The 143,085-nt window shown below is 47.0% G+C and overlaps 4 protein-coding genes across 4 annotated transcripts; 1 reads left to right on the top strand and 3 right to left on the bottom strand.

Moving 5' to 3' along the window:
- Positions 1-7,397: 7,397 nt before the first annotated feature.
- On the bottom strand, positions 7,398-19,248 carry MEOX1 (mesenchyme homeobox 1). The gene is made up of 3 exons (XM_053361863.1): positions 18,491-19,248; positions 10,479-10,675; positions 7,398-8,111 (listed from the first exon to the last, which is right to left on the bottom strand). The coding sequence occupies exons 1-3, from the start codon at positions 18,942-18,944 to the stop codon at positions 7,989-7,991; spliced, it is 774 nt and encodes a 257-aa protein (XP_053217838.1). The 5' UTR covers positions 18,945-19,248; the 3' UTR covers positions 7,398-7,988.
- A 63,868-nt stretch (positions 19,249-83,116) lies between these two features.
- On the bottom strand, positions 83,117-90,643 carry SOST (sclerostin). Its single transcript, XM_053361893.1, has 2 exons — positions 90,236-90,643; positions 83,117-84,396 (listed from the first exon to the last, which is right to left on the bottom strand). Exons 1-2 carry the CDS (start codon positions 90,462-90,464, stop codon positions 83,975-83,977), a joined length of 651 nt encoding a protein of 216 aa, XP_053217868.1. The 5' UTR covers positions 90,465-90,643; the 3' UTR covers positions 83,117-83,974.
- A 17,945-nt stretch (positions 90,644-108,588) lies between these two features.
- Positions 108,589-125,453, bottom strand: DUSP3 (dual specificity phosphatase 3). Its single transcript, XM_053361119.1, has 3 exons — positions 125,329-125,453; positions 113,108-113,334; positions 108,589-109,039 (listed from the first exon to the last, which is right to left on the bottom strand). Exons 1-3 carry the CDS (start codon positions 125,448-125,450, stop codon positions 108,831-108,833), a joined length of 558 nt encoding a protein of 185 aa, XP_053217094.1. The 5' UTR covers positions 125,451-125,453; the 3' UTR covers positions 108,589-108,830.
- A 452-nt stretch (positions 125,454-125,905) lies between these two features.
- LOC128399548 (ras-related protein Rab-18-B-like) lies at positions 125,906-139,729 on the top strand. Its single transcript, XM_053361116.1, has 8 exons — positions 125,906-126,006; positions 127,215-127,373; positions 127,544-127,599; positions 129,304-129,365; positions 131,514-131,586; positions 132,770-132,885; positions 137,101-137,167; positions 139,517-139,729. The coding sequence occupies exons 1-8, from the start codon at positions 125,969-125,971 to the stop codon at positions 139,687-139,689; spliced, it is 744 nt and encodes a 247-aa protein (XP_053217091.1). The 5' UTR covers positions 125,906-125,968; the 3' UTR covers positions 139,690-139,729.
- The last annotated feature ends 3,356 nt before the right edge of the window (positions 139,730-143,085 follow it).

Below are 143,085 nucleotides of genomic sequence, written 5' to 3'. Positions count from 1 at the left end.
AATGGCACCTCCTCTGTTTTGGCTAGCGCAGATTTACAATTTCCTATATGGATCAAGTTTAGGGGAAACAATTTGCCAGTTCACAGCTGCTGACTGTCTGACACTTCAGGCATCCCAAACTCCGCTCTAGCCCCATTCCCCAGAGTAGTTCTTTCAAAACAGATTTTCCTTTGCCTTTTAAATTGAGAGCGGTACATTGCTGCTGTTGTTGTTAAAGGCCAAAAGGCCACCGAAAATTTTGGGAATAAAAATAAATTCAACAAGAACAGCTAAAAGAAGAAATTGGTTATACCTTGGTTTGCCGGAGGGGCAGGAGCAAACCAGTGGAATAGCTGGGGATAGGGTTAAAAAAAATCTTGAATTATGTATATAAGAACAATTATGAATGGTTATTAGGAGAGAGATTCTCTAACAGAAAAAATAGGGAAATTATTATTATTAAATTTCAGTGGTGCAGTTTGGTGTCGATGCCAAAGCAAATCTTTATGTTACAGAGATTGTCTTTTTTAAAAAAAACTATCATCATATATTAAATACTGTTTAGGTATTAAAAAGGGCAAAGGTTAATGTCAAAGTTTATCTGGCAAGATAAAACGCTTCGAATTAAATCAATTGTTATTCGGGGTGATAAAAGGAGAGGCTGCCTTTCGTATACCAATGTTAAAATTATTATTACCATTCTAGTTATATTAACTGGATAATGGAGGGTGGGGTGGAAGATGAAAGGCACTCTGTGTATGTTCAGAGGCGCTCCTGCCATTCTGTAGTTAAGTTCTGGGACTTGGTGTCTCAGCTGCGATCTCTTTTGGTTTGTTTATCCCTAATATGTGATCTTGGGTTGTTTTCCAGGAGGGCCCATCGCCAGAAATATTGTTGTGAGGGGGCCTGAAGGGGTGGGGAATCATTGCAGAAAAGCCAGAACAAAAATGCAGGTACACACACACACACACACACACACACACACAGTATATTTAAAATTCTTCATTGTATTCATTTTAAAAATTAAGATTCTTGGGCTCGCCTGTTATTCTGCTCATTGGCCAGAATAAAGCATGGTGGAAACATTCTTTTTTTCTTCCAGCAAAGCAATCCAAACCCAAATGACAACTTGGAAGGAGCTAGGGGCAGAGGGAGACTGGATTGGGCCCAGTCCTTCCATCCTTCCAGCAGCCACTGCATGCAGGGTGGCACTATCATCATAGCACAGGTGGCAGAGAACTGTCGCTGGAGACAGGGGGTGGATCTGCACGCAGGAGAAACACCCCCCCACACACACACTATAAATAAGTCATAAATCAAATCGTAATAACAAACAAAAAACCGCTATAAAGGTAAAGTAAAGGTACCCCTGCCCATACGGGCCAGTCTTGACAGACTCTGGGGTTGTGCGCCCATCTCACTCAAGAGGCCGGGGGCCAGCGCTGTCCAGAGACACTTCCGGGTCACGTGGCCAGCGTGACAAAGCTGCATCTGGCTAGCCAGCGCAGCACACGGAACGCCGTTTACCTTCCCGCTGGTAAGCGGTCCCTATTTATCTACTTGCACCCGGGGGTGCTTTCGAACTGCTAGGTTGGCAGGCGCTGGGACCGAGCAACGGGAGCGCACCCCGCCGCGGGGATTTGAACCGCCGACCTTTCGATCAGCAAGCCCTAGGCGCTGAGGCTTTTACCCACAGCGCCACCCGCGTCCCTGATAAAAAACCGCTATGGAAAATGGCAAAGAATTTTTTTGCTCTCCAGTGCCATCTGGTGTTGAATGTTCATAATGCATTCAAAACACTGCCTCTTTTTTTTTTACTAATGTAGCTGAGTCCAGGGTTGAGCTGGCCTAGGATCCATTGACTCCTGAGATGGTCCTGCTGCTGTCACATGGACTGATCTCTGTGGGCTGATCTCTGTGCCCGATGTGGCTTCCACCTTTCCACCCCAGGCATGGCAGGGCTGCGGATCCATCAACGACAATAAATCCCCTCCAGTCTGGGATGGTGGTAGAGAGATAGGATTTGTCCCTAGTGAGCGATTGACCAGAACCTTGCATATGCATGCTTTCCCTCACATCTCCAGCAGTCTAAAAGAAGAAAATTCTGGGAGCAGGCCTGGAATGTCCCCAAGGAAGCCGGCCTCAAACTCACACAGGCAGAGAGATGCAGCGAAAGCGATGCTCCCAGGACTTCACTTGTGCTTACGAAAGTGAGCAGCTGGAGCTCAAACCGCAACCAGCCTCTGGGACTCTCCTCCTGCTGGCACTCTGGACCTGCTTGGAAGCAAATGGAGGAAACAAAATAATAATAATAGACGGGGGCAGAGGCTTCCTGTGAAGCTTTTTTGCCTATTGGGCAAAGGATCGAAGAAAAATTGGCAGAGTCGCTTTTCAATTGTCGAACTGGCAGTAATGCAAAGTTCTCAGGGCTCAGTCCCAGCCTGAAAACAGAAGATAGGGATGAGCTCTGGCTCAAATTAAGCCCTTGCTTTCCACCCCCTCGCTTTCCTTTAGAGCAGAGGTTGCCAACGTGGTGCCCTCCAGGTAATGTTGTACCTCTGAGAGCCAGCACGGTGTTGTTGTAAACAAAATCCGCTCTTTTCCCCTTATAGGGTATCCAAGAGCCCATATAGAGTCCTTACGTAGGTTCCCGGCCCATGTCACAGGCTCACACCCTTTTCATATCTTAAAGGTAAAGGGTAAATAGCAGAGGCCAACCAGAGAATATTGAGAAGCAAAGCACCTAGTAAGCCTGATCTTTATTGATCTGTTGCAACAGGGTGCTCCCCTCACACGCAGGAAAGGAGGAGGAACCCATAACAATGGCGCGCAAGGCCTTATATAGACAATTTAAATTCCCTGCCCTGGAGCTCAAGAGCACCCCTCAATACATCATACATACATCACAGAAGGGGTGTAACCTAAGACCACCCCCTAGATACCTACATCACAGAAAAGGTGGTCTAAAACAGAAATTTGAATGTTGTTTATCTCCTGTCTGGCAGGTTACTGTACTTGATTGGATACCATGCTTACTTGATTGGCTTGCCTGGGGAGCCTGGCCAGTCTTTTGTAATGATAAATACTTAGTTCCTGGGCCAGGTCACAGGCTCACACCCTATTCATATCTTAAAGGTAAAGGTAAAGGGACCCCTGACCATTAGGTTTAGTTGTGGCCAACTCTGGGGTTGCGACACTCATCTTGCTTTATTGGCCGAGGGAGCCGGCGTACAGCTTCCAGGTCATGTGGCCAGCATGACTAAGCTGCTTCTGGCGAACCAGAGCAGCGCACAGAAATGCCATTTACCTTCCCTCCAGAGCGGTACCTATTTATCTACTTTGACGTGCTTTCGAACTGCTAGGTTGGCAGGAGCAGGGACCAAGCAACGGGAGCTCACCCCATTGTGGGGATTTGAACCACCAACCTTCTGTTTGGCAAGTCCTAGGCTCTGTGGTTTAGCCCACAGCGCCACCCGTGTCCCAATTCATACCTTAAATGTGCCCTTAAGACAGGATTTGTGAAGGGAAAAGACAATGGGGAGGTTTCCTACTTGGACCTTGCAGAGAAATAATTGAGGTCAATTGGTTCAGGACTTTTTTTCTGTGGGGTTTTCCGACATGTGGTTTATATATCTATGTACGTGTTTGCTTGGTACACTTATGAACATTTAACATATATCTAAGACCTCAAAATTCCTATCACAGTGTAGTGTTTGGCGTGTCAGACAAAGGCCTTGGGAGATCAGGGTTCAAATCTCCACTCGGCCATGAAGCTCACTGGGTGACCTTGAGCTAGTCATGGCCTCTCAGCCTGACCTACCTCACAAGGTTGTTGTGGGGATTGCAGGAGGAGCACCAGGAATGAGTCGAGACTCCTGCATTGCAGGGGGTTGGTCTGGATGACCCTTGGGGTCCCCCTGCAATTCTTTGTATGCCACCTTCAGCTCCTTGTGGGGAAAGGTGGGATATATTGTGTTTTCTTGCATTTACAGCTGCGCTGGCTAAAGGCTGGTGGGACTTGGGGTGCATGCTCTGGTTATCTCCCGCTTGGACTACTGCAATGCGCCTCTACATGGGGCTACCTTTGAAGGTGACCCGGAAACTACAACTAATCCAGAATGCAGCAGCTAGACTGGTGACTGGGGGCGGCCACCGAGACCACATAACACTGGTCTTGAAAGACCTACATTGGCTCCCAGTACGTTTCCGAGCACAATTCAAAGTGTTGGTGCTGACCTTTAAAGCCCTAAACAGCCTCGGCCCAGTATACCCGAAGGAGCGTCTCCACCCCCATCGTTCTGCCCAGATGCTGAGGTCCAGCTCTGAGGGCCTTCTGGCGGTTCCCTCACTGTGAGAAGCCAAGTTACAGGGAACCAGGCAGAGGGCCTTCTCAGTAGTGGCGCCCGCCCTGTGGAACGCCCTCGCACCAGATGTCAAAGAGAACAACAACTACCAGGCTTCTAGAAGACATCTGAAGGCAGCCCTGTTTAGGGAAGCTTTTAATGTTTAATAGATTATTGTATTTTAATATTCTGTTGGAAGCTGCCCAGAGTGGCTGGGGAAGCCCAGTCAGATGGGCAGGGTATAAATAAATTATTATTATTATTATTATTATTATTATTATTATTATTATTATTATATATGGAGGGCACCACCTTGACTATCCCTGGAGCATCTTGCGGCCACTACAACAAGAGACAGGTTTTTGTAGTATGCAAAGCACTCATCCCATTACATTTCCTCCCCCCCCCGCCCCATTTGCTTTGCTCAAGCTCCAGGGCTGACATGCTTCTGTGGTCAGGAAGTAATTTCCTCCTGGGTCAAACTAGCAGTGACCCTTGGGGCTTATTGGCTTCCCAATCCCATCTCTGCTTGCATGAGTCATCCCACGCTATTTGCCGACTAAGCACTTTCCTGATGCTCCTTCCGTGCGCAACACGTACTACCCCTGGCTGACGTTGACCAGGGACGGTTCTGGTTTTCCGATGCCATGCAAGCAACAAGAGCGAGCTGCAGATGGTCAGGTTCGCTCTCTCCGGTGGTCCCCTGTGGCCAGCAAGCTAGGTTTTATTTTATTTTATTTTTAAGCCTTCTGACAATCAGACTGGTGGAGGTGCGACAAAGCGATCTGTTATGTGGCAGGACTAAAGCAGCATCCGAATCAGCAAATGGCACGACAAATTCAAAGATTTGACAAGTTCTCTGCACTAAAACAGAAATAGCCAGGGCCCCTCCAGACATCCTTTTTACGGTGCACTCATGATCTGTGTGAGGGACATGGGGCATGGGTGGTGCTGTGGGTTATAAAACCACAGAGCCTAGGACTTGCCGATCAGAAGGTTGGCAGTTCGAATCCCCGCAGCGGAGTGATCTCCCGTTGCTCGGTCCCTGCTCCTGCCAACCTAGCAGTTCAAAAGCACGTCAAAGTGTAAGTAGATAAATAGGTACCACTCTGGCGGGAAGGGAAATGGCGTTTCCGTGCGCTGCTCTGGTTCGCCAGAAGCAGCTTAGTCATGCTGGCCACATGACCCGGAAGCTGTATGCCGGCTCCCTCGGCCAATAAAGCGAGATGAGCGCCGCAACCCCAGAGTCGGCCACGACTGGACCTAATGGTCAGGGGTCCCTTTACCTTTACTTTACATGATCTGTGTGCACGGTGCTATTATTACATGCAATCCTGCTTTCAATACTGTTTGGGCCTGCAGAAGTTTTGGGGCAGTCACAGGGCCAGATTTAGGTTTGATGAGGCCCTAAGCTACTGAAGGTAATGGGGCCCTTTATATGTCCAGTTGTCCTTTGTCAACAACAAATTGTCGCTGTTAGAAATGAGCAAACCAGAGACTAGCAGGCAGAGACCATTTCTTACATCACAGGAGCCTACACAACACAAAACACCGTTGCTGTATGTCGGTTTTATTTTGTTTGTTTTTTATCTTATATTTTGGAAATGTACATCCAGTTTTTCCCCCTTTAAATTTTGTGGGGGCTTAAGCTATAGCTTGTTTAGCTTATACATGAATCCAGCACTGGCCAGTCAAACTGCTTCATCTCCAGTCACTTCCTGCGGAAATCCCACAACTTTTAACACCGCAAACTTTCTAGTTTACTTTTTCTTCCGCTTTTGTTGCCCTATAGCCCCTTCCAGACAGGGATAGCGTCATAGCATTGGGGAAGCATCGCTGGAACAAACCAGAGCAGAATAAACCCACCGCTAATTAGCTGTGATTTCCTGCATTCCAGGGGGTTGGCCTAGACCCCTTCCAGCTTGGCAATTCTGTGATTGTGTAGCGCACTATCCTTGTGTCAGAAATGTGTTGCAGAATACAACCACGGTAAAACACCAGCCTAGAGGGACCCCCGCACTGGCCGGCTCATGTCACAAACAGAAGCAGGCTACAGACATCTATGAACAAACCCAACCCTCCTTTTTATAATTTATCAGTACAGTGTCATCTCAGTTCCTGTATATAGACTTCAGGTTTATGTTAGAAGCAGAGAAAGGCCTGGACCACCAAGAGAAGGAATCAAAATGCAGAGTCCCCCAAATCTGCAGAACTGTTGCACAACCAAGTACAGTGATACCTTGGTTCTCAAACGTCTTGGTTCCCAAACACCGAAAACCTGGAAGTAAGTGTTCTAGTATATGAACGTTTTTCGGAAGCCGAACGTCCGATGCGGCTGTTGGCTATTGTTTCTGGGGCGCCTGCACCAATCAGAAGCTTCGCCTTGGTTTTCGAACATTTCGGAAGTCAAAAGGACTTCCGGAACAGATTAAGTTTGGTGCTTTTGTTTTTGCTATTTATTTTGCGTTTTTGTTTTTGAGGCTTTTTCTCTTAACTTGTTTTTGTGAAAGTGTGGAACCTAGTTCAGCTACTGATTGATTGATTGATTGATTGATTGACTGATTGATTGATTGATTGAATGGCTGCGGAAATGCATAAAAGTCCCCCCCCATCCAAACAATGACTATCATCAGTGCAGGTAAGAAAAAATAAGAATTTTATTTTTTATCATCTACAATACCATCTTATTTTATAGTAAAGCACATTGATTATTGCTTTCATTTTATGGACCAATGGCCTGGCCTCATTAGATAGTAAAATTCATGTTAAATTGCTATTTTAGGGGTTGTTTTTAAAAGTCTGGAACGGATTAATCCATTTTGCATTACTTTCTATGGGAAAGTGCGCCTTGGTTTTGGAACGCTTTGGTTTTGGAACGGACTTCCGCAACAGATTAAGTTTGAGAACCAGGGTACCACTGTAGCTGCCCTGTAATTACTGAAAGAGATCCGAGCTCTTCAAGTGGTTTTTGCCAGGAGGTGCGGTGAGCAGCAGGGATCAAAATTCACAGCACACACTTCCAAGCAACAAAGCAGCCTATTAATCATAGGCAAGAAAGTGGCAATTCTCGACACATTCTGGGAGTGCAGATTCTTGTCCAGCCCTTGGCAAGGACTGATCGTTTTATTTCTTTTAATGACGGAAGATAATATAGTACTAGGGGCGATCTATAACACTTCGCAGTGGGATTTGAAACTGCCTAAGGCAATTCTATATGCACACTTTTTCTTCTGGGGAGCTCGAGAGACCGGCTGTAAGATTTTTTTGGTGATCTCCTGGGTGGTCTAGCCTGCTTCTGCTGCAAACTCGAAAAAACGTCAGCTTGTTGCTGTTTTCCAGAATGTGATCCTGGAGAGGGATGCTAAGTTGGGAGCAAACACAACGTACATGCTCGCTTCATGGTTCTAACAATGTCATGTCTGCAGCGTTAGAATGATTGGGAAGCCTTGATTTCCCTTGTTGGTGGCTTGTGAAAAGCAGTTCCGTCAGAGATAAGAAGGAAGGAAGGAGAGAGCCCAGATCTACCTGGGAAAGCAAGGCCAGGTCTCTTCCGAAACTGCTCCTTCTTCAGCCAACTCCTGCAAAGTCTTAGGGAGAGAGCAGACGATCTGAGCTGTGATGATGCCAAGAGATTAGTCCAGGCCTTCTTAGACACTGTGTACAGGGCTACTCTGAGCTTGGAGAAGCAGCTGAGTCCATGTCTTCCAGGCTGTGGTCCTGGGGTGACACCGGCTGCCCACCTTTCACACGTTTCCATTTCATCCTGCGGTTCTGAAACCACACTTTGACCTGTGCGAGAAGAGGGAGAGGATTAAGGTGAGCTTGCATGCATGCAAATACACCCCTTGCAAATTCACACTTTTCTGAATTTTGCAATGCGGTTCTCTAGCCACATGTCCCCCCAAAAATTTGCACCGGCTAGGGTCGAGTGTGCATAAGACTGCATGTACAGTGGTACCTTGGTTCTTGAATTTAATCGTTCTGGGAGTCCATTCGACTCCCAAAAAGGTTCAAAAACCAAGGCACGGCTTCCGATTGGCAGCAGGAGCTTCCTGCACTCAATCGGAAGCCGCATTCGGATGTCCGGCTTCCAGAAAACGTTCGCAATTCTGGGTCTGCGGTGTTTGGGAGCCAATTTGTTTGGGAGCCAAGTCATTTGACTACCAAGGTACCACTGTATTAGTGAATATAAATCATGCATCACATTAAGGGAAATTGCTTGCAAGAATGTTCGTATTGAGAGAAATCTGCACTGAATAGTTGTTGAATTTACAGTAGTACCTCGGGTTACATACACTTCAGGTTACATACACTTCAGGTTACAGACTCCGCTAACCCAGAAATAGTACCTCGGGTTAAGAACTTTGCTTCAGGATGAGAACAGAAATCATGCTCTGGCAGCGCGGTGGCAGCAGGAGGCCCCATTAGCTAAAGTGGTACCTCAGGTTAAGAACAGTTTCAGGTTAAGAACGGACCTCCGGAACGAATTAAGTACTTAACCTGAGGTACCACTGTACACTTGTTTAACTTGCGCCATTTCAACCATACACAGTTGAAGACAGACTGGTTGTAATTGTGCCAATTACAGTCATACCTCCATTTACAAAACCCTCTGGTTCTGTAAATTTCGGGATGCACGTGCGGCAAACCCAGAAGTATTTTACTGGGTTTCGCCATGCGTGCATGTGCAGAAGCAGTCTGCACATGCACAGAAGTGGTCCTCAGATTGCAGAAACCTCGGGATCCGACCAGACCTCTGGAACGGGTCCTGTCCGCAACTGAAGGTACCACTGTAAATGCAAACAAGGCAGAGAGCTTGGAAGCACTGGGGATTCCCTCTCTTCCCCTCACTCACTAGCCTTGGGGGCAGCTCAAAGGCTTTGGGTACATGTCATTTTTGTGAATATGTGGAACACTGGGAACTGAACCCCCGAGTAAGATGCAAATGTGGAGAACTGAGTTTAAGGCTGGTGAAATGAGAAAAAGAGCAGACCTGAAATTCACAGATCTGCCTACTCCCATTTTCAGCTCTGTGATTCTACATAGGAGTGGCCGTCAAGACCATACAACACAGGCCCTGAAAGACCTACATTGGTTCCCAGTACATTTCCAAGCACAATTCAAAGTGTTGGTGCTGACTTTTAAAGCCCTAAACGGCCTCGGCCCAGTATACCTGACGGAGCGTCTCCACCCCCACTGAGGTCCAGCACTGAGGGCCTTCTGGCGGTTCCCTCACTGCGAGAAGTAAGGTTGCAGGGAACCAGGCCGAGGGCCTTCTCAGTAGTGGCGCCCGCCCTGTGGAACGCCCTCCCATCAGATGTCAAGGACATAAACAACTATCTGACTTTTAGAAGACATCTGAAGGCAGCCCTGTTTAGGGAAGTTTTTAATGTTTGATGTTTTGTTGCTTTTTTATGTATTCTGTTGGGAGCCGCCCAGGGTGGCTGGGGAAACCCAGCCAGATGAGTGGGGTATAAAGAAGAAGGAGGAGGAGGAGGAGGAGGAGGAGGAGGAGGAGAAGAAGAAGAAGAAGAAGAAGAAGAAGAAGAAGAAGAAGCAGCAGCAGCAGGAGGAGGAGGAGGAGGAGGAGGAGGAGGAGGGGAGGAGGGGGAGGTATTGCGTTGGGTGAATTCGCCTTGTGATTGTGGGGTTTGGTTTGTTTTTGGTAAATGAATCAGTGTACAGTGGTACCTTGGGTTACAGATGCTACAGGTTACAGACGCTTCAGGTTACAGACTCCGCTAACCCAAAAAAGTACCTCGGGTTAAGAACTTTGCTTCAATATGAGAACAGAAATTGCGCGGTGGCAGCGGGAGGCCCCGTTAGCTAAAGTGGTACCTCAGGTTAAGAACAGTTTCAGGTTAAGAACGGACCTCCGGAACGAATTAAGTTCTTAACCGGAGGTATCACTGTATATGCTATATGATAATTCATGGACCCTAATAGGTATCTAAAGCCATTTGCACATGCAGAATGTAGGCACCCTATATCTAGAACGGACCTCCGGAACGAATTAAGTTCTTAACCCGAGGTAGCAAATGAACGTTCACCCAATATTTTCCCTCTCCTCTCCCCCATTGTCTCCAGGCATCGTTGCCCAAAGCTGGAGAGGAGGCAGCCCATCCTCAAGGGACCACTGGAACAGAGGAGCTTCACCTGTCTTTCCGTCAAGTCGAGGTTCACCGCAATCTCGTATCTCCGGAGCCTCGTCAGGTAGTTGTGGTGTGCAAATTCCGCCTCCAGCTCCCGCAGCTGGTCCTTAGTGAAGGCGGTGCGTTCCTTTCTTGCTTTGGAGCTGCTGACTTCTGCTTTTGTGCTGCTGCTGCTGCCCCCGCCACCTGTGTCCTGGCTTTCTGGAAGAGGGAAAGGACAGAAACATTCCTCGTGGAAGCAAAGTGAGTCCAGTGAGGAAAGAGAGGGACGCGGGTGCCGCTGTGGTCTAAACCAACAAATATCCCCTTGCTTGCCGATCGGCTTGCCGATCGGAAGGTCAGCAGTTCGAATCCCCATGACGGGGTGAGCATCCGTTGTTTGGACCCAGCTCCTGCCCACCTAACAGTTTGAAAAAGTGCAAGTAGATAAATATGTACCACTCCAGCGGGAAGGTAAACGGCATTTCCATGCACTGCTCTGGTTCGCCAGAAGCAGCTTAGTCATGCTGGCCACATGACCTGGAAGCTGTCTGCAGACAAACGCTGGCTCCCTCAGCCTACAGAGCGAGATGAGAGCGCAACCTCAGAGTCGTCTGCGACTGGACCTAATGGTCAGGGGTACCTTTACCTTTTAGGGGAAAGAGAGCTGGCCCAGTTCAAGAACCGCAATACCTGAAGGACCGCCTCTCTCCATATGAACCAACCCAAACCCTACGACCATCACCTGAGGCCCTTCTTCGCATGCCTCCTCCACGAGAGGTCTGAAGGGCGGCAACACAAGAATGGACTTTTCTGCAGTGGCTCCCCATTTGTGGGATGCTCTCCCCAGAGAGGCTCACCTGGTGCCTTCGTTACACATCTTTAGGCACCAGGTGAAAATGTTTCCCTTTGGCCGATTAACCTTCTATGTCATTTTACATGTATTTGTGTGGGGGATATTTGTTGGTTTCTGTTCTTGTTTTTAGTATGCATTTTGTGTTCTCGTTTTGTATATTTATGCTGTGATTTTTGGATGAAGGGCAGGATACAGATCCAATAAATACATTATTAAATAACGAAAGAAATGCAAAGATCAAGCAATCCCAGTTCATTGGTAGGGTCTCTAGGTGGAAAACAGGGAGTAGCATGCAGCTAAATTTTACCCAGAGTAGTCCTACTGAATTTAATGGGCATAACTTCCCATCAGCTCCAGCCAGCATGGCCAGTGGCCAGGGATGATGGCACTTATAGTCCAGACACAGGTTCCTCATTCCTGTTTTAGCCAGCATTCACAAATCAAGATGGTTAAAGAACGAGACGAAGGTGGTTTTAGTAGTCCACCTTCTCAGTCCCCAAGTATGCGACTCTCGTATGGGGAATTCACTCTGGTATGTTTGGTGATGAGGGGAGGGCCCTCTTTTATGGCTCGATACATTTTCTTCATCATCAGGATCACACATATTCCAAAACCTGTGGAAGATTAGCAGCCAAACCTTATGCTAACTAGCAAAAATCGTATTCTTGCTAGTTAGCATAAGAAGGGGTTAAATCCACAGAGCTGTATTGCTGATAGGCAGATACTCAGACCATAGAAATGCGATTGCTAGAGGGGGTTCTGTGTGGTGTCATTTCCCCTCTCTCCTGGAGAGGAAGGAGCACAGAGTACTTCCTCTCTCTCATGTACTTCAGTCCCAGGCACTTCCCTACAACTGGTTATGCTGCAAATGTTAAGTATTTTGCCTGCATAGTTTTTACTGCTGCCTTTGCTGTGGACCAATGGATCATTATAAAGCAAGAAAATCTTATTTTTAAACTTGCTCCCCAGATTGTTGCCTTATTCATTCTCAAGCTTTGTGAGGAGGGGTAAGCCAGCTTGCTTTGTAGCTAGATTTGCTCAAAGGAGGCTTTGCAGCCTCATTCCTAGGCTTCTGGTTTTGCTGCCAAGGACAGGATTTTGAAAATCTGTTCAACCCAACACACATGGGTGCTTGGAGGGATAAACTGCAATTCATATATCCTCTCCTACCTATTCAACCCATCCCACAGAACCAAACCTCAGTGTCCAGAACAGGATCAGTCTTAAACTCAACCACGAGAAAAGCCTGCTAGAGCAAGCCAGTGGTCCATCTAGAGCAGCCTTTCTCAACCTGTGGGTCCCCAGATGTTGTTGGACTACAACTCCCATCACCCCTTGCTAGCAAGGCCAGAGCTCAGGGATGATGGGAGTTGTAGTCCAACAACATCTGGGGACCCACAGGTTGAGAACCGCTGATCTAGAGCCAAGCAGATGCCATGGGGAGACCCAAAAGCAAGTTCAGTATCAAGCAACGCTCTTGTCTGCAGAACACTCCTCTAACATAATGCAGGTCCTGGGCTGGGATTTCTGCCTAAACCGTCCTCTCAGCCGCAACATTTTTGGGCCTCACAGGGAGCTGCTGGCTGTATTTTCCTGGCCCGCAGTACAGGTCTGGATTAAACGATACGACAGCTCATGCTATCTAGCCTTCAAATCCCCTGAAAATGACTTTCGTGTGTTTTCCGTCCAGGGGGAAGGACTGAATTTAGGAAGGAACAAAGAACGCTGCCTTATAACAGACCTAATCCACAGACAGTGCCAGGTGTGAGGGAGGCCCCAGCCTTTCCACAGTGACCACCCCACCCCACTGAAGCCAACAGGCTTCCCAACGGTGATGGTGGCCGTGAGCAGCAGTAGCATCAACGAACGTGATGGACAATCTGCCCCCACCCATTCCATTCATTGGAACAGCCCCGCAATGCCCAAATCCTGTGCGGGCCCAGGGCACTGTGGGGACGTCAGTCACCTGCCACTGCAAGATTCCTGAGCCACTTCTCATTTGTGAGGGCATATTGGGTTCTGGCTACATTTGGTGTGGGAAATCCATGATTGGATCAAGGATTAATGTTTGGGTCTCCTGATATTCGATTTTAAACCAGGTGTCTGTGCATTGCCAGGAGGCAAGGTCTGAAATGAACTGGAGCAACAGAACCTGAGAAAATAGGTTCCCCTTTCTTCCTGTAGCATTTCTCTGACTTCTTTCCTGCACGCACACACACAAACCAGCTGCTATTTTTGCTGCTAGAGAAAAATATATTTACCTGCTCGTAGGACTTCTCTAAGCCTACTCAGATTTGTTGTCTTAAACCAGTGGTTCTCAAACTATTTTTCTCTGGTCCACACTTTCAGAATAAACATTTGCTCACAGCATGCCAGTTTTCTTTTTAGGAAACAAAAAGAAGCAACTCCTAGCATGTGCTAGAACACAACAACTTTATAATATGATCGTGGAACATCCAGAAAGTACAGTGGTACCTGGGTTTAAGAACTTAATTCATTCTGGAGGTCCGTTCTTAACCTGAAACTGTTCTTAACCTGAGGTACCACTTTAGCTAATGGGGCCTCCCGCTGCCGCCGCACGATTTCTGTTCTCATCCTGAAGCAAAGTTCTTAACCCAAGGTACTATTTCTGGGCTAGCGGAGCCTGTAACCTGAAGCGCCTGTAACCCGAGGTACCACTGTATAAAACAACACAGCCACGTAAGAACACAAATCATTCCCAAAATATAATATTCATGAATTTTCCTGCCACACTTGCCATCCTCTCCTGCCATCGGTGTGGTATGCCACACCCTTTGAGAACCACTGTCTGAAGCTGTTATTTTATTACTACTATGATGTGGTGGTTGTTATTATTTTCAGTTACCTGGTGTTATTCTCCCAGAGTAATGAAAATTCACCTCAAAGAGCTTTTGCTTATTAGGGGAGGGAAGAGTTTGTCCGGTGTTTTTATGACGGCGTGAGGGCAACAATGCCAGAGGGTCGTGCCAGGGCTCCCCAAGGTTCATGCCAGCCCTTCCCTATAGCACCTATTCTGACTGGCAACAGCTCTGCAGGGCCTTCACTGGATGCCAGCAGAAGAGATCATGTGTTGTCTGCCCTGAAAGAACCAATTCCCTTGCCTCTAAGCTAGACATGTGCTTCCTTGTGCATTGTTTCAAAGGCTATGGGGCAAGGTGTGGTTGTCTATGTAGCTAAGACAAATGCTGTCATTCAACAGACCTACGCAATTCTGATAGGGCAGCTAATGCATTGCTTAAGCATTTGGCCTGTCCTGCCAGGCAGAACTTCTAGGCCAGAGGGCATGTTTTCAAGGCATGCTCAAACCTCAGCATCTAATCTGTGTGCGTTGAGTACTGTAACTAGAGTTGCCAAGTTGTGGTCTAGGGGTGTCTCATATTCCAGTGGGGATGATTCACGAGGCTTTGTAGGATGGTGCAGCTGTTGGTCCTCCTGATGCATTAACCCAGGGATGGGGAACCTTTGCAGCCCTCCAGATGTTGATGGACTCCATTTCCCATCAGCCCCAGCTAGCATGGCCAATGGTCAGCGAAGACGGGACGTAGTCCAGCAGCACCTGGTTCCCCAGCCATTAGTCCCCTTGCCCATTCTCTTCCTGGGCCTGCTATAGCAAGCGGGAATCTGATTCCGTCCCAAAGGAGTCACAGAAAGTAGGCAAGGAAGGGGACCAATGGGAAAAGAGGGGAGGGGCAGCCAAGGTTGCATAGTCTCTTGAAAACATGTGACATTTAAAGGACGTTACACACCATCTTTGAGTTGCAACCTGGGAAGCTTATTTGTAATGACTGCAGGCTGGAGATGATCACACTCTCATCTCCAGAGGGAATCAGGGATGTTTTTATTTTAGATAATCTAAACGCCTTCCTTCCTTTCTTGCTCCTTTGGCTCATAAGCCGAACTCTGTGCTTTATTATTGTTTTCTTTTAACTAGACTTTGTCTGCAAAATCTGGAGTTGCGATCATCTCCATGATGTGAAACAACATCTGCAATGGCGGCTATTTCACAGAGGAAGATTCGCCTTTCTAGAATCTTCTAGAAAGGACACCTGAGCATAATCTCAGCGTTGCACTTTCCAAGACTCTTGATGGGAGAAAAGCAATCACATTTGAAATCCATTTCAGAATCATTTCAGTTTGTCGCGAAGAGGTGCCCGGTCGCTTTGACCCAATATTGACATCAGTCCAAAGCCGGGCAGGGTCACCTTCTCTCACAGGAACCGGCCCTCCACCTGTGGTCCATTGGACACTGCAGGCCTTGCTCTGATTCCCATTGCCATCCAATTGGCTGGCTGGGCTGCCAGAAAGAGCCCTTTTCTGTAGGGGACCATAGCTGTCAATGTTTCCCTTTTCTTGCGAGGAATCCTATTTGGAATAAGGGAATTTCCCTTTAAAAAAGGAAACGTTGACAGCTATGTAGGGGACCCACATTGTGGAATTCCCTTTCCCCCAAGAAGCTCATTAGTCCACCTTCTCTTATGACTGGCTTTTAGATGGGCCTGTTGAAATCTTGTTGTTCCATATTGGTCCAGGGCTGAGGGAACCTGGAGCCCTCAAGAGATCCTTGGACTCCAGATCCCATCAGCTGCAGTCAGGAATGATGGGAGATAGAGTCCAGCAAAATCTGAAGGACTGCAGGATTCTCTACCTTGGAATTCATTTCAGTGCATTTCCCACCACTTGTTTTGCTTAATCTCTGTTCTATGATGTCTTGTTTCCTTTTATCATTACCATGATTAATATGCCAGAGAGTTTTTTTGTCTACATTCCAAACTGTTTGGAAGGTTTCTGCCCAAAGATGGAAGGAAGATAAAGTACCTACCGGAGAAGAATGGCTGACAAAGAGGATGGACTATGCTGAAGTGGTGAAAATGACCGGGAAGATAAAAAATCAAGAAGATAACAAGTTTAATAAAGAATGGGGGGGAGGGATTTATAAGTTACTTAAAAGAACACTGTGTAAACAATTAAAAACACTGGCAGGATTTTAGAAAACACTTGCAATGTAGTGAGAACTATGGTGAGAATGGAGTACTAAGAAAATATAGAGACAATTATAAGATGCATTTGGAAAAGAATAATGAGGGGTGGAGGGGAGTCCGGGGATTCAGAGAAGCCTATGTGTTTACGATTATGATTCATTTGCGATGGTAATCGTTAAAGGCAAAAATGGATTCTTAAAAAATTATTTTATTTTTGAAAGGAAGGTTCCTGGACCAGATGAAAACAAATCAATAATACCGTAGATACTAGAGTGGCCATGTGTCCTACTTCACAGAGAACAGCCCTCTCTTTGAAGGACCGTCTAATCCAAGGGCACCTTAAAGAGAAAGAACTACAGGAAGGGAAATCAGAGGAACGGGTGTAGCTCAGTGGCAGATCACACACACCTTGCAAGCAGAAGGCCACAGGTTCGATCCCTGGTCTCTCCAGGAAAGGCTGAGAGAGACCCCAAGTCTGAAACACTGTATACAGTACTGAGCTAGATGGACCATAGCTGTCAACCTTCCCTTTTTTTGCAGGAAATTCCCTTATTCCAGTGCCGTTTCCCGCTGCTTCCCCTTGCTATCCCAGATTGTTAGATATCCCGTAGACTGTCCCCGGGACAGGTGAGGCTGCTGATCCCTTATTTTCAAATCTGAAAGTTGACAGCTATGAGTTGGACCAGTGGTCTGACAGTATGCAGCAAATTCCTCTGTTTGTGGGTTGAGGTGGAGCAGGCAGATGGGGCACCTGGTCACTGTCTTCTCTGCCAGGGTGAGATGTATTTCTATTCAAATCACAGTAATCATTTCTAAATTTGCATCTCTACATATAAATTAGCAAATGCATGTAAATTATGCAAATCTGTGTCTTTTTGTGGTCCACATTTTTCTGTGATGCATAACTGGACTCACACATAGATATTTATATATTTGGGGGGCTGCTTCCTTGGAAATTTTTAAGCAGAAGTCAGGTGGCCATCTGTCATGGATGCTTTATCTGAGTTTCCTGCTTTGCAGGGGGTTGGGGTCCCTTGCAACTATTATTATTATTATTATTATTATTATTATTATTATTATTATTAATGTACTGCCCTATACCCGGAGGTCTCAGGGCAGTTCACAAAACAGATCACAATATATAAACTCAAAATAAAAGCAACAACCCAATAATACACCCCCACAAGAGCCACATTTTAAAAGGGCATAGGATGTAAATCGGATCAACCAAAGGCCTGGTTAAAAAGGACTGTTTTTGCCTGGTGCCTAAAGGTGTGTACTGAAGGCGCCAAGTGAACTTCCCTGGGGAGAGCATTCCACAGACAGGGAGCCACTGCAGACAAGGCCCTGTTCTCGTGTTGCCGCCCTCCGTACCTCTCGAAGAAGGGCCTTCTGCACACAAAGGAGGGCCTCAGAAGATGACCTCAGGGTCTGGGTAGGTTCATATGGAAAGAGGAGGTCCTTGAGGTATTTCGGTCCTGAGCTGTTTAAGGTTTCATAGGTCAAAGCCAGCACTTTGAATTGGGCCCGGAAACTAATTGGTAGCCGGTGCAGTCAGACCAGGATCAGTGTAATAGGTTCAAACTGTCTTGCTCTGGTGAGCAACCTGGCCGCTGAATTCTGCACCAGCTGAAGTTTCCGAACCGTCTTCAGAGGCAGCCCTACATATAACGCATTGCAGTAATCGAACCCTGAGGTTACCAGAGCACAGATAACAGTAGTTAGGCTATCCCTGTCCAGACAGGCAGATCCTGAAGCTGAGGCTCCAATACTTTGGCCACCTCATGAGAAGAGAAGACTCCCTGGAAAAGACCCTGATGTTGGGAAAGATGGAGGGCACAAGGAGAAGGGGACGACAGAGGACGAGATGGTTGGACAGTGTTCTCGAAGCTACCAGCATGAGTTTGACCAAGCTGCGGGAGGCAGTGGAAGACAGGAGTGCCTGGCGTGCTCTGGTCCATGGGGTCACAAAGAATCGGACACGACTAAGCAAACAAACAAAGTCCAGATAGGGGCGTAGCTGGGCCACCAGCCAAAGCTGACGGAAGGCACTCCGGTCCACTGAGGCCACCTGAGACTCAAGTGACAGCAAAGCACCCAGGAGTACCCCTCAAGCTACGAACCTGCCCCTTCAGAGGAAACGTAACTCTACCAGTCTAGGATTCTTAAATGCCACCTTACCTGCACTCCCTTTTTTCCTTCTGGATGTCTTCTTTTCCGTTTCGCTCACCACGTTCCCTGCCAGGACGTAGTCTTCGCTCGTGCCAATGGCTGCATCCACCACATTTGGGCCACTGCCCTCTGGCTCTCCGGAGACCAAAGCCAGCTCGGCCGCCAGACGTCGCCTGCCCTCAGCGGCTGCAAAATGCCACGCTGGGTGCTGGAAGGAAGAGTGATGCTCGTCGAAAGCTCGCTCGTCGCGGGGAAGGCTCTGGGGGGCTGCAGCCAGGCAGGAGTTGGAGAAGTCCGAGTAGATGCCAAAGTCCGGTTTGTGGTGGAACGAAAAGGGGGCTTGTGGGTAATGGTGTGGCCCAGTGGTCCCTCCACCTTCGGCATGCTGGTTTCGCAGGCAACCCCAGAGCGCATTGGTAGGGTGAGCGCTTCTCATGCAGCTACTGGCAGCAGGTGGATCCATCTAGGAGTGCCTTGTTTCTGAAGATGCTCTTCAAACGCAGTTGCAAAGGGAGCCCAATGGTCTAACTTTTTGCCCAGGAAAAGAAACCGGTTCTCTGCAGCTAGACAGCTCTCCAGCTCGCTGCCATGGCTTTGCCGGTGAGGGGGAACCCTGCAGAATTCTCCATAGCTTCCACAGGAGAAACTTCACATCTGTTGCGTTTGAAGCCCGAAGCTTCCTTGCTGTGAAGTGCTGAAGCCCAGAAAACACTTTTTAAATACTTTGCTGGGGTGTGAGTGACAAGCTTAGGAAGGGAAATGTGAGAGAGGAGCGAGGGGGAGGGCTTAACCTGCATGCACAACCCCTCCAACCCAAGCCAAGCATGCAAGCTATTAATCACCCGAAACCTTAGAGGCGCATCTAATGGGAACTGCAGATGGAGACTTTTAAAGAAACATTGTCTGCACTTTTTTTGTGTGTGGAGGGGGCGGGAGAGAAATGTACACACGCACACAAAAGGAGGGTTTAATGTTTCCTTCTCACACACTGGAGTTATTTTTATTGCCCTGGTAAAGAAAACCCTTCGTCTTCCATTTTCAGAAAAGGATCCACGAGCCAGTCCAACAGGGGACAAGATAAGAAAGAGAAGTCAGATAAAGAGGGGGAGATATTTAAAAATTTGGGGCGTGACCTAAAAGTTTGAAAGCTTAGGTGGAGAGTGAAGCGCAAAGACTTCAGGAGTGGTCTAAGCAAAGCTGCAGAACAGAAACCCCAAGTAGCTTCGTGAATTTAATTGCTACATGGAGGGTTAGGCTAACAAGGACTGCTAGCCATGATGGTTCCGGCTGAGTATGAAGCCCTTGCTTTCCTTCAAAGAATTCTGGGCACCGTAGTTTACCTCCCATAGAGTCACAATGTCCAGCAACCCTTAAGAAACTACAGTACCCAGAATTCTTTGAGGGGGGGAAATGTGTTTCAAATTACCTTTAAAGGTATTGTGTGTGTGCAGCCTGTATACTTGCCAAAAGGGATGCGGGTGGCGCTGTGGTCTAAACCACTGAGCCTCTTGGGCTTGCTGATCAGAAGGTTGGTGGTTCGAATCCCTGCAATGGAGTGAGCTCCCGTTGCTCTGTCCCAGCTCCTGCCAACCTAGCAGTTCAAAAGCACGCCAGTACAAGTAGATAAATAGGTACCACTGTGGCGGAAAGGTAAATGGCGTTTCCGTGAGCTCTGGCTTCCCTCATGGTGCTCTGTTGCACCAGAAGTGGTTTAGTCCTGCTGGCCACATGACCCGGAAAGCTGTCTGGGGACAAACGCCGGCTCCCTTGGCCTGAAAGTGAGATGAGAGCCACAACCCCATAGTTGCCTTTGACTGGACTTAACCGTCCAGGGGTCCTTTACCTTTACCTCTTATGTACTTGCCTCTTCTGTCAAAGGCTGTATGCCTCTGAATACCTACAGGTGTGTGGGTGTCCCCCATACCCTCCAACATTCCTCCGATGAAAATAGGGACGTCCTATTCAATAATAATAATAATATCATTTCTAACACACCCATCTGACAGGGTTACCCCAGCCACTCTGGGTGGCTTCCAACATACATATAAAAACATTAAACATTAAAAAGCTTCCGTATACAGGGCTGCCTCCAGATGTCCACTATAGGTTGTCTAGTTACTTATCTCCTTGGCTCTGGGGCCGCATAACTCCATACCCTCTGACATTTCTCTGATGAACATAGGGACGTCCTAAGGAAAAGCGGGTCATTCTGGAATCAAATCAGAAACCGGGACGGCTTCTGTAAATCCCTGGAAAACAGGGACACTTGGAGGGTCTGTGATAGTCACAGGCCTATATATATATATATATATATATATATATATATATATATATGCTTAACTTTCCTTTCTGGTTGTTTTACAAAGGCATTTTAAATTCAATGGATGTTTCTGTACTGGATAACTGCTTTAGTGAATCCTTTGTCATACCATTACGCAAACCAGAAGCGTTCATTAAAGCATCCATAAACCCTTGAACTCAAATTCTTTCGCTAAGAGCCCTGAGTTGAATTCATAAGCCTGGAAGTAAAATTCTAGACATCATATTGCGGCTTTGTTCAAATGAATGCAGGATATACTAGGATCGAGGTCTCAGTCCCCCAACATTTGCCGACAGTGCTACAGTTTGGCCTTACAAAATCTAATGTAATCATACAAAGATAAGAGCTTCTGATAGGGTAGTCCCTTATGCATCGCCAAACAAGAGGACGAAATGGGACTGAGATTTGCCTGTAACTTTCATATGCTACCTTAAATAGGTGCAAATTTAGATATACCGTATTTTTCTGTGTATAAGATGCCCCCGTGTATAAGACAGCCCCTATTTTTTTGAACCCAAATTTAAGAAATCAACATTTTAAACATCAAATGAAACAACGCTGAGCTTTTTATAGGGAGGCCGCCCAAAGTTGTTGAACTTTTTTGAGGGAAGTTGGCCAAAGTTCAAAGTTGTTGAGTTTTCTGGAGGTCGCCTGAGACCCGAAACCGAACCCCTGTGGATTCACCATCCGTATGTAAGACAACCCCTAAATTTTGACTAAAAAGATTTATGAAAAAGCATCATCTTATACACCAACCCCCTGCAATTCAGGAATCCTGCCCACAGCTGTTCCTGGGTGCGCTCAAACCACCAACCTTCTGGTTACGCACTGAGCCATTGTGCCACCTTAGCTCCTGAGCATGCGCAGAGTACAATACTTCATATGAGCTTCTAGGTACATTTGAGACGCAACATCTCGCTTTCTGGAAACTGAATATTGTGCAAATCACTTGCAGGCTAGGGTTGACCGCTAGCCAATATTTCATGAGCCTGAGCCATAAAACTATGTCCCATCAGACTCTAACAGTACTGGGGAAATGTTTCCATCTAGGGACTGGGGAGAAATTCGATTCATTTCACATTTCAAGGCAAACCTACATAATTCACACTTCCTAAAACAAGTATGCAAACACTGAAACACAGCCATCCGTTGAAATTCACTTCTCCAAATTTTGCAGTCCGATTCTCCACCCAAGCAATTCAGTGGTACCTCGGGTTAAGAACTTAATTCGTTCTGGAGGTCTGTTCTTAACCTGAAAATGTTCTTAACCTGAAGTACCACATTAGCTAATGGGGCCTCCTGCTGCCGCCGCACCGCCACTGCACAATTTCTGTTCTCATCCTGAAGCAAAGTTCTTAACCTGAGGTAATATTTCTGGGTTAGCGGAGTCTGTAACCTGAAGCGTCTGTAACCCGAGGTACCACTGTATGTATAAAAATGTACATGCGGGGGTAAAGCTTGCATAATGATGTGTGTTATTGCTGAAAATAATATAGAGAAGTATTTTTTAAACTGCTTGTCCTCATCCTAAAGCCAGTAACGTCCAATTTAAATGTAGCTCTAGCTCCTGTCCCTGCTTGGAGAGCCCGTTTTTGGGGGTTTTTAAATCAGAATTTAGCAACCCTCCCTACAAGTGTTATTTGAATGAACTCTTTTCATATCCCTTTGGAGAGAACATTCTCAAAACTGGGAGGGCAGGGGAAGGATTGATCCTGCAAGAGCAATCAAACAGCAATACCCCTATTCCTACCCAAGTAAAATCACAGAGGCAGCAAGCAGGGGACCACAACTGTTCCCTGATTCTTCTAGTGACCGACGACCTCTCTGCCTTCCGCAATATTCAATCTGCAGCATAAAAGTTGTACAGTGGTACCTCGGGTTAAGTACTTTTTATTTGGAGGTCTGGAGGTCCGTTCTTAACCTGAAACTGTTCTTAACCTGAATCACCACTTCAGCAAATGAGGCCTCCTGCTGCTGCCGTGCCCCTGGAGCACGATTTCTGCTCTCATCCTGAAGCAAAGTTCTTGACCTGAGGTATTATTTCCGGGTTAGCGGAGTCTGTAACCTGAAGCATCTATAACCTGAAGCGTATGTAACCCAAGATACCACTGTAGTCCCAAGCTGAGCCCTCTTTGGCTGAACCTGAAAATAAATAAATAAAAAATAAATAAACCTCACACAACCTGTTTTCCTTCTCTGTTGGCATTCTCACGCCAAATGGCTCCCACTGGCAAGACATCGATAGTTGATTTATGAGGTCATGTCTGTTTTTGTAAACACGGGCTTAGAAGAGGAGGTTGGGGCGAGAAGAGCCCCAGGGCAATCCAAGGAGTCAAGAACAAGGGAAGAATGATAGAATCTCATAGAACTGCAGAGTTGAAAGGGACCACGATGGTCATCTAGGACAAATGCAAGAATCTTTCTCCCAAAACGGGGCTCAGACCCACGACCGTGAGATCAGTAGTCTCATGCTCTGCCGACTGAGGTGCCCTGAATTATCCGCTCTTGCTAGCCTTCCAAACGAGATTAATGAATCTGAACGGAACCAGGAGCTCATCATTTGACCTCTGCTCCTGGGAAGGATCTTTGACGTGAGTCACCTCTTCCCTGACCAGCAAAATCCAACCCTTAATAGGCTTGCCCACTGACCAGCAAAACACACCTCCCAAGACTTTGTCAATATCCTTGCATCGGGCAGGGATCTAGACAAGACAATCTCCAAGGCCTTGGTGTGCAGAAATTAGGAGAATAAGCTTCTTCATGCATGGCACAGGTTACACACACAGAAAGGCTAACTGATTGTAGGGACTGAGATTCCAAAGCAGGAAATATTTTTTATGTATGTGACGACAGCCGCACGGATGCTACTTGCCCAGAGATGGAAAGAAGACAAGGTCCCTACCAGAGAGGAATGGAAAATCAAGCTGTTGGACTATGCTGAAATGGCAAACCTGACCGGAAGGCTCATGAACATAAGAAGGCCAAAACTTTAATAAAGAACGGGGGGGAATTATAATTTACCTGGGAGACCACTGTAAGCAGACGGAAATATTAGGAGGATTGCAATAATGCTTCTAACGTAGCAAATGTTTTGGACAAAATGGAGAGACATAAAATAAGGATTACTAAATAATATGCAGTTGAAAAAGTTGACAATAGGACCAATGGAGGGGAAGGTGGGAAGCACAGAGATTCGGAGAAATCTCTAAATACGGATATGTTTTTTGTATTCTTATAATTCTATACAGTACTTGTAAAATCAAATAACAATTATTTTGTTGTTGTTTTTAAAAAGGGCTAACTGAGCCCTATGGGACAATCTGTATTACAAGAGGGTGTTGAATGCAGGGGCTTAATCACACAGAGAGAATAAGGGCACTTCCAGATTGTCGCTATTTGTGGGTGGTATTTAATCACATATCCTCCCAACTCTATGAGTCTGTAACTTGGATGGGTCCCCAAGGGTCATCCAGTCCAAACACACACACACACACACACACCACAATGTAGCAATCTCAACAGGATGTCACCCATCCAATTTGAAACCATACCGGACCCTGCTTAGCTTTGCAAATGTGCTAGCAATTTTATTACTGCACCGCCAGCAGGATGACAATAGCTGATTGGGACTTTTTGCTGCAAGGAAAGTGAAGCAGAAATGTACTGGAACATGTGGTATAGTGCTTCCTTTGATGCCAAATCAGGCTCGTCCACCCTGCTGCTTTTCTCCCGCTTTGCCCATGTTTTCTAGACACAGGTCCAATATGTATGCGCCAACTCCTAGGTGCCGAGACAGTTTTGCCCCCCCCCCAATCTATTTTTGGAGGGACCAGGCCTCCTCAATGTTCAGAGGGTGTTCGGCTCCACACATACACACCCGGCTCCTCGGATGTGGCACACATACGGGGCCAGATTTAGGTTTAATGAAGCCCTAAGCTACTGAAAAGGGACGCGGGTGGCGCTGTGGGTAAAACCTCAGCGCCTAGGACTTGCCGATCGCATGGTCGGCGGTTCGAATCCCCGCGGCGGGGTGAGCTCCCGTCGTTCGGTCCCAGCTCCTGCCCACCTAGCAGTTCGAAAACACCCTTAAGTGCAAGTAGATAAATAGGTACTGCTTTATAGCGGGAAGGTAAACGGCACTTCCGTGTGCTGCTCTGGTGCCGGTTCGCCGGAGCAGCTTCGTCACACTGGCCATGTGACCCGGAAGTGTTTGCGGACAGCGCTGGCCCCCGGCCTCTAGAGTGAGATGAGCACACAACCCTAGAGTCTGTCAAGACTGGCCCGTACGGGCAGGGGTACCTTTACCTTTTACCTTTTAAGCTACTGAAGGTAATACGGCCCTTTATATGTCCAGCTGTCCTTCTTCAACAACAAATTGTCACTCTTTTGGTGTTGAATGTATGCTATATGGTAATTTATGGACCTAATAAGTATCTAAAACCATTTGCACGTAACAAATAGGAGCCTACACAACACAAAACACTGCTGATGTATGTAGGTTTTGTTTTATTTGTTTTTTATCTTATATTTTGAAAATGTACATCCAGGTGTTTTTTTCCCTTTAATTTTTTGGGGGGCTCCCAAGAGTGTGGGGCCCTAAGCTATAGCTTGCTTAGCTTATACGTAAATACGGCACTGTACACACAGCATCAGAACATCGCTTAATATCAGGACATCACACCGGGGCCCCTCGATCACCTTGCGAAGACGACGCCTCTGGTCCAAGAGGTTTTTCAGGATGTCCCTCTTTTCATTGGACAAATGTTGGAGGGGATATGTTCTCCTTGCTTCTTTCCCTGGGAAAACTCACTGTTTACCCCTGATTCAGAGCAAACGCCATTCCACAGAAAACACAAACACACATGTCCTCTGCTACCCTATGCTTCTCTTTAGGGCTACACAGGGCAGTTCACATTCTTCAGTAATGGGAACCCGTGACCCCTTCCGGCCGTGACCCCTTCCACAGCTGCTGTTGTCAGGCATCTCCTCTGCAGGGGGGCAGTGCTTTTCTCTGGGGGGTGGTTGGGGGGCAGGAGGGAGAAACGGCCTCCCCCTCTCCTCCTTACTCACGCAAAGCAATTTGTCATTAAGAGATAGACACCTTTAACCTCCGAAAAGTCACCATCTCCCACATTCACGGCAGGACAGCTGGAAGACGTTCTTCTGGTCAAGCGTGAATGCCAGATCCTGGCTTTGCGTTCCCTGTGTGTTTGTGTGTGACAAAGCTTGCCCTTTAAGGTTTGTTTTGCTTTTCTGTTAGTAGGCAAAGCTCACAGCAAGGGGAAGAGGAATGTCCCTTGGTGGTTTCTTTCCAAGGCTCAGTTGGTAGAGCACCTGCTTTGGGTGTCGAAGGCCCTTGGCTCCATCCCAGGCAGGGCTGAGAGGGTCCCCTGTATGAAAACTCAGAGAGATGCTGCCAATCAGTGTAGACAGTACTGAGCTTGATGGACCAATGGTCTAACTCATGAGTAGGCAAACTAAGGCCCAGGAGCCAAATCCGGCCCAATCGCCTTCTCAATCCGGCCTGCGGACGGTCCAGGAATCAGCGTGTTTTTACATGAGTAGAATGTGTCCTTTTATTTAAAATGCATCTCTGGGTTATTTGTGGGGCATAGAAATTCGTTCATTTCCCCCCCTTCAAAATATAGTCCAGCCCCCCACTCAATATATGGCAGCTCCCTGTGTCCCCGCCACTTGTTACCATTTCTCAGTATCATTCATATATATACACAGTGGTACCTCGGGTTACATAAGCTTCAGGTTACATACACTTCAGGTTACAGACTTGGCTAACCCAGAAATAGTGCTTCAGGTTAAGAACTTTGCTTCAGGATGAGAACAGAAATCGTGCTCTGGCAGTGCGGCGGCAGCAGGAGGCCCCATTAGCTAAAGTGGTGCTTCAGGTTAAGAACAGTTTCAGGTTAAGAACGAACCTCTGGAACGAATTAAGTACTTAACCTGAGGTACCACTGTATATATATATATATATATATAATTTTTATTAAATTTTCTGTTTTACAATTTAAAGCACTCATTTCTACATCCTTAAGATATCAATGACTTCCCTTCTTCTCTTTCCATGGTTCATTTTACATATCATAAATCCCTGCATATTTTACGTAAACTAAACCATTCAGTACTCCATTATTACATCCACCAGAACTTATTTACACTGCCAAATCTATCTTCATGCCGCCAGCGTTTTCAGCTGTACACAGCATTTCTCGGTATCAATACTACAGCATTTACAGAATGCTTTCAAATGTTCCAAGTGGTTCCTGGGCATTACAGCCGTACCTTGGTTTTCGAACAGCCTAGTTCTCAAACGTTTCGGCTCCCAAATGATTGAAACCCGGAAGTGACTGTTCCAGTTTTCGAATATTCTTTTGGAAGCTGAACATCCGACAGGGCTTCCGATTGGCTGCAGGAGCTTCCTGCGGCCAATCAGAAGCCGCGCTTTGGTTTTCAAAAAACTGAACGGACTTCCGGAATGGATTCCATTCGACTTTGAAAGGTACAACTGTATCTTGATTCAACCCTCACAGCAACCCTGCAAAGTAGGTCAATAGCATCATCCCCATTTGACAGATGGGGTGGTACTGAAAATGGGAATGTGGTGTAATGGTTAAGAGCGGTAGATTCGTAATCTGGTGAACCAGGCTCACGTCTCCGCTCTTCCACATGCAGCTGCTGGGTGACCTTGGGCCAGTCACACTTCTTTGAAGTCTCTCAGCCCCACTCATCTTACAGTGTTTGTTGTGGGGGAGGAAGGGAAAGGAGATTGTTAGCCACTTTGAGACTCCTTCGGGTAGTGATAAAGCGGGATATCAAATCCAAACTCTTCTTCTTCTTCTTCTTTAAGGTGACTGAGTGAGTTTATAAAAGGCTGCTTTTCAGATTCTGGCAGATCCTGAATGTTCATTCTTCCCCCGAGCATGTTCAGCACTCCAGAATCCCACATTTTCTTAGAAAAGAATAACGCTCCACTTCCCAAGCCCATCCACAACCGGATCCTCTCCTGCTTTCCCTTCCAACCCCAGACTGATCTCTTTGGCTCTTGTTAAGTTTTCTGACATCATATTTCTATATTGCTAATTTTATGGCAGTGCGTCTTATCGCACAGGATTACTGCTTCCGATGCTGATGAAATGTGCTTGGGTTTATAATTCCCTTTCTCTCTCCACTCCTCCCACCCCCCAAAGTCACAGGAAACATGGAAATACAGTTTAGGTTCATGAGAGGGTCCTCTTCGCCAGAGAACAGAGAGCAAAGAAACAAGGATATCTCCAGGTATCCTTTTTTATTGTGCATTTGTGATTATTTGCGCTCAGGACACTATTGGGGCGGTCACATGCAATTAATGATGATGATGATGATGATGATGATGATGATATTTTTTATTATTTATACCCCGCCCACCTGGCTGGGTTTCCCCAGCCACTCTGGGCGGCTCCCAACAGAATATTAAAAACGTAATAAAACATCAAACATTAAAAGCTTCCCTAAACAGGGCTGCCTTCAGATGTCTTCTAAAAGTCAGATAGTTGTTTATTTCCTTGACATCTGATGGGAGGGTGTTCCACAGGCAGGTGCCACCACCGAGAAGGCCCTCTGCCTGGTTCCCTGTAACCTCACTTCTTGCAGGGAGGGAACCGCCAGAAGGCCCTTGGAGCTGGATCTCAGTGTCCAGGCTGAACGATAGGGGTGGAGACGCTCCTTCAGGTATACTGTTTGTACCTGCAAAAGGTTTTGGGGTGGACATTCTACTTCATTTCCAATCTGCGCCTGTCCCCTAGCTTCCTCAGTTTTAAAGCTATCAAATGGCTGTCTGTCATGGATGCCTTAGTTGAGATTCCTGCAAGAGGACACACCTTTATAAAGGAGGACACTCCTTATTTTTCTGTCTGAAGGGCTGTCCAGTCCCAAATTGGTTTAAAAACAGTGGTACCTCGGGTTACAGAGACTTCAGGTTACATACGCTTCAGGTTACAGACTCCGCTAACCCAGAAATAGTACCTCGGGTTAAGAACTTTGCTTCAGGATGAGAACAGAAATCGTGATCCGGCAGCGCGGCGGCAGCAGGAGGCCCCATTAGCTAAAGTGGTGCTTCAGCTTAAGAACAGTTTCAGGTTAAGAATGGACCTCCAGAATGAAGTAAGTACTTAACCCGAGGTACCACTGTATAAGGAACTACAATGGAGAGAGCAGGAGCTCAGAAGTTGCCCACCAGCAGTTTGAAGCACCAGGTCTGCAAGCTGAGCACTCGAGTCTTCCCCACTATGATGGAATGCATTATATTTCTGTTTAAATAAGGGTGATCTTTACAAGTGTGCAGACCCTCCAAGTGTCCCTATTTTCCAGGGATTGTCCTGGATTTACAGAAGCCATCCCAGTTTCTGAACGTCCCACTTTTCCTTTTGTTGTTGTTTAGTCGTTTAGTCGTGTCCGACTCTTCGTGACCCCATGGACCAGAGCACGCCAGGCACCTCTGTCCTCCACTACCTCCCGCAGTTTGGTCAGACTCATGCTGGTAACCTCGAAAACACCATCCAACCATCTCGTCCTCTGTCGTCCCCTTCTCCTTGTGCCCTCCATCTTTCCCAGCATCAGTGTCTTCTCCAGGGAGTCTTCTCTTCTCATGAGGTGGCCAAAGTACTGGAGCCTCAGCTTCATTATCTGTCCTTCCAGTGAGCACTCAGGGCTGATTTCCTCCAGAATGGAGAGGTTTGATCTTCTTGCAGTCCATGGGACTCTCAAGAGTCTCCTCCAGCACCAAAATTCAAAAGCATCAATTCTTCGGCGATCAGCCTTCTTTATGGTCCAGCTCTCACTTCCATACATCACTACTGGGAAAACCATGGCTTTAACTATACAGACCTTTTCCTTAAGATATCCTTATTTTCATTGGAGAAATGTTGGAAGGTATGGAGTCAAGGAGATAAGTAACTATACAACCTTTAGAAGACATCTGAAGGCAGTCCTGTATAGGGAAGCTTTTTAATGTTTAGTGCTTTATTCTGTTTTTATATATGTTGGAAGCTGCCCAGAGTGGCTGGGGCAACCCAGTCAGATGGACAGTGTATTATTATTATTATTATTATTATTATTATTATTATTATTAAATTATTATTAAATTATTAAAATTAAATAGGGCACCCCTATTTTCATCACAGAAATGTTGGAGGGTATGAAATGTGTGTCTATACATATACATGCACATCGCTATCCTCTTTTCATGATGATTATTCAGGGTGGCTTGCGTGCAAAGTTTAAAAAGTAAAATGCAGATACAATCTATCCAAATTTCATATGATGCAGCCAAGATAGGCATCCCTAGGATTTTGGTACCCTAGACAGTTGCCTGGTTTGCCACTCCTGGTCATGATACAAACCAAGGGCACTTCCAAACTTTTCCTTGCACATCCATGATAATCTGTGGCTATGATGGTGTTGGTGCAGTTATGCGCAGTCCCGCTTCTAAGAAGGTTTTCTCCTGCAAAAGCTCTGGGGCAGACGTACTGCTTCATTTTCAATCGCTGAAATCATGAAATCATGTAACTTTTCATACCACAAATCCTCCGGTTGCTTGCTTGTTTTGCCCTGCTTGCGTTGTGCTATAGCACAAGAAAAAGGGATGCGGGTGGGGGTGTGGTCTAAGCCACTGAGCCTCTTAGGCTTTGCTGATCAGAAGGTCGGCAGTTCAAATCCCCGCGATGGGATGAGCTCCCATTGCTCTGTCGCAGCTCCTGCCAACCTAGCAGTTTGAAAGTACGCCAGACGGCATTCTGGGTCATGGGGCCAGCAGGACTAAACCGCTTCTGGTACAACAGGACACCGTGACGAAAACCAGAATGCACGGAAACACCGTTTACCTTCCCACCACAGTGGTACCTATTTATCTACTTGCACTGGTGAGCTTTCGAACTGCTAGGTTGGCAGGAGCTGGGACAGAGCAACAGGAGCTCGCCCCATCGCAGGGATTTGAACCGCCAACCTTCTGATCGGCAAGCCCAAGAGGCTCTGTGGTTTAGACCGCAGCGCCACCCGCATACCAGGTATAGTGGAAATCTTGGTATCACAGGTTTTTTTAAAAAAATTGCCATGCACACAGGTAAACAAATACAGTGGTACCTCGGGTTAAGTACTTAATTCGTTCTGAAGGTCCGTTCTTAACCTGAAACTGTTCTTAACCTGAAGCACCACTTTAGCTAATGGGGCCTCCTGCTGCCGCCGCGCCACCGGAGCAGGATTTCTGTTCTCATCCTGAAGCAAAGCTCTTAACCTGAATCACTATTTCTGGGTTAGTGGAGTGTGCAACCTGAAGCATATGTAACCTGAAGCGTATGTAACCTGAGGTACCACTGTATTTGTGTGCATTCCCACAATGCACCTTAGGCTTCAGAACTCAGGGAATACTAACTGATTGGGGGTAACAGTGTGAATGCATCCCATCAAGCAGTGCCCACAGGTTTGGATGGAAAACATCGGGATGGGGCAGTTGGAAGCACTCGTGTTCGGCCGGATCTGCAACATGGAGAAATTGGATCTGTGTGACCCACGTGTGCTTAAAACTTTGGGGTGTACACAGCCAATGGCATATTGCACAATACACCCACATACACACACAAAAACCCACCAGTCTGGGGAGGGAGGCCTAGGAAGTGCAGAAACGAAGGTATTAAGCCGAACAGGACACAGGATGGAGTGTGGACTGCTTAAGCTTCCATTTGCAGTCTTTCAGGTGCGAGTCATGTAAAAATTGGCCGGTGGCGTGCATATTACCCCTGCCCCCTCGCTCTTTCCTTAAGTAAGACGCTCCAGAGCGTATGTATTCTCCTCCACCAGGAAGTGGGGTTTATTTCAGGGCTCATTTTCGTCTGACTTCACCTCCCAGCTGTTGGACTTTATAATGGTTTTTGTCTTCCAGCCCAAAAGCCCTCCTGTTCTCCCCTGGCTTAGTCAACTGCTATCAGATTTCAAAATGCACTCTTAATACTGAGTGACTCTGTCCTATTTTGTAATTGTGGGAGGAGGGGGGGAGGGGCTGAGATTATTGTTGTATTTCTTTTTCTGCATGTGGGGAAGATTTCCAGACTTTGGTGACTCAAGACAAAACAGCTGAGCTCCTTTGTGCATCTGACCGTCTAGGCAGGGAGGCGATGTCTGGTGGACTGGGGGGGGGGAGTGGGGGGGTTTCAATTTAGTTCAGTCAGTGTGAGACAGAGTGGGATGGGGAAACTATCATTTTCTCCCGAAATCATTTTGCAATGAAGCGTTCAGATTCAGTATTCTAAGGTGTCTTTGTAGGCGGCATTTTTTGACCTGCAGGTTGGGTTCATCTTCATCCTTGGTCAACTCCAGATCATCCAAGTGTCCCAATTTTCCAGGGACAGTCCCAGATTACAGTAGCCATCCCAGTTTATGTTTTGTGCTGTGTAGGCTCCTATGACGTAAGTAATGGGCCCCCAATCATTTTAAGTTAGAGCTTAATAATTATTTCACTATTAAAATACTTCTTCTTAATTGTATTTCAGTTCAACAATTACTTTGATAAAACACATATTTTGTTATGTGCAAATGGCTTTAGATACCTACTAGGTCCATAAATTACAATACATCATACAGTGGTACCTCGGGTTACATACGCTTCAGGTTACATACGCTTCAGGTTACACACTCCGCTAACCCAGAAATAGTGCTTCAGGTAAAGAACTTTGCTTCAGGATGAGAACAGAAATTGGGCTCCGGCGGCAGGGCGGCAGCAGGAGGCCCCATTAGCTAAGTGGTGCTTCAGGTTAAGAACAGTTTCAGGTTAAGAACGGACCTCTGGAACGAATTAAGTACTTAACCCGAGGTACCACTGTATATTCAACACAAAAAACAGCGACAATTTGTTGTTGACAAAGGACAGCTGGACATATAAAAGGCCCCATTACCTTCAGTAGCTTAGGGCCTCATCAAACCTAAATCCAGGCCTGTTGGCATCCGCCAGTCTCGAGAAACAATGGAGTGCGCTTGTGGAGATGAAATCAAATGGCTGGAGAATCACGGCGTCTGCCGCAGCTGCAGAAACCAGTGACTCATAACTGCTGCTTCCTGCATTCCTTTTGCTATGTTAGCAGTGACCTCCCCAGGGCGCAAGTCTGGGCAGTGTGCCTGGAGGTCCAGGGCTGCCCGGACGACAAGACACCCCTCTTGGACTCGCCGATGTGGTCCAAAGGAAAGCAGATCAATACGTTTGGCACCAGTGTGGCGGCAGGAGTTACCTGAGGGAGGCGTACAAGGTCTGGTCGAGGCAATGGAGCATTTCACCTTAGGGGTCAAAACACCTTGAGCCATCCCTGTGCATCCAGCCAGTGTGTTGGGCAGGAAGCCACAGCTCATCCTTCCAGGAGATCTGGTCTGGCAATTGCCCAAGCATTCCATGCACTCGAAATGGCAAAACGGACCGGAAAGCTCAGAAACCAGGAAAACCAAAACTTTAATACAGAATGGGTTAGTTATTGTAACTAACCTAGAAGACCACTGTAAGCAGTCGAAAACATTAGCAGGACTGCAAGAACACTTGTAATGTTACGAGAACTATGGACATACAGTGGTACCTCAGGTTATATACGCTTCAGGTTACAGACTCCGCTAACCCAGAAATAGTACCTCGGGTTAAGAACTTTGCTTCAGGATGAGAACAGAAATCACGCAGCGGCAGCAGGAGGCCCCATTAGCTAAAGTGGTGCTTCAGGTTAAGAACAGTTTCAGGTTCAGAACAGGCCTCCGGAACAAATTAAGTTCTTAACCTGAGGTACCACTGTAATGGGATTACAAAAAATAATAATATTTGGATTACTGGAAAAAGATGCAGCAGAAAAGGGGTGATAACAGAACCCACAGAGGGGAAGCCGGGAAGTCCAGGGATTCGGAGGAATATCTTAATCGTGGATTTGATGTGGTATGATTATAATTATAAACTTGTAAAACCCCCCAAAAAATATTATTTTATTTTATTTTTAAAAGGATTCCATGTGCTCATGCCACACCTGCCCGCAACACGCCCTCCTTCTTTGTCTCCTCTTACTCCATTTGTCCAGGAAATACAAGCCGGATTTCTGCACATGGAGTTGCCTCTCTCTCTGGCTATCCGAACCCTGTCACGTGGGCAGCATCCTGTAACCTGGTACCGCTATGCAGAAGAACCCCACTCAATGACTTTGCCGTGTGGCAGCTCTTGGAATTGTAGAATTGTTGAGTTGGAAGAGAATTGTCTAGTCCAACTCCCTTGCAATGCAGCCATCCCATGCGAGGATCGAACTTGCAATGTTCGCATTGCCAGCACCATACTCTAACCAACTGAGCTATCCAGAATGTGCAGAAGAGCACCTTCCCTTCCCCCTCAACACGGGGGTTCCTTGGTGCGTAGAAGAGGCCAAGGGACGTGGGTGGTGCTGTGGTCTAAGCCACTGAGCCTCTTGGGCTTGCCGATCGGAAGGTCGGCAGTTCAAATCCCCGCGACGGGGTGAGCTCCCGTTGCTCTGTCCCAGCTCCTGCCAACCTAGCAGTTCGAAAGCACACCAGCGCAGATAGATAAATAGGTACCGCTCCGGCGGGAAGGTAAACGACGTTTCCGTGTGCCCTGGTTTCCGTCACGGTGTCCCGTTGCACCAGAAGTGGTTTAGTCCTATTGGCCACATGACCCGGAAAGCTGTCTGTGGACAAATGCAGGCTCCCATGACCTGAAAGCGAGATGAGCGCCGCAACCCTATAGTTCCCTTTGACTGCACGTAACCGTCCAGGGGTCCTTAACCTGGACCTGGACCTTTTACAAGAAGCCAAACAGGTTCCTGTGCCCACAATTCTCTTGTCACAGAGCTGTAGAGGGCAGGAAAAACTGAACTATTTGTATCAAAGAGACTCAAGCAAGGGAGATGGAAAATAAAAATGTGGTGGAAGTTTCTCCTTTCCTCCTCCTCCCCCCTCCTTTTTTTGTAATGGTTGGAACATTTGCTAAAAATACATCTGAAAAGAAGATCATAACATTGGCAAACCGAACCCAGATTTTTTATTTTTTATTAACAGAATGATGTTAACTTGATTAATGAGACATATGGGTCACTTCCATTAAAGCCATCACTTCAGAGAAATCATTATCCCCGTGTTTCTGAGCAGAGAGGGGAGAGCGAGAGAGAGAGTAAAAGGACAGACATAATGAAATGTCTAATGTGGAGATATGAAGATAATGGATGTGACTGCCTCGCGCATAAACCCCAATCGCTTTGGCCTCCAAACCTCCTCCCCATAGAAAACGTTAACGATCGTCGGGGGGTCAATCTGACTGACGGGTTCCCCCCCCCAAAAAAATGACCCCTGAATTTTTGAATTTTATTGATATTGATGCTGCATTTTATGTTGTATTCTATGCTATTTTATGCTGTTTTTAAGTTGCATTTTAATGAATGTTTTATATTTGCTGTTAGCTGCCCTGAGCCTGGTTTTTAAACTGGGAAGGGCGGGGTATAAATAAAATTGTGTGTGTATGTAATTTTTATTAAATGTTCTGTTTTACAATTTAGAATATTCATTTAAGCAACCTTGAAATATCAATGACTTCCCTTCTTCTCTGTCCAAGGTTCATTTTACATAACATAAATCCCTGCATATTTTACATAAACTATACCATTCAGTATTCTATTATTACATCCATCAAAACTTGTTTACACTGTTGAATTTATCTTAATGCTGCCAACGTTTTCAAGTGTACACAATCCCCCCCCCATATAGTCAAAAAACATTTTCCAATCTTCTTCAAATGTATGTTCTTCTTGTTCTCTTATTCTATACGTTAGGTCTGCAAGCTGCACATATTCCATCAGTTTAAGTTGCCATTCTTCTTTGGTTGGGACCTTGCTCCTTTTCCATTTGGGGGCTAACACAACACGGGCTGCAGTAGGGGCATACAGAAATAACCTTTTTTAACACTTGGAATTCCCATCTGAATTATCCCTAACAAAAAGGACTCTGTTTTGGTTTGGTTTTTTTTGGGAAAGTACTTTTAAACATTTTTTTCAATTCATTATGGATCATTTCCCAATACTCTTTTCCCTTTTTACATGTCCACCACATATGAAAGAACGTTCCCTCAACCTCATTGCATCTTCAGCACTTATCTGAAGTGAAACTCTGATCCTAAACCTCTGCTGTCTTGTGGGATGTCTTCAGGAGAAGAAAAGGCTAAAGAGTTAACTCTGCTCAGATCCAGAGTAGAGTCCCTAAGATGGCGCCTTGTACACCTCCTTCCGGCAACTCTTGCAGCCAACCTGGTGCCAAGCGTATTGCTCTGCTTTCCTTTGGACCACATCAGCGAGGCCGAGAGGAAGGTCTTGTTGTTGTTGACACACCCTGCCCAGGCTTGTGCCTCAGAGAGGTCCTTTCAGTGCTGCTAATGCAGCGGGTTTGACTTGGCTCCCAGAGGGTGCACTCCATTGTCTCTCAGAGAGAGAGAGAGAGAGAGAGCGCAAGAACGGTTGTGACTGCTTTTAGAATGCTTTGGCCTGTTTGAGAATTCTGTTTTATTATTTTAAATGATGTACAGTGGTACCTCTGGATGCGAACGGGATCCATTCTGGAGCCCCATTCGCATCCTGAAGCGAACGTAACACGCTTCTGCGCGTGCACGGGTCGCGTTTCGCCACTTCCGCGCATGCGTGTGTTGTCATTTTGAGCGTCTGCACATGCGTGAGCGGCGAAACCCAGAAGAGATGAATGTGACTTTTTAAAAGTCTAGCCTGCTTTCCTGATTCTTAGGGTCATCTAGCCCAACCTGCTGCAGGAATCTTTTGTTCAACATAGGGCTCAAACTCACGACCCTGAGATTAATAGTCTCATGCTCGACTGCTATCTGCTTATGGGTGAAGTGATGGGAGACTTTAAAGGGCCTGGAGGAGGGTCTCTATAGATCATCAGCAGAACGTTCTGGGGCTTGGCTCTGCAATTCCAAGCCCCAGACTGGGAGTTCTGACACTGCCTCCCGTTAAAGGATCTCAGGCCGTGGGCTGGGAGAGATCTAGAGTTGCCAGCGAACTTCGCCTACAATGAAACTTGAGGAAAACCTGGGTGTTCCAGCCCGGGCAGGACATCCAAGGAATGTCAAGGGGGGTGTTAGGAAATCTAACGAGCGAGGCTTTGCTTGGGAAAAGGATTTTAAAAATAATTGAGTTTTGGAAGTGCAGGCTTACAGAGCAATCTTCTGCATTTACACAGACGCAGGGATGGAAGGATCTGTCAATCTCGATCTCTCTCACTTTCTCATTTTTTTTCCCCTTTTGCATGTTTTATGTTTATTTTATTATTTTATTTTGGCAAAGTAATAATCATAAATAAGAAAGAATAAAAACGTGCACCCCACCCCCAAGACCATTCCATTGTAACTATCCAACCTCCCAGAATTTCAACACCTATTGCGATGGTTTGGCCCTTTCTGTTTTAACAGTACAAATCCTACAAACGCCTTCAATATCTCCTCAAAATCATTTCTCCTGCATATTCCCTGTTGTTAATTTATCGTTAATAGCTATATCCCACACCTCTTTATACCATTCTTCCATTTTATATTCTGTTTGTCCCCTTCCACTTCCTAGCTTTTCTCATTTTGCCAAGTTGATTTTGCACTAACGTGCACATTTTTGTGTGTGGATGCTTTCCTCAGGACGCAAGGGAGAAACGTGCTCTGAGCCCTGAAAGGGGAAACTGTAAGATTTGAGCATTGCCACTGGGGCTGGATTTAGGTTTGATGAGGCCCTAAGCTACTGAAGGTAATGGGGCCCTTTATATGTCCAGCTGTCCTTTGTCAACAACAAACAGACTTCCAGAATGGATTAAGTTTGAGAACCAAGGTACCACTAAAGGTAAAGGTAAAGGGACCCCTGACCATTAGGTCCAGTCATGGCCGACTCTGGGGTTGTGGCGCTCATCTCGCTTTATTGGCCGAGGGAGCCGGCATACAGCTTCCGGGTCATGTGGCCAGCATGACTAAGCCGCTTCTGGCCAACCAGAGCAGTGCACGGAAACGCCGTTTACCTTCCCGCTGGAGTGGTACCTATTTATCTACTTGCACTTTGACGTGCTTTCGAACTGCTAGGTGGGCAGGAGCAGGGACCGAGCAACGGGAGCTCACCCTGTCGCGGGGATTCAAACTGCCGACCTTCTGATCAGCAAGTCCTAGGCTTTGTGGTTTAACCCACAGTGCCACCCGCGTCCCTTCCACAACACAAAACACTGTTGCTGTATGTAGGTTTTATTTTATTTGTTTTTTATCTTATATTTTGGAAATGTTCATCCAGGTGTTTTCTTCCTTTACATTTTTTGGGGGGCCCAAAAGAGTGGCTTTTTAGCTTATACATAAATCTTATGCCCTCATCTGGGCAGGTGGAGTGAAAGGAAGTCCTGGGCAGTGTAACGTATGCTGCTTTGTGTACAAAGAATGTGCAAATGTTTGCTTGAGCGCGGACAAGCCTTCTCCTTGCTGCGGTGCCTGTCTTGCATCTGCCAAGCCTAGGAGACCTGGCAGGCTGTAAGTCTACACCTTTCTTTAATAAAGCATCAGAACTGATCACTCTTCTTCAGTATCCCTGCACCAAACTACTCCCGCAAGTCCTCCTCTGGGTCAGCAGTTCAAAAAAGCCACCCAGTGAACTTCATGGCTGAGTGGGAACTCAAACCCTGGTCCTCAGCTACACAGCTGCAAATAAAACGTTTTAAATGTGCTCTAAGGTGCAAAGAACCTTTTAATGAGGGTGAAAGAGGAGAGCGCAAAATATGGTCTGAAGCTCAACATCAAAAAAACGAAGATCATGGCCACTTGGCCCATCACCTTCTGGCAAATAGAAGGGCAAGAAATGGAGGCAGTGAGAGATTTTACTTTCTTGGGCTCCATGATCACTGCAGATGGTGACAGCAGGCACGAAATTAAAAGACGCCTGCTTCTTGGGAGAAAAGTAATGACAAACCTAGACAGCATCTTAAAAAGCAGAGACATCACCTGGCCAACAAAGGCTGATTGCTGAAGAATGGATGCTTTTGAATTATGGTGCTGGAGGAGACTCTTGAGAGTCCCATGGACTGCAAGAAGATCAAACCTATCCATTCTGAAGGAAATCAGCCCTGAGTGCTCACTGGAAGGACAGATCCTGAAGATGAGGCTCCAATACTTTGGCCACCTCATGAGAAGAGAAGACTCCCTGGAAAAGAACCTGATGTTGGGAAAGATGGAGGGCACAAGGAGAAGGGGTCGACAGAGGACGAGATGGTTGGATAGTGTTCTCGAAGCTACCAGCATGAGTTTGACTAAACTGCGGGAGGCCGTGGAAGACAGGAGTGCCTGGCGTGCTCTGGTCCATGGGGTCACTAAGAGTCGGACATGACTAAACGACTAAACAACAAAAAGGTGCAATGTACAAACGTGACACTAGATGGCGACCGTGAGCTACGCAAAACTCAATGTATTTTTCAAAACTTTTTTAAAAAAGCATTTTCACAGTGTTTTTTAAATATGTGTGTAGTTTCCACAGGTCCTAGTCTGACACCCGAACCACTACACCACACTGCCTCCATATGCCGCCTGGTATAAAACAGCTTTTCTCTCCCCAGAGCTCATTAAATTTGCACAAATTTTATAAAGGCAATTTACTAATTTGCCTGTAGAACAGTCAGAGGCTTTGTGCATTTGTGCCACTGAAGATACTTGAGAAAATTAAGAGAAAATGTTGGATAATAATTGGATTGCTTTGTGAGCATAGAGATGATTTATAGCATCCTAGATAGCGTGGAATAATTATCTTGATTCTTCACTCCACACACACACACACACACACACACACACACACGAAAGGATAAAGAAGAAGGATAAAGAAGGCAATTTCATCGAGAGACTGCTTTGTGCTCTCAGTAAACGGTTTTCTAATCTAGGACAGATATTGCACCTCTCTATGGAAAAAATGAGAGGGGAAACTTGATTGTTGTAAAACCTCCAAGTGGTTTACAAGAAATATTAAAATCATCAATAACAACAGTTTAAAAACCAATTTAAAACATTTAAAGGTCATTAAAATTAACAATAAAAAAGATTAAAGCTCCTTGGTTTTCAAAGAGATTGGGTGCTCCTTACTGAATTTCTGAGGTGTCTTGGCTGAGCAGGGGCAAGGGAGGGAGTTCATAAATTTTAAGTCCACCCTGGATACAAAAATGCCCTTTTAAAAAATTTGCATAACTATATCATGGCCACAGTTGACTACAGGGATAGTTATGTGTATTTGACACAGTTTGTATTTGGACATAGTCCTAACCCACTTTGGGACTGAAAGCTATGAAGGGGAGACGTTGAAAAGGCAGTACAGTGGTACCTTGGTTCTCAAACTCCTTGGTACTCAAACAACTTGGAACTCAAACACTGCAAACCCAGAAGTAAGTGTTCTGGTTTGCGAACTTTTTTCAGAAGCTGAACGTGCTCCGTTTTGAGCGTTACGCTTCTGATTTGAGTGTTACACTGAGGTCTGTCTGTTTTTGCTATTTATTTTGCATTTTTGTTTCTGCAGCTCTTTTTTTTGTGTGTGACTGTGTGGAACCCAGTTCAGCTACTGATTAATAGACTGTGTGACTGCACTACATTGTTTATTGCATTCATTTTATGGATCAATGGTCTCGTTAGATAGTAAAATTCATGTGGTCCTGTTTTAGGGGTTGTTTTTAAAAGTTTGGAATGGATTAATCTATAATTTGCATTACTTTCTATGGGAAACATGCCTTGGTTTTGTAACGCTTTGGTTTTGTAACGGACTTCCGGAACAGATTAAGTTTGAGAACCAAGGTACCACTATAGTAACTAAAAGCAATGGATTGCCCTCGCCTCTGCACCGGTGAACAGCTTCCTTTGGATAGTACAGAATGTAGGCTCTAGATGGCGGTATTTCACTTCAGTGGACAGGAGAGGAGACGGTTTATCTTGCTGTTTGTGGGGTCAGTTATTTGATTCAGTTAAAAGCTGCTTCGTCCTCATGAAAACTCCAATTTGCGCCATACCCTCCAACCTTCCTCTGATGAAAAAAGGGTCTTCCTTTTCCATTACAGTGGTACCTTGGGTTACATACGCTTCAGGTTACATACGCTTCAGGTTACAGACTCTGCTAACCCAGAAATATTACCTCGGGTTAAGAACTTTGCTTCAGGATAAGAACAGAAATTGTGCTCCGGCGGCGCGGTGGCAGCAGGAGGCCCCATTACCTAAAGTGGTGCTTCAGGTTAAGAACAGTTTCAGGTTAAGAACGGACCTCCGGAATGAATTAAGTACTTAACCTGAGGTACCACTGTATTATTATTATTATTATTATTATTATTATTATTATTCCCAGCCCATCTGACTGGGTTGCCCCAGCCACTCTGGGCCGCTTCCAACATATATAAAAACATAATAAAACATCAAACCTTATCAAACTTCCCCATACAGGGCTGCCTTCTGAAGGTTGTCTAAAGTAACTAGACTAAACTAAAGTAACTCCTTGGCTCCGGGGTTGCATAACTCCACACCCTCCAACATTTCTCTGATGAAAATAGGGACATCCTAAGGAAAAGCGGGACGTTCTGGGGTCAAATCAGAAACACCCCACACCTATAGTTTGAAGTTGTAGAATCCGTTCTACCACCACCTTCTGCTAATATGTGCAGGCCAGGCTGAGTTCTAGATCTGTTCAGACCAACTGACGTTTCTCATTTGGTAAGAAACTCTGCATGTCCTTTTCCTATGGGTTTGATCCATACTGATGGTTACATTTAATTCCAGCTGAAATCTATAGGACATACTTGACCTGTTGATTTCAATGGGACTCAAGTGAAACAGACTTGCGGTAAACTCCTATGCATTTCCAGTTGGAAGCAAGTCTCACTGAATTCAACGGGACTTAGTCTCAGATAAGGTTAATATGTAAGCGTGGGAGATATGCGCAAAATTCAAATAAGTGTGAATTTTTTTGAAAGATGGTTGTGTTTCACTTCCCATTTTGTTTGGGAAAGTGTGGATTTGATGAATTCCAGACCCTCAAAGCACCCATATTTTCCAGGGACTGTCCCGGATTTAGAGAAACCATCCCAGTTTCTGATTTGATCCCTGCTTTTTCTTGTTGTTGTTGTTTAGTCGTTTAGTTGTGTCCGACTCTTCGTGACCCCATGGACCAGAGCACACCAGGCACTCCTGTATTCCACTGCCTCCCACAATTTGGTCAAACTCATGCTGCTGAACTGTTGGAGGACATGCAATTCAGCTTTAAACGTGGATCGGATCAAATTTCTCCCCATCCCTAGTCCAAATACCTTTGCTAATGGGAAGGCAGATTCCCATATAAGTCTGCTTCGCCAGGTGTGAGCAGGTAAGGCTGCCATAGGCAAACTCGGCCTGCCAGATGTTTCAGGACTACAACTCCCATCATCCCTAGCTAACAGGACCAGTGGTCAGGGATGATGGGAGTTGTAGTCCCAAAATATCTGGAGGGCCGAGTTTGACTATGCCTGGGTCAAACTAACCCCTTTCCAGCCCCAAGGAGAGCTCGCGTGACAAACCTACACATTGCAGCCAACACACTAATCTGTCGTGCAGCTAGGGATCATGGGATCTGTAGTCCCAAAACATCTGGAGGGCTGAGTTTGCCTGTGCCTGAGGTAAGGCCAGGCAAAGCTCTTCAGCTGGATTGTATAAGCACTTCCTTCAGCAGGGCACCTGGTTCTAGGAAGCTCATTGGCTGTGTTGTCATCTTCTCGGGTCATGGGGTAGAGAGCCTGTGTGGTCAACAGGAGGTGTTTAAGTGCACCCCCCACTGGTTTCCTCCACTTGGCAGGCCTGGCCAATGAGAGGCCGGCGAAATATTTCCTGTGATTGCATATATGCAAAGGCAAGTCAGGAGAGCGCTTCGCATTGGTGGCATCCCTCTTGCTAAGCCGCAGATGGAGGCCCACAGCAGCCAAACCCTGTAATTTGGGGTTTGACAGGCGCATGGTTTGGGACTGCCAGCGGTTAGAGAATAGGTGTCTATTTCCAGCTACATTGTGGGCCTCGTGGATGGCCTCAAGGAGGAAGAAGAAGACAAAAAAAATCAGAAGTTTTAAAAGAACGTGGCGCTGGGTTTCTGAGGAATGGATTTCGCAGCGCGGATGGAAAAGCAGAACAGGCACATGGGTGGAAAAACTGGGAATAAAGGGCAGAACGTAATGTATGCATGAACCAGTGATTTCAGAAAGAGAATCTGTGCACAAAAATCAGAGACACAACACAGTCCTCTTTTTTTCCATCACCCACGCACCATAAAACAGGCGTGAAGATCTAGCACAAAACTCCCTGGGTGTTTTTGGTCCAAGAACCATCTCTTAGTTTAATTTAGGATCGCAGGAGCGATGTGAGGATAAAACAGGGAAACAAAGAACGGCATCTGCTGCCTTCTCCACCTTGGAGAAAGTTGCTTTTGAACTTCAGAGAAGTAAGCATGCTAACCAAACCATCTTTCTGCTCCTAGGAGATACTACTTTTCCAATGTGCAATACCTATTTCCTGGACCTTATGAACACAGGTAGAGAGGCAGGATGCTTCATAGAACCATAGCATTGTAGAGTTGGAAGGGAACCCCACGGTCATCTAGTCCAACCCCCTGCAAAGCAGGAATCTTTTTGCCCAACGTTGGGCTCGAACCCATGACCCCAATATTAAGAGTCTCGTCATCTACCCACTCGGCCGACCTGCATGTCTGAATGTCCGTTGCTAGGATCCACAGGTAGGGAGACTCCCAAACAAATTAACAAATTAACTTCAGCTTCAATGCTTATTTCCCCTAACAATTTGACTCCCCAGCCTCACCACCAAGGTGTTTTTGTTCCCATCCTTTTCCTACTGCATCACACAGCATAACTTTTATCTAATACATATTTCCTCTGTTACAATTATAATCCTTTCTCTTCCGCTGCTCGTATTTTGAATCCTGCCTGCGATTTCATTGGACTACGATAACTTTCTCAAGTAGTCCACCCTTCAATAAAACGTTTGTGCCTTGGATCTCTTGGGCTGGGTCTACATGGGCCTGTTTAACGTTAGTAGAACTATATTAGATATATTGCTCTAAAGCAGCCTTTCTCAACCTGTGGTTCCCCAGATGTTGTTGAACTACAACTCCCATCACCCCTAGCTAGCAAGGCCAGACCTCAGGGATGATGGGAGTTGTAGTCCAACAACATCTGGGGACCCACAGGTTGAGAACCACTGCTCTAAAGCATCACAAGGCATAATTGTAAAATAAAGTGTTTCTTACCTTTGGGGTTTTTTCCCGTCAAAATGGCTGTCTCCCTACTGCTGGTTGCTGGTTGTTCTGCAGCACCCTCCAGTATCACATTTTAATAGCGCATTCTGAATGTTAAAAGCAGAACGTCGTGTGATCCTATGGTTATCTTAGGGCTCCCATACATCCAGATTTTCCCAGACATTACTGGGATTTCAAAGGCAGGTTTGATGTCTGGGGGCAATTTCCAAAAAGTGGCCTTTTTGAAATAAGGCAACCCTATCTATACCATTCCTTAACCCTTCCTTAACGATAAAAAAACCGAGTGTAGATCTGCCCTTAGTCTTGCTCTCAACTTCGTCATTTTTGCATAGTCCATTAGTTTTAAAAGCCTTGTATGGGACTTTCCCCTTCTTTCCATTTCTGCAGGTATAGGATTCTGGCTGCTGTTGCTGCATACATGAATGATTTAATCATCTTCTTTGGGACATCCGTCCCTTTCAGTCCACTTTCTCAACCTTGGTCCACTAATAAACGGCTCAGGACCGCAATACCTCAAGGACCGCCTCTTTCCATATGAACCCACCCAGACCCTAAAATCACCTTCTGAGGCCCTCCTTTGTGTGCCCCCCTCCTCCAGACATCCAGAGGGTGGCAACACGAGAACGGGGCCTTCTCTGCAGTGGCTCCCCATCTGTGGAATGCTCTCCCCAGGGAAGTTCGCCTGGCACCTTCATTACACACCTTTAGGCGCCAGGCCTTGATTGACCTGATCGACATCCATCACCCTTTTAAAATGTGGCTTGGGGGGGTTGTTATTGGGCTATTGTTCTTATTTTGATTTTATATATTGTGATCTTTTGTGTGAACAGGCCTGAGACCTCCAGGTATAAGGCGGTATATAAAGTCAATAAGCAAATAAATAAAATACATATATGTCAGCGCTGCCCAAGGTCCCAGCTCACACAAGACCAACGCTGCTTTCTTCTTTGGTATAAAAGTCTTTATTGAAGTTCAGTTTTACTTCCACACGCGCAGCGTGCAACGCTACGTCTATACCTTAGACCGCCGAAGCTCCATCTGAATCTCCTCCCCCCTGACACCAGTTTAAGATTCTAGCCTTACTCCACCTCTTCCTCTGTTCCTTCCTTCTCTGGGTCCGCCTGCTAGTCGGAGTCTCACCCTTCCTAGACTCCTCTGACGCTGAGTCCCCTGACTCTTCCCCCTCCCTCCTTCGGGCTTTTGGACCTGGCTCCCAATCCGGGTTTTCTGCTGTCCCGCGCTCCTGCACATATGAACTTGGCGCGCGCGCGCAGCCTCCCACTTTCCTCCTGACTGTTACACTTGTGTCACTGCTCCCTCCTTCGGGGAGGCTAGCTGGACCTGGCCTTCCCTCCGTTTCCCCACTTTCCGATGGGGGCGTGGTTATCCCTGACTCGTCTTCTCTCCCCGCTGGAGGAGAGGCTGGTCCTGACTCATGTGACTCTTCCCCCCCACTGTGCTCTGGTGGGGGAACTGGTCCTGATCCTCCGCTGCTCCCTGGGGAGTCCCCGCTGGCCCCTTGTTTCTGGAGCGTCCCCCCTGGGACCCCCCTCACCCTTACCATAGGCGCCCCCTTCTGTGAATCTTCTGATTCGCTGGAGAAGCTCATGGAATCTCTCGGGTCACTGTCATACTCCCCTACGCTCCCCTCGGATTCCTCTCCTCCGCTCTCTATTTGCTCTCTCCCCTGTGCTTCTGCTCCTGAGCCTCTGACAATATAGATAATTCAATATAACAGGGCTGGGGTCCTACAACCCTCCAGATGTTGCATCATCCCTGACCATTGGGCCATACAGACCAGGGTAAAACAACATCTGGAGTGCCACGGCTTCCCCTTTCCTTAAAATATAGCCTGCATTTCCCTTCCTCTGTTGGAAAGGAGTACAGCGGGGAGGCTGGCATTCAGACCGGGAGCACAGAATTGCATACTGAGCATGCGCTCGTAGCGTCCTTCCAACAGGTCTGCTTCTTGTTTACGCGAAACGTCAAGTGGCTTTACGAAATTGGAATTACGATTCCAAAACAAAGATTTGACAGCCAAGGAGCGATAACCGCAAACATAAAACAATACGCAGCCTGACATAAAATAAGCAAACAACTGAGAACTGCCAGATTAAATTAAAAAAAATAATAAATTCTGAAAATTGTCTTAACTAACAACCAAATGAAACAAATGGATCCCCAAGCCATCTGTGATGAGTGACTACGGATGAATTGTCTGTTTCCATTCCCTGTCAATTTTGCATCTGCTCATTTGTAACACAAGTCATTTCTGTGACACTTCCTCATATTTCTGATCTTTTTACAGCAAAGCCCATGGCTTTTGTTTTTCCCCAGACGGAACTCAGTTTTGGCACCTCTCAGGTAGTAATAATAATAATAATAATAATTTATTTACACCTCACCCATCTGGCTGGGTTTCCCCAGCCACTCTAAACAGCTCCAAACAGAATAATAATAATAAAGCAATAAAACATCAAACATTTAAAACTTCCCGAAACAGGGCTGCCTTCAGATGTCTTCTAAAAGTCAGATAGTTGTTTATTGCCTTGACATCTGGTGGGAGGGCGTTCCACAGGGTGGGTGCCACCATAGAGAAGGCCCTCTGCCTGGTTCCCTGTAACTTGGCTTCTTGTAGTGAGGGAACTGTCAGGGCTGGGCTGGACCTCAGTGTCCGGGCAGAACGATGGGGGTGGAGACGCTCCTTCAGGTATACTGGGCTGAGGCTGTTTAGGACTTCAAAGGTCAGCACCAACACTTTGAATTGTGCTTGGAAACGTATTGGGAGCCAATGTAGGTCTTTGAGGACTGGTGTTATATGGTCTCGGCGGCCACCTCCAGTCACCAGTCTAGCTGCCCCATTCTGGATTAGTTGCAGTTTCTGGGTCACCTTCAAAGGTAGCCCCACGTAGAGCGCATTGCAGTAGTCCAAGCGGGAGATAACTAGAGCATGCACCACTCTGGCGAGACAGTCCATGGGCAGGGAGGTCTCAGCTTGTGTACCAGATGGAGCTGGTAGACAGCTGCTCTGGACACAGAATTGACCTGCACCTCAATGGATAGCTGTGAGTCCAAAACGACTCCCAGGTTGCGCACCTGGTCCTTCAAGGGCACAGTTACCTCATTCAGGACCAGGGAGTCCCCCCTTGTCTTGTCAGGATTCAACCTCAACCCATTAGCCGCCATCCATCCTCCAATCGCCTCCAGACACTCACACAAGACCTTCACCGCCTTCACTGGTGTGAACCTTTGCCGTTCTAAGAGAACGAGGGATGAGTTCAGGATGTGTACCGGCACCTCTTTTTCTAGAAAAATAACACTGGCAAAGTCCATGTAAAGATTCATACTTCCAATGCTTATGTGAATAGTATTTTACCACATTTTTACTGTTATCTTGATACTAATGCTCATTTCTAAATGTAGCTTCTCTTAAAATACATCCCCCCCCATCCTTGCATGTGCTGGTACATATTTTCTTGCAGAACCCGAAGAAGAATAATTATGTTCTGAGCTGCCTGTTAGTCCAGGAGGTGTAAATTAGGTTGCTTCTCTTAAAACTGCAGCGCAGACGAAATTCGCCTCCATTGAAGTGTGTGTGTGTGTAAAAGAGAGAAACAGGGAGGAGGGGGTAAGATAAGTTTGAAGACTTAGCAATTGAGCATCCAGAAAGTTTTGCCGTAGATGTTGATCTCAGGAAACGCCCAAGATGCCCACGTTTCTTCATATCCAAAATAGTCCATCCATTGCAATGTATATATTATATTATATATATTGTCAAACCCAGAACACTATAAGCAATCGTCTCTTATTTATTACAAGCAGACAGAATTCTAATTATGCCAATTCATGTCGCCAAACACCTCCTCCAAATGGGTCTGCAAATGAAGGGATTGGTTTGTACTAGTAATTATGGTTTACCATGAAATTACTTTCCCCCCCCTCCCCCCGCCGTTTCGTCCAGGTTAAATTGGCCGCGGCTGGGTTTATATTTATATTTATCCAACGAGGAGCACGCAACCCAAACAACAGGAGACCGGGTGGAGCACTTAGTAGGTCTGCAATTAAAGTATGGGAAAGGCTTGTGGCTTTCCACAGGGGTTAATGCCAGCAGTTCCCTTTGCAGGTGAAAGTTTCATACGTTGGAAGGAAGTAATAACAACAAGAACACAGGGAAAGAGGAACTCTGAGCAAGTGCAGACTGCCTTCCTCCCCTCCCCTCCGCTGCTGGGTGTGATGGCCTGGGATTCGGATTCGGATGCTGAACCTGGGGAATCCCAGCCTGCACAGGAGTCCCCGCCTCCAGAACCAGCTGAGCCGGGGCTGGGGCATGAGCCTGAATGGTCCTCACCTGTGCTGGATCCTCAGGTGCAGGCACCAGCTGAGCCTGCTCTGGCTCCTGAGGTGATGGAGGACCCATTGCCTGCAGGTGCTCCACTCTCAGCCCCGTCAGAGGAAGCGGAGGTTGCCTCTGGGTCCGGTAACCCTCCAGCCTCTCCTGAGCTGCAGAGGCTCAAGGCAGAGAGGAGGAGGGAACTAAGTTCTTGCAGGAGGAGTGCTCGCCTCCAGGCCAGGAGAGGCGAGTCACCTGAGGATCAGGGCCGCCCTATGCCTCGGGGCAGATAAAAGCCAGCCAGCCCCAGTCCCAGGTTGCGGGAGCAACATTGTTGGCAGCCTGTTCCTGCCTGCACCCTGTCCTGCTCTCCTGCCAGAGTTCCTGACCTCACCCGACTCCCTGCCTTGGACCCAGCTTCAGCTTTGACGGACAGCCTCCATACCGCACCCTCGACCTCGGACTGGACTCGGACCTCGCCGCACGGTTAACCCTCGGCACCAGCACACTGACTCACGGCAGCTTATGCACACGCATCTGAGAGCAGGAAGCTTCAAAGCCAGATGTGGATTTGATCCACATCTCTCTTCTCAGCACTGATTCACACAACCATTTTAGAGCGACCACATGCAGGTTACAGGTAGGGAACATGAGAACTCCACACACACACACACACACACACACACACACCCATTTTGTTCCTACTGTTTTACTGGTTCGTTCTGCCCTGCGTCACACTTATCATGAATTCCAGTTTACCGGCGGCTGGGTTGGAGAATATTTTCTCCAACATCTGCATGTTGACATCTGCATTGCCCCAGCCAGAACTTGCTGGGGTCAGGAATTGGGCTGCAGGCATAACCAGAGCCAAAAATGGGTGGAGCCAGAACAAGCAGGTGTGGCAAAAGTGGGGCATAGCCACCCAAGGCATCCACACACACATTCATACACATCTATTCAGATACAGCGGATGCTCGGGTTGTGAACGCGATCCGTGTGGGAGGCACGTTCGCAACCCGCAGCATTCGCAACCCGCAGTGCTGCGTCTGCGCATGCACGGGTTGCGATTCAGTGCTTAACCCGTTCCGGTACTTCTGGGTTCAGTGCAGTGCGCAACCCGAAAACGTGCAACCTGAAGCATCTGTAACCCGAGGTATGACTGTACACACATATAGGAACATCCTGAATTGTGCTATGATCAGTTCTGGCCTGTCCACAATTCCTTAGCTTCCTGATTCAGTACAGCCTTACGAAACATGAGTTTTGTGGTTGTAGCAGCTAGAATTCTAATTGCTAAGGTATGGAAAGGGGACTCTGCCCCCTCTAAACTAGATTGGCAAAATAAAATGCTAGTATATCTTGCAGAACTAGCAAGATTAACATCAAGATTCCGATATCATAAAGGTAAAGGGACAGGGACCCCTGACCATTAGGTCCAGTCGTGGCCGACTCCGGGGTTGCATCGCTCATTTCACTTTATTGGCTGAGGGAGCCGGCTTACAGCTTCCGGGTCCTGTGGCCAGCATGACTAAGCTGCATCTGGCGAACCAGAGCAGCACACGGAAACGCCGTTTACCTTCCCGCCGGAGTGGTACCTATTTATCTACTTGCACAGGCATGCTTTCGAACTGGTAGGTTGACAGGAGCTGGGACAGAGCAACAGGAGCTCACCCCGTCGCAGGGATTCGAACCGCCGACCTTCTGATTGGCAACTCCTAGGTTCTGTGGTTTAACCCACAGCACCACCCACGTCCCATTCTGAGACCATACAGACCAAATATTCAATAAAGAGTGGAATATCTACAGAGAATACTTCAAAGACCATTGGAACAATATAAATTCTTTGGCAGACCTGGATTGATTTCTGCATGAAATAAAAGATTGCTACAGAAATAAAACAACAGAAGAATTTAGGAGAGACAAAGTTAAATGTGCAGCGTCAGGAAACCTAGGAACCATAGTTGGGGGACCAGAAGTCCACTGTCCCTCAGACCTTGTGGGGGGCCAGACTATATTTTTTTGGGGGATGAACGAATTCCTATGCCCCACAAATAACCCAGAGATGCATTTTAAATAAAAGAAAACATTCTACTCATGTAAAAACACTCTGATTCCCGGACCATACACGGGACAGATTTAGAAGGCGATTGGGCCTTATGCGGCCCCCGGGCCTTAGTTTGCCTATCCATGGTCTATGCTCTGGTAACTTCTATGTTAGATAACTGCAACAGATGAAGGGTGGTATACAAATGTAATAAATAATAATGTTATAAGAATTTTAAGGTCTCAGATATAGAATAAAGATTCATAAATGCACACGTATCTAAATATATGAACCATGTGTCTGAAATAGAATGGGAGAGCAATCCTGAAGCCATTTTGACTCTCCCAGTGACCTCAAATATTCCTCTGCAGTGAGGGAGGCAAATGAGGAAAGCCTCCCCATTGTCTTTTTTTTGCTTACGAATCCTATCTTAAGGGCATATTTGTGTCTGAACAGGGTGAGCCTGTGACCTGGATTCTGGAACTAAAGTATTAACCATCACAAAAGAATGGCCCGGCTGCCCAGGTAATGCCATCAGTGACCATTATGAGGTATCCTGGCAGGCAAGATTTCTGCCTCCTTCTGTGATGTATGTATGATGTTTTGGAGTGGGATCTTGGGCTACAGGGCGGGTTATTTCAAAAGTCTGTATAAGGGCTTGCGCACCATCATGGCGCTGTGGGTTAAACCACAGAGCCTAGGACTTGCCGATCAGAAGGTCAGGGGTTTGAATCCCCGCAATGGGGTGAGCTCCTGTTGCTCGGTCCATGCTCCTGCCAACCCAGCAGTTCGAAAGCACGTCAAAGTGCAAGTAGATCAATAGGTACCGCTCCGACGGGAAGGTAAACGGAGTTTCTGTGCGCTGCTCTGGTTCGCCAGAAGTGGCTTAGTCATGCTGGTCACATGACCCAGAAGCTGTACGCCTGGTAATATCCAGCAACACGATGACCAAGTATAGTGGTTGTTATGTACTGAAGTTCTCAACCTGGGCCAGCAGGGGGGATACTGTAGATAATTGAAAATGACGTTCAGTGATTGGATAGTTACTGAAAGTGGTTACAGTTGCGTTGTAGTGGAGCTCTATATAAGCAGGCTGGCTAAACCCTTCAGTTCAGTTCTGTTCTGGCCTCTGAATAAACAAGAGCTGTTTGAAGAATCGCTGTGTCGTCTGATATGTTCACCCACAACTTAACAGTGGTACCTCGGGTTAAGTACGTAATTTGTTCCGGAGGACCGTTCTTAACCTGAAACTGTTCTTAACATGAAGCACCACTTTAGCTAATGGGGCCTCCTGCTGCCGCCGCGCCGCCGCCGCACCATTTCTGTTCCCATCCTGAAGCAAAGTTCTTAACCTGAGGTACTATTTCTGGGATAGCGGAGTCTGTAACCTGAAGCGTCTGCAACCTGAAGCATTTGTTACCCGAGGTACCACTGTACAACAATGCGATATCAATATAAACTCTTCATATAATCTATACAGATCATTGAAGAATATGAAATATATGAAATATGCACTCTCTGCAAAACCAAATTAACAGAGATCTGATAAATCTCTGAAAGTCACAAAATGTGCACTCTTGATGGATTCTCTTGAAAACATAAAACCAAACCAACATAAATCTTATAAGTCTCCGATAGTCTTTGTGGACTATGCAAGTCTCTGAAAGAACCAATGGTTCAGATTCTTATCTGGTGAAAACAAGCCATAAAGTTTTGTTTTATGACGTCCAACACTGCCGAAGTGGTCCGCGAACAGAAGTATGTTTCTCTTTTTGCAAATCTACCAAAGATAAAATAAAATTGGGATTAAGGAGTTTTCTAAGGATGGCAGTGTATGTGTGTATGTGCTGTGTCCTGTGGATATAGCGGTGGAGGATGCGGGTGGCGCTGTGGTCTAAACCACTGAGCCTCTTGGGCTTGCCGATCAGAAGGTCGCCGGTTCGAATCCCCATGGCGGAGTGAGCTCCCGTTGCTCTGTTCCAGTTCCTGCCAACCTGGCAGTTCGAAAACACACCAGTGCAAGTAGATAAATAGGTACTGCTGTGGCGGGAAGGTAAACGGAGTTTCCGTGCGCCCTGGTTTCCATCATGGTGTCCTGCTGCGCCAGAAGCGGTTTAGTCATGCTGGCCACATGACCCGGAAAGCTGTCTGTGGACAAACGGCAGCTCCCTCGGCCTGAAAGTGAGATGAGTGCCACAACCCCATAGTCGCCTTTGACTAGACTTAACCATCCAGAAATCCTTGACCTTTACATGTTAGTGGTGGAGGAAAAAATTGGGGGTCATAGAAGGTCAGTTGGGGTAATGAGAAATGTCCTTCTTTTCACCCGAGGAATGTTGGAGGGTATGAGTTCATGGATGACACAAAATAATTCAGTCCAGTGAAAACCCACATGGAACTGCGAAGAATTCAAAAAGAACATTTCCAAACAGGGTGAATGGCGGGTATGCAAATTAGGTTCCATGTTACTGTAAAGTGAGACATGTGGAAGGAAAAAAATAAATCCTAACTTTCACCGCACAGACGCTAACAGTGACTAACCAGGAAAGGGTGGATTACTCGATAAAAATGTCACCTCAAGTGTGGTGCATCAGTGAAGAAGGAAAATTCCATGCTGGGGATTTTGAGGGAAGAGGCTGGCAATAAATCAGTCAGTATAATAATGCACTCCTATAAATTCATGGCACGTCAACATCTGGAGTGGCGTTTACTTCCAGATGAGCTGTTTAGTGAGGATTCATCCTGATTTGTTTGCAGGGAGAGCGAGGCCATGTTGCATCAACGCAAGTGCTACCCCATACCGTCGTACCTTGGTTGTCAAACGTCTTGGGACTCATCCGTTTTGTTCCAATAATTTTTTATTATTTTCTTTACACAGTCATTCTTACAATACATTACTCAACATATAAACTGTTTTGCCCTGCCGAGCTTGCGACTTCCCTCCTTCTCTTCAGCTGGTATCCCTTATTAACTCCAATCACGTATCTTATCTACATTGTAGGAATTACTTCAATCTGCCAGCGTCTTTAAATTTTTACTACTGTCCTTTAAGTACACAGTAAATTTACTCCAATTTTCCTGGAATCTCTGATCATCCTGATCCCGAATCCTGCCGTTCAGTTTGGCTAACTCCACATAATCCATCATTTTCACCTGCCACTCTGCAATTGTAGGAACTTCTTGTGATTTCCAGTTTTGGGCCAACAAAGTCCTTGCAGCAGCTATGGTGTACATAAATAGTCTTTGGTCTGATTTCTTAATCTCCTTTCCCGTCAAGCCAAGCAAAACAGCCTCAGTTTTTTTAGGGAAGGTGGGACTCATCCGTTTTGGCTCCCAAACACCGCAAACCCTGGAAGTGAGTGTTCCGGTTTGCAAACTTTCTTTGGAACCCAAACGTCCGACGCAACTTCCACAGCTTCCGATTGAGTGCAGGAAGCTCCTGCAGCCAATCGGAAGCCGTGCCTTGGTTTCCAACGTTTTCGGAAGTCGAACAGACTTATACAGTGCCTTGCCAAGTGCACAAAGGAGCCTAGGGACAGTACGCCTCTGAATCTAGAACCTGCCATCCATAAGAATGGGTGTGCTTATTCAATGTGCATTTGTAAAAACCTCCCCTTGATATCCATGCCTCCGCCCGCCCACCTAAGCCCCTGATGAATGAAGGAGGAAGAAGAAGTGGAGATTGCAATCTTGGTATATATCAAATACCAGAACATCATTGGGCAGCTGAGGATACTATCTACATCCGATTTCAAGTGGACACACTATGAGATATTGCATAATCAATCTGCAGGGAGCTTCTAGTTCAATTTCTCAGCAAGCACTTTTCAGGGGCCAAAATAATAATAACAATGCAACAAATCTAGATCGTGTGCGGACTATGCAGAAAGCAACAACAGCAAGTTGTTCTAGAATAAAATGTTGTGCATACGCAAGCATGGCCTCCCGCAAAGAATCCTGGGAACTGAAGTTTGTTAAGGTTGATGTGCGCTGTTAGGGGACCCTCCCAGAGCTGCAGTTCCCGGCACCCTTAACAAACCATACTTCTCAGGATTATTTGCGGAAAGCTATGGTTGTTTACCTGGCGCAAGAGTGCTTGAAACGGACAGTGTAGGTGTGATAACTGCAAAAATTGTGGTAAGCTAGAGCTGCTACATCAAGGAGTCCTCCTGCTCAGTGGATTCCTGATCCACTGATCCAGCAGTGTGTATATTAGGGCAGATCACATACACAAATATGAACATCAGGATATATTCTCACTAAAACACTGGTGAATTTCCCTGAGGACTTTTTTTAATGTGGGAAAACTAAAAAAACTGGGGGGGAAACTGAAATCAAACCATCCATCCATCCTGAGGGATCATTGCTAAAGTTAACGCATTTGCATTGGGGAACAAAATTTAGAGAAGTGCACTTTTCAAAGGATAGCCATGTACAGGTTGGTGAAGTGCGAATTAGGTCATTTCGCACTGAAATGTGAAATTAATGACTTCCCACACCCCACCTGAAATTTCTTGTTCCGGCAAGCCTTTGTCTTGCAGGGCAAATATGGTTTTAGACATTGAACCCTGTTCCAGGGTCAATTGTCTGCTGAGGATCCAGGAGTGGATTTTTGCTGAGTAGATTCCTGGACTACCCTGATGGGGCTAAGAAACATCTTTTCCCCCCCTATCAGGAGCTTGCTGGAGCCAAGAGGCAGGTACTGGAGCTTAAAGTTCAGCGAGATACCATGGGCACACTGATCAGTCAATGTCCTATTACAAATATTTTATTTTTAAAAAATTAAGGCCAAAGTAGTTTGTGCATCTCTGGGTTCCACTTTGCAAGACAGGCCCAGAACCATTTGTCATATAATAATAAACCTCCTACAAAACATGCCTTAAATTGGTCAAACTGCGGGGTGGGGGGGAAATAACTTTCCCAGCCCACACACTGCGGCCTGGAAGGACGATGGCAGCTCCTGAACGGCTCCATCTGGGACCAATGAAATTAATTTGTTGTGGCTTCACTTATCACTTTGCAAAAAAAAAAAAAAAAAACAAGGCGGCTCCAAGCACGATACGGTCATGATTTCCTGTTGCTATTTCGGCATGGCTCCATCCGAACAGGACAAATGACTGCGGCAAAAACAACAACAACAACACAACAACCGGGGGGGGGGGAGAGAGAGAGAGAGAGAGAGAGAGAGAGGAGAGGCATGATAATCGTAGCTCAGGGCCACTTCAATCATTGGACTGAGACAGGTTGAGGGCTGCAGAGGAGATTTGCAGGCAAAGCCAGGGCTGAGAGCACCGGTGGCTTTTTCCTGGCTGCGCATCGTGTGTGCACCTGTGGCAAAACAGGTGTGTGCACAGAGATCTGTGCATGCTTTCCTCTAAAGAGATGGACTACCCAGGTGAGAGGTGAGGGAATCCCATCTAAATAAATTGTGATCTGTCTGAGGCACTGCCCTTCCTTCACTCCCCCCTTCCTTTTTTCCCATCCAGGTGCACAGCAGGTGAGGTCGGCAGGTGAACTAAATCATACTCTGCTGTGTCGACTGCAGTACGGGCCAGATGTATTCTAGTTTTCCGGATGAAGAGCTGAACTTGGGAGAACAGAGAGTTCTTGGCCAAGGGGACCACCCAGGGAGCCCACTATGGCAGAGGTGCCAATTTTGCTTTTAGGCACGGCAGAAAATATTTAGAGGTGGTGGCTGTTTAGTTTCTTCAAAAGAGAGCTCAAAAAGCCCTAAATAGCACGCTGAACTGAGTGCTGCTGCCACAATTTCCTAGCGGAGTTGCCAACATTTTTACCAGCCCCTGCTCCTTTACAATACTTTATATGCTTGTTCTGCAGAGAGCCAGTGTGGTGTAGTGGTTAAGAGTGGTGGACTTGTAATCTGGTGAACCGGGTTCGCGGCTCCGCTCCTCCACATGCAGCTGCTGGGTGACCTTGGGCTAGTCACACTTCTCTGAAGTCTCTCAGCCTCACTCACCTCACAGAGTGTTTGTTGTGGGGGAGGAAGGGAAAGGAGAATGTTAGCCGCTCTGAGACTCCTTCAGGTAGTGATAAAGCGGGATATTAAATCCAAACTCTTCTTCTTCTTCTTCTTCTTCTATTTGCATAGATTATCTCTATGCTCCCCAAGAAGCATCACTGGCAGAATGTTTTTCTCCTTCTCCATTTTGTGCAGTTGCGTACCCTCCAACATTTCTCTGATGAAAATAGGGACGTCCTATTCCACAATAATAATAATTTTATTATTTATATTCTACCCATCTGACTGGGCTGCCCCAGCCACTCTGGGTGGCTTCCAGCACCTATAAAAACATATTAAAACACTAAACATTTAAAAACTTCCCTATACAGGGCTGCCTTCAGATATCTTCTAAAGGTTACAATCTTTACCTATCTCCTTGGCTCGGGGGTCGCATAACTCCATACCCTCCAACATTTCTCTGATGGAAATAGGAACGTCCTATGGAAAAGCCGGACATTCTGGAATCAAATCAGAAACTGGGATGGGTTCTGTAAATCTCTGGAAAACCAGATGGCCTGCAGTTGCTAAAAGCACAGGAGCACACCTGTGCAGGTTCTCATGGTTATTTAGCAACCCTAGTACAGCCCAAACCACCTCACAGGTTTGTTGTGTGATAAAACAAGAAAAGGGAGACCAATGCAATGCCATGTGAAGCTCCTTGGAAAACAGGTGGGGTATAAATGTAATACATGCAACAACAACTACATACATATATCCCATTTTGCCCTGCTTACTTTTTAAACGGTCTTCATTGGTTTTAAATGTCTTCCCAAAAAATAATAATTAATTGTATTGTTTATACCAGTTCGGTGTTTGCTACCCTTTGGGAGGAAGGGTAGCAGGATAGAAGCTAGATAAAATAATATAGAAATAAATTATTTTCTTTCTCCACGTGAATATGGACCTGAACATCATCCTATGAAATTTATCCTCAAGGCTTGGGAGCTTCCTGCACTCAATTGGGGGCCACAGAGGCCACGACGGACGTTCGGCTTCCAAAGAACGTTCGAAAACCAGAGCACTCACTTCTGGGTTTTCAGCATTCGGGAGCCAAAACGTCAGAGTACCAAGGCGTTCGACAACCAAGGTACGACTGTATTCATAATAATAATAAAGCGATAAGACATCAAACATTAGAAGCTTCCCTAAACAGGGCTGCCTTCAGATGTCTTCTAAAAGATGTCTTCTAAAAGTCAGATACAGTGGTACCTCGGGTTACAGACACTTCAGGTTACAGACTCCGGTAACCCAGAAATAGTGCTTTGAGTTAAGAACGTTGCTTCAGGATGAGAACAGAAATCGTGTGGCGGCAGCGAGAGACCCCATTAACTAAAGTGGTACCTCAGGTTAAGAACAGTTTCAGGTTAAGAAAGGAGTTCCAGAACGAATTAAGTTCTTAACCCAAGGTACCACTGTATATGAGCGTTTCTAACATTGGTAGGTAGTATGCTGCCTTGGGAGAAATGGAAGTACAGTGGTACCTCAGGTTACAGACGTTTCAGGTTACAGACTCCACTAACCCAAAAGTAGTACCTTGGGTTAAGAACTTTACCTCAGGATGAGAACAGAAATCGCACGGCGGCAGCAGGAGGCCCCATTAGCTAAAGTGGTACCTCAGGTTATGAACGGACCTCCGGAGCAAATTAAGCTCTTAACCTGAGGTACCACTGTAGTTGTCAAGGCATCCTGCACGCTTACATCTGGTTAAGAGAGACTTCTGTCTCCTCTTGCTCTCTGACACCTCCTCCCCACACTTTTGTCATGCGATGGGCTGAAAACAGCAGAACTGGAACTCCCAGGACGCCTGTCGAGAGACCCACGATGTCTTCCACCATCTTAACCTTCCTTCCCCGTGAATCTGCATGCTCTGTAAAGACCCCAGACCATTCCCCACATCCTGCGTCAAAGGGGCTTTCAGGAAGAGTACCTTGCCAATGCTCTCGGCCAATGCTACCTCATCCACTCCATGTTATGCTTGGCTGGAGAGGCGCTGCTTCCATGACTGGTTCCTCGCGAGGCCTGCGTGTGAGGTCTTCCCCCTTCGCCTTTCCCTCTCCCCAAAAGGCAGCTCTAAATGTGTTTTCAGTAGAATCCCTCTTGCCACCCACTGCCTCCCCAATTTTCTCTTCCAATGTATTGACTCTTGACCCGGCTTCATCTCTCCCGTATGTCCCCCCCCACACAGACACACTTTGGATGGGGGCAGCATTCGAAATCTGCAAACAATTTAGACACAGCAACAACATCTCCTCATCTTCCAGAAAGTGACACAGATGAGTTATTATGCACGGGCAACTCTCCCTTCCTCGCCATGTTCTTTCTTCCCCACAAAATGCTGGTGCGGTTCATCACTCGTTAACAATAAGGCTAGGGATGCGGGTGGTGCTGTGGGTTAAACCACAAAGCCTAGGACTTGCCGATCAGAAGGTTGGCGGTTCGAATCCCCGCGACAGGGTGAGCTCCCATTGCTTGGTCCCTGCTCCTGCCAACCTAGCAGTTCAAAAGCACGTCAAAGTGCAAGTAGATAAATAGGTACCACTCCGGCAGGAAGGTAAACAGTGTTTCCGTGAGCTGCTCTGGTTCGCCAGAAGCGGCTTAGTCATGCTGGCCACATGACCCAGAAGCTGTACGCCGGCTCCCTCGGCCAATAAAGCGAGATGAGCGCCCCAACCCCAGAGTCGGCCACGACTGGACCTAATGGTCAGGGGTCCCTTTACCTTTACTAACAATAAGGCTACATACAAAAACCATGCATTTAAAGCACATGGCTCCCCCTCACAATGGATTCTGGGAACTGTATGACCCTAGCCAAGCTACAGTTCCCAGCACCCTTAACCAACTACAGTTCGCAGGATTTTCTGGGAGGGGAGTGTGCTTTAAATGCAGCAGGGGAGACCCACCTGCTGCAGTTTACTTGCTGAACCTCAAAGACTAAAATACTGGAGGGACTAGGGAGTAAAAGGAAAGAAGATTTATAGGAGGAAAGAGATAGAGAACCAATTAATTGCTAATCATGGAAGGCAATGCAATTAGTCTGGGGGCAGAAGAGGGGAAGGTGGGGGTGATGCATTTCTGGAGCATAAAGTAAAATTAATCATGGAAGGCAGTGAAAGTAATTTGAGGAGTTAAGGTGGATGTGACTTCTTGATAGATCAGAAAAGAATAAAGTCGCTGCTCTTCATTACAGGGTAAACGTAGATTTATTTTTTTACTTTGGCAATGCCTGCTTCTATGCTTCAGCCATGCTCGCTTGGCATGCAGTCGCTGGACAGTTGGCCGTGGTCAGTGTGGCCTTCCATTAGCCTTGCATCCACAAGGACCCAGGTTTGTCTCTGAAAATTTTTACACATCACTTGGGAAGACAGGCAAACTAATGCCAGTGTACTGGAAGGAGCAAAGATCACCAGTGTCGAAGCGATGATTCTTCAACATCAACTTCGTTGGACTGGTCATGTTGTGTTGGTGCCTGATTGTCCTCTTCCAAAGCAACTACAGTGGTACTTCAGGTTACATACGCTTCAGGTTACATACGCTTCAGGTTACAGACTCCACTAACCCAGAAATATTACCTCGGGTTAAGAACTTTGCTTCAGGGTGAGAACAGAAATCGCACAACCTCGGCGCAGTGGCAGCGGGAGGCCCCATTAGCTAAAGTGGTGCTTCAGGTTAAGAACAGTTTCAGGTTAAGAACAGACCTCCAGAACCAATTAAGTTCTTAACCCGAGGTACCACTGTACTCTATTCCGAACTTAAATATGGAAAGCGTAATGCTGGTGGTCAACAAAAGAGGTTCAAAGACTCCCTCAAGGCAAATCTTTAAAAATGTAGTATAAACACCGACAACTGGGAAACACTGGTCTGCGAGCGCTCCAATTGGAGAACAGCCTTTACCAAAGGTGTCATGGGCTTTGAAGATGCTCAAACGCAGGAAGAAACGTACTAAGAGGAAGGCACGCTTGGCAAACCCTCACAGTGATTAACTTCCACCTGGAAACCTATGTCCCCACTGTGGAAGGACATGTGGATCCAGAATTGGCCTCCACGGTCACTTACGGACCCACTGTTAAAACTGTGCTTATGGAAGACAATCTTACTCGCCTACGAGTGATCGCCAAAGAAGAAGCAGTCAGTACTGATCAAAAAGCATCAATAGCCTGACTCAGTATAATGCAGCTTTTTATGTTCCTTGGCTCAACAAAGATTGGTGACTGGGAATGGCCACCAGGACCATATAACACCAGTCCTTAAAAGATCTGGATTAGCTCCCAGTATGTTTCTGAGCACAATTCAAAGTGTTGGTGCTGGCCTTTAAAGCCCTAAACGGCCTCGGCCCTGTATACCTGAATGTCAGGAACTAGGGGTGGTGGTCTTCCAGGGACGGGGCAGATGAAGAGAGTATGGAGACCCAGGTTCGTGGTGATGGGATAACAGGACACACCCCAGAAGAAGAAAAGAGCTGGGAAATATTGGAGGGTGAGGAACAGGGGCAAGCTAACAGATGCACCAGCCCTGAGCAGAGACAGGAGTCAGATGCGATAGAGACAGTACCGCAGCCAGTTGATACTATGTCCCTTGAAGGGGACACAGGTGGCACTGTGGTCTAAACCACTGAGCCTCTTGGGTTATGCCAACCAGAAGGTTGGCAGTTTGAATCCCTGCAACGGAGTGAGCGCCCCTTGCTCTGGCCCAGCTCCTGCCAACCAAGCAGGAGCATGCCAGTGCAGGTAGATAAACAGGTACCACTGCAGCAGGAAGGTAAACTTAATTTCTGTGCACTCTGTTTTCCATTATGGTGTCCTGTTGCACCAGAAGCGGTTTAGTCATGCTGGCCATGTGACCCGGAAAGCTGTCTGTGGACAAAAAGCCAGCTCCCTTGGCCTGAAAAGCAAGATGAGAGCCACAACCCCGTAGTCGCCTTTGACTGGACTTAACCGTCCAGGGGTCCTTTACCTTTACCTACCTTATGTTCCTTGAGAGCCTGATAGATCCCCACTCATAAAACCAGGAGTTTCATCCCCACCACACAGCAGAAAACCAAACAGAAGCAGAACGGGTCCCTTGGCAGCTGTCATTGGCAGCAGGAGGGATGAGATACATAAGAAGCGAGCTGCTGTGAGAAGGAGCAGGCATTCTGGGCAGCAGCTCAAGCCTCCAGGAAGTACACTTTATGGATCTCCTTGTATTTCTGTTTAATACTAATAAATGAACTAACAAAGAATCTCACTGCAAGCCTGGTTTCTCTCGGCTGTTCGCCAGTGTGCCGCCTGACAGCTCCCTCATGAAACTGAAGGAGCGTCTCCCAGGAGCGGAGGAAAGGGGGGGCAGTGGGGGTGGGCTACTCCGGGTGTCACCACTGAGGGGGGTGACAAAATGCCAGGTGGCGCCTGCAGCGTGCTCGAGCCAAGCGTCTCTCCTGGGAGTGACGCAGTGGTTTGGGCGCTCGCAGGCTCTGCCCTGCCCCAAACGGTCCACCTGCCGCCTCCCTCTCAGTTATAGGGCGGCTGAGGGGGAGGAGGCAGGCAGACTCCTGAGGCCCCGCGGAGCGTCCTGCCCCAGCTGGCCCTGCCTCGCAGGCGGCTGGCCCCACCTCTGGCTGCAGGGCGCATGGCATGAGCCGCCCCAGGAGCCCGATCAGCTTGCTCCGCCGCTGGCGTCTCCACTACCATTGTCCAGCCCGGACACTGAGGTCCAGCGCCGAGGGCCTTCTGGCAGTTCCTTCGCTGCAAGAAGTGAAGTTACAGGGTACCAGGCAGAGGGCCTTCTCGGTAGTGGCGCCCACCCTGTGCAACACCCTCCCACCAGATGTCAAAGAAATAGACAACTATCTTGACTTTTAGAAGACAACCGAGGTTTTTAATGTTTGAAGTTATGCTGTGGTTTTATAATTTGTTGGAAGCCACCCAGAGTGGCTGGGGAGGGGTAGGCAAACTAAGGCCCGGGGGCCAGATATGGCCCAATCGCCTTCTCAATCCAGCCCACGGACTGTCTGGGAATCAATGTGATTTACATGTGTGCTTTTATTGAAAATGCATCTCTGGGTTATTTGTGGGGTCTGCATGGTGTTTTTACATGAGTAGAATGTGTCCTTTTATTTAAAATGCATCTCTGGGTTATTTGTGGGGCATAGGAATTCGTTCATTCCCCCCCCCCAAAAAAAAATATAGTCCGGCCCACCACATGGTCTGAGGGACAGTGGACCGGCCCCCAGCTGAAAAAGGTTGCTGACCCCTGGGCTGGGGCAACCCAGCCAGATGGGTAGGGTATTATTATTATTATTATTATTATTATTATTATTATTATTATTCCAGTACCACAGGACTCCCCCACCTGTCAAGCCGAAACGTCTGTGCTGATGGAATGACTGCCTTAGTTTGATGCTGAATTCCGCTCTTTGTAAACAACTGAACACGAATTGCCACCAGAAACTGCTCAAAACTAGTTGCATGTGTCCCTGACGCACTCTGAGGGGACTGCTACCAAGCAACACCCTGGCCCCTTCTTGAAAAGTGCTTTTCATCACGCCCTCACCCCCACCACCACCACCCCGATGACATGCCTGTCATGCAGCAGTCATTAAGTGGGAAACTCCAGTCCTTGTTCTCGTAATGTTTGGAGAAGTGATCTGTGGTTGCAGCCAGATTGGTTTCCCCTGTCGTGCAGTGGTGCTGGTGCTGTCAAGCCCCTTTCATGTGAAGGAGAAGTTGGGAGACCCATCACAGAACTACAGTTCCAAGCACTCTTGACAAACTACAGTTCCCATGATTCTTTGGGGGGAAGCCATAAGTGGTATATGAGTACTTTAAAAACATACTGTGCAGATGTGGCCCAGGTCTCCACAGGTGGATCTGCGGTACTGGCCACTGTTTCTACTTTGAGACTACAGATGGTACTAAGAAACAAAATGAAAAGCCCTTTCTGTGTTAAAGATCTGAGCAAATTTTCCATTCCAGCCTCCAGTTTGAAAAGCGAGGAGGAGCTGGCCCTGGTCTAAAATGGAGCGCCATGTATAGCTTGCAGAAATCCTCCGCATTAGCTAGCCGATAATTTAGAACGAATGTGTTTCCTGTGTGGTATATAGATGCCTGCCGGACCACAGGAGTTGAGGTTGTGCGCTTGTGTGGTCGGCAGGGCTTAATTTGTGCAAGGGCCTAGTAGCTACAAAACCTGATTTCAATGTGCGATGTGTCAGCTGTAGACCGGACCATAATTTATTTATATATATTTTTGATGCACACACACCACAAAGGAACAGGATCTTTGAATATGTGCAGAGAATTCGTCACATGCAGTCACAATTAGACTTCAGGAGCATGAGACCCCAAACTGGTTTTCAGTGCTCAGAGAATCAGTGCATCCCTGAGAAAGTGGAATGATAACCTCTGAGCATGAACAAAGTATATTCCACTTAAAAGTGTCTCATCCAGACCAGGCCATGCCCCACACCTCAGCTTGTGAAGAAGGTATTCTGCAGGTGCACAGGTGCACACCATATGGCCATTTGAGGGAAGGATTTTTTGCTTAAGAGGAGCAAAACTTCTCTTAAGAAGCTCTTTGATGTTGAATTCCACCATTACCTCCCTAAGCGAATGTTCCCAGGCTATAGAATGATGTTAGTAAAGGTAAAGGGACCTCTGACCATTAGGTCCAGTCGTGGCCGACTCTGGGGTTGCGGCGCTCATCTAGCTTTATTGTCCGAGGGAGCCGGCGTACAGCTTCCGGGTCATGTGGCCAGCATGACTAAGCCGCTTCTGTCGAACCAGAGCAGCGCACGGAAATGCCGTTTACCTTCCCGACAGAGAGGTACCTATTTATCTACTTTGACGTGCTTTCGAACTGCTAGGTTGGCAGGAGCAGGGACCGAGCAACGGGAGCTCACCCCGTCGTGGGGATTTGAACCACCGACCTTCTGATCAGCAAGCCCTAGGCTCTGTGGTTAAACCCACAGTGCCACCTGCGCCCCCGTAGAATGATGATACTTGCCTTTAAAGGATGGACATTATCTGTCATTTTGGTTCCTCTCTATTTCTCACCTGCCTCCAATTGCGTTCCCCACATTTCTGCAGAAAGTTGCAAAAAACAGAATTGTTTTTAAAATGCCATGGAAATTTCTACTGCAAATTTATCCCATTGAATAAGTTTTGGTGTGCAGTTTTGACTAATACCCACATTTTCGCAAGCATTTTCCTCTGATATAATTGCACTTTGTATGTTATATGCACTTTTCTCTTACCCATGGGTAGGATGAAGAACTACACCGAAAAACCTGGAGAAATGCAAATGTCAAAGAATAGTTGTGCCTGTTGATGATTACCGTATTTTTCGCTCCATAAGACGCACTTTTTCCTCCTAAAAAGTACAGTGGTACCTCGCAAGACGAATGCCTCGTAAGACGAAAAACTCGCAAGACGAAAGAGTTTTTCGTTTTCAGAGTTGCTTCGCAAGACGAATTTCCCTATGGGCTTGCTTCGCAAGACGAAAACGTCTTGCGAGTTTGTTTCCTTTTTCTTAAAACCGTTAATACCCAGGGTGCATTGCTTGAAGAGGTGCAGTTCCGTGCTTCGCAAGACGAAAAATTCACAAGACGAAAAAACTCGCAGAACGAATTAATTTCGTCTTGCGAGGCACCACTGTAAGGGGAAATGTCTGTGCGTCTTATGGAGCAAATGTGTGGTCAGTCGCTGGCTCCCTTTCTGGCCCCGCCCCCTTGGCCAGGCCTCCATTGTTGAATGTTCTGCAGAGGGAGGCTGGCTGTTTCCCCAGAGACAAGTGACTGGCTGATTAGATTATCTGTCTGAAAACGGTAGAAATGGCTCCCTTTCCTTTCCTAAATAAGCTGCAGAACTGTGAGTTGAACCCCATAAAAACAGGATTTTCCCCCCTTTGCAAAAGAAGCTACACAACTTTGAGCTGATCCCCCCAAAAATGAGGCTTTTCCCCTTTGGAAAAGAAGCTGCACAACTGTGCGCTGATCGCCCAAAAAACAGGGCTTTCCCCTTTTCCTCCTCTAAAAACTAGGTGCGTCTTACGGACAGGTGCGTCTTATGGAGCAAAAAAATACGGTATGTATTGTTCTGAGAAGAGCAATTGAGGTAGCTTCTCCTTAAACAGAGGACAAAATCCAATTCATCCCCGCACCCTTTTTGCACTTAAGGCAAGCGTGTAGACTTAATCCAAACAGGGTGGAGTGGAGGACACTTTTTCAGGATGGAAGGGCAGAAGGAAGATCAAGGTTTCTTTGTTTGTTTGTTTATTTCTTTCTTAAGTCTTCTCAACAGGTCTGGGCACATTTAATTAACAGACGCCTGCATCTCATCATGCTGATTGGAGCTGATGGGAGTCGCAGGCCATAACATCTGAAGGATACCGGGTTAGTGAAGGCTGCTTTATGGCAATGCTCAGCCAGAGTCTTGGTAGGGTTAGGGTTGCGGTTGGAGTTGGGGTTGCTCTGCAAAGGTGGCATAGCATGGTTTGCTAGCACCTAGGGCCACGCGAAGGGGGTGGGGTGGGAGGGAAACAGCGTAGGCATCCACATTCAACTGCCTAATGGCGTCTGCGTCACCCAGGAGATCTCCGCCGCAGAGATAAGAAAAGACGAGTCGTTCCGTGTTCTGGAGAGGTCACTTCCTGGTTCACAGGGATAAGCTGTTTTCAGCTGAGACCAGCAACGGAAATGAGCAGCTGTACAGTGGTACCTCAGGTTAAGTACTTAATTCGTTCCGGAGGTCCGTTCTTAACCTGAAACTGTTCTTAACCTGAAGCACTGCTTTAGCTAATGGGGCCTCCCGCTGCTGCTGCTGCGCCACCAGAGCACGATTTCTGTTCTCATCCTAAAGCAAAGTTCTTAACCTGAGGTACTATTTCTGGGTTAGCGGAGTCTGTAACCTGAAGCGTATGTAACCCGAGGTACCACTGTACTGAGATAGCACCAGGTGTTTACATTTCTCCCTGTTGAACTTGTTGAAGACTCTATCAACTATCTGTCTGTCTGTCTGTCTGTCTGTCTGTCTGTCTGTCTATCATCTATCATATATCATCTATCCTATTTTTCTCCTCTCTTGGAACTCCAAGCAGTTTATGTGGAGTTCCCAGGCTGTCTCCCATCCAAGTCCGGATGCGAACCAGACCTGCTTAGCGTAGCTTCAATGAGGTGGCTGTATCATGTGCCTGCAGACCAAGGCTTGGGTTTTGCACCCGAAACCCGAAGCATGATTTCCCATCATTCTTAAGCCTGGCTCGCACACCAACATGAAATCCACGGACTTGGCTGGCTGCTGCGTATTGTTATTGCCTAGAGATTATTACTCAAGACAGCATCTCCTGTCCTCAGCAACACTTCCCATTTGCGTACCAGAAAACAATTTGTCGACCACAGCCCGGCATCTTCTCTACTTGTTAAGCCACAGGAAGGAATTTATAGCGACTTCTCGTGCCTGCGGTTGGAATTACAGAGGATGTGGGCAGGTTAGGCTGTGTATCAACAACGGGGAAATAGTTCTAGTTCTGTTGTCTTCTTGCAGAAATCTGTTTGAACTCGCTGGCTTGGTTCACACACACACACAATTATTTTCCAGTGTTTCGGCCATGTGGTTTGGAGATGTCTCGGTCTGTAGCTTTCCAGGGAGAACCTAAGGAGTTCTTCTTTGGGGATCACGAGGCTCTTCTGCAGCCAATGCACGTCAGCAGCACCAGAGCATGAAAAGCAAAAGGGCGCTTTGCTTGGATGAGAGATCCAGGCATGGGGTCAAACCACACTTGATGGCAAGTGGGTCTCAGCAACAAGCGTGCGAGGGTTTTTAAAAATGCAAACTGCATCTGCTGATGAAGAGGGCTGACAACTACTGTATATTTCGCTCTATAAGACACACCAGACCATAAGGCACATCTAGTTTTTGGAGGAGGAAAACAAGAAAAAAAATATTCTGAATCTCAGAAGCCAGAACAGCAAGAGGGATTGCTGCGCAGCAAAAGCAGCAATCCCTCTTGCTGTTCTGGCTTCAGCGATAGCTGCGCAGCCTGCATTCACTCCATAAGATGCACACACATTTCCCCTTACTTTTTAGGAGGGAAAAAGTGAGTCTTATAGAGCAAAAAATATGGTAATTCTGCATACACAACAGACTCCTTTCTGTTACACTCCTTTTCCAATTGGTTCAAAATTGGGAAAGTAGTACGACAAGGCTGTATATTGTCTCCCCACTTATTTAACTTATATGCAGAATTCATCATGCGAAAGGCTGGGCTGGATGAATCCCAAGCTGGAATAAAGATTACTGGAAGAAATATCAACAACCTCAGATATGCAGATGACACAACCTTGATGGCAGAAAGTGAGGAGGAATTAAAGAACCTTTTATTGATGGTGAAAGAGGAGAGCGCAAAATATGGTCTGAAGCTCAACATCAAAAAAATGCAGATCATGTGCTTCAGGTTAAGAACAGTTTCAGGTTAAGAACAGACCTCCAGAACGAATTAAGCACTTAACCTGAGGTACCACTGTAATATAACAACCCTATAAACATACAGTGGACGCTTGGGTTGCGAACATGATCTGTGCAAGAAGCACGTTCGCAACCCACAGCGTTCACAACCCTCAGCACCGCATCTGTGCATGCATGGGTCGCGATTTGGTGCTTCTGCGCATGCACAAACCGTGGTTTAGCGCTTCTGCGCATGCGCAAGCGCCGACACCCGGAAGTAACCCGTTCCAGTACGTGGTACCTCGGGTTAAGTACTTAATTCGTTCCGGAGGTCCATTCTTAACTTGAAACTGTTCTTAACCTGAAGCACCACTTTAGCTAATGGGGCCTTCTGTTGCTGCTGCGCCGCCGGAGCATGATTTCTGTTCTCAACCTGAAGCAAAGTTCTTAACCCGAGGTACTATTTCTAGGTTAGCGGAGTCTGTAACCTGAAGTGTATGTAACCTGAAGCGTATGTAACCCGAAGTACCACTGTACTTCCAGTTTCGATGCAGTGTGCAACCTGAAATCGCACAACCTGAAGCGTCTGTAACCCGAGGTATGACTGTATCAGAATAAATGTGGTATAAAGCCCGAGCCTAACCTTAGCATAAGCTGTGTGCCAGCAAATCAGGATGAGTGCTGAATAAACAGATCATTTGGAGAAGCCCTGAATAAATACTTTATGCCAACCAGGAAGGCTAGAAACATAGGGCTGTTTCCATACCACCCAAAGGCACCAATTAGCTTGGCACACCCTGGGTTCTCATGCCACGTCTAGTGATGGGCTGTGAAGTCTCAGTGCAGGCTCTAAGGTCCCTAATCCACACCATACATTTGAAGCCCTCTTCCGGCTTTCTCTGAAGAATCCCAGGAACTGTAGTTTATTAAAGGTGCTGGGAATTGCAGCTCAGCAAAGGGGGTCTCCTAGGAAATCTGAGCACCTTTCACAAGGATACTTTGGGGAAAGTCATGACTGTTATAGTGGCATTTGTATGCTGGAACGGAATATAAAATATTCACCCATCTAGAGGATTTTCAGGAAATACGCACCATGCGAGAGTTTTGAGGAATTTGAGAGGGTGAGAGAAAGTACCGTATATGTCATTTCCATTCACAGAATTCCTGCCTCCTTACAGATCTTTGAATGACTCCCATTTTGATTGGCCAGGAGCTCCAGTGGGGAAGTGGATTGGGCCAAAGAGCCAGACTACTGGTGTCTTCCCTACCCACCTGTCAGTCACCTGACATCACAATGAGCATCAGCTGATTGCCAGCACTTGTGAAGCTCCATGCACAGTTTTTCACAAGCGCAGATCATAGGCTTGCCATGTCCCGGTTTTCGGGTGTGAAAATGGTGTCGGGCGGAATTTTGCCAAATTGGTATGGTATGGACCTGGGGTAGGCAAACTAAGGCCCGGGGGCCGGATCCAGCCCAATCGCCTTCTCAATCCGGCCCGCGGACAGTCTGGGAATCAGCATGTTTTTACATGAGTAGAATGTGTGCTTTTATTTAAAATGCATCTCTGGGTTATTTGTGGGGCATAAGTTCATTTTTTTCCCCCAAAATGTAGTCCGGCCCCCACAAGGTCTGAGGGACAGTGGACCAGCCCCATGCTGAAAAATTTGCTGACCCCTGGTATGGACGTATGATAATGCAATGGAAAAGCTTAAAATCACAATTTTATTTGGAGGTTTCCCGAAAAAAGCTTAACAATTTAGGGGTCTTCCTAAAAAAGAGCCCAACAATGTTGCAGGTGTCAGGAATATGGCAACCCTAGCAGACAGGGCCGTCTTATCCATAGGTGCTAGGGGTGCAGGGCACCCAGGCGCCTGGCTCTCAGGGGTGCCAGGCTGAGAGTCTGTGGCCCGAGAGTTGAGTCTGGGGAAGAGCCAGCCCATTGGTTGGAGCGCCGCGGCAGGCTCTTCTGCTGCGGGCGACTCTGCGCTGCGAGTTCAGGGGTGACCGAGCCAGTGAGATGTTGAGGTGGGCGGCTGGCTCCACCCTCCAGCGCGTCTGGAACTGGGCAATCGGGGGGGGCGCTGTGCGGATCTTTGCCCCCGACACCGCTTAAGACAGCCCTGCTAGCAGATCAGCTGATTTTAGTTCGCTTTCTAAACATTCCTATCTCACTCAAAACACACCCTCCAAGGAAGAACGGTTGATGAAAATCTTGGAACAGGCAGAGATGGCAAAACTGATAGAAGATACAGATTTAGAATCTTTTAAGGAAGACTGGAGACCATTTCTAGCCTATATAAAAAGATATTATTCATATGCAAAAACCACAGCAGGGTTTGAAGTGTAGGAAAACAGCAGAATATGTTAAGAAACACATTAGAGAGGATGAAATCAGATAAGATGGAACCTTAAAACACAATTGCGTGTAATTTGAATTATAAACTTTGCTGGTGGGTAAGCGGGAATTCACTTGTCGAATTGGAATATAATTGTTGAGTAACAAATGTAGTTTTCCATATAGGAAAAAAGAATACAATATTACTAAAAAAGGGGGGGGCAAAGTGCACATTTCATCTTTAAAATAATGTTTTCTTGAGCCAAAAACTGCATTGTTAAGAGAGCTGTGAAATCCAAATGAGATTTACATTATTCCTCTCCATGCATTTGTCTAAGAAGTGTGGGTCAGGCCAATTCGTATCGTGGTTCGTACATGTTATGTACTGAAGTTCTCACCCTGGGCCAGCAAGGGGATACTGTAGATAGTTATGCAAATAAGGGATCGAAAGTGACGTTCAGTAATTGGATAGTTACAGAAAGTTGTTACAATTATGTGTACTGAAGCTCTATATAAGCAGGCTGACTGAACCCTTCAGTTCAGTTCTGTTCTGGCCTGTGAATAAACAAGAGCTGTTTGAAGAATCGCTGTGTCGTCTGATATGTTCACCCACAACTTAACAATACAGATTGAATTCCTCAAGCATCCTTACCTGACACTCCATCTCCTCCCAGTCTCAGGAGCATGGGAGCTGCTTGCATTCATTCGACAATGATGGGAGGAATTCTGTACATGCTCAGGTAGTGTTGCTTCACAGCAGAGCATTTCATGTTGGCGACACACTTTTTAGACATGCATCATTTCGCGACACAGTAATTCGGTTTTACGAGCAAAACTGGAGGTTAAACTAATCCCTTTCCAGCATCAGTAAGAGCACCGGGAGCGTTTGCACAACACAACTACACACTGCAGCCGACACACTGACGTATCGCGACACACAGTTAGGAAGCTCTGCTTTGTAGAATCCAGGGTGGAGCCGAAAGATGTCACAGGGGCCAACATGGAGCTGGAACTGTCCGCACTGCACTTTTCCAGGCACGTGTCCCAACTCACCCCCTTCCCCCAAAGCAGGTCCCTGTGCTTCTGCCTCCAATCAACCCCACAGACATATGGCTGGTTTATTTCACAGCTGTTTACAGGAGAGCAGAGACTGCGCAGTTGCCAAGGTTGATTAAGAAAATGTGTCCCGGCAGCAGAGGATAATGGCTGAAAAGCTAAGTAACGGGAGAAACCAACATAAAAAGCAGTGCACGCTTCTATTTGGTCTCTATCAAGGAGGAAGCCAGGAGACCACATCTTGTTCCAGAGAAGGAATGAAATGTACCAACAGCCTTCAAGGAATGGAGAGTTTCCCTGTGAGTGAGCACCCGTAGCAAACTTGCTACCCTCTGCTAAGCAACTGTCTGGCCTCATCCAAGCTTGTCCATTTAATTATCCCTGACGCAGGAGCATTGTTACTGACTATCAACTGTTTAATAATAATAATAATAATAATAATAATAATAATAATAATTTATACCCCACCCATCTGGCTGGGTTTCCCCAGCCACTCTGGGTGGCTTCCAACAAAATCTTAGAATACAATAGTCTGTTAAACATTAAAAGCTTCCCTAAACAGGGCTCCCTTCAGATGTCTTCTAAAAGTCTGGTAGTTGTTTTTCTCCTTGACATCTGGTGGGAGGGTGTTCCACAGGGCGGGCGCCACCACCAAGAAGGCCCTCTGCCTGGTTCCCTGTAACTTGGCTTCTTGCAGCGAGGGAACTGCCAGAAGGCCCTCGGGGCTAGACCTCAGTGTCATCCAGCATCTCAAAAACTGCCAGAAGGGGCATAGGTCAGTGACAAAGTACCAGAAATCCCCCGGGTTCCATCCCTGGCATCTCCAGGTAGAATTGGGAAAGACCCCTTCCCGAAATCCTGTAGAGTTGCCTCTGCTTCTGCCACTGATTCTGGACTTCTGTCTGCCACAGATTCTCCCTGCTCACAAAGCCCTGTTACCTCTTCGGCTTCCAACGCCTCCTCTTCCTAGTCTTCTCCTCCTTCTCCCTCTGACCACACACAGTCATCTTACCACCTATTCCCAGGCTCTAAACCTTCTTCCCTTGGGGGGGTTCCCTAGCTGGTGCCTCCCATTACTGCTTGCTGACTTCCCATAAGAATCTGGTTGATCACTGTTGGAACAGGATCCTAGACAAGACTGGCTTGATCCAGCAGGCTCATCTCATGTTATCATCATCTTCATCTTCATCATCATTGTTCCTCCCCCATCCCTAGTGGGGGGAATTCTAGTGCTCTCAGGTCATGCTCCCCTTAAGCATCTATTTGACCACCATGAGAATAAGCTAGACTAGATGGCCTTTGGTCTATTCCAGCAGGACTCTACTTCTCCTTCTGCAAGTCTGTTCTTTTTGCGTTCTTCTGCTCACTTTCCTGGCCCCCAATTCCTCGCGTTCATTCCCCCCACCACCACCTCCCACCACTTGCCAGAGCAGAAGTAAAGAGGAAACAGACCTTAAGTCCCTACAAATAGCTCTCACCCCTCAAAATGAGGGTGTAATTATGTCAAATTGGAGACTTATTTCAGGCTTAAGGAGGTTGGAGGGGGGGAATAAACCACGAAAGCCTGGGCTCTTTTTTTCCCCCTCCCTAAAAGCTGGATTTATTACACACGAGCGTGAAACGGGCTGTGTTTTATAGCAGAGGGGAGGAAGGAAGCAGAGAGAAGGAAGGAAGGGAAAGGAGGAAGAAAAAAAGATCAGATACAAATAGTCTCTCAGGAGCCAGGCTGTCCCAAGGCCGTTCCCGCAGGGGGTGTTCTGCACAGAAAGAATCCGAATGAAGGATGAGCTCATTGTGTGTGTTTGTCTGGCCAGGCGTGAGCTGTTTTCTTAAGTCATGGAAATAACCTCACGCCACAAGCACTACAGAAATTGGCAAAGCGATAAAGGCGCACACTGTTTAGCCCGGGGGCCCGATAACCCGCCATGTAAACAAAACTGGCCGGCCCCTGCTTGGCGGGAGGAGGTCGGAAAGGACACAGAGGATGGACAGAAGGACTGATTTAGCTGAAAAATACCTCGAGAGAGAGAGAGAGAGAGAGAGAGAGAGAGAGAGAGAGAAGGCTGGTTAGGCCAAAACTTGTAAAGGACACCTCAGAGGGGATGGGGTGCCCTGCCTGTGTTTTCTTCCCACAATAACACAAAACAACAAGCCTTGTTTGGCCTAACCCAGCAATACCAGGCCAGTGTGGAGTAGTGGTTAGAGCGTGAGACTAGGACCTGGGAACCCTGGGTTCAAATCTCCCCTTGGTCATGAAAATCACTGGGCGACCTTGGGCCAGTCACTGCCTCTTAGCCTAACCCAACTGTTGCTGTGGAGATTAATTGAGGAAGGAAAGGAACCATGTATGCCACCTGAGTTCCTTGGGGCATCAAAGCAATGCAATGCAGCCAATATAAGGGCCAATAAGAAAGAGAGCCTTGTGGCCTTGCTTTTGTGGGAGATTAGCGGCCAAACCTAACATATGCATATTCTTCTGTTGTAAACAAAACCTGCCCTTTTTCCCTTATGGGGTATCTAAGAGCCCATATAGAGTCCTTACATAGGTTCCCTATTGGTAGGAGAAAATAACAGAGGCCAACCAGAGAATATTGAGAAGCAAAGCAGCAAGTAAGTCTGATCTTTATTGATCTGTTGCAACAGGGTGCTCCCCTCACACGCAGGAAAGGAGGAGGAACCCATATGACGCGCAAGGGCTTATATAGACAATTTAAATTCCCTGCCCTGGAGCTCAAGACCACCCCTCCATACATCATACATACATCACAGAAGGGGTGTAACCTAAGAACACCCCCCAGATACATCATACCTACATCACAGAAAAGGTGGTCTAAAACAGAAATCTGAGTGACTTGTTTATCTCGTCTGACAGGTTACTTGTTTAATGGTCACTTGATTGGCTTGCCTGCTTACTTGATTGGATATCCTGGGGAGCCTGGTCAGTCTTTTGTAATGATAAATACTTAGTAATGATAAATACTTAGTTCCTGAGTCAGGTCACAGGCTCACCCTATTCAAACACAGACATACCCTTAAGACAGGATTTGTGAAGGAAAAGACAATGGGGAGGCTTTTCCATTTTCCTTTGACCTTGCAGAGAAAACATTTGCTCAGTTTGGGAATGAAAATGGTTTCAGGTTGGTCTTCCTGTGCGTGCGTGCTTGGTTGGTACACTTAAGAACACTTAACATATATCTAAGACCTCAAAATTCCTATCACACTTGTTAGTTGGCATGAGAAGGGGCTAACACCACAGAGCTGTACAGGCAGATACTCAGACCATAGAAATGTTATTGGTAGAGAGGGCTCTGTGCCGTGTCATTTCCCCTCCTCTCCTGTTTCTCCCTCTCCCTTCCTGTTTCTCCCTCTCTTCCTTGGACCAGCATGGGCTGCAGACATGCCTCCACTTGCTAAGCTGGTCATACTGTAAATATAAGCATGGCTTTTCCCCCCCCCAGCCGGAGCTCACTGAAGCTCATCTCCAGCACCTCTCATGTGGGTGCCATTGCCATTCTAAGAGAACAAGGGAGATGTTTGTGGTGAGCTCCAGCACCTATTTTTCTAGAAAAATAGTGCTGAATATAAGTATTTTGCCTGCATAGCTTTTGCTGCTACTGTTGCTGACAACCAATGCATGGTTATAAAGTAAGTAAAACTTATCTTTAAACTTACTTTGCAAGTTGCTGCCTGATTCTTTGTTAAGTATGAGGGGGGAAACCAGCTTATTTCATTGCTCAAAAGGAGGCTTTGCAACCTAATTCCTATGCTTTTGATTTTGCTGCTGCCAAGGATGGGGTTTGTGAAACTCTTCAGCCCATACCCATGGGCACTTGGAGGGATAAATTGCAATTAATAAATCCTCTCCTAACCGTTAAAACCTTTGACCGCCGGGGAGGGTTTCCTGTGCACCTTTGCAGTGATGTAGCAGCTGACTCAGTGTACTGCATGTCAGCAGGGCTAAGCATGAGTCTGTGGACAATCGTCTAAAACTTCCTGCCATGAGCTGAGGTCGCCATAGCTCAGTTGGTTAGAGCGTGGGGCTGATAACGCCAAGGTTGCAGGTTCGATCCCCATATGGGACAGCTGCATATCCCTGCATTGCAGGGGCTTGGAGCCTTTTCAGTCTTCCCTTCATATGCACAGGGATGTCACGAACTGACACGAACCCCCTAGTTTCTCTGGCCAAATTCAGACCATACATTTAAAGCACTGTAATACACATTGCCAACAAAGGTCCATATAGTTAAAGCTATGGTTTTCCCAGTAGTAATGTACAGAAGTGAGAGCTGGACCATAAAGAAGGCTGATCGCCGAAGAATTGATGCTTTTGAATTATGGTGCTGGAGGAGACTCTTGAGAGTCCCATGGACTGCAAGAAGATCAAACCTATCCATTCTGAAGGAAATCAGCCCTGAGTGCTCACTGGAAGGACAGATTGTGAAGCTGAGGCTCCAATACTTTAGCCACCTCATGAGAAGAGAAGACTCCCTGGAAAAGAACCTGATGTTGGGAAAGGAGAAGGGGACGACAGAGATGGTTGGATAGTGTTCTTGAAGCTACCAGCATGAGTTTGACCAAACTGCGGGAGGCAGTGGATGACAGGAGTGCCTGGCGTGCTCTGGTCCATGGGGTCACGAAGAGTCAGACACGACTAAATGACTAAACAACAACAACAAATACACTTTGATGAAGCCCCCAGTGCTTTTTTTCTTAAAAAAAATATGTTTAGGGGTACTCTCATTTTCCTACTCATATTGAAATACTGCCCCTCAATGAGGCCAAACTTAGATTCACAAAATATTTTGGGGTATGCGTACGCCTGCATCCCCCCAGAAAAAAGGACTGCTTCCCCCCAAAGAATTGTGCCAGGAAGTGAGATCAGTTGTTAAAGCATTCTGAAATTGTAGTTCTATGAGAGGAATAGAGGTCTCCTAGCAACTCACAGCACCCTTTAGAAACTACACTTCCCAGGATCCTTTGAGGTAAGGGCTTTACATTCCCTCTGGAGGAGCAGGTACGTAGCTTGGGGGTGCTCCTGGATCTGCTGCTGTCCATTGAGGTTCAGGTGGCCTCAGTGGCCCAGAGTGCCTTCCATCAGCTTCAGCTGGTGGCCCCACTATTCCCCTATCTGGACAGGGATAGCCTGACTACTGTTGTCTATGCTCTGGTAACCTCTAGCTTACATGACTGCAACGCAATATATGTAGGGCTGCCTCTGAATTCAGCGGCCAGGTTGGGACAAGACGGTTTGAGCATATTACACCAATCCTGGTCCAACTGCACTTTCTGCCAATTCAAAGTGCTGGTTTTGACCTATAAAGCCTTAAGCTGCTCAGGATACCTCAAGGGCTGCCTCTCCCCGTATAAACGATCCCAGACTCTGTGTTCATCCTCTAAGGCCCTTCTACATGTGCCTTCCTCCGTGTGAGGTCCAGAGGGTGGCAACACGGGAACAGGCCTTTTCTGTGGTGGCTCCCCATTTGTAGAATGCTCTCCCTATGGAGGCTTGCCTGACGCCTTCATTGTATATTTGTAGGCTCCAGGCGAAAACGTTTCCTTTCAACCAGGCCTTTGGCAGATTAATATCCTACGGCCTTTTAAATGTGTCTGTGGGAACGGGGGTGGATTATTGTTTTGCTGATTTGCTTTACTTATTTACTTGTTCTTTTATCCTGTATTATATTATATTATATTATATTATATTATATTATATTATATTATATTATATTATATTATATTATATTATATTATATTGCTGAGTGGGGGGTGCTAGTGTAATCTCACTGTATATAAGTTGTACAAGTAACAATAAAGTATTTCAATTTCAATTTCAATTATTCTGTGAACTGTCCTGAGATCTTATGGTGAAGGGTGGCATATGAATCTAATAAATAAAATAAAAATAATTAGGGTGTGGCTGTAGCCCCAGGAAATGCCCCTTCTCAAACCTCCAGTCAGGAAGTGAGGTTTTGCTCTGTTTCTTCTTCCTTGGAAGTAAAATGACAGCTATAGGATGCTGCCTTATACTGAGTCAGACCTTTGGTTTGACTTTCCGTACTGACAGCTCTACAGGACGTGGGTGGTGCTGTGGTCTAAACCACTGAGCCTCTTGGGCTTGCCGATCAGAAGGTCGGCGGTTTGAATCCCCTTGACGGAGTGAGCTCCCGTTGCTCAGTCCCAGCTCCTGCCAACCTAGCAGTTCAAAGCACACCAGCACAAGTAAATAGGTACGGCTGTGGCGGGAAGGTAAACAGCGTTTCCATGCGCTCTGGCTTCCGTCACGGTGTTCCTTTGCGCCAGAAGCGGTTTAGTCATGCTGGCCACACGCCCTGGAAAGCTGTCTGTGGACAAACGCTGGCTTCCTCAGCCTGAAAGCGAGATGAGAGCCACAACCCTATAGTCGCCTTTGACTGGACTTAACTGTCCAGGGGTTCTTTACCTTTTTACCTTTTACCTTACTGTCTGTACTGACAGCTCTCCTGGATTTCAGACGGGGGTTTCTCCCGGCCCTACCTGGAGATGAATTTGTGGCCTTCTGTGTGCAGGACAGGTGCTGATATTTTGCTGATATTTAATTTTACCGTTTACTATTCTATTGAATACTATTCAATAGAATACTATTCTATTGAATACTATTCAATAGAATACTATTCTATTGAATACTGGATTATTGAACACTGCTTTGTTTGATCTAAGCTGACTGTTTTAAAGTTATTATGACCTTTTCTGTATTTTATCAGATTGTTATTACATGTGCAATCTTCCCCGTCTATTTTGCTTCTTCTTGAACTTGTAAATCACCTTGTGTATACTAAACAGAAAGGCAACATACAAATTAAAAGTGAAACAAAATGAAAATATGCCTGCTTAGGCAGCAACTGGAGAGGTACTGATGGGACGGGGGCAACCGTCCGGTTTCCTCTAACTTTCCTATCCTGCGAACAGTGGTGTAGCATGGATTGCCAGTGCCCAGGGCGGGCGGGTGGGTGGGAGATGGATGGAATACACATGCACATTCAATTGCCTAACAATGTCTACATCACCCAGGAGATTGCAGCTGCAGAGATAAGAAAAGAAGAGTTGTTCTGTTGTCTGGAGAGGTCACTTCCTGGTTTGCACAGGAGAAGCCATTTTCAATGGATGCACACAACTGTATTAAGCCAGCACCGGGTGTTGGAATTTAGTGCCAATTTTGAGCCCAGGGCAACTGTCCCATCCCCCCCCCTACACTATGGCCTGCAATATTTGCATTACACCAACAAGGTGGGAGACCTCAGGCTCAGGTGCGAAATACAAGTCCAGTTTATCCACCCTCAGACTTCTCCCCAGGCCACACTCTCTCTTCCTAGGCTACACCCTTCAAAGCAAATCAGTCTCTTGAGCTTAAGCCGAGAAAGAGTATTCTCTATAAGATTGAATATCAATATACGTATCAAGACTTTGAGATTAGACCACTGAAGAAGCCCGGAAAATCTTGGGAGTGTGCTACCTGCAAGCCCCACTAAAAGGGCCCCATCGGGGGCGAACAGCGGCCCCTTGATTACTTGGACTGCCAGGGTGAAACAGGTGCAAAACACTGGCACCCTGTCATCTACAACTTCATTAACATCTATCTACAACTCCACTGGAAGTGAGAGCTGGACCATAAAGAAGGCTGATCGCCGAAGAATTGATGCTTTTGAATTATGGTGCTGGAGAAGACTCTTGAGAGTCCCATGGACTGCAAGAAGATCAAATGCATCCATTCTTAATGAAATCAGCCCTGAGTGCTCACTGGAAGGACAGATCCTGAAGCTGAGGCTCCAGTACTTTGGCCACCTCATGAGAAGAGAAGACTCCCTGGAGAAGACACTGATGCTGGGAAAGATGGAGGGCACAAGGAGAAGGGGGCGACAGAGGATGAGATGGTTGGATAGTGTTTTCGAGGTTACCAGCATGAGTTTGACTAAACTGCGGGAGGTAGTGGAGGACAGAGGTGCCTGGCGTGCTCTGGTCCATGGGGTCACGAAGAGTCGGACACGACTAAACGACTAAACAACAACACAACTCCACTAGCATCTCTCGGTATTGTGAATAACTCCGAAATTACCTTTTGTTGGTATCTTCATGAACTTATCTAAAAAACTGAGTTACGCATTTGAAAAACCTATTGAAACCAGACATAAGTTCATCTTCGGTTGGGTAGTTTGCAAGTCTCTGTGGCTTTAATGTTTTGTATTTTTGTCAGAAGGTTGATAAAGAATAGATAATTTATTATTCTGTGTATATTGATCGCCAACGTATTGCATGAGTCGCACTACTCCCTTCAAAAGTCTTACTTCATAGGCACCTTGTATGTGGGGGGGGGGTTGTTTTGGGTTTTTTTGCCTCTCTGGACGGTGTCCTTGTCAGGAACTGGCAGGATTAGGAAGGGTGGTCGGAGTTGCCTGCCCAAGAGCCCCCAGGGAGGGCGCAGAAGATGACGATTTAGATCCTGGATCCTGGTGGTGGAATACCAGCCACACTTCAGAGCAGGAGACCCACTGGGAGGTACGAGTAGCAGGAAGTGTGAGGGATCACGGAGAGGCAGGTGGGCCCAGCTCAGGACAGAGAGATGAGGTTTCCAGTTTGCATGTTGACTCTGACAGAGGGGAGCCAGACCCTGCAGCTTTTGAGAGGGATTTTAAACTGTGAGAGCAGCAGATGTTGTTTTATGCTGCTATGTGCCTCAGAATGAGTTCTGCAAATATTAGTCAGCCTCGTATATAAATTCATGTAAATATGTTCCAGTATAACAAGTAAAGCAATGTGTTATTTTAAACTTTTAAACCACGGGTTTTGCGCAGTCTTTTCTAGGAAGGGAGAAAAGAGAACTGTTTCAAAAGGGCCAAACGACTTGGGGAAACTTCTGCATAATTAAAGCATAATTGCCACAGAGCTCTCCTGCGCCACCAACAGCACAGCCTCTCCAGCCCCCTGACTCCCAGAATGCGAAGGATGTTGCTGAGGAACAGGCCAGACAGGCACAGAAAGGAGGTTTCTGCCATGGCGGAAGATTACAGGGGCAAAGACCTGACTCAGAGGGCTAGAGAGCAAAGGAGAGGCGTTTTCATCCCCCAAAAAGTTTTTGATTTGAGTTCCTACTGAAATGAGGCTGCGTTTTAATGTTGTTTTTTAATCTTGTTTTTAAGTTGTATTTCAATCAATTGTTTTTATAACTGGTGTTAGCCGCCCTGAGCTCGGTCTTGGCTGGGGAGGGTGGGGTATAAAGAAAATTTATTATTACTATTATTATTAAAGTGGTACCTCAGGTTAAGTACTTAATTCGTTCCAGAGGTCCGTACTTAACCCGAAACTGTTCTTAACCTGAAGCACCACTTTAGCTAATGGGGCCTCCTGCTGCCGCCGCACCGCCGGAGCACGATTTCTGTTCTCATCCTGAAGCAAAGTTCTTAACCTGAAGCACTATTTCTGGGTTAGCGGAGTCTGTAACCTGAAGCATATGTAACCTGAGGTACCACTGTATTATTATTATTATTTACGAGCTTTAATAAAGAAGCTACGGTAACTGCATGTTAGCCTCGAAGCTTCGGTAACTGCATGTTAGCCTCTTTGGCCTGTGAGTGACCTGCTTGTCCTGTCAGCCCCTTGACAGCCCTTGAGCTCCGATAACGCCTCTTCGTTGTCTGGGCGGAGGATAGAGAGGGTGTAAAATTCATGTCTGTGGCTCCACCCACTTTTGCCTCTGACCCCGCCCACCGCAGCTATGTAGCCCCCAGATGGCTAAAGGAGCCACATGGCCCTCAGGTTAACAACCCCTGCATTGCACATTTAAAAAAACAAAAAACACCAGTCATTATTTTCCATGGACATGACTTTATTCATTTAATACTTTTTAGGAATATATCTGTATAACTCTGAAACGTCAAGCTAAATATCTCAGGAGCAGGATTGCCCGGTTGCTACATGATGAAGAGCAGAGAAGAAAGAAAGTCGTCGCATAAATACTTTTTACAGGGAAATAATAAATATGCCATTTTAATCTTGGGAAATGCAGTTTTTCCGTTGCCAAGTCCACCAGTGGAAACAAATCCTAAAGGCCACACACACACATATATCTTACAAGTTGACGAAGCAGGAACAACTGGGGGAAGGGACATGCCCAGGTGCTGAATTTTGTCTTGTTTAAAGCAGATTTGGAGTCCAGCAACATCTGGAAGGGCTGCCGATTCCGTATGGGCCATCCAGATGTTGATGCCTGGAGGATGCTAAAAGAATGGGAGCTCATGTGCAGCACATGTTTCCCACTGCCAAATAACCGAGACTCACACATCTGGATTTAGGGGGGAAGGTGTCCAAGTCAAGGGAATGAACTCCAAGGAGGCTTGAGGCCTGGGTGCTGGTCGTTTCAGAAACGGAAAATTACTTTAATTCCTGTTTCAGTGACGGCAGAATTGGCAACACGTTCAAAGTTCTCTGGATCAGCCATGAGGCATCTAGAACTACGTAGGTCTCCAGTGGACAGAATATTGGTCTTTCTTGGGCTTCAAATCCTAGCCTGGCCATAAGTCTATTGGGTGCCTTCTGGCAAGTCAGTGTCTCTAAATATACCCACTTACTTAGGACTCAGGGGTCATCTTTTAACTTTTCCTCCTTCTCTTTCCAGGCACATGTCTGTGGTTTAAACTCTGATCTGAACGTTTTGTCTGTGTGTGTGTGTGTGTGTGTGTGTGTGTGTGTGTTTGCCCTGGAGCTTTCCTTGCAAAAACCCGCTTTTTGGCGCTCAGTCGGAGCAAATGTCAAGCTGGGTTTTCTGCAGATTGCCATTTGCTCCGATTCAGCTTTGAAGAGCTGGTTTTTGAGGAAAATCTCTGGAGCAAAAAAAACAACAAAGGTGCTCAGACACGGAGCATTAAAGCATGGACCGTGCCTGGAAAGAGCGGAGGAAAGTTGTGAATCATCCCTAAGCCTTGCTGAAATCAGTGGGAATTACTTCTGAGAAGGCATGGATAGGATTGTAACGGACGCAAAACTAACACATATGGAGGAAGCCCCTTTTGACTGCAGTGAGACTTGCACCCACAGGCTCGGACTGCAAGCCTCGCTGGAGCAAAATGGGGATATCTATGACTTCCTGCACAAAAGGTTTTTATCGAGTGCAATGGAAATTCTTTATCCTTGGTTATTATTATTGTTGCTGCAGCAGCAGAGAAACGGTCTTCCTCGGTGTTTTAAAAGGAGGTTTCTAGCCCTCATTGTTGCAGAGAACAGCTTTTAAGCATCAGCTGTGTGTTGGCATTGTAGAAACAACATTCTAGTTCTAATCCAGATCAAAGGCTAGGAAGGGGGCAGGAAGTGGCAAATGCCTAAACCGACAAGCCACATTATACTGAGTTGCACCAGATCAACGGCATCCTAAGAATCAACAAATGCTCAAGACAAACAAGGGAACACCAGGGTGGCTCCAGGTGTGCCAAGGTTGACGCACCTGTTGATGAACACATCACAAATGAAAGGAGTAACTCCATGGTGCAGACTTCTAACTTCTGCACAGCTAGCATATCTGGTCCACGTTTAGAAACCTATTTCCACAAACAGATTGAATCCACTTGACTGGAGCAAATGAATCTGGGTCCCCTCTGAATTGCCTTTGTGTTCCTAAAAAACACCCCCAGCCTTAAAAGAAATATTTTTTTCTGCTACTTTGAGGACTAGAAACTTATTTTGCCTTTCCCTTTTTTAAAAAAAAATGGGACTCCCAGAATACTAGTAAAAGGCTGCTGCACGGTATATACTTTTTGACCCTAAAATAGCAAGCCACATTCAGCCTTCGAGCACCCTATATTTATATACAAGTCAGGCTCTGTACAATACTGCATGGTTTTAAAATCTCCCCCCCCCCTCCATTCTTTCGGGTTTCCTGGTCCAGCTTGCCCCTGCAAAGTGAGCTGTCTGCAAAGACGTGCATGCATTTGGCACTGTACAATAAGGCGTGATTTGATTTTTAATTTTTTAAGTGTCCCATTTCTCGTGGCGAATAGAACGGCAACCCAACAGATCACAGGACAGGAAGCAAATACGTTCTGCTGACCAAGAGCTTAGCGCATAGTTCAGGCAATGCCGCGGCACAAGAAGGAGCGGCACATTAATGTGCGACGTGTGAAGAAGCAAGGATAGCAGAGAAGGCGTGCAGGTGAGCACACACCTGGAGAGATGTCACCTGGTTCTAAATTGATGTTTGCTTTTGCAGAGAGGCGCCAGTCCTTTGTCAAACAGAGTCAGGGCAAGGAAAGGGAGGCAGCGGAACAAGTGGGCCCTGCTCCCTCCCTTTGGTCTTTCGAATCACACCACCCCTTGCGGACCCTCTGAGCGACCCATCTCTCAGGCCTCCTCCAGCTCAGTTTCACTCTGTCCATTCCCCCCACCCCACCCTTCACCTCTCTCGTCCGACCAACTTGAGGAGAGTCGGATAGCTTTTGGGCTGCATGAGCTCTGAACCTCCAACCAGGGCGGCTGCCATGGAGACCCCTCGACACCATCCCCCGCTCACTCCATTCCATGTTTATCCAGTCGCCATCAACAACAATGAAAAGAGAGGGTGGGCCATGCAGAAAACAAAAATCTGGGCTGGGCCTCGCCAACGGCCCCTCCGCTTAGTAGGAGTTCTCCAGCTCCGGCTGGTTGGCCTTACTGCCCCTGACCCTGGAGAGACGTGGCTTTTTGTTCTTCTGGGGCTGGGCGGCCTCTTTGCTGAAATCCTTGAGCTGGGAGCGGTTGTGGTAGCGGGTGTAGCGCTTGCACTTGCAAGCGGTGACGACTCTGATCTTGATAGTCCGCAGTTCCTCATCGGGGCAGGCCAGCTGGATGCGCTGGGAGCGGCTGTGCGCCGGGATGCAGCGGTAATCCAAAGCGTTCTGCCGCCACCATTTCCCCTTGCCGATGGAGTTGGGGAGGAGGTGGGAGGGGAGGCACTGGCCGGAACAGACCAGCTCCCTTAGCGGCTTGATGCTGCGGCACAGACCGTCGGTGATGTAGCGGGTTGAGTATGTTTCCCGGCAGCTGAACTCCAGGGGTTCTAAGAGAGAAAGAAGGATGGGTTGTTTTTTGTGGAATAGCCAGCATGCTTAAGTTGAATTACTGCATGAAGGGGTTAATACCATAGAGTTAGCTGCCCTGTCAGGCTCAGCTAAGTCACTTCCCCTCACCTTGGGAGCAGGGTAATCAAACCTATTGTTTCCCCTCAGTAGCCCCACCAACTACTAGGATCTTTGGGCCTGCACATTTTTGGATTTTGTCCCACCTACAACCAGTATGCAGTCACTTCCCCCGGAAGAAATGCAGGCTTTGATCCTGAAAATATTCCACACCCGCCCAGACGGCACTAGATGCTCTGAATGAGCACAAAACCAGCCGTCAAAGTCGTCAGTGGATTCTATCTGATTTGCTATTTGGCAGGAGTCAAGTAGAGTTTTCTATGCACCACTAAAGTTCTGGCCAGTCGGTGAGCTCACCTGACAGGGCATCAGTTAGCCTATTCCAAGTTCAGAAAAAGAACAGCTGTACCACTGAGCTGTTCCACTTCAGACCAATGGAAGGCACTCAATGGCTGAACGCTCTTTCATTAAAAAGAGCCTTAATACATAAAAAATATGGAGTAGTGAGAGTTTACATGGAACACGCTACAGACTAACTGTAAACCACTTGGAGTTTTCCCCCTGCCTCTTGCAATTAGCAATATATACATTTTATTAAACCCACCGGCAGGCTGAAGTGGTACAACCCAGAAACAGGTTTGCCACCTCCTCACCTCCTATGTCAGAACTAGGCTTTAGGCAGATTCTACAGGACCTTGGAGAGCTCCTCAGGGGGAAGCAGGTGTTGCTCCAACTACATGACCAAATGTCAACAGGGAACTTTAGTAGCGGAATAGTTTTGCTGGATGTCTGTCGGCTCCCGCTTCTTAGCCAGCAGGAATTTAAAAGGACAGGGCCCTTCCTTGAAGCTGGCCACTTTGGCATGGTTAGACATCTCCAAGACTTTCCTTTTTGATCAGGAGATCTCAGAGGAGTCACAGAGACCTTGGTGACTGTGAATGAAGGTTGTGCATTCATATTCCTTGCTTGTAGAATATGAACCCCCGTTCTCCAGGGCAGAACGGAGTGAAACTTGGATGGCTGTAAATGGAGTTTAGACAAATCCCTGGAGGATAAGGCTATGAATGGCTACTAGCAATGATTTTCCAACATTGTAAGTGGTGTGCTTCTGAATACTAGTTACTGGGGAGAGTGCTGTCACACTCAGGACCTGCTTGTGGGTTTCCTATAGTTATTTGGCTGGCCCCTGTGAGAACAGGAAGCTGTCTAGGGAACCAGGCAGAGGGCCTTCTTGGTAGTGGCATCTTCCTACCAGATGTCAAAGAAATAAACAACTATCTGACTTTTAGAAGACATCTGAAGGCAGCCCTGTTTAGGGAAGCTTTTAATATTTGATGAATTATTGTATTTGAATATTTTGCTGGAAGCCATTGTTGGGGAAACCCAGCCAGATAGGCAGGGTATTATCATCATCAGCACCACATCATCTTTAATAATAATAATAATTTATTATTTATACCCCGCCCATCTGGCTGAGTCTCCCCAGCCACTCTGGGCGGCTTCCAATAGAGTATTAAAAACAATACAGCATTAAATATTAAAAACTTCCCTAAACAGGGCTGCCTTCAGATGTCTTTTAAAGGTAAGATAGGTACTTATTTCCTTCACATCTGAAATGAGGGCGTTCCACAGGGCACGTGCCACCACCGAGAAGGCCCTCTGTCTGGTTCGCTGTAACCTCACTTCTCGCAATGAGGGAACCGTCAGAAGGCCACCAGCGCTGGATCTCAGTGTCTGGGCTGAATGATGGGGGTGGAGACCTTCTTTGGCCTGATCCAGTGGGGCTCTTCTTATGTACTTAGATTCTCTTCATCAAGAGAGCCCCATAGATTGTTCAACCTTAGACTGGCCCTCCAGCTAATTTGGAAAATGTGGGGTTTCAGGAGGCAGTCTCTGGCTTGCATTTTTGCAGGCCTCTGAGTAATAGGACAGCACAATGCCCATCCAGAAATTGGACTCAGCCAAAAACTTCGATGTAACTTGCCAAAAAAAAAAAAAAGAGGAAGGAGATCATTCAATGGGAATGTGAAAGCGTCGAGGCTGTGAAAGATCCAAAGCAACCCACAATCCCTTTAACAACAACAACAAAAATCAGCAAGGAGTGATATGCAGATAGGCTACACAAAAGATTTGTTCCTAAAAGGGGAGCTGTTCTGATAACGGAGAGGAACAGGTATGGTTATGACCCAGAGGAAGAACATTCTAGAATTGCTTGCTCAGCCCAATTTCAGGAAGGTGACTGTTTCCTAAGCAAAGTATGAGCTTCCCCCATGCGGACAGAAGCAGGAAGTGGGCTGATAATCCGAGACAGAACATGGGAAGGAGCTTGCGAGTGTGCCAACTTCTCATGCGGTTGTTGGTGACAGGATCCCTCAGACACACATTGTCAGAGGGCTGTCACTTACGCCTCAAAACAGCCGCACGTTCCGGGCCAAGCGAGAAGTCACTTTCATTGCACGAATAGCAACGGCACCTGCTTGTATTTTTATTTTATTTTTAATTTAGCAATTGGCATTGTGGGGAGGGGAGGGTTTTCATCAGGACCACAGGGCATGGGGAAGAGGAAGTTTGAGCCTTCCCTCCCCAGCTGCAGTCCTGACAGGGACCCCCCTCCTCTGCACACACAAGTGGAAAAGAGAACAAGGGTTCTGCACCTCCGAGTAGCTACAAGCTTGTCATGCAAAGCCTAACCAAGTACAGCAGTACCTTGGGTTACATACGCTTCAGGTTACATACGCTTCAGGTTACAGACTCCGCTAACCCAGAAATAGTACCTCGGGTTAAGAAATTTGTTTCAGGATGAGAACAGAAATCGTGCTCTGGCGGCGTGGTGGCAGTGGGAGGCTCCATTAGCTAAAGTGGTGCTTCAGGTTAAGAACAGTTTCAGGTTAAGAACAGACCTCCAGAACGAATTAAGTACTTAACCCGAGGTACCACTGTATATGGTTCTGTTCTATGGTACAAGAGAGCTCAGACCTTGATCCCCAGGGCTCCTTCCAATTCTGTGATTCTAACGCTTGTCCTCTTGTGACTGAGGTGAGGACAGGATCCTGTGGGTTGCTGACAATACTGCTCCTACTCAGAGTAAGCCCATTAAAGGACACGGCTCACTTTGGTTCATTAATTGCAACGGGTTTGCTCCTATTTGGATACTACCCTGTGCAGTAGGATTTTTGCAAGGATATCGAAGTTAGGATTTACACACACACACACACACACACACACACACACACACACACAGATGTTTTTAGAAGGGGCTCAATCCCACCGCCCTGAGATTAAGAGTCTCATGGTCTACAGGCTGAGCTATTCCAGATCCAATCCCCATTTCCAGGTACATTTCCAGGTGCTTCAGTTCAGGTCGTGGAGAAAACACTAACTTTCATACATCAGCAACCTCAAAATGGAATGAGTTACATCTAGGGTGTACCCAAAAGGCTTTGTTTGCATCAGTTCTCCCTCTCATATTTTATAATGGGACCAAAATAAAGGGGAAACAAACAGTAGATTTGTTTTCCCCATCTGCAAACTGTTTGAGTCAGAATTACTTTATGAGTAGTAAGACCCCCTTCTCTCACCCTGTCATGGCAAGGCACATTCTGGGTGCTTATCCACACACAGATATGTTTTTCAGGCAAAGTAGCTCAGTTGGTCAGTCCTTCCCTCCCAGCCTGCCATTTCTAGCAAGTTTGTGGGGAGCAGCCTTCTAGTTTGGCACGGGACATTGCAAAGAGCACCGTGATGTAGTTCATAAGGATTGGGAAATAGGTTGGTTTCGGTTTTTCCAATCTCCAGATCTCCACATCAGTTAGCAATTTTTTTCCTCATGAAAATTCACAAGTATTTTAATGCAAATATCTTCTAATGCTTTTTTTGTTGTTTTTGCAAAATCAGTTTTTCCTAATACAAAGCATTTCTGTATCTTATTTTCACCAACATATGCCTTTCTATGCACATTTATCTTTAAAAAATTATTGGTTTTTTGCACTTACAAAAATGCAAGTGTGCCCTTTTGCACACTTATCTGAAGAGCAGCACTGCAAAATTCAGAGCAGTACAAATTTTTTAAAACTTCCTATATTTCGCATCTTGTTTCAGAGAATGTGAATTAAGTAGGTTCGCCTTTAAATGCAAATTGAATTCAATTTCTCCTCCACCCTAGAGGTCAGAACATCATACTGTCTCATTGCAAAACCTGTAAATAGAGCCCTAATTGAAGATATCATTCCGCAATACTCCGCAGTGTTCGTGGGTCATATTTCAGGACAAATTGCTACCTTCTTAAGAGCATTTTCACACATGTCCTTTGGCAAGCATTCCTGTTACGATCTAATCATTGATCTTGCAGGACAGGAAGCAGAGGAGACATGCTTGCAATGCCAACAAACATTCTGGCCGAATAGGTTTTATGTTTAACAAAATCTGGTCGAAACAAAAGCCGCTTTTAAGTCTCACGGATGAAAACGGCTACTGGGGGACCAAATGGCTGTAAAAAATTATTGGCCCATGAAGTGTGAAAGCTTTCATGTTATACAGAGCTCCTTTGCTAGGGGACAGTTCTTGGCTGTGTGCAACAAGCAAGGCAGATTACAAGAGGCAGAAGGTGTGGTCTTGAAGGCACGTTGTGTTGCAGGGACCTTCCTGAAACAAAGCGGGTCAGGATCTAGTCCTGGGAGACCACGTGGGGCTGTCCTAGTCCCAAAGAATGGTCTGAAGGCAGGTTGTGCTGCAGCCTTCATGAAGGCAAGCAGATAGCTCAATTGGTAGAGCATGAGACTCTTAATCTCAGGGTCCTAGGTTCGAGATGCATGCTGGGCGAAAGATTCTTGCATTACAGGGGGTTGGACTAGATGTACCTTCCAACTCTTCTATGATTCTGTACGGATCTGTGTCTGAGCAGTGCCTGGGCTGGAGACCACCTGCGAAGACTGCACAATGCTGCCCTTCGTAGGGTAAATCAATGTAATTCTTGAAAGGTCATTCCAGGAGCCTAATCACTAAATCTTTAGCACCTGTGGTGGGGTGGGACCCTAGTTCAGGGGAGAAAGCACAGGCTCTGCATGCCAAGCACTCCAGGTTCAATTCCCAGCTCCTCCAGGGAAAGGATCTCAAGTTGCAGGGGAAAGGTCCGTTGCTTAGAAGCAGAGCAATTGCTTTCCTCCTGAGTGCGATTCCCAGCATCCCTGGACAGCTGCTACTGGTCCATGTGAACAATGCTGAGCCAATGGTCTGACTCCATAGAGGGCACCTTCTGCTGTTCCTCCTCCGATCCCAGCTAATGGGAAATTCCTCTGCCTTCACCTAGAGACCCTGGAGAGCTCCTGCAAGGCAAAGCTCACAGATAGCTCAGCTGGTAAGAGCATGAGACTCTTGATCTCAGGGTTGGGGGTTCGAACCCCACATTGGGCAAAAGTTTCCTGCATTGCATGGGCAATGGATTTAGATGACCTCGGGGTCCCTTCCAACTCAATGGTTCTATAAAAATGAAAACCAGGGATGGTGGCACCTGTCGGCTTCCAGATCTTGATGGACTCCAACTGCTATCATCCTGGACCACTAGGACTGATGTGAGTTGGAGTCCGACCACATCTGTGTCACCACAGGTTTTCCCTTATCCGTGGAACATCAAATGTGTGCACTAACCTGCAGCAAATGGTACCTGCTTACTCTGCTACAACAGCCAGCTAGAAATGCCAACACACCTGAGAACTAGAAAAAGTTGCTTTCTCTTTCTCTCTGTTTATATATTGTTTTCCTTACCTGTTCTGCCCAGGGCAACTTGCAGGTGCCTCTCTCCTTGTTGCGCCCGGTTGTTCATGGTGTCGTTGTCACTCTGGACGTACGGTTGCTCAGCCGGCGGCTCGGTATTCTCCGGGAAGTTGGGCACGATCTCCGTGGCATCGTTTTTAAGCACTTGCCAGCCTCGCCCCGAAGGGAGGAAGACTTGGAAGAAGATGCAGAAAGAGCAGAGAGCCTGAGACGTCTGCATGTTCAGGCCAGGCAGCAGTGGGGAAGGCTGTGGGAGAGATGCCTTTCGGTCTTCTTGTCCTCTTGGAGCCTAAGCGATGCAAAACCAAGGCCTCCTTTTTAAATTCCTTCTTAGAAACCGGCCGGCCAATGGCAAAGGAGTGGGAGGGGCCAGGGGTGTGTAGGGGTGTTGAGTGGGGTGTTTGAAGATTCATTCATGCCAATTTGTCTGTGCAGAGAGAGAGAGACAGAGGGGAATTTGAGGGAGGGGGGAGCTGCGGTTGCAGCATCTACAAACTCTGTTTACCCTCACCCAAGCTTTTCTTGCTTGCTTCTTTCAAGGAAAGAAAAACTGGCAAGGCTCGGACTATGAGTGGGTTGTCATGGTCTGTATAGATCTGCCAGACATTTCTCCTGCTGCTTGGACAAAAAAAAAAGTGAAATAAAATAAAACTTTTTTCTTCTTTTTTTGGCTGCCTGGACTCCAGCGAGTTTTCTGAATGGTTTAGAGCTTAGATTGCAGAGTCTCCCGATCATAATCCTAGAACTGAAAAGTATGAAGGGATGAGAAAACTGTGTTGGGAAAACTGCACACAAGCCCAGATTGGGAAACTGATACACCTACAATTTTCAAGCAGTTATCGTGTGCTCGACATAGCTCTCTGGAGACAAAATGCAGCCCAAACTTAATCCTCTTGGGCCAATCTGACAGGCAATTCTCCTATTTAAACAAAAGTCTCCTTCTGACCCGAGGATCCTGATGGAAGATCATTTTTAGCAGAAATTCCACTTGGTGTCAGAGGAGAGAAATTCCCAAGGGATTAAGAATATAAAACAATGGTAAGAATACTGGAAGGGACGCGGATGGCGCTGTGGGTTAAACCACAGAGCCTAGGGCTTGCCGATCAGAAGGTCTGCGGTTCGAATCCCCGCAACGGGGTGAGCTCCCGTTGCTCGGTCCCTGCTCCTGCCCACCTAGCAGTTCAAAAGCACGTCAAAGTGCAAGTATATAAATAGGTACCGCTCCAGCAGGAACGGCGTTTTCGTGCGCTGCTCTGGTTCGCCAGAAGCAGCTTAGTCATGCTGGCCACATGAAGTGGAAGCTGTCCATTGGCTCCCTTGGGCAATAAAGCGAGATGAGCGCCGCAACCCCAGAGTCGGTCACGACTGGACCTAATGGTCAGGGGCCCCTTTACCTTTAACAATACTGGAAGCAGCCTTATATTCATAGAATCATAGAACTGCGGAGTTGGAAGGGACCCAAGGGTCATCTAGACCAACCCCATGCAATGGAAGAATCTCAGCTAAAGCATCCATAACAGATGGACACCCAACCTCCGCTTAAAATACCCTCCAAGGAAGGAGAGCCCACCACTTCTCTGTTCTACTCAGCTCTTACTGTCAGAAAGTTCTTCCCAGTGTTTAGTCAGAATCAACTTTCTTGTAATTTGAAGTGATGGGTTCGAGTCCTGCCCATATTGAGTCTATCTGTCTGCACTGATCGGCAGCAGTTCTCCAGGGTTTCAGAAAAGGACTTTCCCCCGATCCTACTTAGAACTGCCAGGGAAGCAGATGTTCTACCGCTGAGCAACTTCTCCAAAGTTCTACCGGCCCAGACACACGGTTCAGCTCCTTTAGCCTCCTATTTCTCACAATGACCAAGCGGACGTGCTTCTGGGAATCCTGCAAACCACGTATATTCTCTCCCGCCCCCATATCGCCTCTGAACGTGGTAGCCCCAAAGCACCTCAGCCTCCAGGAGCTGGCGCCCCTGTTCTATCATTTCCATATTGGCTGCCTTTTCTGTAAACCAGTGTATGCAAAGATGAATCCAGATCTCTGTTTGGGTACTGATTTCATTCATTTCCAGTGCATACGTTCTTCTTGTTCCTAAAGTGCTGAGCTTTGCGGAGTGTGTGTGTGTATCATTTTACATCAAACAAAAAAGATATAATTTCACTTCAAATTCCAGTACCCCATTTTGACTCCCTCCCCTCCCCTTTCTGCAGTTGCTTATGTTCATAATATCTTAGCTGCATCTCCTAATTTAAGCCTAATTATTATCCCATACATTCAAGATTCCTATTTTCTCACTGCGTGTCTTTGCGTTAACCCTGCTAATGATTGTATCTGTTTGCAATCATTTTTAAAATACCCAATAAACGATTTCCACTCTAAATTAAAAGAGTATTGAATCTTCTTGATTTCTTAGTCTTCCAGCAAGTTTCGCCATTTCTGCATATTCCAATAGTTTTTGCTGCCATTCTTCTTTGGTCGAGACATTGTCTACTTTTCATTTTGGGAGACAAATACCATACGAGCTGCTGTGGTCGCACACGTAAATAAGTTTTTATAATTTTCAGATATCTCTAATCCCAATATCCCGAAAAGAAAAGCCTCTGGTTTCTTAGAAAAGGTTACGAGCTTCGAGGGATTTTATGGATTTTGCCGCCGCCGCTGCTGTTTCTTAGTAGGCATGGAGCTTGCAAAATAGCACCATGCACGATCTGGTGAGTAGATTGACACACGAGGGAGGTCTTAAAATGATATTGTCACCGGAAGAAATTAGACAACTGGTGAATGTCTGCCACAAATGCAAGATCAGAGAAGGATTTGATCAAGATAATGGTGGGGGGGAGAGATCTCAGTCCAGAATTTCAGATCAGCCTTCTGCCTCTTTAATGGAGGCCGAGCCTATTTGGGGAGGACGACCCCCCCCCCAAGTGGTGAACAATGGGCCAAACTAAATGTTATGTTAATTTTGTGGCTTGCCCTTTTTTCTTTCAAAGGCTGTGGGTGGAAGGCTAATCCAGATCTGGACTCTGGCGTGGGGCTCAGAGTAGGAGGGGGAGAGCGACTTTCTGAAATAATGTTTTGGAAGATAATTGGCCGGGGGGCCCCAAACTATCCATGCTTTACATGTGAATTGGCTCTGTTGCGTCCTGGTGCTTCTTTCATACTTTGAGAGCTACGCGACCGTTCAGGAGTCAGATTTTCTCCGTGACCATGCGGGAATATCAGTATTCTCTTTCCCCCCAGTTTAGGTGAAGCTTTTTTCCGTCTGCGCTCCGTGCGAATCATCAGGATCGAGCAAAGGAATGTGAAAGCTTTTCCAGTCACACAGAACGCTTCATCGGAAGACCCCACAGAAAGGCTATGTTGTTAGTGAAAGGAAACAGCAATCCCAGCTATGGATAGGCAATTATATTCCAGCTACCTCCTCCTACCCACCCGGATTTCACCTCCATCGTTGGGTAGCCTCAGGCAAGCCACTAATCTCTAAAGTTAAAACCATCCCATCTGTAATATGGGGGCAACATTAGCCTACCTTATAGGTATGTTGTAAGGCTTACTGAGATAAAGAGCTGTGGACGCTCAGGAACATGCTACATTATTATAATTATTGTTTTTACTGCTAACGGGAGGAAAAGGAGCATAAGTTTTTCATCCTCAAAGAATCATAGAATTGTAGCATTAGAAGCAGGGCCAGATTTAGGTTTGATGAGGCCCTAAGCTACTGAAGGTAATGGGGCCCTTTATATGTCCAGCTGTCCTTTGTCAACAACAAATTGACGCTGTTTTTTGTGTTGAATATATGCTATATGGTAATTTATGGACCTAATTAGGTGTCTAAAGCCATTTGCACATAACAAATAGGAGCCTACACAATACAAAACGCAGTTGCTGTATGTAGGTTTTATTTTATTTGTTTTTTATCTTATATTTTGGAAATGTACATCCAGTTTTTTTCCTTTAAATTTTTTTGGGGGGCACAAGAGAGTGGGGCCCTAAGCTATAGTTTGTTTAGCTTATACATAATCAGACACTGGTTGGAAGGGACCATAGGTCATACCCGCTTCAATGCAAGAATCTTTAACCCAACATGGGGCTTGAACCCTTGACCATGAGATTAAGAGCCTGGATAGCTCAGTTGGCTAGAGTGTGGTGCTGATAATGCCAAAGTTGCAGGTTCGATTCCTGCACTGCAGGGGGTTGGACTAGATGATCCTCAGGGTTACTTCCTGCTCTGCAATTCTATGCTTCTAAGAGGCTCATGCTCCACCAATGCAGCTCATCTAGGGTTTCAACAACAGACTTGATTTCATTGTCCATTTTCAAAGTTGAAACCAGCTTTGGATAATCTAGTGCACTTACTGGGGAAGATTCACAATGTGTCTAGTTATAGCACAAAACTCTTAAAAGAGAAAGAGTTAAAAATAACTTTTGTTTTTTAAAAAAACCAGAAGCTTTTCTTTGGGGAATTATAGGGACAGAGCTACCTAAATTGTATAGAAATTTATTTGTGTATGCTACTACAGCAGCAAGAATGCTACTTGCCCAAAAGTGGAAAGAAGTCCCAGCAAAGGAAGAATGGATACAAACACTTACGGAATATGCAGAAATGGCGAAACTTCCCGGAAGAATAAGAAATCAAGATGTTATAAAAAGATAACAAACTTTTTACATAAAAGAATAGAAATGGTTTGTTGAATATTTACAGATCAATTGCAAACAGATAAAAACATTGGCAGGGTTATTGTAACAACCTGCAGTTTCATAAGAGTATATATTTAAAGTGGATAATTCAATGAGCAAATTAAATGAATTTGGATATGCAGAAGATATTTTAAAAAATACATTTAAAGGACCACAGAAAGAGGGGGAAGGAAGTCAAACTTTGAAACGTAAAATTGAATGTAAAACTAATGAAATGTATAAACTTGAAAATTATAAATAAAAACTTTAAAGCACAGGCTGTCATCTTCGAAACTCTCCCAGCTACGGATTGTCAGAGCGCTGGCTTCAGCATGTGGACCTGAGCTCTCCCTAGGCATTGGCTTAGCTGCCGATTAAAAGGCCAGCACAAAAGCCCCTGCAGGCAAATAGGATTGTGGAGAGATGGTATAGGTAAAGGGACCCCTGACCATTAGGTCCAGTCACGGACGACTCTGGGGTTGCGGCGCTCATATTGGCCGAGGGAGCCGGCGTACAGCTTCCGGGTCATGTGGCCAGCATGATTAAGCTGCTTCTGGCGAACCAGAGCAGCACACGGAAACGCCGTTTACCTTCCCGCCGGAGTGGTACCTATTTATCGACTTGCACTTTGAGGTGCTTTCAAACTGCTAGGTTGGCAGGAGCAGGGACCGAGCAACAGGAGCTTACCCCGTTGCAGGGATTCTAACCGCCGACCTTCTGATCAGCAGGTCCTAGGCTCTGTGGTTTAACCCACAGCGCCACCCGTGTCCCGGAGAGATGGTAGGAAAGGGTTAATCAGAGATGAGCATGAGCACAGCATGCGAATGACATGTGCGTTTGCATTAGCATTGCATGTGACTGTCTGGATGGCAGGGAGACAGGAATGGAAGATATTACACTCAAAGCAATATTAGTATAGACGCAATAATTCACCGGTCAGGTGGAGTGGAGATTTACTGTGCTCAGCAAAGGACTGGTGCATGGCTGATCTTTAGGTAGTGAAAACAACACCTCCACAAACAAGAGCACGATATTGTTTTATCTGCAGATGTCCCTTGGGGTCCCATCCAATTCTACCATTCATCAGGGGCTGAAAGAAGAGTTTCCCACTCAGGATATTGTTTTAAGTCTAGGGAACCAACGGCCCTCCAGGTGGTTTTGGACTCCTGAACCCCCATCAGCCACAGCTAAGCTGGTTAATGGTCAGGGGTGGAAGCTAGTCCTAAAACACTGGAAGGCCCATTGAATCATAGAATTGTAGAGTTCGACGGGACCCAAGGGTCATCTAGTCCAACCCATTGCAATGCAGGAATACATAGGATGATGATGATGATGATGATGATGATGATGATGATGATAATAATAATAATAATAATAATAATAATAATAATAATAATAAATTATTCCCCGCCCATCTGGCTGGGTTTCCCCAACCACTCTGGGCGGTTCCCAACAGAATATTAAAAACAAGAGAAAACATCAAACTTTAAAAACTACCCTAAACAGGGCTGCCTTCAGATGTCTTCTAAAAGTCAGATAGTTTTTTATTTCCTTGACATCTAGTGGGAGAGCATTCCACAAGGAGGGAGCCACTACCGAGAAGGCCCTCTGCCTCGTTCCCTGTAACTTCGCTTCTCGCAGGGAGGGAACCGCCAGAAGGCCCTCGGAGCTGGACCTCAGTGTCTGGGCTGAACGATGGAGGCGGAGACGCTCCTTCAGGTATACTGGGGCGGGGCCGTTTAGGGCTTTAAAGGTCAGCAGCAACACTTTGAAGGGTACTCGGAATTCCCTGCATTAGACCTAAAACGACATCTGGAGAACTCAAAAGGCTTGTTTACCACCTCTTATCCTTCTCTCAAGTGGTGCTATCAGGCCAGGAATTGCAGGGCAGAAGTCCAGGGGAAGGGCCAAGGTGGTCCTGAAATGCAATGAGGCAGGCTTGCCACATTGTGGTGGCAAATAAAACAGCTTTCATTACCATCTAAAGCAGCTTTGGGGAACCAGTGGCCCTACAAAAGTTGTTGGATTCCCAATTCCTAGCATGGCCGATAACAGAAATCATAATAATTCAGTGACATCTGGAAGACACCCCACTCTTTTTCAGTAAACACATTTGTGTGCAATATATAGTCCTAGCATAGCCCTCGGTAGCAACTGCTTCGGACGTCCTCCTTTCAAAATATAGGCTATCTCCCCCTCCTCCATCTTTGCTGGAACCTGTCCTGATGTTTTGCATTATAGCTGCACTATATTCCCAGCTGAGATCCTAAAAGCAGATGTTTAATTTGTTCTGTTTCCCCCTCGCTGTCTCCTCTGTCCACCTTGCCCCAGACAGCTTCCCTTGGTGTTTATTTATCTGGGATTGTTCTCTCTACCCTCCCCGTTCCCAACGCACGCCCCACCCCCCACCCCCGTTTCCTGTTTTCTTCGTGAATGGGGCTCCCTGTTTGTGCAACACTTCTCCGGAAACTGTCCCCTGATAGGACACATTGTGGTGGCCAGCTTTGTCTGGACATTTAAGCAAGCATTCCATCCCCATTGTTTCTTTCCCCCTATAGGACTCTGGTCTGTGGAGCTCTGACGATAAGAACACAATTGCAGAAATCTAGAGTGTCAGGGGTCCCTTTACCTTTAAGGGACGCGGGTGGTGCTGTGGTCTAAACCACAGAGCCTAGGGCTTGCCGATCAGAAGGTCGGCGGTTCAAATCCCTGTGACGGGGTGACGTCCCATGGCTCTGTCCCTGTTCCTGCCAACCTAGCAGTTCAAAAGCACGTCAAAGTGCAAGTAGATAAATAGGTACCACTTCGGCGGGAACGTAAACAGTGTTTCCATGCGCTGCTCTGGTTGGCCAGAAGTGCCTTAGTCATGCTGGCCACATGACCCGGAAGCTGTCCGTGGACAAACGTCGGCTCCCTCGGCAAGTAAAGCGAGATGAGCGCTGCAACCCCAGAGTCGTTCGCAACTGGACTTAACGGTCAGGGGTCCCTTTACCTTTTCCTTTAGAGTCAACTATATCGGGAAATGATGGGAAGTCTGTATTTATTTTACTTCAGTTTGTTGTTGTTTATTTTATTTATGTACCATTATATGATTTTAGCTTAGCTGATATCTAAGTGGAATTAGAAGGTGAAATTAACATTCTAAGTTAAACTAATTTAAGAATATATCTATATACTGGTATATTGTATGTATGTGTATGTGTGAAGTTAAATCTGTAATGACATTAATGAATTTCAATAGAGAATTTTTTCATCCCTTCCCCCCAAAAAATAGAGTGGGGGTCTGAGTGGAGCCACATGCGTCACCAAGCAGAAGGTGTCTCATTTCGCACACACAACACACAAACCCTTAAGGAAGTTTAACATTCCCTATGAGTCTTTTATTAACTGTGCCTCCTGAGCAGGAAGTACTTATAACACACACACACACACACACACACACACACACACGGAGACGGAATCAGAGGTGCTTGGTTCTTTCCTTAGTATTATTCCACATCTTCCAAGGCTGAGTATTAAAAGCAGGGGCCCAACCTCACCTTTAAAGATACTACCTATTGCTTGACCCTGAGGCATGCCTAGGCAGCTTTGTAATTTCCTTGTAATTTAGCGTGGAGCCTGTTTTCCTTTCTCCAGGACATTTGCGAGAAGAAAGTTAGCTACATTCCTAAATCCACTCGTGAAGCATTTTTTTTAAAAAAAAAATGGGAAAATGCAGTGCAGCACCCTTGAGCGTCATTCAATTAACTCTACTGCAGTGCGAAAGTATTTTAAATGGATGCCAATTCAAATGGAATTCCTGGGGCAACCCAGTCACATGGGCGGGGTGCTGTTGTTGTTGTTGTTGTTATACAGGACATCCCTATTTTCATCAGAGAAATGTTCAACACTATGAAATACAGTAGTACATAAAAAATATAATATGATATAATAAATATAATTGTGCAACAGCCTGGAATCTCCTCTGGAAACCTGATCCTGTGAAGGTGTGAGCAGGGGCTCAACAGCCTAGGTAGTGACAGGTAATCTGAAGGCCTGTTTGCACCCATGAGCACTGTCCCTAGATCAGCGTCGGGTGTGTGTGTGAGGGGGGCTAGCTCTCTGGTCCTTTGAGAAGGTCCCTGGAACCTGCCAGCCTTCTTCATAGCGGCTCCGCAGTTTTGAAATTCCCTCCTGAAATCTCAGGCCCCTTCTCTCAAGCCCCTTCTCTCAGCCACTCCAAAGTGTACCTATTTTACAGATGCCACCCCGTTTATCATTTGATCCCAGAATGCCCCGCTTTTCCTTAGGATGTCCCTATTTTGATCCGAGACACGTTGGAGGGTATAGAGTTATCTGGCCCCTGAGTCATCTGAAGGCAGCCATGTATAGGGATGTTCTTAAAATGTTTAATGTTTTATTATGGTTTACTATATGTTGGAAGCTGCTTAGAGTGGCTAGGGAAAGCCAGTCAAATGGGTGGGGTATAAATAGTAAAATTGTTGTTGTTGTTATTGAATAGGATGTCCCAATTTTAAGGAGGAATGTTGCACTGTATGTTCACTGCCTCCTCTTCTTCTGTCAGAAACTTTTGTATTCTACAACGCTTTTTACAACTGATTCTGTGCTGGCTCTTAACTGCACTGCAGAAATACCCGTTGGGTTGTGTTTTTCCTATCTTCCATCCAATTTTAAAAAGTGAGCCGTATGCACTTTTGCATTTCGGCTGTGGTCTGTGCATTTGAGGCAGCGCTTTGCACATGCACAGGGGACAGCCCATGTGTAGACGACGGCCTCATGAATAGGAGTGGGAGGGGGGTATATTAGTTATTCGATTTCTACCCCAGCTTCACTCCACGGGGCTCAAGGCTCAAGCCTGTGAGGTAAAGTTAAAAGGTAAAGGACCCCTGGGCAGTTAAATCCAGTCAAAGGTGACTATGGGGTTGCGGCGCTCATCTTGCTTTCAGGCCGAGGGAGCAGGTTTGTCCACAGACAGCTTTCTGGGACATGTGGCCAGCAGGACTAAACCGCTTCTGGCGCAATGGAACACCGTGACGGAAACCAGGGCGCACGGAAACGCCGTTTATCTCCCCACCACAGTGGCACCTATTTATCTACTTGCACTGGCGTGCTTTCGAACTGCTAGGTTGGCAGGAGCTGGGACAGAGCAATGGGAGCTCACCCCATTGTGCGGATTCGAACCGCCAACCTTCTGATCAGCAAGCCCGAGGCTCAGTGGTTTAGACCACAGTGCCACCCGCGTCCCTTGTGAGGCAGGTTAGGCAGTGTAGCACATCAGTAGTTTTCTACAGAGGCAGATCAATGGCACAACTAGGGGCCGATCCACACACCTCTGCTTGTCCTCCCCCCTTCCCCCAGGGAAAACCTGCTTTTTACCACCAAATCGGAGCAAACACCAACCAGGCTTTCTGCAAATTGACGTTTGCTCTGATGCAACTGTAAAGAGCAGGTTTCCCCAGGGGGATCAGCAGGCCCATGGGAAATTGCTTTAGCCGTGCCTAGAAATCAGGGGACGAAAGGAAAATTGCACGCAGCTGTTTTTTCTAGCCACATGTACTGACCAGCATCAGTCAGCCCAAGAAAGAAAAGCATTGTAGCAAAGACGCTGAACGCATGTGTCATGCACACACCCAATGGGGAATGAAACCACTATGCATGATTGGCTTTTGTGGGCCCAGCGCACCTTATGGGTTTGATGCTGAGAGCAGCATGCTCCATCCCTGTAAGATGGAAAGGGAGCACAGGAATGCCATCGAGCGGCACAGCTGAAGGTGGAACTTGCAGGGCCTCCTGCCCAGAACGAAGGTGTCAGGGCACCACCTGGCGTCAACGAATGGTAAGTGCGAAAGAGAGCACACGTTCCAGCCAAAGAGCATTGATGAACTGCTACCCTGTTTTTCCACAGGGTAAATGGAACCTGTTCCCAAAAGCCCTTTAGATGACAGTAAGAGCTGTTTGACAGTGGAACGGGCTCCCTCCGGAGGTTGTGGACTCTCCTTCCTTGGAGGTTTTTAACCAGAGGTTGGATGGCCATCTGTCACGGGTGCTTTAGCTGAGATCCCTGCTGTGCTGGGCCCGGGGGTAACCCGAGTAACACGGTCCAGGTCCGGTCCCAAATCCAAGGGTTCCACGAGGAGGCAGGCAGGCAGGACATGAGGCAGCAAACCAGGCAAGGTCAGGCACAGGATCTCAGGCAGCTTCTGGCAAACAGCAATGTTGCTCCTGCAACCTGGGGCGGGATCCAACAGCCTTTTATCTCTGACAGGGTAAGGGCCGGTCCTGATCCCCCAGCGACTCACCTGTTTCACCCGAAGGCGAGCACTCCTCCTGCGAGTACTCAGGTCGCTCCTTCACTCAGACCTTAGTCTCTGCAGCTCGGGAGACGTCGGTGGGTTACTAGACCCAGGGGCCGCCTCAGCCTCCCCTGACCAAACCGGTAGTGGAGCAGCTGTAAGTGATGGCCCAGCTGAAGGCAACAAGATAATCCCCGCATCTGGAGCCAGGGCAGGGGCAGGCCCCTGACTCGGCCCAGCTGGTGTTTGATTCAGGGGAATCTGTGCAGACTGGGACTCTTCAGGATCAGGCCCCAGACTTGGTTCAGATGCCGCCTGAGGCAAAGGATCTGATGCGGACTACGACTCCTCTGGTTCCGAGTCTGAGCCCCAGGCCATCACACCTGCATTGCAAGGGGTTGGACTAGAAGACCCTTGGCATTTCTTCCAACCCTGCAATTTTATGATTCTATGAAGCAGTGTGCACACAGTAGGGTCACTGTACACAACATTGCCATGAATTTGCTGGCATATTAGGGCAGAGAGCGATCCCGCCATTTTCATCTCTCCGTCTCTGGATGAAGAGTGGGCTACAATCTCTAGAGCAGCCTTTCTCAACCTGTGGGTCCTCAGATGTTGTTGAACTACAACTCCCATTACCCCTAGCTAGCAAGGCCAGAGCTCACGGATAATGGGATTTGTAGTCCAACATCATCTAGGGACCCACAGGTTGAGAACCGCTGATCTAGACAGTGCTAATCATCATCTGCCGGGCCTGGACGGCGGCCATAGCATTCGCTGTGGCCTCATGGACCGAAAATCCCTGGGCATTTGAGAAATAAGGAGTGTTTGGAATCGGCCTCAGAGGCCAAAGTTATTACACCATCTTTCCTGGAGTCGGTGGATGAAGAGAAACCGTCCCAGTGTCCTGATTTACCAGGGACAGTCCCAGAATTACAGAAGCTGTCCCAGTTCCCGATTTGATCCCAGATTTGTCCCGCTTGTCCTTTCTGAAGGATTTCCTTATTTACCGCTGAGAAATATGTGGTGGGATTGTCCGTTAGTTCATGAATTTTGGAAACAGATTGGTATAGAAATATCGGAAATTGTGTCTAGGAAGGTGGAAATATCTAAATTAATGGTTCTTATTAGCCTGAGTAAAGGTAAAGGTAAAGGGACCCCTGACCGTTAGGTCCAGTCGTGACAGACTCTGGGGTTGCGGCGCTCATCTCGCTTTATTGGCCGAGGGAGCCGCCGTACAGCTTCCAGGTCATGTGGCCAGCATGACTAAGCCGCTTCTGGCGAACCAGAGCAGCACATGGAAGCGCCGTTTACCTTCCTGCCGGAGCGGTACCTCTCTATCTACTTGCACTTTGACGTGCTTTCGAACTGCTAGGTTGGCAGGAGCAGGGACTGAGCAATGGGAGCTCACCCCGTTGCGAGGATTCGAACCACCGACCTTCTGATTGGCAAGTCCTAGGCTCTGTGGTTTAACTCACAGCGCCACCCGCGTCCCAAGTTAAAAACAAAAGAGGAATGTAAATGGGTAAAATTGATGGTAACTGTAGCCAGACACGTTATAGTGAGTAATTGGAAAAATGCAGAAGAGCTAGGGGTGAACGAATGGAGGAAAAAAATTGAATAATATTATAATTTTAAAATATCTAACCGTGAAGATACAAAGAATGAAAGCGTTTAAGGTCAGTGAGAAAGAGGATTGGTTTGAGAAGATACTGAATTATTTGGGTAGATTTGAACAATTTGGGGCAATTAAAATGTTAAAAGTTAAATAAACCTTATGGAGCGAGGAGTGTTAATGTATATGGAATTGTACATATGGTCAATTTGAATATGTTATTATTGATTATACATATCAGCCACCTGGGGGGTTTCACTGTTGGGTTTTGGTTGTTGGTAAAAAATAATATATATAAAAAAATTACAGCTGAGAACTATTGGAGGGGGTGCAATAGGGTGTCCCTCTTTTCACCCCCCTTTTTGGGGGGAGAGGTCCTGGACAAATCCCACATTCACCCACAAAAGACACACATCAGAGGAGTGTAATGCCACACAAATACTTTATTGGACACTGGTGGGTCATCTCTCCTCCCACAAGAGAAAGCAATCACATCAAACTTATAAAAGATGGCAACATACATCCTTCTGGCAACTTATTATTCCTCCTTCCATCACCCGAGGTGGGCACTGCCCAATGGCCACTCAGCCCCTTCCACTTTTTCTCACTGAAGTAGCCCCTTCCCCAAATACAATAATTCTGAACCGCACATTCCCGGCAAACGCTACACCCTCCAACATCCAGGCACTTGGAGCTTCGGCAGACAGGAGTCAACACAGTCTGCAGGGAAGCCATCACCAAGCCCCAATGTGCAGCGTGCTGACAGAACCGGGCTTGCTCAGAGCATGATTTCAAAACGGGACTTGCTTGCGCATAAAAGGGCCTCAGCTGCAGAACCCGATCCTGATGTACGTTTGCTCAGATTTCACTTGGTTGAGGCAACCGGGCTGACTCCTGAATAAAAATGCATACCGTATTTTTCGCTCTATAAGACGCACCAGACCACAAGACGCACCTAGTTTTTGGAGGAGGAAAACAAGAAAAAAAATATTCTGAATCTCAAAAGCCAGAATAGCAAGAGGGATCGCTGTGCAGTGAAAGCAGCAATCCCTCTTGCTGTTCTGGCTTCTGGGATAGCTGCGCAGCCTGCATTCGCTCCATAAGACGCACACACATTTCCCCTTACTTTTTAGGAGGGAAAAAGTGAGTCTTATAGAGCAAAAAATACGGTATATACTGTAGAATGGCGGCCCTCCATCCTCACTCGACGTAGGCAAGTTTGCAAGCGATCCAGAGACAGCAGTCCACCCTGACAAGCGCTTGAAACTACCTTGCACCAAACTGAAGATCCACCTTGCCCAGGGCTGTCTGTTCTGACTGGCAACAGCTCTCTCCGCAGACGGAGACTTTAAAGTGGACTTAGTGAGGGGGGTGTCGAACCTGAGACTTTCGGCATGCAAAGCATGTGCTCTGTCACCAACCCAAGGCTCCTCTTCCTCCTCCCAGGCTGAAAGGGGAAAGACTTGACTCCTCGCTAAAAAGGCTGGCAAGAAACAAGGCCATGAGAGTTGGCAGTGGGGCGTTTTTTGTCGTTGTTTAAGTGTGCAGGGCTCCACAGACTACGGGGAAGATGCGCTTTCGAACCCAGCGGCTCCGACTTCTAACAAACCCCATGGACCCCAAGGTCAGGTGTTCAGAAACGCACTCTGCACGTGCTTCCGAGGGTCTTCCCACATTCCAGGCCTCCGGGTGAAATCTTGAAGGCAAGGGTGTCGCAACAGGATTTTCTGGAGGGGGGGCAGTGCACTGTCTATAGATGCACTTGCAGTGGAAATAAATAAATAAATAAATAAAGCAAGGCCACACGTTCTCATAAAAGTTGCACGGAATCAAACCTGAGTTCAAAAGAGAGCGTGAACGTCTCACTTTGCCCACAAACTATTGCTTTTGAGCGGGTGCGCCGCTACAGCCCAGTTGCAGCTACAAGGCCAAAACAAAAAACAAAAAAAAACCTGGGTTACTCAGGTATCTATCCAGACTGATGAATCGCTTCTCTACCAAGGGGGGTAAGAAGTCCTTTCGCCACTAAGTCTGAGCCCAGAGAGAAAATCTAAAGAAACACACATACCGAGCGAAAGCCCAAAACCAACTTAAAAATGAACCAGAGAGTCCCTTCTCCATTGACTTCCTGTGCCAGCTTGGAGCTGGGTTTTGGGCCTCGTGCAACTTGAAAACTTACCCCTGGCACTCATAACAGCTAGGACTTGTTGGCCATAAACACACGCCGAAAGGTACTGTTTTGAAATTGGCTGTTTTTAGAACATTCCTCCCGAGACCCAGACAACCAGGTTTATTTCCTACTTCAGCCTAAAGCTGCACTGGGCCCTAAGGCAGCCTTTCTCCAGCTTGGGCCCCCAGATGTTGTTGGACTACAACTCCCATCATCGCTAGCTAACAGGACAAGTGGTCAGGGATGATGGGAGTTGTAGTCCAACAACATCTGGGGGCCCAAGCTCAAGAAAGGCTGCCATAAGGGGAAGAACAGGTACTACAAATATTTATGAGTGGAAAGGACGCTCTGGGGAAGCCACACAGGAGAAAAGGATGTTTCGTTAGATTGAGCTTCTTAGAGGAAATAAGGAACAGCAAAGCAGGCATTCCCATTTTTTTTAACCGTTACAATATCCCTGCAAGGTAGGCCAGACTGAGCAACAGCGACTTTGCTTCAGTGGGGGTGGCGAACGGCAGTTTGCACCTGGTCTCCCCGGTCCAAATTTCCAGGGCTCTGAACTTTGGGGGGGTAAACACGAGGCCATATTGGCTCAACAGAAGCTAAGGGATGCCTTCAAAATGAAGCAATCCCTGCAGTTCAAATCACCCCCAGCCAGCATGGTCAGTGGTCAGGGATGATGGGAATTATAGTACAATAACAGGACTCCCAGCCTCGGTCGTGTAGCTGATAGCAGCCTGGTAACCCACGCAAGGCAAAGAGTGGCGAGATCAAGGATTTGAAGTCATGCTTCCCATTCCCAAACAGACTTGCTGTGCTGTTCGCTGATCTAACCTACTGACCCCTGGAAAGACCTAGGTCTGGACCTCCTACAATGCTAGGCCCTAAAGCGAGATCTCTTTTTCTTAGCCTCTGCCGCCCCTCGCCCTGCTTCCTGCTCTTTAAGGTGGTCTTCAGATGACAACAGGGGAGTCCGGCTATGGTCATTTCATTGTAAAGCTATCTGAGTCTCATTTCCCCCCCAAAAAACCCCAAATATGCAGCAGCTATCCTTCAAAAAAATCTGCACCTCTGTGGATTTCTGCAGTGCCGTTGTCCGGCTGAAAAATGCATACAGGAATATATGCACTACAGGTTAAAATAACACCCAAACATATATTATATTAGTGTTGGGGTGGGGTGGGGAAATGCACACCAAAATACTGGTGAATTTTGGCGAGGGCTTTCGGTGTGATGAATTGAGGATTGGGAAAATGAAAAACTGAAACGTATGAATTCACCCACCCTTGCTACAGCGAGAGGTCAAAGCCCAACCCTTTGACCTCCGTCTACCCTGTTCCGACACCCAAATGGAAGAGAAATGAACTGGGGAAAGCGACCCCAATAGAGCTGGTTAGGAACACTGGAAGCCGTCTTAAACATGGTCAAACCTCTGGCCCACCCAGCTCAGTACTGGTCACACTGGTTGGCAGCAGCTCTCTCAAAAGGGGAGGTCCTTTTCAGCTCTACCTGGAGACACCGGGGACTGATCCTGGGGCCTTTTTAGACACAGGTCACGTGCTCTGCTGTTGAAGGGGTTCCAACCCCGTTCCCAACACCCCAAACACAGTTGCTGTCTGCCTTTCTGCATCCTACACAATGTCTCCGACCTAGCGGTGATCTGGGGTATTGCAGTTGTAGGATACCTGCAAAAGTAAGCACCCTCTGTTTCTAAGGCAGGGAAGAAGAAAAAGAGCTCAGAAAAACCCATCCAGCGAAATATCAGCTCAGGTCTACCACATGGAGCAAATACCATGTATTTCCCGTGTATAAGAAGACTCCTGTTTTTCTGAACCCAACATTAAGAAATCAATATTTTGGGTTGCCAAAGCTCTTTGAGCTTTTGGGGAGCAATCACCCTCCAAATTGTTGATCGCCATGCTGAAAACTGTGCATAAGACAGCCCCCCGTGTAAAAGAAGCCCCCCCCCCCATTTTTCACTCAAAAAACTGAGGAAAGAAAACATCGTCTTCTACACGGGGAAATATGGTGTAGCCAAAATCAAACAGAAACAAGAATTCCTACACTCAAAACAAGGTTGTGCGTACTTGAGGCCAAGGGAGAGAGCACATCTTTACAGATCAGCTTATTTGAGCTCATTTGTTTCACTTCCACAATGGAGGATTTCAAAATTGCCATCACTGGAGGAGGCCAGGCAAAAAAAAAAGCTGATTGCCAATATCCCGATTGCAGGGGTGACCCTCTGGATGCTGTCGGGACTACAATTCCCATCATCCCTTCTCACTGGCCCTGCTGGATCACATGGTTCCCCATCACTGCCTTATCGGACCAGCAGACGCCATCTTTTCAGTATAGCTAAGCACAGATACAAACACATCCCTTCACGCCAAACACATTTAGGCAGAGGCAACAACCTGGTGACTTTGTCCTATGACTCCCCGAGGCGTCAGCGGCCGCATGCGGCTGGTGCGCCACCCGACACGTTCCTGGGCACAGGATCCCAAACCGCTACCGCATTGGCCTTTAAATAATAATCATAGTAAATCTGCTTTGAACACACAAAAAACGTGAGTACAGCTATTATCAACGACCTATATACAAAAGGCTACTTGCCTCGATAGCGTGTTCTCAAATGGCTTTTCTTCATTGCTTGTGTGCATATTTTATATATATTATATCAGTGTATTATGTATATATATATATATATATATATATATATATATATATATATATATTCTATATATCCAGTTACTCATATGAAACACAGCGAATATACAAAAAGATTACATGGTTAGCAGAGAGTGTGTTTCTATCTATTTACAGTAATGCGACCTCCCCATCTCGTAATGCTCCGAGAGGTCAGACCAAGCATGAGCAGGGGAGATATGGGGCAGCGGGTGCTTCTCTAAAGGAAAAAGGTGGGGAAAGTGTGTGTGTGTGTGTAGGCAACCAGCTCTGTGCTCCTGTCTGCTTCCCGTCTGCTCCAGGTTTGCTCCCATTAGGAGCCTATTTCTCTGCTTGCTGCAGCCTCATTTGGATGAGGGAGAAAAACACAACCCAAGAGTGATGGTGCATAGAATCACAGCTAAGCAGCGGAACATGGGTAGAAGCCAAGTGGGGGTCAGATGGCAAGTGGGGCTCAACCAGGTGGGACTCCGGGCTCCGTAAAACCTCGCAAGGTCCAAGCGTTTGAGCCAGGAGCCCAACACCTAACCAGCTTCACCTAACCAGCTTGCTTGCCCAAGGTCAGCAGCCCAGGTGGACCCTGCACAGAGACCATATGGACTAGGAACTTGACACTGTCAAGTTACCACCCTTTGGCACATGCTGTTAGCAAGGGATGAAAGTGGTAGGTTTGGGCCAGGGGGTGGGATAGCCCTTGGCCCCTTGACATGTAAATGAAAAAAGGCCCTCCAGATGTAACGCCCAGAGGAGGAGGAGGAGGAGGGCATTGGGTCTGCAAGGTGGCACAGCACAAGAGGGCGGCAAGCGAGGACCATCTGCGCCGGCAGTGATCTGGCAACGTGAACACTCGACTATATCAAAGGCCTTCACAGCTGTGGTGCAAAAAGGGACTCCGAACAAAATCACGCACACAAAAATCACACACGTTATATTGGGTGGGTTCCAAACTAAAAAAAAAAAAGACACGAGACAAGCTGGCGCCTGGGCGCTGGGCGTTTCAATATTGCAGCAGCGCCCTCTGGCGCCACCCAGGGCAGCAGGAGAAACCAGAAGGGGACCCCTGCCTCCCTCGCGTGCCTGGCAGTTGGAGCTGGCAACCGAAAGCAACGAACGGGAGTTCCGGCAAGAGAGGGCAAGCGGCGGTGGCCGTTATGGCTTCTTCAGCTTGCCTTCCTTCACCAATCGGTCATTGAGCTGGCACAGCTGCCGGAGGAAGCCATCGTTGGGGCCAATCTCCCGCTTCTGCCGGACAATGCTGACGGCACTCTTGACATCCATGTTCTGCCGCAGCATGAGGTAAGCGATGACCAGCGTCGGCGAGCGGCTGTAGCCTTCGCGGCAGTGGACAAACACCCGGCCTAAGAGGGGAAGAAGAAGAGGAGTTTGGATTTGATATCCCGCTTTATCACTACCCGAAGGAGTCTCAAAGCGGCTAACATTCTCCTTTCCCTTCCTCCCCCACAACAAACACTCTGTGAGGTGAGTGGGGCTGAGAGACTTCAGAGAAGTGTGACTAGCCCAAGGTCACCCAGCAGCTGCATGTGGAGGAGCGGAGACGCGAACCCAGTTCACCAGATTACAAATCTACAGTGGTACCTCGGGTTAAGTACTTAATTGGTTCCGGAGGTCCGTTCTTAACCTGAAACTGTTCTTAACCTGAAGCACCACTTTAGCTAATGGGGCCTCCTGCTGCTGCCGCGCTGCCAGAGCACAATTTCTGTTCTTATCCTGAAACAAAGTTCTTAACCTGAAGCACTATTTCTGGGTTAGCGGAGTGTGTAACCTGAAGCATATGTAACCTGAAACGTAGGTAACCTGAGGTACCACTGTATCGCTCTTAACCACTACATCACACTGGTGAGGATGTAGTCAGGATATGTGAGAACTGGGGGCTCATGGAAGCTATATGCAAGTGTGTGTGTGTGTGTGTGTGTGTGTGTGTGTGTGTGTGTCTGTCCTGATGCCAAGGGGGAACACACAAAATCACAGAATTGTAGAGTTGGAAGAGGCTATGAGAATCATCTAGTCCCACCTGTGCGATACAGGAATCTTTTGGCCCAATGTGGGGCTCGAACCCACAACCCTGAGATTAGCAAGCTGCAAAAGAAAATGGGGTGAGGAGAGACAGAAAAGAGATTCTGAAGGGAGAAGGTGACAATCTGCCACCCACCATTTTGATAGGGTATCAGAGGAAGCTGTCTTACACCGAGTCCTACCATTGGTCCGTCAAGTGCAGTGTTGTCTATCTACATTGGCTGTTGTGGACAGGTTGGACACAGAGGAAAGGTGGGCACAACCAACTGAGGAACCCCCAAGGGAAGAAGGCTCAGAGCCCAGGAAGCGGTGGTGGGATGACCATGAGTGGTCAGAGGGAGCAGGCTGGGAGGAGGAGGTGTCAGAAGCTGGAGAGGGAACAGGGCTTAGTGAGAAGGGAGAGTCTGTGGCAGAGAGAAGTCCAGAAGCAGGAGGAGAGTGGGATGAGGGAGACCAAGAGGCAGAGATGAGTCAGGCTGGTGTGGAGTCATGGGGGTTACTTTTCATTAATTCAGACAGAATTTAGGCAGTCTTAAACAGGGACATTCACAAATGATGTGTAACCTCCAGGACAGGAATAAAGGTAAAGGGACCCCTGACCATTAGGTCCAGTCGTGACCGACTCTGGGGTTGCGGCGCTCATCTTGCTTTATTGGCTGAGGGAGCCGGCATACAGCTTCCGGGTCATGTGGCCAGCATGACTAAGCCGCTTCTGCCGAACCAGGGCAGCGCACGGAAACGCCGTTTACCTTCCCGCCAGAGCGGGACCTATTTATCTACTTGCACTTTGATGTGCTTTCGAACTGCTAGGTTGGCAGCAGCAGGGACCGAGCAATGGGAGCTCACCCTGTCGCGGGGATTCGAACCGCCAACCTTCTGATTGGCAAGTCCTAGGCTCTGTGGTTTAACCCACAGCGCCACCCGTGTCCCTTTCAGGACAGGAATACATCCCTATAAAACCTGATGATGAACTGAGACTGGGATAGGTTTTCCTCATTACAAGAAGGTGTTAGGACTGTTTAGCTTTGGGGGAAGAAAGAAAAAAAAGCAGCCGCGCTTGGCCAGGTTCGTGCATTTACATATTAACTTTTCTATTTATACTTTTTCTTTTCTTTTTTGCAAGCTGCTCTGGGTTCTCGCTGCGGATGAGCAGAATAGCAACGCTTAAATAGCAAGAACAAATGACAAGAATTCCAACACTCCAGGGAACTCTCACTCGCCCACAGAGTCCAACTGGCTTTCTTTGTTCGGGAAACAAAATCTCCTTCGAGGTGCGGGAAAAGGACAAACTGTCCAGGCTGTCGCTATTTTCGGGTGGGATCCAGTTACGAAATTGCCCGAAGAGGAGGGCTTGAGAAGCTTTGCCTCCGGGGGAACGAGAGCAAACCACATGTGGGCCGCACAGGAACACGTTAAGCCACAAAAAGGGGGTTGGACTAGATGACCGTCGGGTTCCCTTCCAACTCTACAATTATGAGATTCTATGAGTCTTGTGTCTCCTTGAAGACTACGATGGCATAAATCTCACAAAAAGATTGTTAGATTCGCTTTAAAATGTGAACACAATCAAATTTCTAACCCAGGGGCCAGCAAACGTTTTCAGCAGGGGGCTGGTCCACTGTCCTTCAGACCTTGTGGGGGGCGGGACTATATTTGGGGGGGGAAATGAACGAATTCCTATGCCCCACAAATAACCCAGTGACGCATTTTAAATAAAAGGACACATTCTGCTCATGTAAAAACACCAGGCAGGTCCCACAAATAATCCAGAGTGGCTGGGGAAGCGCAGCCAGATGGGCGGGGTATAAATAATAAATTATTATTATTATTATTATTATTATTATTATTATTATTATTTAAAATAAAAGGGCATATTCTACTCATGTAAAAACACGCTGATTCCCGGACCATCCGTAGGCCGGATTTAGAAGGCGATTGGGCCGGATTCGGCCCCCAGGCCTTAGTTTGCCTACCCCTGTTCTAACCCAAACCTAACAGGGAGAAAGGAATGCTGAAGGTTAGCAGATGCCAGTGCCAGTTTGGAAGAACTCTGTATGTAGAGGAGGTACCCACTGAGCTGCCCGGGGACTTGAAAACAGCTGCGCCGCGGATTCAAAATATGAATGAATCAGCAACAGCAGATTTAAACAGGCTGTCAAACCACAAGCAGTTGAAAGCCAAGACCCGACTCTTCACTTCGTAAGAACCTAAGTGGGCCTTCTCGGTGGTGGCACCCTCCCATCAGATGTCAAAGAAATAAACAACTACCTGACTTATAGAAGACATCTGAAGGCAGCCCGGTTTAGGGAAGTTTTTAATGTTTGATGTTTTAAATATTCTGCTGGGAGCTGGCCAGAGTGGCTGGGGAAACCCAGCCAGATGGGCAGGATATAAATAATAAATTATTAATTGATGATGAAGATGATGATGATCAAGCAGCCAATGGCCCATTGAGTCCAGCGTACCGGTATAAGCCAGATACTTATATGGGAAGCCTTGAAGCAGGATTTGAGCAGAAGAGTTGTCTCCCCTTCTGTGGTTTCCAGCGATTGTCATTCAGAAGAAGCATTGCTGCTCCCGCCTGCACAACCCAGCTCAAATATATAAAAGCACAGAATCCACCATCAATCTGAAAGCGATCCTCAGCCAGCAGACAAAAGCTGTACTCCCGGCGAGAATAATGGGGTATACTTTACATGTTTCTCCTGCTAATCTTCCCACGCTACCGCTGATTCCCTTCCATTCATGTCCCTTAAATTCCGCACAAACACACACATACCGTATTTTGTGCTCTATAAGACTCACTTTTTCCCTCCTAAAAAGTAAGAGGAAATGTGTGTGCGTCTTATGGAGCGAATGCAGGCTGCACAGCTATCCCAAAAGCCAGAACAGTAAGAGGGATCGCTGTGCAGTGATCCCTCTTGCTGTTCTGGCTTCTGAGGTTCAGAATATTTTTTTTCTTGTTTTCCTCCTCCAAAAACTAGGTGCGTCTTATGGTCTGGTGCGCCTTGTAGAGCGAAAAATACGGTACATCCTGGAGATGAGAATGATCACAAAAATCCAGATTGACAAGGGACTAAGAGGCCACTGATCAGGACCAGCCATTCGCAAACTGGTGTCCTCCTGTTTTTAGACTTACAACTCCCTGATGCAGCAAGCAGGACACCGGATTGGTTCAGACTCTCCAGCCTGCCCTCCTTTGCGCTCAAGGCTACCATGCAACGCAAAGAGCAACCAAACGCATCTGTAAGCAGGGGACAGGGAAATAGCAAGGGAGGGCCATGGTGTAGCTTGGCCCGCAGAACGCAGCAGAATGCAGTTCAGCAGGAGAAGCAGTCCATTCCCATAGCGGAGGAACAGGTTCTTGCAGCTGTGACAGGTGACACTCTCACCATCTTTCTGTGCCAACGCCTTCTCGATGAAATCGGCGGCTTCCTCAAAGTAGCGGCTGAGGTTGAACTCCTGCGTGTCGTTGGCCTTGATGCCGTGATAAGTGATGCCTGTGCCTTCGTAGAACTCGGCATTGGTGTTCACGTGCATGAAAGACTTGCCTTCTGCCGCGTTCAGGATGTGGGTGATGCCCAGGCGTTGCAGGCGCATAACATTCTTGGCTATAAACCTGTAACGGGAAGATGGAGTCATGTCATTCATTCATATATGTGTGTGTGTGTGTGTGTGTGTGTAATTTTTATTACATTTTCTGTTATATATATGTGTGTGTGTGAGAGAGAGAGAGAGAGAGAGAGATATTTTTATTACATTTTCTGTTTTACATTTTAGAATATTCACTTAAAGAACCTTAAAATATCAATGACTTCCCTTCCTCTCTTTCCACGGTTCACTTTGCACAACATAAATACCTGCATATTTTATACAAGCTAACCATTCAGTATTCCATTATTACACCCATCAAAACTTATTTACACTGTTGAATTTATCTTAATGCTGCCAGCGTTTTCAAACAAACCCAATTGTCCTCCATATATTCAAATAAACATTTCCCAATCTTCTTTAAACATATACTCTTCTTGTTCTCTTATCTATACAGTGGTACCTCGGGTTACATGCGCTTCAGGTTACAGACTAACCCAGAAATAGTACCTCGGGTTAAGAACTTTGCTTCAGGATGAGAACAGAAATTGTGTTCTGGCGGCGCGGCAGCAGCAGGAGGCCCCATTAGCTAAAGTGGTGCTTCAGGTTAGGAACAGTTTCAGGTTAAGTACGGACCTCCAGGACGAATTAAGTACTTAACCCGAGATGCCACTCTATATGTTAGGTCCGCAAGCTGCACATGTTCCATCAGTTTAAGTTGCTAATATTCTTTAGTCGGGACTTCACTCGTTTTTCATTTTTGGGCTAACAAAACATGAGCCGCAGTAGTGGCACACATAAATAACCTTTTCCGACTCCTGGGAATTTCTATCTGAGTTATCCCCAACAAAAAGGACTCTGGGTTTTTTGGGGGTTTGTTTTTTTAAAAAAAGTATTTTGTAAAATATGCAGGGATTTATGATATGTAAAGGGATACGGGTGGTGCTGTGGGTTAAACCACAGAGCCTAGGACTTGCCGATCAGAAGGTCGGCAGTTTGAATCCCTGTGATGGGGTGAGCTCCCGTTGCTCAATTCCCAGCTCCTGTCAACCTAGCAGTTCGAAAGCACGTCAAAGTGCAAGTAGATAAATAGGTACCGCTCCGGCGGGAAGGTAAACGGCGTTTCCATGCGCTGCTCTGGTTCACCAGAAGCGGCTTGGTCATGCTGGCCACATGACCCGGAAGCTGTACGCCCGCTCCCTCGGCCAATAAAGCGAGATGAGCGCCACAACCCCAGAGTCGGCCACGACTGGACCTAATGGTCAGGGGTCCCTTTACCTTTACCTACCATTTGAACTGAGCCACTGGCCTGTCTAAAAGGTCTTGATCCACAAACCCCATAGAGGACAACACACACTTTTTGTGCTGAAAGTAACAGTTCTGAAGAAGGGCGGTTGGGGGGGGGGAGAGAGAAGAGACCTTTCTTGCAGCCCCCAGAGAGGGCCATAAACTCCTGCCTGCTCTAAATCTGGAGCTCATCCTAGCAAGCCTTGTAACATTACTCCAGCCGCCGGATCAACATTACCCTCTGCAGAATATTACACTAGCAAAGAGAGAGACTGCTTGTCACCAGTGAGAGAAATGTCAGAAACCTCTTGGTGTAAAAAGACTGGCTTAAGGGACAGAAGATTTGCCAGAGTGTAGAAAATTCAGATCTGTGGCTGAGGAGAATAGGTTCCTCAACCAATACATTGTGAACACATACAGAAAGCCAAGGTAGCCCATGAATTATAGAAATCTATTACACAAACAAAACTTTGAAATGATTTTTTTTATAAAAAATGATCAGAGCCCAGTGGCCAATAGATTCATCTTCATATGCAAAGGCCCTGAACAAATTGGATATAAAAATCAATTAAAATAAAATAACATGTGCAGTTGCATGAAACAAATATTTCCCCAAAGCCAATTATCTGCAGCAAGATGAGTTTCAACTAATCCATCTTCTTTAGTGGCAGATAAAGAATGCCAAACACCAGCAAGGGCAGGAACCCAGAAGGAAGGTATAATCATATTTAGGCTAGGCCACGATTGCAATGGCAAAATTCCAAAGCAAAAGATGTAGACCAGGGGTCAGCAAACTTTTTCAGCAGGGGGCCGGTCCACTGTCCCTCAGACCTTGTGGGGGGCCGGACCATATTTGGCAGTGGGTAAATGAACGAATTCCTATGACCCACAAATAACCCAGAGATGCATTTTAAATAAAACTGCACATTCTCCTCATGTAAAAACACGCTGATTACCGGACCGTCTGCTGGCCGGATTTAGAAGGCAATTGGGCCAGATTCGGCCCCCGGGCCTTAGTTTGCCTACCCATGATATAGACCTTGTAGTCTTCAAAAAGAAGCACTGGTCTGTTGAAATGGAATACTCAGGATGAGACGGTTAAATCTGCTATGATTAAATGGGCACAAGATGTTGGACATAATATTATGTTTGCTGACTGGGAACAGTTATGGACCACAGGTATGAAGTTTACGGCATGTAATGCCTTAAGAGAGAATATTATTAAAATGATATACAGGTGGTACATGACCCCAGTCAAGCTTGCGAAAATCTATCATTTGCCCGATAATAAATGTTGGAAATGTAAGGAAACCGAAGGCACATTCTTTCACCTTTGGTGGACGTGCCCTAAGATTAAGGCTTTCTGGGAAATGATATATAATGAATTGAAAAAGGTATTTAAATATACCTTCTTGAAGAAACCAGAGGCCTTTCTCTTGGGCATGGTCGGCCAGTTGGTGTTAAAAAAGGATAGAACCTTTTTTATGTATGCTACAACAGCAGCAAGAATACTTATTGCAAAGTATTGGAAGACGCAAGATTTACCCACTCTGGAAGAATGGCAGATGAAGATGATCGATTGTATGGGATTGGCAGAAATGACTGGCAGAATCCGTGACCAGGGAGAAGAGTCGGCGGAAGAAGACTGGAAGAAATTTAAGGACTATTTACAGAAATATTGTAAAATTAAAGTATGTTGAATGATGTTGGATTGAAATTAAGGGATTTCCAGCTGCAATGTTTTGAGATAAGGATTTGCTGAGTAAATAATTTGAATTGGAATACAAGAAGGGGAGGTATGAGGAGGTCAGGGAAATATGTCATTGAAAATTAAGTATTGTGAACTGTATGCGTTTTTAAACTTTTTTGCTTTTTTTTCTTTTTGTTTGTATAAAATTGGAAACTTTAATAAATATCTTTATAAAAAAACAAAACAAAAAGAAGCACTGGTCAACCTCCGCCCCCCGAAAGCTTGCTTTCACATAGAATCATAGACTTCGTAGAGTTGGAAGGGACCATAAGGGTCATGTAGTCCATCCCACTGAAATGCAGGAATCTTTCGCCCAACGTGGGGTTCAAACCCACAACCCTGAGATTAAGGGCCTCATGCTCTACTGACTGTGCTATCTCCCAGGTTTAAAACACCATTGTGTGGTTTACAGCAGCCCTGAGATGTAGTGTGGTATTAAACCTCTACTGCAGGACTCAGCTACGTTAGTATTTTTTAATGCATTATAACACTGTGACATTAGACGGGGCTGTAGAGTTTGATCCTTCGGCAACATGAATTCCTGTTATGAGCTTTACAATGCGTTTCCCTGAAATGTTGTGGGGGTTTTTATGTGTCTAGATCCAGCCACAGGCTCAGCCGAAGCTGAGAGAATGCAGTAACGCTGCAATGTTGTCCCTTGAGCTTATCTCTCAACATTGTAGGTTGGGCTGAGAGTCTACAGTGGTACCTAGGGTTAAAAACTTAATTCGTTCCGGAGGTACGTTCTTAACCTGAAACTGTTCTTAACCTGAAGCACCAATTTAGCTAATGGGGCCTCCCGCTGCTACCGCAGCGTCACGCGATTTCTGTTCTCATCCTGAAGCAAAGTTCTTCACCTGAGGTACTATTTCTGGGTTAGCGGAGTCTGTAACCTGAAGTGTCTGTAACCTGAAGCGTATGTAACCCGAGGTACCACTGTAACAATGGCAATTTCTTACTTATTTATAGCATTTTTGTTTCCTTTGTGTAGATTCAACCACTGTTTGTATCATTATTATTTTAACGTAAGGACAGATGAGGCCCATCAACCTGGGAAGGTAGCCCATCTAGGAGGAGAAAAACTCTGATCCTAAACCTCTGCTGCCTTGTGGGATGTTTTCAGGAACAGAAAAGGCTAAGGTGTAAAACCTACACAAATCTGGAGTAGAGTCTCTAAGATGGCTGGATGGCACCTTGTACGCCTCATTCCAGCAACTCCTGCAGCCAAACATATTGCTCTGCTTTCCTTTGGACCACATCAGCGAGGCTGATAGGGGGTTCTTATCTGCTGGGCAGCCCAGGACCTCCCTACACACTGACTAGGCTTGCTCCCCAGAGGCACACTCCATGGTCTCTCGAGACAGACGGATGCCAACAATTTTAAGGGGGAGTTCCACAAGAGGGGTGGGGATCCTGAAGTTTTCGGGAAATGCTCCCCACCCGAATCTACAGAGGGGGAAACTGCTGGAGGAGGTGGTCCTGTTTACAAACAGGCTTTGCAAATGGTCCCGTGAACGAGTTAATACTTTTCAATAGTTCACGACATGGCGTGTGGGGGGGGGGAGACGAAGAGGAGGGATTGTGTTGCTCAAGGATAATGACATCTCAGGTCCACGACATCCTCACCACACCCCACGTAGCAATGGGTGTGCTATCAGCAGCAGGAGAAGGGAAACAGCGCTTCATTCTCCAAGCATGCTGGGAAATTGCAATATCCCTGCAAAAGAAAATAACTTGCGTATTGCAGGAACAAGGATCAGAATCGGAAGAATTCTTATTTGCATCAGCCACTAGCCATAGCAATAAAGGAAAAGAAAATGTACTGAAGATAGAGGTAAAAACTTAATGATACAAAATACATTTGGGAGGTTTACGTCAATAATCAAGTAACAATGCACGAACAAGTGTGTGGCAGCAGTGCATCTACTGCACAAAAACAAAAGGGCCTGAGAAGACCCTTTGGGTTGTTCCTTAGGACCATAAAAAGGTAAAGAGACCCCTGACCATTAGGTCCAGTCGTGGCCGACACTGAGGTTGCGGTGCTCATCTCACTTTATTGGCCAAGGGAGCCGGCGTACAGTTTCCGGGTCATGTGGCCAGCATGACTAAGCCGCTTCTGGAGAACCAGAGCAGCGCACAGAAACGCCGTTTACCTTCCCGCCGGAGCGGGACCTATTTATCTACTTGCACTTTGATGTGCTTTCAAACTGCTAGGTTTGCAGGAGCTGGGACTGAGCAACGGGAGCTCACCCCGTCAAGGGGATTCGAACCACCGACCTTCTGATCAGCAAGCCCTAGGCTCTGTGGTTTAACCCACAGCGCCACCCGCGTCCCTCCTTAGGACCATATGTAGGAGCAAAAGTGTTGAGGCATCCTCAATTACACCTTCATCTAACCTTCAGATTTTAATTAACACTCCTTGCTCCTGTCTTCCCTGGACCGTTTACCTATTTCTTCTTTCCTTTTTCTTTTTGCAGACGCTGCAATTCTGCATCCTGAATTTCTAGTTCAGAGCAGTCTGACCTTTTACTTCGACTTGTATTAAAATGCACAGAGTTCATTGGTGCCCTGCTTAGTTAGCACTCCTGTATCAATGACCTTGTCAGCATTTGTACCAATCAATGTCTTCTTCAAACTTCTTCTTCAATGACTTAAAAAACAACAACAAACATTTCTTCCTGATTTTAAATACATAAAGATAGAGGAAACTGGATCTGCACTACTGAGAATCGCCAATGTATTTCATCAAATTCTCTCTTTTCTTAACTGAGAGACAGTGGTCCACCACCGTGCTGAAAGGCCTGGGTTCAAGTTCCCTCCTCTGCCAAGTACTCACTGTGTGAGCTTAGGAAAATCAACAAGGTCACCTCAAATGTAAATCTAACTCACAGACATCATGCCAAAGAATAGTTAACCATGGTTTGGAGCAATGTTTGACTTGACAAACCATGGTTTTCAACCTACCAGCAAACCATAATCAGAAACCATGGTCTGGAGTGAGTTTGCAAACCACAGCATGTGTGTTGTTGTTGTTGTTGTCGTCATTAATTTTATTAATAAAATTTCTATACAGTGGTACCTTGGAAGTTGAACGGAATCTGTTCCGGAAGTCCGTTCAACTACCATAACATTCGGAAACCAAGGCACGGCTTCTGATTGGATGCAGGAAGCTCCTGCAGCCAATCAGAAGTTGCGGAAGCCGCGTCGGATGTTCGGGTTCCAAAGAACGTTCGAAAACCGGAACAATCACTTCCGGTTTTCGAACGTTCAGGAGCCGAAACATACACATACCAAGGCGTACGAGTTCCGAGGTATGACTGTACTGCCCTTCATCTAAGGATCGCACAGCAGTTTACAATATAAAAACACAAAAAATGCATACCACCATAACAAACAAAACTACCTCCCTCCAGTTTAAAATGCCATAGATTGCATAATTAGCCAAAGGCCTGGAAGATGAGGAACAAAGATGGCAATCATGTTTTGAATGTTGTCAGACTCAACAAACCAAAGGGCTGTTGATCTGCCTCGAGGCTGATGCAACAAGAAACTGGAATACTGATCAAGATGATCACGGAAAACAGACAAGTAGCCTAAAAATGGTTTGCCTGTACATTTCCATGCTCAAACTAGGGTTTGGGTTATTAACTACACTTAGCGGTATGCAAACCACGGTTGGGCGTGGTGTCGGGTTATTGTTGGAAAGACACAAAACATTTCGAAGTGCTTTGGAAATTAAAAGAGCAATGTAAAATAGTAAGTGGCAATTATGTCCTGAGGGTACCAGGATTTAAGAGCACGTGAACTTAAAAGTATCTGCCTACCCACGGCTTCCAACACTGCACACATAAGACCAGACCTTGCGCAGCCATTATGACCTCTGGGTCTTTGCCAGGGGTGGGGAGCCTGTGACCCCAAAATATTGTTTGACTCCAGCTGGACCCCATCTGGAGGGCCTCGCACCCTATGTGCTCACAGACAGGGATTAATATCCCCATTCGCATAAAGGTACACAGCGCCAGCAGAGGAAGACGTTCCTTCTTTTCCAGCCACAACCGCCAAGGCCTCAAGGTAATTACAGGATCTTAAGGGATAATCAATCCCTATTCAAGTAGAAGCTTGGCAAGTAGAAGCCTGAAGGGGGCAAGCTGGTGCCAAGGGCAATTTCCCAAATCGGGCACCTAGTGACGTTAATCATTCCCCCTTGGACACTGCATGGGCTGGCGCTGCCAGAGTTAAGTGGCCGAAAGCCCTTTGACATCGATGGGCTTAGAAATGCTGACTCTGCAAAAGAGAGGTTTGCTGTCTCACAATAGGGACAGGTCCCCCTTCTGGTCAATTACAGTTATGCTTCCTACAGCTGGCATAAGTGGCAATGGCCGGAGTGTTAGAAACTCATATATAAGCTTGCAAAAATGGAACTCCACAGCGTCACCTGGTGTCACAGTGTTATAATGCATATATATGACGCATATAAAGTGCTTTTTCTTTGCCAATGTAGCTGAGTCCGATGTCTGACATAAGGATGGAACTGTGTAGAGGCATTGGCTGGCTTCACAGTTTTTCCCACATTGTGATTTTTGCATAGCACACACATCATGATTCGCGATATATTGTGTCAGGGAACTGCCATCAGCTCAGAGGCGAGAGGTGGAAGGGCAGTTGTGTTACAGAGAGCCTCCGAAGATCTTGCAAAGCAGATCTTCCTCTGACGAGGAGAGAAGCCCCACCTCCAGTGGGGAAGGGGCGCAGGGATCAGAAGATGCTAGGGAGAGCCTCAACACCGAGCCTGAGCAAAGCGGAGGGGAGGCGAGTCCCCCTTTGCCAGCGCCCATTCTGCACAGTAGTCTTTGGCGCAGAGAAAGTTGGGGGTCACATAGCTGTTATGCTGGGGAAGGTATAAGGACCGCCCACTCCCAGATTCTGCTAGCGACTGAGCAGACATGGACTTGCGACGCTCTGCACTGTAAATAGTTTGTACAGATAATAAAGCCTGGAAAAGACAGGTTGGCGTCTTGCCTGTTTGCTCCCGAGCAACCACATCAGCACCTTACATATTGCCAGGTCAAAAATTATGAAACCCGTATCGCAATATGGACTTCAAACCGGTTTTGGACAATATATTGATATATCTCCCAGCCCAAAACATATAAATCCATACGTACAAATCCTGTGTTCATAAAAATATTGCCTGACATTTCTGGATGGCGGATTTAGGGCTAGGTTAGATTTGATCTGTGGCTAAACCTGCGGCCTATGAGCTTCAGCAGCTCAGTCCAAAAGGTCCACTTAATGTTTGGCGGTTTTTTAGTTGAGATTCCTGCATTGCAGGGAGTTGGGTGGCCCTCAGGGTCCCTTCCAACGCCATAAATCTACGATTCTACGACGTTTGCCTCTGGTTGAACTGGAATAGGGCTACACATGGCCTTTTCACAAAGGTGATCCAGGCACCATTCACAGGGCACCCCAGCAAGTACTATAAATGGAGGGCTAAACTGAGGCCTACGCCTGCAGCGGAACGAGGTGGGAAAGCTCTGAGGTGAAAGAATGAGCAAGGGGGCAGCCATTTTGAAATGCAACCCCCTGCAATGGAAAAAGCTCCCTGACAGCAGAAGGATGGACGAGCAAAGCAAAGTTCTAGTCAGCCTCTTATCTGCTCTGCTGATTTCCTTCTTGTAACAAGTTTTTGTTTGGTTTAAAATAAAATAAAAATGTAGGCGAGCATTCATTTCCCTTTGAAATCTGAAGAAGTACATTCCATCTTGTCACTTCAGGATTTTTCATCCCACTGTATGGATGGATCCAGGCCTTAACTCATACCCGCCAACATTTCTCCAATGGAAATAGGGACATCCTATTCAATAATAATAATATTAATAATGATGATGATTTATAGCCCACCCTTCTGACTGGGTTGCCCCAGCCACTCCGGGTGGCTTCCAACCTATATACAATGGTACCTCGGGTTAAGTACTTAATTCGTTCCGGAGATCCGTTCTTAACCTGAAACTGTTCTTAACCTGAAGCACCACTTTAGCTAATGGGGCCTCCTGCTGCTGCCGCGCCACCGGAGCACGATTTCTGTTCTCATCCTGAAGCAAAGTTCTTAACCTGAAGAACTATTTCTAGGTTAGTGGAGTCTGTAACCTGAAGCGTATGTAACCTGAAGTGTATATAACCCGAGGTACCACTGTAAAAATGAAATTAAAAAATGAAACATAAAAAAAAACTTCCTCATACAAGGCTGCCTTCTACTTGGCTCGGGGGGTCGCATAACTCCATACCCTCCAACAGTTATCTGATTGAAAATCCTAAGGAAAATCAGGGCATTCTGGGATCAAATCAGAAACTGGGGTGGCTTTTGTAAATCTGGGACTGTCCCTGGAAAATAGGAACACCTGGAAGGTCTGCTAAACTTACAACGAGGGAAACCATGAGTCGTTTTCAGACTGCGGATTGCAAATATATAAAACCTGCCTTCTTACTGCAGTAAGCCAGCTGGCCTAGAAAATGCCACGGTGCTGTTTTGGTATTTACAGGTGACTTTATGGGAAAAGGCCAAAGCTCAGCACTTAAGAGCGCACAAATGCAGCAGGTTCCAAAGACCATCCCAAATTTTAAAAATCCCAAGAATGAACAGCGAGAGGCTTCTCTTCCTGTAGCCACTGCCGGAGCACTTTCATAGCATCACTGTTTTTGAGCGGGATTCAATCAGATGCCAGCAAATTTGGGCTGTGCAATTATGGCGGATTGGGAGGCCCTTGCACAGCAAACCCACTTTCCCAAAGGATTGGACCTTTTGCAAATAATGAGAGGGGAAATGTACTTGCTTGACGCAACGCCAGCTAACCTTCCCACAAATAAATCAGAGGTCATTTGGAAGTGGCCCCGGTCAGTGAGAGAGAGAAAATACTGAGCTGGGCAGCCTAATTTTATGGCTGTGCCTTGCATATAAGCTCATGCGTTTCCAAATACGTAAGGCGGCGACACACCCAAACCTACTTGCTTTCCAGAAAAACCACGCCACCAGGAAGGAAGATGGTGCTGGAAGAGGGTGAAAAGGGGGCTTATTTTAGGGCAGAAACGAGAAACCAACTCCCATCAGCCCCAGCCATCATTGCCAACGGTTAGGGATGAAGTCCAATTACAGCTGAGTTGTTGACTTGACTTGAAAGGTTGGGAGGCAGCATAGCTGAGTTGGTTACAGCATGGTGCTGATAACACCAAGGTTGCAGGTTCGATTCCTGTATGGGACAGCTGCGTTTTCCTACATTGCAGGGGGTTGAACTAGATGATCCTCAGGGTCCCTCTCAACTCTACGATTCTGTGATAGTTACATCTTACCAGTCTCTGCAGCCACAGCAGGCGCTGTGATTTTCCAGCAGTTTGGTTTCACCCCCCAAAAGGCACACTTCATTGTCTCTCAAAACAGACAGATGCCCTAAAGTTTCCTCTCCAGATACGTGCACAGAAAGACTGGGGCCAATTCCTACTCTATTAAAAGTGTTTAATGGGACCTGCAAATCTTTACCATCTTCCAAAAGTTAAGAGCAAAGAGCAGGTTGCAAAGCCCTGATGGAAGCCAAGGTACATGCCAGCCAACAAAGCTTTCTCATACAATTTACAGATACGAGGAAGGCAGAAGTCAGGGTTTCTGAAACATCACTTGTAGAAACATCCCAGTGCTTAGTCCTAAGGAGATGCGGAGGCAGCCGCTAGTGCAACAAACAGAGTTTAACTTCCTGGAACAAGATGTCAAAATGGTTTACCAGCCACCAAGACTATCACTGAAGTTTGGTTACTTGCACTCAACCTGTTCCAAAGATCTCTCCCTCCCTCTTCTCTCACGAAACGGAAGTATACCTGTTTTTATTTGGCAGATTGTGGCCTTGGTTTTACCCACCAGTTAAAGTACAGGGCTTTATAATACTGGGAATTATTGTTTCTTAAGGATACTGGGAATTATGGCTCTGTGAGGGAGGAGCTACAGTTACCAGGATTCTTGGCAGGGGTGCTTTAAATGTGTGGTGTGTACACAGCCACAGAATGCATTTCTCTCAACATGACATGGCCAAATCTCAGGGTTGAACACATTGGAGCAACCAGGATTTATGTCAGGGGTTCAGGATTTATGTTTGGTGGGGGCAGATGGGCCAGAGCCAAGCTATCTGTGACGTGATGGGTCAGTTAGTTCTGTATTTTTATTTATTTACTTGATGGCAGGGGGGAGCTGCCCCCTTGGGTTGAACAGAAGGCCCAATCTTCAATCCCTGGCATTTTGAGTACCTGAAGGATTGCGGGAGATGGAAAAGGCTGAACCTGAAACCCTGGAGAGCTGCTGCCAGTCCGAGTAGACAATATGGGTGCAGATAAGACCAAGAGCATATCAAATCAGCTTCATATATTTGTACGTAGCAAATTTAGCGTCCCAGAGGTCTCTCGCCTCTCCTTTGCCCTCCATCGGTTTGACAGGGGCCTGGGTTCCAATCACCTGCAGGCATTTGGACAAGCGGCAATCACTTGCCTTCCGTCCCCCAAACTTTAACATGGGAGCAGCAGCAGCCCTCCAACCCGGAGGGCAATGAACACTTAGCTGCCCCACAGCCCAAAGAAGAGGTTCAACTATACGCACGATGACGGCAACCAAACCTGTCAACTGTAATAAACACCACGCGAGGGAGGGGGGTGGAGGTCCCTAGCCCTGTCACTGGAATTAGGGACCTTCCCCTCCCCGCGGTGGTAGAAGGACTCATTCTCTGCCCCCCACCCCCACCAGCAACGTCCTCCCCGTTTTGCAGCCCACCTCGCCGTCCTCAACCTGACCCCCCCCCCCGCCTCGTCCCAGTTTTCATCTTTCGCTCTTTCCCAGGCCTACAGACAGCTTCATGGATTGGGGTAGGGTGTTCTTGCTTCCCCCCCCTCCACCAACCGGGGAGGGGAGGGCGGGGTGGGGGTGGGGGGTTGAGGTTTGGGGGAGAAACTCACGCGTTGCCCACGTGGATGCGGGGCGCCACCTCGTTGCTGTGCGCGCTGGGGAGGCTGTAGCAGCCGCTGCCGTTGGCCAGCAGGTCGTTGAGCTCTTCCACCGAAATCTGGAACTCTGACATGGCTCGCTCGCCCCGCCGCTATGGGCAGGGCTGCCTCCCCGCTCCTTTCCCCGGGCCCGGCCTGATAGGAGGGGCCGCGATCAGCTGGTGCGCGCCGGGCAACTCCCAGCGCCAGGCCGGGAGGAAGCCGACGAGTTCGTGCGCCCTGGGCGCACCGCCAGCAAAGCGCGGCCGCCCCCAGGACCCGTTTCCACCCGCCACCTCCCTCCCTTAGGCCATCGAGAGCGCGCCCAGTTGCTCCATTCGGGAGTCACCGATTTGCACCGCAATCACACACACGGGCCAAAATAGCTTTCCTCCCGTTTTTGTTTTTTCACTCCGGATCCGTTAAATCTTGGTGTTTATGGTTTAAAGCTACAGGTGCCCTCCTGAATTCGAGGTGTGCGGGTGAGGGATGGGTTCTCTCTCTCTCGGCAGGAGCGAAAAAACCCCAACTGTTCCGCCTTGAGACAGCTTCTCATGCTCCGGAGGCGACTTGGGCCTCTTGCTGGCCCGGCTCCGAATCAAAGCTTAGCTATATGACGACCTTCCCCTGCTCCGGATCTCTTTTGTGCGGGTAAGGTGGGTGTTAGTCCCAAGAGAACCCTTGCTTTCTCGATTTCTACAGGAGCAATCAATACGAAATTCAATCTGGTTTTTTACCCGCCGTGGAAACCAGCCAATGGATTTCAGTGGTTTAAAATACGTTTAGGATCACAGCCTGAAGATGGGATCCTGTGCACTCATACGTGGGTGCAAAGCCTGTAGGAATCAGTGCTATTTCTGCGAAAACTCCTTCTGGTGCCTAAAAAAAATCAGGCACAGCACTTCTTAGATCCCCTATAACGGGGCTGGGGAACCTGTGGCCTTACCGATGCTGTTGGACTCCAACTCCCATCAGCCTCCGCCAGCAACGTGGCCAATTGTCAGGGGATGATGGGAGTTTCAGTCCCGCATTATCTAGAGGTCCACGGGTCTGGGCACACTGCGCTATACGTCGCAGGGCAGGCAGACTTCACAGATATATTTGAAGGTTAAACCGTGATGCTGAACGTGGGCTTGGGAACTGAGTCTAGTATCTGCCTTCAAGCAGAAGAAGGAGAACATTGCCAAATTGTTGTTCCACCGTTTTGCAAGCGCAGGTTTGCTGAGGCTCGTAGAATTGTAGAGTTGGAAGGGATCCTGTGGATCTTCTAGTCTAGTGTAACCCCATGTAATACAGGAATATGCAGGTGTCCCTTATGGGGATCGAACCTGCAACTTTGGCATTATCAGCACCATGCTCTAACCCAGTGGTCAGCAAACTTTTTCAGCAGAGGGCCGGTCCACTGTGCCTCAGACCTTGTGGGGGGCCGGACTATATTTTTGGGGGGAAACGAACGAATTCCTATGCCCCACAAATAACCCAGAGATGCATTTTAAATAAAAGCACACATTCTACTCATGTAAAAACACACTGATTCCCAGACCATCTGCGGACCGGATTCAGAAGGCGATTGGGCCGGATCCAGCCCCCGGACCTTAGTTTGCCTACCCATGCTCTAACCAACTGAGCTACCCTGTCTGTGAAGCCTGAGTGTTGTGCCTTTCCCTTACCACTGATCAAGCAGAGCCCAGTTTTCAGATTTGGAGGCAAGACTTGAGACACCTTTTTTTAGAAACTAGTCGCTGCCACAAACTAACCTCATGCAGCTCTCTAGTGCATAATGTGCACCTTGCCTAAGGAAGGGGTGGTGGCGGCGACCTATATTTATTCTGACTCTGACTCCTCCTCTCTCCTTCCAGTGTTTCTGGCTCAGATGTTGGGCGGGCCGCCCTTGTTTTGCTCCTGCCAAATTCCTTGCTCCGTCTGGCAACAGAGCTTGCCATGGCGCGAGAAGACGCTGGGTCACTGCCCATCCTGAAGCTACTCTTGGTCGGAGACAGCGGAGTAGGAAAATCCAGGTGCATGGGAAGTGGGGGAGGGGAGGCTCACTGAGGGGGCTGGGGAGAAACTGCTCCAGTTGGAGAGAGAGTAAAAGAGAGAGAGAGAGAGACAGAGAGAGAGAGACAGAGGGAAGCAAGTCCTAGGATGTCTCTTCAACTCACCTCTTTCTCCTTGTCTCCTCCCACAGCCTTCTGCTGAGATTCACTGAGGATCAGTTTGAGCCCTACTTGAACCCAACCATTGGTGAGCATCAACTGGCTGCCCCTGTTCTCTGGAAAGAGAGGGGGGTGGAACTTGCCCTTTATGTTGTGGGCATTTGGGTTCCCCTCCATTCCTCCTTGGAAGCCCGGGATTCAAATGTCACCATCTCTTAACACAGGTCCTGTCCGCAGCTCCTGGCTTCCCTTCCTCCCAAAGAACCCTGGGAACTATAGTTGCAATTCTCAGCACCCTTCACAAACTAGCATTCCCAGGATATTATTTTTTTCCAGAGGAAGACAGACGTAGGATGTGGCTGTGCTTGACAGTCTCAATGCACTGGCTCCCGGTGGAGTACAGGATCAGGTTTAAGGTGCTGGTTTTAACCTTTAAGGCCCTATACGGACTAGGGCCCTCATACCTACGGGGCCACCTCTCCTGGTATGTCCCACGGAGGACCTTACGGTCTTCAAACAAAAACATCCTGAAGGTCCCAGGCCACAGAGAGGTTAGGCTGGCCTCAACCAGAGCCAGGGCTTTTTCGGCTGTGGCTCTGATCTGGTGGAATGCTCTGTCACAAGAGACTAGGGCCCTGCGGGACTTGACATCTTTCTGCAGGGCCTGCAAGACAGAGCTGTTCCACCAGGCCTTTGGTCAGGGCACAGCCTGACTCCCTCCTTTGGCAATCTTCACAGAACTCTAGCCCAATGGTTGCCATCAATTTGATTTGAATTAATTTATAATGAAATGATTTTAGAATGTTCTTTCTTTTATTGTTGTTAGCCGCCCTGAGCCCGGCTTTCACCAACCGTTCTTCCTCGGAGGGTGTTCTCTCCTCCTTCCTTTTCTGCGCATAGAGAACCGCATATTACATAAATACCGTTGAGGCATCTCTTTCTGAAAGCGAAGCTTCGTTTACTAATCTGGCTCTGCGCAGAGTTTGAATGCGGTCGTACGGCGCTGGGGACAATTGGGGCGTGTTCAGAGGCACTTTTCCGATCGGCTGCTGCATACAGTGGTACCTCAGGTTACATACGCTTCAGGTTACAGACTCCGCTAACCCAGAAATAGTGCTTCAGGTTAAGAAATTTGCTTCAGGATAAGAACAGAAATTGTGCTCCGGCGGCACGGCAGCAGCGGGAAGCCCCATTAGCTAAAGTGGTGCTTCAGGTTAAGAACAGTTTCAGGTTAAGAACGGACCTCCGGAACGAATTAAATACTTAACCTGAGGCACCACTGTACTTCGTTCCAGTCCTGGCCCTGGATCAGCTCAATCCATTTTGCTCCTCATTTTGCTCCTCAGCGATGGCAAAGGGCACTCTGGGATTGTACACTGCCGTACTGGCACCCTAAATGCTCTCCTGCCCCAGGCCACCACCTGACTTGCAAGTCCAGGCAGGGAGACTCAAATAGAGCTGTGCCTACCAGCATTAACCAGCCTCTCTTTGTGGATAATGCAAGGACAGGGAATCTCCTCCTGTGGGCCGCTTTCCCTCATACGCCATCTTCCAGGGGCCGCATATCAGTGGGGCAGGGGCTGCGGTGGGGTTTTGGAAAAGCAGGTCTGAAGAGAAACACACCGCTTCTCCACCCAAACAACAAGAGGCACCCTCGCACTTATCTGTTTGAACATTTTATTTCGATCCCATCTTTCTTCCTGTTGGAATTGCTATGCCTGCCACACAGCATCCAATAAGTCCTCTCCAAAAACAGGTGGGTCTGCTCTGACGCCTCTCTTTCTCTCCCCAGGTGTTGATTTCAAAGTGAAGAAGATGGTGCTTGGCGACTTTCCCGTGCAACTCGCAATATGGGTAAATAGTGCCTTTTCTCTCCGTTGCAAACCAGGCTGCTGGTACTTTTATTTTTTCTTCCCATCTGGTGCTGAAGTGACTTCAAAGCAGTCCATTACAATCTATTGCAGCCTCGTGCGATGGCCCCTCTGGAATTTGTCACACGTGCAGACATACACACAGATTTGTAAATCAGTCTGTGCTTGGCTACTCAGAGCTCAAATACATGGCCTTTTGCACACCTTTTCAAACACGTGCTTGGGAGAGGATCCCTAACTTGGCAGAGGGAAAGACAGAGAGAGACACACTCACACAGAGAGAGAGAGAGCACCTGAAATATAGGACAAGCTTTATCAATTCAGGACATGGCAGCCATTTTATTTTCTGCACACATGGAGCATGTTTTTTTTCTAGTGAAAAATACAGTAGTACCTTGGGTTACATACGCTTCAGGTTACAGACTCCGCTAACCCAGAAATATTACCTCGGGTTAAGAACTTTGCTTCAGGATGAGAACAGAAATTGCGTGGCAGCAGCAGGAGACCTCATTAGCTAAAGTGGTACCTCAGGTTAAGAACAGTTTCAGGTTAAGAACGGACCTCCGGAACAAATTAAGTTCTTAACCCAAGGTACCACTGTAAAGAAAGGCTTGGGTTTGTTTGTTTGTTTGTTTGTTTGTTTGTTTGTTTGATTGATTGATTGATTGATTTAAAAATGGCTTTGAGAAAAAGTGAGACATTTTGTGAGTGTAGTTCTACCTTCTAAGGAAGCAGAGCAGCAGCCATATCCTGACTAGGGTGCTAAAACTATTCGTGCTTGTACAAATACCCCAATATAAGACTGCTGGGTCTGCTCTCCAGCAGAGTGCTTGTTTTTCAGAGCTGTGGCAACTCAAAGCACTGAGCAGAAGCACTTTCATGTCAAGGGAAAAGCAGGGGGTCTGTATTTTGCGTGAGGGATTCAAGTGCATATCAGAACTTTGGGGTTGTGCATTTTAAGTGGATTAAAGGGTTCTGTCACCCCAGGGCAACAGATCCACATTTATTTATTTTTTAAAGACTTTTTATGTTTTGTAAAGTGATGAAGGACTGAAAGTCCTCACCTCAGCAGCAACTAGTGGAGCTTTTTTTCAGAAATCCCCCAAGGTTGTTGAGCTTGTTTTTAGCCAACTTTCTGAGGAACAGGCAGTGGCTCCTCCGTCCTGCAGCGCACATATTACATATTGCCCAGCAACCCCTGTACCACCCTGCAGACCCCCATGACGCCCAGTGCGCCCTGCCCCTTCCTTCCTCCGCTACTGTCTCCGGAGCTTTTCCCATGCAATCAGAGACTACGCCTGTGTGAAACCAAACTCTCCTCTGCCCTTTTCATGCCTCTACTGATTTGGGGAGCCACTTGTGACACTTCACTAGCCTGACTCATCTCTGCTTCTTGGCCTCCCTCCTCTCCTGTAGATTCAGATTCTCTGCCAGAGACTCGCCCTGCTCACTAAACCCTGTTACCTCTTCAGCTTCCGACCTCTCCTCTTCCCAGCCTTCTCCCTCCTTGTCATCCCACCACCACTCCTCAGGCTCTAAGCCCTCTAGGGGTTCCCCAGCTAGTTCCTCCCACCATTCCTCTGCTTCCAACCAGTCTCATGACATCTCCCCAGGCCCTGTTTTCCTGGGATGTCCCTATGGAAGGCAATTGGGTCCTGGGGCTGGCAGTGGCGGGTGTGTGTGTGGAGCTATTAGTTTACATTGGTGGTAGGTAAAAGTAAAGGGACCCGTGACCGTTAGGTCCAGTCGTGGCCGACTCTGGGGTTGCAGCGCTCATCTTGCTTTATTGGCCGAGGGAGCCGGCGTACAGCTTCCAGGTCATGTGGCCAGCATGACGAAGCCACTTCTGGCGCACCAGAGCAGCGCACGGAAACGCCATTGACCTTCCCGTCGGAGTGGTACCAATTTAGCTACTTGCGCTTTGATGTGCTTTCGAACTGCTAGGTTGGCAAGAGCAGGGACCGAGCAACAGGAGCTCACCCCGTGGCGGGGATTCGAACTGCTGACCTTCTGATCGGCAAGTCCTAGGCTCTGTGGTTTAACCCACAGCGCCACCCGCGTCCCTTACGTTGGGGCTACAGAGCTTTAAATGGTCTCTTTGTTCTAAACACCTTTGTTTCCCTTTCCATAGGACACGGCAGGGCAGGAGCGATTCCGGACTTTGACTCCTAGCTATTACCGAGGTGCTCAAGGTATAATTTTAGGTATGTGGAAGGCATAGCGGGTTGTAATTAGCACAACTCTGAAGTGAAACACATTAAGACAGAGGTAGATGGAAGTACACACTTTCCTCTATGGGTCATTCTGGCACTGGCAGGTGTAGAACAGCAATTAGTGCTGCCTCACATCCATGCCACTAAGCCAAGTGTTGGCAATGGTTGTTCCCTTGGCAGAGAGCTTCTACTTCTTGAAAATTTTTCAGACATAAAGGCTGAAGGCATTTCAGCTTGGCTTCCGAGACATTTCCATTTGACATTGGTTTTAGGCCATAGAGTAAATAGCCTTTCCGGCCTTTTCCCAAAGAAAACAGAGACCCCCTCACCCAGTTGCATTTTCACCTTGCTGAAATATTCTCACAGGTTCCTTTTAAAGTGTATGTCGGGGGGAGTTTAAAAGTTCCAAAAGCGATTCAGTCATGCAAGGTTAAACTGCAGCAATAGGTGTGCCCGTGACTTTCACAAAACCGCACTCCTTACAGTTTTGTTTATTTAAAGCATTTTTGATCTTCCTTTCAGCCAAAAATACTCCCCAGAGTGGCTTGCAGATCAATAATTAAAAAAAAAAAAAAAACCAAAGGCAGTCCATGCCCTCGGGCTTACAATCTAAAGGGCATGGCACAAAAGGAAAAAGGGATGTGGAGGGAGGAAGAGGATCGTAAGCTAACTCAGAGAAGTCAAAGATGTCACAAAGAGGTGAATGGGAACAGGAGAGGCAAAGGTTTTCAAGCGGGCAAAGGTTATTAAGATTGGTGACCCAGTACTCAGAAAGCACACATTCACACCATTCACTACGGTACCACTCTGAGCAGTCATGTCTTCCCCCAAAGAATTATGGGAGCTGTACTTTGGTTAGGAAGGCCCCCTCTTCCCATCACAGAGCTGTTATTCCTAGAGTGGTTTAACAGCCAATCCCTTTTCACAGGGAACTTTGAGAATTGCAGCTCTGCAGAGCAGAATCCCTCAAGCTGATGTCACCAGCTGTTGGAATGACGCCAGCTGACTGACAGGCGAGCGTAATTTGCGGGGTGGACAGCTTCACAGAACCCCCTGACAGGCCAAGACTGGGGAAAACAGCAGCTGCTTCTCCTTCCCGTTTTGCTCTTTTCATGTGAACACAAAATGCCCCTGAGGGAGGAAAGACCTGTTTGTTTTTGTCCCTCCTGACCAGTTTATGATGTCACTAAGAGGGAAACTTTTGCGGGACTGGAATGCTGGCTGCAAGAGCTGGATGTTTTCACGAAGAAAAGCGTTGTGAAGATGTTGGTGGGCAACAAAATCGACGAGGTCAGTTGGGAGGTGGGAGCCTGCTCCTTTTATTTATTTGAAAGCATTTATCTTTTTCAAAAAATCCCTAAGCAGTGTACAGCCTGAAAGACAAGCAAGATATCATTAGGACATTAAAACTATCTGGCATAGGGGTAAGTGCAAAGCCATGGGGAATTTGTTTATGGCGTTTGTTTCTTAGAATGGTGTTGTTGTTGTTCTGGCCGGCCCCCTGTGGCGCTGCAAAAAAGATCACATTCACCTTTATTTATTATTATTCCCACACGGTCCGGCCACAACATCCTAAGCCAGGGATGAGGAACATGTAGCCTTGCAGATGTTGTTGGACTGCAACAATCCATCACCCCCTGGCTGATTGCTCTGCTGACTGGGGCTGAGTCCACCGACATCTGCAGGGCTGCAGGTTCCCCATCGAACGGCCCCTGAGAGTCACACTTGATCTTGCAGTTCCTGTTTTATTAGTGACATAAATGCTGAAATATACTCGGAGTCAAGAATGGATTTCATTCTCTTTATTCAGCTCATAGTGGTTATTTACACAACGGGCCCCACATGATTGGCTAATTCCGGGATTCTCCTGTAGGCCAATCAGGTTGCGGATTCACTTCCACCTGGAGCTGGATTGGGTGGCTCCTGTGGACCAATCAGACTGCTGCATTCTGGGTCCTATTGTTCTAGGACCAATCAGACTGCTGCATTCTGAATCCTATTGTTCTAGGACCAATCAGACTGCTGCATTTTGGATCCTATTCAGCTCAGTACATAACAAATGCTAAAGAAGATGGTGGGCAGAAAGAGTTAGTGTTGCTTCTCCTGGGGCTCTAGATTACAATTGCTCATCATTGAATCATTGAATTGTCAAGTTGGGTGGGACTCCAAGAGCCATCTAGTCCACCCCCTGCAATGCAGGAATCTCAACCAGATCATATGTGACAGGTGGCCACACAACCTCTGCTTTAAAATCTCCCAAGGAAAGAGAGCCCACCACCTCCCAAGAGAGACCATTCCACTGTCGAACAGCTCTTGCCACCAGAAATTTCTTCCTGATGTTTAGTCACAATCTCCTTTCTTGTAACTTGAAGCCCTTGGTTCAGGTCCTGCTCTCTGGAGCAGGAGAAAACAAGCTTGCTGCATCCTCCATGAAGATGGCTATCATATCTCCTCTCAGTCTCTTCTCCAGGCTAAACATGCCCAGCTCCTTCGACCGTTCCTCATAAGGCTTCGTTTCCAGACCCTTGATCATCTTAGTCACCCTCCTCTCTGCATATCCCAGCATGTCAATATCCTCCTTAAATTGTGGTGCCCAGAATGTATGAAAACAGGGCTCTGTGCGCAGCAGCTAACAAATACTGGAAGAGCTGGAATACAAGAACCCGCTGGGGACGTTTGGCACCCCACTGCTTCTAGTTTGCTCATCTTGTCGTTGCTGACCAAGAACGCCTGTCCTAGGACTGCAGCCTGATGGGGCTTTTCTGCTTCCGGGTCCACAAGAGGGTCAGGGGAGAAAATACCAAGAGATGCAAATGTTTCATTGGAGAGATGGAGGAGGAGAGCAGGTGTAGAGAGAGCCAGTGTGGTGCAGTGGTTAAGAGCGGTAGTCTCGTAATCTGGGGAACTGGGTTTGCGTCTCCGCCCCTCCACATGCAGCTGCTGGGTGACCTTGGGCCAGTCACACTTCTTTGAAGTCTCTCAGCCCCACTCACCTCACACAGTGTTTGTTGTGGGGGAGGAAGGGAAAGGAGAATGTTAGCCGCTTTGAGACTCCTTAAAGGGAGTGAAAGGCGGGATATCAAATCCAAACTCTTCTTCTTCTTCTTCTTCTACCTGTGGTGGTGCAAGGAGGAAAAAATACGGGGTAATTTGAGAAATGGGGATGCAAGAAGGAAGAAACTGGAGGAAGTGCCTGAGAGTCGGAGGCACACAGAGGACTGTGGTTGTGCAGAGAGGATGATGTCCAGTGGAAAAAAGAGGGAGGGTTTTGAGGGGGAGCATTTGCTCTGGGCTGCAGAGGGAACACAAGGAGGCTGTTGGAGAATGGATAGGTTCGAACTGAGAGCTGTCACCGTTGCCAAACACTTCCACATGGGAAATAGTTGAATTGTGTGCCTCTAATTTAAAAGAAAGGGATGCAGGTGGCGCTGTGGGTTAAACCACAGAGCCTAGGACTTGCCAATCAGAAGGTCAGCAGTTCGAATCCCCGCGACGGGGTGAGCTCCTGTTGCTCGGTCCCTGCTCCTGCCAACCTAGCAGTTCGAAAGCACGTCAAAGTGCAAGTAGATAAATAGGTACCGCTCTGGCAGGAAGGTAAACGGCGTTTCCGTGCGCTGCTCTGGTTCGCCAGAAGCAGCTTAGTCATGCTGGCCACATGACCTGGAAGCTGTACGCCGGCTCCCTCGGCCAATAAAGCAAGATGAGCACTGCAACCCCAGAGTCGGTCACGACTGGACCTAATGGTTAGGGGTCCCTTTACCCTTTACCTAATTTAAAAGAGGCCACGCGCATTTCGCGTCTGCTGATGGTTAATGCGGGCTACCTGCAGGCCCTGGTATAGGACTGATGTGCAGGCCCCGTTAATGGCTAGAGCAAAAGGATTCATGAGGCTGACAGCAATGGCTTCCACTCCCTGCCTCTCTGCATCCTTCCAGAGCCTTGTCCCAGCCTGCAGGGATCGGTCTCTTTGCTCCTGTTGTTGTTGCCTGCCTGTGCCTCCTACGCTTTGCCAGAGGCACCAGCTGACTCCATACCTCATCTTCCTGGGAGAGACCTCTCCCTCTTGCTCTGCCTTAATGGGCAATCTGTTTAGTCTTTTGAGAGCCCCTTGTGTTTCGTTGCTGCTTTTCATATGTGTGTGTATGTGTGTAAATCGCTGGATTTTCCTGTGGCTTCGGGGCTCTCGCCCCCACAACAAGAAAAAACAGCTCACAGAGCAAAGAGACAACCACGTCATGGCTCTGGCTGATACCGGCTGTCTTTTTCTGGCTCTTTCTTCCCTCTTGCTTCGTTGTGCATCTCTGAAGCGAATTGTTCCGTGAACAAAATATGGGCACTAAAAAACAACAACAACCGTGATTGATTCGTGGTGCGCGGCGCCTCGTCTCTCAAAGTTGTTATAAAGGCAGAGGGAAGCAAACACACAAGCAAAAGCCCCTGGGGTTGTTTGACATCCATCAGATCTTTGCTGTAGCTGCGCAGGAGGCATACATAATTTGCAGCAGGATCAAATGCAAAGGGGAAGCAGCTCTTCTGCTTAGCAGCAGAAGCTGAATTTGCAGGACACTGATTGGCACAAGGACCAGCCAGTCAAGAAGCACTTCTCCTCGTCTGGCAACGCTGATTGGCTAGCTCTCGTGTTAATCACAAAGCCAGCTGGCCATTCCCCAAGCAGTTCCACAAGTGTAAAGGGGGCGGAGAGGGCCCTTTAACAAATTACCCTGCCTAAAATTCCTTCTTCACCCCACACAATGCAGTTGGCTAGACATTCCGTGCAAAACAAATTTCACCCCGAACATTCATTAAACACATGTCAGTTCCGGAGGTTATCAGTGCAGAAAGCGAGAGGTACTTGTGAGATGTCCAGAATTGGCTTCAGAGGGCAGTAAGCAGGGAAGGGAGTACAAGCTGTCTTCTGTCTCTCTGGATTTGAGTCCTTAATTGATGCAATTAAGACCCAGAGCCATCTCTGGGTAGCTTTGTGCATGCAAAAAAGGGAATCCCAGGCTGGCGTTTGGCTAGGTCGCAGATCATTGTGTTTTTAAATCGGCATCAGCCTCAGAAGTAACAGCCCTGCTATTGTTTTATCCAGGGATGGGGGAAAGGCAATTCAAGAACCCTTGTTCTCTTCTCCCTTTCAATCACTGACAAAACGGGCAGAAATGCATTCATGAGCATCAGTTATCCTAATCAAGATAAAGCTTATTAAATGCAATGTTTGTATCATTTGGAGAGCCCTTACGAAAGATGCCTTGGCGTTGGGCAACATAATTACTGTTGTCAATGCTTGTTCCAGCATTTGACAGTTTGGAATTTAGCAGCTAAAAACTTCAAATGCTGTCAAAACTGAGGGATGGTAGCTGAGCTGCTAAGATAATCTAGCTGGACATTTACTGATTCAGTAGGAATGCAATATCCTGATTTGGTGTGTGTGTGTGTGTTTGTGTGTTTATACAATCCACCACTTGGGTCCAGTGTCTGATAACGTTCTCTCCCTATCTATAGACGGATCGTGAGGTAGACAGAAAGGAAGGCTTGCAGTTTGCTCAGAAACACTCCATGCTCTTTGTAGGTATGTGAAGAGAACCCGCAGAAGGGGCTGGCTGGCTTACCAAGGTTGAAACAGGGGAATAATAATAATAATAATAATAATAATAATAATAATAACAACAACAACAACAACAACAACAACAACAACAACAACAACAACAATAATAATAATAATAATAATAATAATTTTATTTATACCCCAGCCACTCTGGGCAGCTTCCAACAAAATATACAAACATAATAAAATGTCAAGCATAAAAAACCTTCCAATATGGGCTGCCTTCGGAACATATTGGAGCAGTCGCCTTTCTGTTGGTGTCATTCAATTGTCTTAAAGAACAATATTGCATGCAGAAAATGAGCAGGTAAATCCATGTTCCTCTCCAAGCAAGGAAAGGGTTCACCTGCTCCATGTCTGCTTGCAAGACTGCTGTTCAAGACACAGAGATGGCAGCAGTAAAAGGAAGGAAGATCCCCCAGATGTTGTTGGACTACAACTACCATTATCCCTGAGCTCTGGCCTTGCTAGCTAGGGGTGATGGGAGTTGTAGTCCAACAACATCTGGGGACCCACAGGTTGAGAAAGGCTGCTAGAGTGAGTCACTCATTGCTCCATCTAGCTCAGTATTGTGTACACTGAGTGGCATTTGCTGTCTGGGGATTCAGGCCAGGAACATTCCCAGTTCTTCTAGATGCAGGGCATCCTAGTTGGGAACATCTGGATGCAAAGCAGTTGCACAGCTCTTCTTCTTTGTGGGTCTGTTTAGGCGATCCTATTGGCCGTGGCAACAGATTTCTCAAAATTAGCGGAACCCACAAACAAACTTCCATCAGCTCCTCCCATAAACCCCCTTGGTGAATGGCACTGTGGATACAATTCCCTTTCACGATATTTTGACTGCGCAGAAATAAACCAAAGCATCGATTTACCTTGTACAAAGAAAGGCCTGCTCTTTAAGGGAAATCTCTATGCTCTTTAGTAGTTAATATTTCTTTGTACAAACGTGGGCGCATGCATTTAACAAAGAAGAACCACAACAGATCTTTAACAGATCCATGATTGCTCCTTGCTTTTGCCACATGAGGGTATTAGGCATAACTAACTAACTAACTGCACAACAGCTACTAATGGAAACCCCTTTAGGGACGTGGTCTAAACCACTGAGTCTCTTGGGCTTGCTGATTAGAAGGTCAGCAATTTGAATCCCCACAATAGGGTGAGCTCCCATTGCTCTGTCCCAGCTCCTGCCAACCTAGCAGTTCGAAAGCACGCCAGTGCAAATAGATAAATAGGTACCACTGTGGCGGGAAGGTAAACAGCGTTTCCGTGCACTCTGGTATCTGTCACGGTGTCCCGTTGTGCCAGAAAGGGTTTAGTCCTGCTGGCCACATGACCCGGAAAGCTGTATGCGGACAAACACCGGCTCCCTCGACCTGAAAGTGAAACGAGCGCTGCCACCCCATAGTCGCCTTTGACTGGACTTCACTGTCCAGGGGTCCTTTGTCTTTTTACCTTTTTAGAAACCCCTTTAGAAAATGAATGTTAAAAAAGTCTTTACCCCTGCTTCAACTGTCCAGACTTTCCTTCCATGCTATTTCTATACGCTGTTTCAGAATAAATTCATACAGAAAAGATCAAATGAATACAACGCCTGATTTAATTTACAGTAAGGCAATCGATTGGGACGCGGGTGGCGTTGTGGGTTAAACCACAGAGCCTAGGGCTTGCTGATCAGAAGGTCGCCGGTTTGAATCCCCGCGACGGGGTGAGCTCCCATTGCTCTGTCCCTGCTCCTGCCAACCTAGCAGTTCGAAAGCACATCAAAGTGCAAGTAGATAAATAGATACCTGCTCCGGCGGGCAGGTAAACAGTGTTTCCATGCGCTGCTCTGGTTCACCAGAAGCGGCTTAGTCATGCTGGCCACATGACCCAGAAGCTGTACGCCGGCTCCCTCGGCCAATAAAGCGAGATGAGCGCCGCAACCCCAGAGTCGGCAACGACTGGACCTAATGGTCAGGGGTCCCTTTACCTTTAAGGCAATCGATGGGCCCTGTATTCCTCTGGCTCCTGGGAAGCTGTCCCAGGTGAGAGTCATAGGAGCCCCAGATCACTGTTCTTCATAGCTTCTGGGCTGATTTGCTGCCTGATTTCTGCCTACTGCATCCATCCCCAGTTAGGTTTAAATACAGAAGTGGGAGCAGTGAGTTGAGAGGGGATCTTCCCCTTGCAGTCGGGGACTGCTGCAGTTTAGCAGCTTGTATTTAGTATTTTTGGTGCCTAGTACTAACGCCACTCTGAATGCAAACTGGAACTCTGGAAAGCCTAGGTCCTCACATTTCAAGCAGTGCCTTGCTGTTTGTTTTTGCCTAGAGACCAGTGCTAAAATGAAGGATGGCGTGGAAACTGCCTTTGAGGAAGTCGTGATAAAGATCCTGCAAACACCAGAACTTTGGAACATCAGAAATGAAGGAGTTGTGCTGGCACCTGAGAGCAGAGCCCCTAATACAGCCGACGCCTGCAGTGGGCTTTGTTCTGTTGCTTAAAACCCGCCGCCTTCAAATAAAATAGCTCAGGTCAAACATACTTAAGAAATGGACTCCTACCTGCTATCACAAGAAAATGGGCCATAAGGAGATAAGGATGTAAGGAGAAATTCTGGGGCCACCACCGCCGGGTTGGGTTTTCTTTTGATGAGAGTGTGTCGGAGGCTTACGGTGGATATGCAATATCTGGGGACTTACAAATAATACAGGTAAAGGATTTGGGGAACAGGTACCTCAAGCAAGCAGCGCAGTGGCTAATGCAAAAGGGACCCTGTTTGTGTCTCTTGCAAGCACCGCACGCCTCTGCTGCTGCTTCCTGCCAGCTCTAAAACGGGCTCCACCTTTTCCAAGCAGTGATGGAAACCTCATTTGAAATGACAGAAAGATTCAAAGCTAACAGAGAAACCCCCCCCCCACCTACCCAGTGACCATCTCCTAACCTTATTAGCTCATTATAGTATACCTGAAGGAGCGTCTCCACCCCCATCCTTCAGCCCGAACACTTGAGGTCCAGCTCCCAGGGCCTTCTGGGGAGTTCCCTCAATGTGAGAAGTGAAGTTACAGGGAAGCAGACAGAGGGCCTTCTCAGTAGTGGCGCCCGCCCTGTGGAACGCCCTCCCATCGGATGTCAAGGAAATAAACAGCTTTCTGACTTTTAGAAGACATCTGAAGTTTTTAATGTTTGATGTTTTATCGTAAAAGTTTTTAATATTCTGTTGGGAGCCGCCCAGAGTGGCTGGAGAAACCTAGCCAGATGGGTGGGTATAAATAATAAATTTTTATTTTTATTAATCAACAGCAATTCTGGGCTTTTAGCAGACAGTCTGGGGACAAAGGAAAATGCCTTATACCATTGCTGGATTTAGGGCAGTGCAGGTGGTTCCCCTGCAAAATGGCGCTGAGCTGAGGGGGTGCAGAATAATAATAAATAGGAAAGGAATTGTTGGGGAAATAAGAAATATTGGGAGGGTTAGGGTGTCAAATTTTGTCCTCACTGAAGGTGCCATAATACCAGAGTCCGTCCCTGACTACACGGAGTGAGATCCTTGGTCTACCTCATGGGTAGGCAAACTAAGGTCCGGGAGCCAGATCCAGGCCAATCGCCTTCTCAATCCGGTCTGGGAATTAGCGTGTTTTTACATGAGTGGCATGTGTCCTTTTATATAAAATGCATCTCTGGGTTATTTGTGGGGCATAGGAATTCGTTCATTCCCCCCCCAAAAAATAGTCTGCCCCACCCCCAAGGTCTGAGGGACAGTGAACCGGCCCCCTGCTGAAAAGGTTTGCTGACCCCTGGTCTACCTGGTTCAGTGGTGTCTGCATTGAGAGGCTGTAGGCTATCCAGGGTTTCCGATATCAAGGATTGAACCCAGAACATTCTGCTTGCAATGCATGTGCTCCAACAATGACGCATGGCCTGCCGAAATCTTGCTGAGAAAAAAAATGCTCACTCGGAAGTAACAATGCCATCATCATTCCAGGTTTGCAAAATGGAGGCATACAGATAGAGAGCTCTGTGCTCAAAGCCTGGGATGTTTACCACCCATTCAGGAGCTACTGTAATAGCCTTTTTGCTCCAAAGGTTGGTGGGTTAGAGGGCTAGTTGCTTTGTTTATTATTGGGTTTTTCTCGTTTTTTCCACGGTTGTGGGTTGATTTTATTGTATCTGATTGTTTTATGTATCTTTTAATCCCTCTTTCCCTTCGCCCTTCTGTTGTTAGCCCCCTTGAATGTTCTGTTGTGAACAGGAAATGGGGGTATAAGGGATTAATAAAAAAAATAAGCAAACAAAAGTCATTTATTGCTAAGATTCATATGCCATGCTTCAGAGTCAATTGGCATTCCCAGGCTGGCTAGCAAAAGAATGAAACTCAAAGCAACAGCATAACATCAAACTCCAATCAAAAAGAAGAATAGAATCGCAGAATCGTAGGGTTGGAAGGGGTCACAAGAGTCGTTTAAACCAACCCCCTGCAAAGCAAGAATATTTTCGTCCAACGTGGGGCTCAAACTCACATCCCTGAGATTAAGAGTCTCATGCTCTAGCAATTGAACTATCCAGGTGTTATTATATCCAGTGCTATTTTTCTATAATAATAATAATAACTTTTTTTATATACCCCGCCCTTCCCAGCCAAGACCGGGCTCAGGGCGGCTAACACCAAATATAAAAACGATTGAAATACGGCTTAAAAAACAAGATTAAAATACAACATTAAAACATTAAAATGCAGCCTCATTTCAGTAGAAACTCAATCAAAAACTTTTTGGGGGATAAAAACGTCAAGTCTTCACCAAGGCTAACTATCCAGACTGGTCCTACATGGGCCAGAAAAAAGCCAGGGAAGTCCCCAAATAAGAGTTTCAACACAGAAGGAGAAAGGAAAAAAGAAAGAGGGGGAGGGAATCAAATTGGCTCCAAGCCAAAGGCCAGGCGAAACAACTTTGTCTTAAATGCCCTGCGGAAAGAAATCAGATCCTGCAGGCCCCTGGTCTCATGAGACAGAGCGTTCCACCAGGCCGGAGCCAGTGTTGAAAAGGCCCTGGCTCTGGTTGAGGCTAATCTAACTTCCTTAGGGCCCGGGACCTTTAAGGTGTTGTTATTTATGGACCTTAAGGTACCGGGACGCACCACAAGTGCCTCCCTTGTTCTCATATAATGGCAATGTTACCCACCTGAGAGGTGCTGGAACTGAGTTCTGATGAGTTCCGGCTTGGGGTGGAGCCCTGATTACTACAGTGGTACCTCGGGTTACAGACGCTTCAGGTTACAGACTCCGCTAACCCAGAAATAGTGCTTCAGGTTAAGAACTTTGCTTCATGATGAGAACAGAAATCGTGCTCTGGTGGCGTGGCAGCAGCTGGAGGCCCCATTAGCTAAAGTGGTGCTTCAGGTTGAGAACAGTTTCAGGTTAAGAACAGACCTCCGGAACGAATTAAGTACTTAACCCGAGGTACCACTGTATAGCTTATAATATCCCATTACTGGTTATATCTCAATATTCCTATTCTCCAGTAGGAAAGGGCATATCCCTGGCAGAAGATAACATGGGGGCACGAACCTTTCAACTGCTGGGACTCAGAGCTGGGGGTAGAGGGGAAGCAGTCTTTGACATATTTCCTCTGCATAGTTTGCTCCAGGGCTGGAGGAAGGGGGCTCAGCCACTGTGATGGTTGAATGGGAACTGAACTCGGATGAAGCATGTCTTTTCGTACGCCCCTGAACTCCAGGAAGAGGCACGGCAGCTGGTTCTGCTAAAAACATGCACATTCACCTTTTATCTCTGTTAGTTGCTGGTGCAAGAGCTCTGAGTCAGCTCCTCGCCAAGCTTTGCTAAGCTAGCTCTGGATTTTGTTGGACAGTTCCTCCTCTGGTCCAGGCCTCCTGGCAAAGAT

The sequence above is a fragment of the Podarcis raffonei genome, chromosome 13, assembly GCF_027172205.1.
Source record: "Podarcis raffonei isolate rPodRaf1 chromosome 13, rPodRaf1.pri, whole genome shotgun sequence".
In the NCBI taxonomy this organism is placed as follows: Eukaryota; Metazoa; Chordata; class Lepidosauria; order Squamata; family Lacertidae; genus Podarcis; species Podarcis raffonei.
The sequence above is the reverse complement of the archived record's forward strand: the minus strand, read 5'-3'. Positions and strand labels throughout refer to the sequence as shown.

What these genes read in the sequence shown, in the direction of transcription:
- DUSP3 (XM_053361119.1), bottom strand. Translation starts at nt 125,450, where the DNA reads ATGTCAGAGTTCCAGATTTCGGTGGAAGAGCTCAACGACCTGCTGGCC. An exon ending in CGCATCCACGTGGGCAACGC is followed by an intron (nt 113,335 to 125,328) that starts GTGAGTTTCTCC and finishes TTCCCGTTACAG; the next exon opens with GTTTATAGCCAAGAATGTTA. An exon ending in GGCGTTGGCACAGAAAGATG is followed by an intron (nt 109,040 to 113,107) that starts GTGAGAGTGTCA and finishes TTCCCCTCTTAG; the next exon opens with GCCGGGTGTTTGTCCACTGC.
- LOC128399548 (XM_053361116.1), top strand. Translation starts at nt 125,969, where the DNA reads ATGACGACCTTCCCCTGCTCCGGATCTCTTTTGTGCGG. An exon ending in CTACTTGAACCCAACCATTG is followed by an intron (nt 127,600 to 129,303) that starts GTGAGCATCAAC and finishes TTCTCTCCCCAG; the next exon opens with GTGTTGATTTCAAAGTGAAG. An exon ending in TGCTCAAGGTATAATTTTAG is followed by an intron (nt 131,587 to 132,769) that starts GTATGTGGAAGG and finishes CCTCCTGACCAG; the next exon opens with TTTATGATGTCACTAAGAGG.
- MEOX1 (XM_053361863.1), bottom strand. Translation starts at nt 18,944, where the DNA reads ATGGATCCACCTGCTGCCAGTAGCTGCATGAGAAGCGCTCACCCTACC. An exon ending in AAGGAAAAAAGGGAGTGCAG is followed by an intron (nt 10,676 to 18,490) that starts GTAAGGTGGCAT and finishes TCCCTCTTCCAG; the next exon opens with AAAGCCAGGACACAGGTGGC. An exon ending in TCGACTTGACGGAAAGACAG is followed by an intron (nt 8,112 to 10,478) that starts GTGAAGCTCCTC and finishes CTTCTCGCACAG; the next exon opens with GTCAAAGTGTGGTTTCAGAA.
- SOST (XM_053361893.1), bottom strand. Translation starts at nt 90,464, where the DNA reads ATGCAGACGTCTCAGGCTCTCTGCTCTTTCTGCATCTTCTTCCAAGTC. An exon ending in AGTTGCCCTGGGCAGAACAG is followed by an intron (nt 84,397 to 90,235) that starts GTAAGGAAAACA and finishes TTTCTCTCTTAG; the next exon opens with AACCCCTGGAGTTCAGCTGC.